Genomic DNA, 116127 nt, shown 5'->3' on the forward strand with positions numbered 1-116127 from the left:
CATATGTGAAAGAGAAAGAGGACCTTCACCAGACACCAAATGTGCTGGCACCTTGATCTCAGGCTTCTCAGCCTCCTGAACTGTAAGAAAAAAAGTTTATGAGCACCCCAGTTCATGGTGTCCTATTAGAGCAGCCTAGGCAGACTAAAATAAATAAATTATGCTAATGAACTGTCATCTTTAGCAGGGATTATGTTCCACCAATGGCTTTTTTTAAATGTGTGATATTACCCCAGGCATTTCAAGTTCAGGTTTGTATTGTGCTTGGATTCACACAGTGTTCTCTGGATTCGGAGCTGGCTCTCCTACATGTCACATTCAGTGTGTGACTGAAAAAAGGATACTCATTTTTTTCTTGTGTCTTTTATTTCTGAAGAGTGCACAGCATACTTATGTGTTCAATCTATTACCATAATGCTAATGACCCCAACTAATATTCCAGATACTATAAATTAGTCCTTCTAGTTCCTATAAACTAGTCCTTAATAGCAACAAATAAGCCAGTCACAGCCTTTGGGGTCTGAAATATCTGTACATGATTGAAGGTCAGAGTTGCCTCCATTTTCAGGTGGAGCCCAGAAGGCTATTAACTAGCGTTAGGGATCACTGTCACACTAGGTTACGTCTGTATTCCCCAACATTTCTGGAAAGGTTTCTGTCCACCTTGTCATATCACTTTGAAAATTTGTCCTTGAGAACAATCCAAGTGAAATATAATGAAACACTAAACAGAATGCTGTGTGGTACAAAGTTTTCAGAGCCATGAGGCATTCCTCACAACAGTGCTATAAGTCAGACCCCTTTCTTAATCGTGTTTCACAAATGAAGACAGTAAGGTGAAGAGAAAGGTGCGGCATGATGGAATGCACACAGACAATTGTATAAGAATTGTGTAAGTTAAGAATCCTGTTACCATGGGGACCACTTCTCACTCCCTAACACTGATTATCAGACAAGACAGTGTTGTCTCATGAATGAAAACCCTGTTGAAGCAGCACATGGTAAGCAAAAAAAAAGAAAGTCTCAAATCTGTGGGTAGGGACTCAAGAGTCTCAAAGAACCCCTGAGTTATTTTCTTTGAAATACATCCTCTTTTCAAGCCTGTGGATTTCTCTCTTCGCCATCCTCTTCCCTGACAAAATCTTTAGACTGCATTGCACAATTTCATTTCCCTAAATTTGTTTGGAGATACATAATTCCGAAAACTTTAGGGAGGATTTCATCTAGGAACTCTTCATAAAGAACTAGGATACGACAAGAGTACATGGATCACTGAGGTTTCGGACATGCTACATATAAGCCCTGGATATTTGTTAAGGCATTTGTGGAGAGAACATAAGCTATCATCATATCTTGCTGGAGGCATAGGTCAACTCTCAGTCTTCTCTTTCAAAAAGAACATCACTTCATTCAGTAGATAATTTAAAACCTGATCTTTTAACAAATTCTTCCTTTCTAATGTATGCTACTTTGATATCATCAGATAAAAAGAGAAATAAAGCTTCCCTGTCCCCAATACCACCCAAGAAGTATGCTCCTTCCTACAAAAAAAAAAAAGGGCACACTTCCTTTGACAGTCACTCTGACCTACTGACTTAGTAAAAGCACCTTCTAAAGTAAACTTCTTAAATTTTAGTAAATTAAAGAATATCACACACAAAAAAATTTCAAAGACTAACCCCATCACTTCTTTGTAGATGCAAAAACTAAGGTCCTACTATGCTGTGGGTATAGCTCAGTGGTAGAGTGCTTACCTAGCAGATACAAGGCCATCTCCAGCGTCATTAAAAAAAAATAAGTAAAAAAAAAAAAAAAAAAAAAAAAACAGCAGTTCAGGGGTTAAGGCAAGAGGATTTCAAGTTCAAGGCAACTTAATGAGACCCTAAACAACTTAGTGAGACCCTGCCTCAAAACTAAAAAAATAATAATAATAAAAAGTACTAGGGATATAGTTCAGTGGTAAAGAGCCCCTGGTACTGACTGTAATCTCCAGTACCAAAAACAAACGACAAAAATACCCCGGAAGCTCAGGTAAGTTAAGAGATTTGTACAAGATCACATTTAATTATGGCAGACCTGGGTATGGGAAGCAATTAGTCATAGACACCTTCTCCCCCCCCCCCCCCAGCAAAGTGACCTTCACCTGCTGGTGCCACCAGCAGAGAGAACACTGTATAAGAATGACCCAGCTCACTGCTGGGCACATCAAAGGCACCGGCCACCAACTCACGGAATAAAAGTCAGTGTTGTTCTCCTTGTCTCTCATGGAACTCCAGGAGACACCCCAGATAAGACAGCTGACCCTTACCAGGATCGAAACCAGGAAATGCTCATGAACTGAACGCCTGTGGCTGCCCACCATGACAGGCTGTATATCATCCTAAAGACAGATCAGCTTCAACACAACTGGAGGGCCTGGGGCATTCAGTTCTACTCTCCTGTTGATCAAAACAGATAGGCTGTCCAGGCAAACCAGACAAATCTTATTATTCTGCTCAGAAGTATAAGGAACAACTGGTTGATCTCCCTGATCAAAAGACACAGGAAGAAATTACTCCTTTATGAGACATTCCACTTGGGAGGGAAGACAGGAGGATGCCTGGGGCAAGGTGAACATAAGAAAGGTCAGAGAGGCAGCTGACAGCACAGAGAATGGAGCCATAAAAACAAAGGTGTGTCATGATGGTATGCACACAGACAATTGTATAAGAATATATATATATATATATATATATATATATATATATATAATCTTTTGACATAAAAAGCAGATAGAGCATTAGTTTGACACAGTTTTTCCTACTCCCTTGCATGCCTGGAAACAAACAGATGGAATCTCTTATTGCCAAATTCTAATGCATTTCATGTTCATGCTCAGCATAGAAACATTGGGCTTACCAAAAGCCAGTAAGTTGCTGATCGTTTAAGATATACATGGAGGAGTGACTATCAAAAGTCCACAGCTAGATACTCTGGCACCCCTGCAGCAAGGAAAACACTCTATTTAGGTGAATTTTTACAAAAAGCAGCAAGTATGTGGGTCCAAACATGTAAACTGAAGATGGTCAATGTCCATAAAAAAATATTTACTTTTTCACTATAAAAAATACAGAAGCAAACCCCTAAGGGTAATAATTCATATCTGTTACTTGATAGGGCTCATTATGAGAACTGTAGCAATTAATGTTTATCCTAAAGGATAGTCAACAGAATAGCTATTATAGTCAGACATTAAGGCAACCTAGAAAATAAACCTCATAAAGGCTTTAGTCTGTTATTCTGATACTTTTGGAAATTACTCCTTAAACACTAGACCCCAAAACTCTTGAGTTGAAAAATTTTGATTCCTATCCACCAGCCACCTCAGTGCCTGGGCTTCTTTCTTGGACTGCTGGAAGCTTGGTATCCACATCTCTCGCAGGGAGTTCCTACGCGGAGCATGAGGAACTGGAGATGAGAAAGCAAACGTGGTAGGTTCTGGGCAACTCAGGTGTGTAACTTCAGCCTTCCATTTTTGGGGGGGTAAACCCTGCAAGAGACAAGAGGAAAAAGAACTTAAGACAGGATAAGGAAGCCCAATTTCCATGTTTCCATCTCATAATAATAGAACACAACACATACTTTCCCTAAAGCAAATCTCTTCCCTGATAATGTCTCAATAGTTATACTCTCAACAGTTGAAGGGGAAAGAAAGCATATAATCCTTATGGAGACTACTCTGTGTACCACACACACTGCAAGACAGCTGCATAGATTGTCTCATTTAATTCTTATGACAAACAAATTAAATAAGTACTACTACCTTATTTTAGAGAGGTAGGAACTAGGGTTCCAAGAGTTGTAAAAACTGTCCCCCAAAACAAATCTTGATATAACTAAAATGTAACCTAGTTCTCTCTAGACTCTAAAGAATTCTCCTTGCTTTTGTTATTATTTGTTGCCTCAGTTATGTTCCCTTTACCTGAATGTCACTGCCACTGTGATCCTCCCTGCTGCTATGAGCTTGGTCCGTGCCCTTTCCTGGTTTATTTCCATGGTCTCCTGACCAGTGATCCTCATTGTCCTTGATTCACTGCCAGCCTATACTCAGCAGCTGTTTGCATTCCGAGTTTAAGACCAAGTTTTTTGATGACCTACAAATTTAAGATTTGGTTCTTTAATAATTTTAAAAGAGAAAAGAAGGAAAGGAGAAAGAGAGAAAGAAAGAAAAAGGAGGAGGAGGAGGAAGAAGAGGAGGAAGAGGAAGGAGGAAGGAGGAGGGAGAAAGAAGGAAGAAGGGAGAAGGAGAAGAAGAAAGTGAAAGAGAGAAACTCCAGAATCTCAGCCTGAACGTACCCACCTAATTTCATTTGCTTATTAAACGCCATTAAAATAGGAGTAAAATGATTGTCTTTGGAAGTTATGAACCTGGAAGAATTGAGAGACGAGAAGATGGCAGAATTGTAGTAAAATGCTGGGCACTAGAATAAACAGGCGGGACAGCAGTAAAGAGTGCAGCAGCAGAAGTGTGAGATGCAAAGCAGCCTATTTTACACTGCAGAACCCCAAAGAATAAGAGGCAACAGATACCCCTGGAAGTGGAAGAGGGGCAACAAATTTAAAAGAATTAATAGAAAGTCTGATAAAGGTTTGAAAGACAAAGCTGAAAAATATTCAAAAACTAGAAGGAAAAAGTATTTGAAGATTGGACCTCTAGGATCAGTTTAACACCAGACCACCAATCCATGAGATCCACTATGCAAATATGAAAAGTTCCAGCAAAGAGACAGGAAAGGGAAGAAATGCCCAAGGAAATAATTCAAAGAAATTTCCCAAAGGTGGAAATCCTTGCTTCCAGATATAAAAGTCCCAGTGAGGGCCCAGACAATCACAAGAATCTCTTGCCAAAATACATTTTTATGAAATTTCCAAAGAAAAAGATTCTATTGTTGTAGGGACAGATGAAGCAAGGCACCGAAGATAGCAGGACACTGTTTTATTTGGCTGCAGCCAGGTTCAGAGGGCACAGCTTTTGTTGTAATCAATCCCCTGAACCCTGAGTTCAGGTAGTTTCAGAGTTTCATACCCAGCATATAAGCAGAGGGGCTCAGAAGTTCACATTCTGCAGAAGTTCACATAAAAGCAGTTTTTTTCTTTCACTGTTCTGGGCAAGTTAACCCTTCAAGGACAACAGACAACACCTGAGAAGGGGAGAGCTTCTTCACCCCTTTCTCTCCTCCCCCTGCCAGCTGTTACTGTGGAGCCCAAATGGCAACTTCTCTTCTCTTAGGAATGTAGACATCTCTGTGAAGCCCCAGCTCAAGGCCAGAGGCCTTGTTTGCACATTTCTACAAACTACTACGCTGGATACATATTTGTGAGAAACTAGTAAGGGGGTGTCCAGCACCTGGAGTGCTGATTTCTTCCTGGCCAGTGGCCAAGTAAAACAGGGCAACACGAAAATAGGAAGTTTATCTACATTGAACTCTTTTGCTGACAGTCCTAAAATCAGCCATGGTGAAGATTTCTGGAGAAACCCAGTTAAGTCTTTTCTGTGGAGAAAATGGGTACTACTACACTACACCTCCCTGGTAGGACAAGACTAATTCAAGGACCAGAAGTTAGGATGGTTTGGGATTTCCTGATAGCAATACGGGAAGTTAAGAATCAATGGTGAGATTCACTGAAGAATGTAAAGTTTAGTGAATAAAACTAAAACTACGGAGAAAAAGGATAGCTGCATATCTTCAAAATATTTCACCAAAAGTACTTTTAATTACTCTGGTGGTCTGGTACTTTTTACACATGCCCACTAATTATTTGATATTTCTCTCTTAAGGAGATAAAGTTTAATTCCTCTCCCTTTGAATCTGAGCTGGACCTAGTGATTCATTAAGTGAAAAAAATGAAAGTCAGTTTTTCATAGTGGAAAAACCCAGTAGACACCAGCCTTAATGAAGTTAGTACTATCAGTAATGTCATGTGGCTATCATGCACCCTCTGAGATCAGACACAATGAGGATGCTTTCTCTTCTTTAGCATTATTTCCCAAAATCTATAACCCAAGCGTGAACTTGAGAGAGAAAACATTAGACAAACCACATGAAGGGCTGTTTTATAGAATTATGACCAACACTGTTCAAAAGCCATTAAAAATAAGGAACGTAGAGATCACAGATTGAAGGAGACTAAGGACAGATGATGGCTAAATACAACCTAGAACCGGGATATGGTCCTGGAAGAGACAAAGTCTATTAGGAAAATATGATGAAAAATGACTAATGTTTATAGCTTAACCAAAATTAAAATTGTTGTTGAAAAATGTACCATGATTATGTAAAACATTGACATTAGAAGCCAGGTGAAGTGTGCACAGAACTCTGAGCTTTCTTTTTAACTCTTCTGTAAACAAATTATTTAAAAAAAAAAAAAAAGCTTTTGAAAGGCACTGCAAAATGCCTTCAAAATTCTTAGAAAATTTATGTCTGTTTTCATCGTTTACGCTCAAATTATTGCTTAAATGTTCCAGTGGAATGAAGACATTTTTATATACTCTCTCAAATATCTCTTCAGAGGAAGCTAGTAGAGCAGAACAGAATTGAGTAAGGAGGTCCCAAGGTGGTTACCAAAAACAACTTTGAGAAGACATCGTTCATCTTTATTGACTGGTAAGTACAAAGGCAGCCAGGCAGTATCCCGCTGAACTGAAGAATCAGGTGCAAGCAGCTAAGAACTATGAAAGGGGAAGCTGGGGTTCAATATAAAGAACCATGTAAGTGTCCAAGCTGGCAAAGGATAAAATAAGCTGTCTTAAAAATAATGAAATCACAAGGTGTGGTGGTGCATGCCTATACTCCCAGTGGTTCCAGCAGCTGAGGCACGAGGAGAGTGAGTTCAAAGCCAGCCTCAGCAAAAGGCGCTAAGCAGTGAGACCGTCTCTACATAAAATACAAAATAGGGCTGGGGATGTGGCTCAGTGGTCGAGTGTCCCCTAGTTCAATAACCAGTATCCCCAAAATAATAATAATAATAATAATAATAATAAAATCATCAGCACCAGAAATTTTCTAGCACAAATTAGGGCACAACTTGTTCACAATATTTGAATCATCAGTTAGCAGGCAGCTGTACTCATCACATAACCTTCAGTGGCCTTCTCAATACGGACCCTGTATGACTGTTTACATGAGACCATTGGAAATGACAGTCTATTCCACTGCCAGCCACCTGAGAAGACTCCACTCGACAGTACAGGATAAGGTTCCATCTGAAGGTGACATAACAGAGGAAAGAATCCTATAAAATGGACTCTTTCACTCCAACATTCTGCCAAAAACATTTCACAGTATGACCTGAAGGAAGTGTGTTTGATGAAATCATTATGGCACTTTTAGAAATAACTAAGTTTTGGTATTCCGTTCTAGCTGAGATCTTGGGAAGAAAAACAAGCTAATTCTAAAATATGATTTTTAAAAGATTTTCCTTCCAAAAAAGAATATGGCTCCTTCTTCAACAAATGAAGAAAGAAATCAGATAATCCTCAAATTCTGAACTTTTATTGAGTCTACTGGAGAACTGAATCCCAGAGAGAGACACCCTTCCATGGAGAGGTGGATACATGATCTGCTTCACCTTTGGCAGAACACAGGGGAAAGATGTGGTCACCATACAGACAGGTAATAAGAAATCAGGTAAAATTCTAACCCTTCCTTAAGTGTGAAGTATCGGCTACCCTGTCAGTCTGGCAGAGCTGGGAGGTCCAGTTGCAAAAGGAAAGTTCTAACTCACTCAAGAGCTCTTTGCCATGCCTCTCATTCAATGCCAAGAAGGAAGACGAGGGTGGGGAGAAAACTGGAAAGGGCCCCCACCTTGGCACAGTGCAGTGGCAGGAGGAAATCAACTTGTGCTTGGAAACATTCAATCAGCCTTCCCAACCTCCCCCTTCTTTGATAAAGTGAAAAAAGCCTTATGCCACTGAAGGAGTAGTAAGAAATCCTTCTGCCCCCAGATACAAGAGAAAAATCTATTATCTGCAGGGAATGGGGGGGGGGGCGGGGGCGGGTCAAAGCAAAACTCCTCTCTCCTAGTTGGGAAAAAGTTCAAAACTCTGTTGGGCCTAGGATCCTACAGTGATACCAGAGGTGACCGACACTGGTGAGGGACACCCAATCCAACCAAAACCACAAGGCACTGTTTAGCTGCCTTGGGAAGGAGAGGCTGGAACACTAGAAAGCTTCACCACTGAGACCTAGGGATTGAGGGCCTGCCTAGACCTGGGGCTGCCATACTGCCAACATGAGCCTACCATGAAGTAACAGGAGCGATGCAGGAATCAATAAAAGTTGAGAGTGGAGGATAAAACCTGAGAAAAAAAAAAAAAACTCTAGCACTTCAAACCTGACTAAGCATGGGTAATAGCAAGGCTTAGTTACTAGATAAATGTTATCACTGAACAAATTTGAAGCCTGTGGAGTACGAAAGGTAATAACACAGATCCCAAGTCTAGCTCAACTTCCTTACCCACTCACAGCCTGACAGAAAAGAAAACCTGCCCATTTCTACACACAAATGCTATTGACCTCAGTCTCTACATTCATGTGCATGATATTGAGCAATCCGTTAAAAAAAAAAAGAAGACACATTTTTTTCAAATGGTCAAGAGCTAAAACAATCAACAGACTCAGATAATGGTACTATCAGGCAGGAACTTTAAAAATATCTACTGTTAAAAATCATAGTGGAGGGGCTGGGGTGATGGTTCAGTGGTAGAGCGCTTACCTCACATATGTGAGGCACTGGGTTTGATTCTCAGCATCGTATACAAGTAAATGAATAAATGAATACAAAATATAATGGAGAAGGTGAAAAAAACATGCATGAACTTAAGAGTTAAATCAGTCAAGAGATGGAATACAAAGCAGGGATCAAATGGAAATGCTGGGTTTCAGCAGTCGAAGAGATGTGAGATTAGGTGACCGCGAAGCTACTTTCAACTCAAATATTCTGAGGTCATCACGTTAAAAAGATAAGAGAAAAAAAAATAAGGAACTGACCAAATTCAATCAGGAGGACATACAAAATTTAAACAGATCAATTTCAAGCAATAAAAGATGCCATCAAAAGCCTACCAAGAAAGAAAAGGTCAGGACCAGATTCTCAGCCAAGTTCTATCAGACCTTCAAGGAAGAACTAACACTAATCCTCAAATCATTCCATGAATTGGAAAAGGAGGAAATCCTTCCAAACTCCTTCTAAGAAGCTAGTATCACCCTGATACCAAAACCAGACAAAAATACATCAAGGAAAGAAAACGTCAGACCAATAGGCCTGATTCATAGAGATGCAAAAATTCTTAATAAAATCCTAGCAAATCACATAGAAAAATATGCTAAAAACATAGTGCACCATGATCCAATGAGGTTCATCCCAGTGATGCAAGGTTGGCTGAATATATGAAAATCAATAAATGTAATTCATCACGTCAATAGACTTAAAGACAAGAATCACATGATTATTAATAGAAGCTGAAAAAACATCTGACAAAACTCAGCATCCACTCAAGTTCAAAATACTAGAAAACTTAGGGATAGTAGGAAGATACCTCAACATTGTAAGAGCTACCCATGCTAAACCCAAGGCCAACATAATTCTAAATGAAGAAAAACCGAAAACATTCCCTCTAAAAACTGGAAAAAGACAGGGACGCCCTCTGTTACCACTTCTGTTCAAAGTAGTCCTTGAAACTCTAACCAGAGAAATTAGGAAAAAGAAAGAAATTAAAGGGATACAAATAAAAAAAAGAAGAGCTGAAACTATCCCCATTTGCTGATGACATGATTCTATATTTAGAAGACCCAAAAAACTCCACCAGAAAACTTCCAGAACTCATAAATTAATTCAGCAAAGTAGCAGGATACAAAATTAACATCCATAAATCAATTGCACTCCTATATATCAGTGATACATCAACTGAAAGAGAAATTAGGAAAATTATTCCACTCACCATAGTCTCAAAAAGAAATTATTTTTGAGAGTCAATATAACAAAAGAGGTGAAAGATATCTACAATGAAAACTACAGAACACTAAAGAAATTTAAGAAGACCTTAGAAAATGGCAAAATCTCCCATGTTCTTGGATAGGCAGCATTAACATTGTCAAATGGCCACACTACCAAAAGTGCTACACAGATTTAATGCAATTCCTATTAAAATTTCAATGACGACTATTCATAGAAATAGAAAACACAGTCATGAAATTCATTTGGAAAAATAAGAGACCCAGAATAGCCAAAGCCATCCTTAGCAAGAAAAGCAAATCAGGAGACCTCACAATACCAGACCTTAAATTATACTACAGAGCTACTGTAAGAAAAACAGCATGGTATTGGCACCAAAACAGACCCGAAGACCAATGGAACAGAAGAGAAGACACAGAAAAAAACCCACACAAATGCAATTACCTCATACTAGACAAAGGTGCAGTAAACATAAAATAGAGGAAAGACAGCCTCCTCAACAAATGGTGCTGGGAAAACTGGAAATCCACATGTAGCCGAATGAAATTGAATCCCTGATCTCTCACCCTGCACAAAACTCAAAGTAGATCAAGGACCCAGGCATTAGACCAGAGATGTTGCACCTACCAAAAGCAAAAGTAAGCCCAACTTTCTCATCATGTTGGCTTAGAAACTGACTTCCTCAACAAGACTCCTAAAGTGCAAGAAGTAAAATCAAGAATCAATAAAGAGAATAATACCAAACAAAAAAGCTTCTTCACAGCAAAGGAAACAAACAAGGATATGAAGAAAGAGCGTACAGAAAAGGAGAAAATCTTTGCCACCTGCACTTCAGAGCATTAATCTCCAGGATATATATATAAAAAAAACTCAGAAAACTTAACACCAAAAAAAAATGATAATAATAACCCAATCAATAAATGAACAAAGGAACTGAACAGGCACTTCACAGAAAAAGAAATAGAATGGTCAACAAATATATGAAAAGACTGTTCAACATCTCTAGCAATTAGAGATATACAAATTAAAACCACACTGAGATTCCATCTCACTCCAGTCAAAATGGTAATTATCAAGAATACAAGTAATGATAACTTTTAGTGAGGATGTGGGAGAAAAGGTACACTCACACATTGCTGGTAGAACTGCAAATTGGTGCTACCACTATGGAAAGCAGTATGGAGATTCCTCAGAAAACTGGGAATGGAAGCAATATTCTCCCAAAGCAAAGTTATCCCACTCCTCAGCATATACCCAAAGGACTTAAAACCAGCCTACTATGGTGACACAGCCACATCAATGTTTGTAGAGCTCAATTCACAATAGCTAAGCTACTGGAACCAACCAACCTAGGTGCCCTTCAACAGATGAATGGATAAAGAAAATGTGGTATATATATATACACAATGGAATATTATTCAGCCATAAAAATGGCTTTATGACTTTTGCCAGTAAATGGATGGAGTTGCAGACTATCATGCTAAGTGAAATGAGCCAATTCTAAAAAAATCAAAGGGTGAATGTTCTGATACGTGGATGCTAACACACAATAAGGTGGGGACGGAAGAACAGAAGTTCATTGGGTTAGACAAACAGGAATGAAGTGAAGGGGGGTGATGAGAATAGGAAAGAAATCAGACATAACTTCCCTATTTCACCACCAGTGAAACTCCACATCATGTACAACCACAAGAATGGGATCCTAATTAGAGTAAGTTATACTCCGTATTTGTAGAATGTGCCAAAATGCACTCCACTGTCATGTATATCTAAGAATAACAAAAATTAAGAACTGGGTTGTTAATATGTAGAAAACATGATGCAATTGACAGTTTCCCACTTGGAACTGTTCCTTCACATATTTCGTCTAAAATATAAAAAGCAGTGAAAAATTACTTCAGGAAACTCCAGTTAGAAAGTAAGTTCTGTTAACCCTAAGAGAGATTTTCTGCTTTATTCTGTTTAAATATAAATAGGAAACCTCTAAATCATCCATCTTTTAGAGTCATGTCACACTAAATCTACTTTTCCTAGAAATCCTCCCCATTTCATACCTCATTTATCCTTCTAACTTCACAAAATCATCCCATCTACTTAAAACATTAATACTTAAGAAGAAAAGTTTTGACCCAAGGAGTTTATTGGATGACTTTTAATAAATGACATCTATGATATAAGCATAAATTTTTACTCTGTGTAGATAATGGATAAAAGTTTGCTCAAAGAAAAGAAAATGTAAAGAAGCTCATTCTCTCCTGGCAAGTGTCCACTTAGGGTTGTTACTCCTGGTGGTGATTTAGTACTAGGGACACATGATGCTAAAAGCTTTAAAATGAGAATACAACTAAATGCATATTTTGTCTCTAGGGTTCATCATCTTTGGTCAGGAGTTAACAGAATCGCTGTTGCTGCAGAGTCGGAGCGCTGGGGCAATAGGACTAACAACTACCAACCAGCTGACAGTGATTAGGATGGTCCTTTGGTAGATTCTTGTAGAATCTTTACCAGAAGTGTTCAGATCACCCATCAGAGAACCTTTCCCTCCCAACAAAGATCATTTCTATGGCTATTTAATAATATCTGTCTACACTGTAAGTCCTGTCTATGACAGGGACCATGTATTTTATTGTCTACCCAAATAATGTCAGAAACAGAGCATATCCTCAATGAAAATGTTTCTCAATAGTCTATTCAATAAATGAGTGGAGACTTTCAGATTTAAAAAAAAAAAAGATTGACTAAACATACATTTTAATAATGAGAGTAAGGAGTTTTCTAATATGACATAATCTCACAAGGAAAGACAAAATGGTGGAGAAACAGTAACAAAATTTTGGAAATGGCAAAGTCAATAGGTGGGTGACAATGACTTAGTTGACTGGAGAAAGTTCTAAGTTCCAAGAAGCAGAAAAGCAACTCTGAACACTACAATGGGCCCAAGACATTCTAGAATTTGATGACATAAGAAAACTCTGGAAGTGAGTAAAAAGCAAGGGCTAAAACAGAAAAGGCATTTGTTTCGTCAAGATGCCACAGAAGTCACGGATCACTCTGCACAAACGAGAAGCTGATGCTCCCCTACCCCAGCAAGTCAGGTGTCTCTTTCAAAGAATCTTGTATGGTGGGTCGTTAGGTTTAGGGAGAGTGGGCAGAGTTGAAGGTGAGGGCACTCTACTCTAGCAGACACCTCTTAGGTGCCTGAACCATCTCAGCCAGAACAGTTTTGGCTATTCATGGCCCTGGACAATTGCACACCTCAGCTTCTTCCATGTGACTCCTTTCCTGCCCTAAGATTTAACTGCGGATGTCACTATAAACTCTTCTCAGCAACTTATCACCCATGTGCAAGCCAAAAGTAAGTGGGATTTAAGTCCAGTTGGAAAATTTTTTACTTACAGAAGATTAGAGTCAATGGATAAATTCACCCCCCTCCCTTACCCTGATCTGGAGATGCTCTATATGCTTTTCATTGGAAGGGTTGAAAAACATGAACCATTCGCCCCATTTAAAAGCACTCAGCTCAGTCACATCCTTATATTTGCCCCTCCTCCTTCACTGCTTCACTCACCTCTTCCTCCCTCCATCTCTACAGGATCATACTCCATAATATAATCACAGCACATATGCCGCTGCTTCCCTTTCTGTCTTTTGTGGAACCCAGGCTAGGAGTGGCCCTAAGAGGTATTATTCAACTGATGACAATAAAAGCCCCACTACTGGTGGTAAATAACCACTAAAACCAAGAAGGATATCACCTTTCACTTGGCACATGAGTGAAAAAATGCAGGGCCTGCTCTCAGGAGAAATAACTCATCAACCCCAAAAGCCCCTGGAAGCGCTGGCTAGAACACACTGCCAAGAACTGGGGAAGCATCTGAGGGTATATCTTGAGGCATTTGGATCAGAGTGAGAGAAATATGAGGATAAATAGGAGAAACTTTATGGTCCTAGAGAGACACACTTATGATATGAAATACAATACTCTGGCAAGAAGTAGGACCTGAAGCTGGTCCTAATGATTTGCTGAATGTCTCCTTGACACTGGGACATGATGAGGGTGTACTGTAAATGAGACAGAAATGGCAAAGCTTACTCGGCATAATATCTGGAAGATGGTAAGAACACTCAGGAGCTGGAAAAGTTAGGATGGATTTACTACATAAGACTGAGAACCAACCCAAAGGACACTGAGAGCCCAAGAGGACACTTTACAACTTCAGCATGGGAAGAATGACTGACACAAGAGAAGAGAGAAGGACTGACACTTTTTATCAGTGTGCCTCTAGAAACAGAGTCTCTAAAAATAAAAATTATATATATATATATATATATATATATATATATATATATTACTTTCCCTGATGGTCAAGTACTGATATCTGATCTTGTCCCATTTGGGGACAAGCTTGCTCCAAAATGGGACAAGATCAGATATCAGCACTTGACCATCAGGGAAGGTACCATAAAGATTAGGAATGCCACACTAGAGTTGCCTCACTCACAGGGTTTGTAGCATTTCTGCAGGTGAGATAGATGGTGGTCAAGGTAACTAAGTTGCTCAGATTGCATAACCAAAAGGGATAAATCTTGAAGAGAAAATGTATGGTAGTTACCACCATGGAACTCACTGTTTCAAAATCTAAAATTAGGTCACAGAGCAGAGCCACTGGCTGAAAGGTCCATTGCTGCAGTTCCTTATTCATTTGAGAAGAAAAGCAGAATATTCATATTTTCAAAGACTGCTGGATACAGCGTCTGAAGTTGATACAGTGGCCAGGCCAGGGGCTCAAAACTGCACCGTGACCCTCTGTTCAGAGTAGGAGCACATCATGAGCTGATGATAAATTAAGTTGTTGCCTAGGCCCAGTAGCTTCAATGTTTCTACAAATACACTTTGTGTTTATTTCCTTGGTTCCTGAGTGAGTATGTGGGGAAGTTGTACTTAGCAGCTGGAGGAAAATTCATATAAATTCCCTAATCTGAGGATCTAAGAAAAAAAAAAATCATGATAAATCCCTTCAAACTACCCCCTTTAGCCAGGACACTGACTGACGCTATACCATATCCTTGGGGGAAAACTTCAGAGATCAACTGTACCAGACTCAGGGGTTGTCCTCATGATCCCCACTCACCCCCATTTAATTTACTTTTCTTACTCTTGACAAAAACAAGTTAAATCATGGCAGAAGATGAGATATATTATGACCTTAACCTAATAGTGAACCAACTACCGCCGCCCTACTGAATGTGCTATCTATGTAAGACCAACACTACTCCAACCAATATCTGATATTAATAACCACCAATAAGTGTTCACTGACAAGAATCTCTTAACAAACAGGTAGATAATATGGTTTGTCTTGGATGTCACCCAGCTTCCATGCTGTTATCCATTACTGCTCTATGGTCCATGAACCAAGAAGACATGATTACAATGATACAGGTTATGCATGAACCAAAAAGCTTCAGCTCCCAAACATGAAGGCAGAATTCATGATTGTCATTTTTTAATACCTTGCCTACCAGCAACAACGATCAATGCTATGAATTTTGGATATGGCACCATTCTTTGAAGGAGACCTCTTACTGACTGACTAAAATCCTTTCACCCAGAAGGAGCAGAAATTTGTCTTTGCTGAGATTGACACTTACTCTAGATACATATTTGACTTAATTTCCACCCCCTGCCCAAATTCTGCCAACACTGACCATCCAGGGGTTACAGAATCGCTTCTTTAGCAACATGGTAACTTGTGAACACTAAGACAGACCTAAGAACCCACTGTATATTGAAGGAGATATCAATGGACAACTGCCAGGTAACAACAGGCAGTATGACCCTGAGCACAGGATTTATTTCTTTCACCTTAGTGACCCTATCACTAAGAAGAAGTCAGAATAGTCTTTAGTAACTCAGCATAAGTCACAGCTCAAGGATAATACTTTATGGTTTATTAAACCAGTAGTTGATGTCTGGTATTGTATTCCAAGCAGCTAGACAAAATAGTTCTAGGAAACCCCCAGTTGAAGTAGGATTGACTAACCTCACCATAATTCTATGACCCATTTGCTTATTTTGTGTTTTTCATTCCTGCAACTTGAGTCTTTTCTGGGTTCCCAGGGAGAGTGGGAAATGGGAATCTTTTCCATTAGGAGCACAGGAAGCTTTCCACTGAACTTGAATCCACAGACCTACACTACTACCTGGTCACTTTGAGTCCTTCATGGCTGTGGATTAGCAGGAAAAATAAAGAAATTTCTGTAGTGGGGGTAATAATGGACTAATAATTAGCTAATGTTGCAGCTATACAATGGAAGTAAACTGGGCATATCCAGGACTGGGCAGTGTCCATACACAATGAATTTCATATCCAATATGAAAGTGTAATTGCAGTCATCACTGCCTAAGAGGGACAAGGCAACTACAGGTTCCTATGGGAAGAAAGTCTGGTCACCACACCAGGCAAGCAATCCAAACGATTCAAAATTACTGGCCAATAGTGAAGAAAATAAAGAACGGGTTGTGGAAGAGGAAGAGAATGCATATCAGTCATTGACTTTGGGTCACCTGCAGCAATGAGGTCTAAACCTATTTCATTAACTCTCTTGTCTGAAGTCTTTGAGAGAGCTGGGCTGACCAACTGGACTCATTCTAACTTACTCAGGGAAAAAAATGATAACCTCCCCTCCTATCATTGCTAAATACTATAGTATGAGACTTGGACACAGAAGAAAGATAAGGGAATCTGGGTGATATCAAGAATGGATGATATTAGATACTTTTCATTTCATCATTTCAGATCCCCTCAGCATAAATGGACTCTCATTCCATTTCTGCATATGCTTGACAGATTTCACATAGACATAACCTGAAAAACCACTGGCTATTACCTGCACCAATGCTTTTCATTTCCTACCCTAAGACTTCCACGATAATATTGCTTTGAGATCACATAGGAAGCTGACATGCATACATGTACATCCAGAAGTCTAGGGAAGTTAACACACCATGGGACAAACCTATGACCAAAGGGTCATAGAACCAGTGGATCAATTCTCTCTACAGTCTTCCTACAAGCATTAAGAAAGTATTTAGATTTTGGAGAGCACATTTCTATAGATAAAGCAACCAGTCACACTTAGTAGTGGCTAGCACAATTAAGGTATCTTTGTGTTAACTCCTTCCCTGCTTTACCCTCCTTGGCCTTCACTCTGGCTTAATGGGATTATACTCATTAATAAAATAATAGTACATAACCCCCTGCTCAGGCTACATCTGGGTGTGTATGGAGAGAAATCTAAGCTATTACATATACTCACGATACAAGGTGTAATGCACAACTTCCAGTTCTGAATGCTGGCAGACATAGCTTTCTTTTTCCACTCAACAAACAGAACACTTGCAAACAAGCCAGCACCTCCCTTGAAGGAGATTAGACGAGCAAAATGATAAGTAAGTCAATTCATGTAGAAGACACAAAATTACTAAATATTTATTTACCTAATAACAGAGCTTGAAGACACTTGAAGCAAATATTAACAGGACTAAAAAAAGAAATCAACTCAAAATGGATTAAAGACCTGAGAATTAAACCAGAAACTATACAACTCTTAGAAGTCTTCTTCTAGGGTCAACATTTCAACATAGAGCCACAGGCAATGACTTTTTCAATAGGACTCCTAAAGCTCAGGAAATAATGCCAAGAGTTAATAAATGGGACAGCATCAAATTAAAAAGCTTCTGCACAGCAAAAGAAACATTAGGAATGTGAAGACAGAACCTACATAATTGGAAAAAATCTTTGCTAGCTACTCTTCTGACAGAGTATTAATATCCAGAATATATAAAGAACTCAAAATACTTAACACCTGGGGCTGAGGTTGTGGCTCAGTGGTAGAGAACTTGCCTAGCATATGTGAGGCACTGGGTTCAATCCTCAGCACCACATAAAAATAAATAGATAAAATAAAGGTTAAAAAAAACAGCAAAAAAATAAGCAACCAATTATGAATTGGGCAAATGAACTAAACAGACACATCTCAAAAGCAGAAATACAAATGGCCAACAACAATATGAAAAAAAAAAGTTCTACATCATTAGCAAGTAGGGAAATGCAAATCAAAATTTCCCTGAGACCTCAGTCAGAATGGCAGTCAGCAAGAATACTAACAATAATAAATGCTGAGGAGAATGTGGAGAAAAAGGAACACTTTTATACTGTTGGTGGCATTGTGAATTAGTACAACCACTATGGAAATCAGTAAGGAGGTTCCTCAATGACTAGGAATGGACTCACCATATAACCCAGCCACATCACTCCTCAGTATTTATCATAAAGAATTAAAGTTATCCTACTCTAGTGATACATGCACACCCATGTTTATAGCAGCACAATTCACAACAGCCATACTATGAAACTAGCCTATATGTCCATCAATGGCTGAACAGATAAAGAAAATGTGAGATATATATATACACACACACACACTCAAAATGATATGTATATATATAAAATACACACACTCAAAATGGAGTTTTATTCAATCATAAATAAAATGAAATTATGTCATCTGCAAGAAAAAGATGGAACTTGAGAACATTATGTTAAGTGAAATAAGTCAAATTGAAAGGTCAACGGTTATGTGTTTTCTCTCATATGTGAAAGCTAGACAGGAAAAAGGAAAAGAAAGGTGAGAGGTCAAGAATCTCATGAAATGAAAAGGGAAATCAACAGAATAGAATAAAGGGACCAGGGGATGGGAAGAGGGGAGGGAAAGGAGAAACACTGGGTAGTCATATTGGCCAAATTATATTGTTATATTGTGTGCATGTTCAAATGCGTAACAAGAGATCCCGTTGTTGTGCACAAGTATAATGCACCAATAAAAATATGGAAAAAAAGAGATTTGTTTGTGTTTTAACAAAAATAAACATATATTCATACATGAGTTACTTAGGGTAACTCATGAGTTACAAAATATGTATATCAGACACAACAAAATACTGTCCAGAGAAATTAGAGACCTAAACACTTTGATAGATTTACATGTGTATGGATTAACTGTCTCATTGTCAAGTCTCCCCAAATTGATATATAGATTCAACATAATGGCAATAAAAATGCCACCAAGGTTTTTGTAGAAATTGACAAAAATGTATCTAAAATTTTTGTGGAAATCAAAAGACCCAAAATTGTGAAAATAATTTTTAGAAAGAACAAAGTTGGAAGACTTTTCAAAAGGATCTTTCAAAAACCTTTTTCATAAAGACTTTTTGTCAAGCTAGAGTAATTAAGATATGTGGTCCTGGCATAAATACAGACATATTGATAAGCCCAGAAATTAAAGAAAAAATATAGGGACAATTGATTACTGAAAAAAAAGCCAAGGTCATTCAATCAGTAAAGTATAACATTTCCAGCAAATTATTCTTCTACAAATGGATATCCAAATAAATGAATCCCAACTCTTGCCTCATTCTGCATTATAAAAACTTATTCTAAGTGGGTCATGGCATAAATGAAAAAGTTAAAACTATAAAATTTCTAGAAGAAAACAGAAACAATTCTTAGTGAATCTGGGCTAAACAAAGATTTTTTCTAAGCAGAACACAAAATGAATGAAAAAAGAAGGATAGGTTGAGCTTCATCAAAATTTAAAACTTCACACTTCAATAGACACTATGAGAAAAGAAAAAAATGGGCTGGGGTTGTGGCTCAGTGGTGGACTGCTCGCCTAGCATGCATGAGGCACTGGGTTCGATCCTCAGCACCACGTAAATATAAAATAAAGATATTGTATCCACCTAAAACTAAAAAATAAATATTCTTTTTAAAAAAGAAAAAAAAATGAAAAGGCAACCTACAGGCTGGAATAAAACATAGCACTTATAACCATATAATTAAAAAATCATTCTGTATTAGAAATATGTAAAGACTTCTTAAAAATTCAATAACAACATACACAACCAAATGTTTTAAAAGCAAGGATAAGTCTTAGGATACCCCGTCAAAGATCTCCTTAGCAAACAAGCAATTGAAAATGTTCAATAAAGCCAGGCACAGTGGTGCACCCCTGTAATCCCAGTGGCTCAGGAGGCTGAGGCAGAAGAATCACAATTTCAAAGCCAGTTTCAGCAACTTAGCGAGGCACTTAGCAACTCAGTGAGACTCTGTCTCTAATAAAATATTTTAAAAGAGCTGGGGATGTGGCTCAGTGGTTAAGCACACCGGATTCAAATCCTAATACCAAAAAAAAAAAATGGTCAATATCATCAGTCATTAAATATATAAATTAACGCTAATGAGATACCATTGTGTACCCTCTAGAAAGTCAGAAATTGAAAGATTGACTGCACCAGGTGGAATTTTCATACAATGCTGGTGAGAATGCAGGACAAAAAGAGAGTGGAAACCAATCTGGTAGTTTCTCTAAATGTGAAATATACATCTACCATACAGCCTAGCCATTATAGTCCTAGATATTTACCGAAAAGAACTGAAAACATATGTCTTAAACATCCACGCTTGTACAACAGACTTTGTACGAATGTTCATAGCATCTTTCTTTTTTTTTCTTTTTTTTTATTGTTGGTTGTTCAAAACATTACATAGTTCTTGACATATCATATGTCACACTTTGATTCAAGTGGGTTATGAACTCCCATTTTTACCCCTTATACAGATTGCAGAATCACATCAGTTACACTTCCATTGATTTACATATTGCCATACTAGTGTCTGTTGTATTCTGCTGCCTTTCCTATCCTCCAGTATCCCCCCTCCCCTCCCCTCCCCTCCCCTCTTCTCTCTCTACCCCCTCTACTGTAATTCATTTCTCCCCCTTGTATTATTTTTCTCTTTCCCCTCACTTCCTATTGTATGTAATTTTGTATAACCCTGAGGGTCTCCTTCCATTTCCATGCAATTTCCCTTCTCTCTCCCTTTCCCTCCCACCTCTCATCCCTGTTAAATGTTAGTCTTCTTCTCATGCTCTTCTTATCTACTCTGTTCTTAGTTACTCTCCTTACATCAAAGAAGACATTTGGCATTTGTTTTTTAGGGATTGGCTAGCTTCACTTAGCATAATCTGCTCTAATGCCATCCATTTCCCTCCAAATTCTATGATTTTGTCATTTTTTAATGCAGAGTAATACTCCATTGTGTATAAATGCCACATTTTTTTTTATCCATTCATCTATTGAAGGGCATCTGGGTTGGTTCCACAGTCTAGCTATTGTGAATTGTGCTGCTATGAACATCGATGTGGCAGCATCCCTGTAGCATGCTCTTTTAAGGTCTTCAGGGAATAGTCCGAGAAGGGCAATAGCAGGGTCAAATGGTGGTTCCATTCCCAGCTTTCCCAGGAATCTCCAAACTGCTTTCCAAATTGGCTGCACCAATTTGCAGTCCCACCAGCAATGTACAAGAGTACCCTTTTCCCCACATCCTCGCCAGCACTTGTTGTTGTTTGACTTCATAATGGCTGCCAATCTTACTGGAGTGAGATGGTATCTTAGGGTGGTTTTGATTTGCATTTCTCTGACTGCTAGAGATGGTGAGCATTTTTTCATGTACTTGTTGATTGATTGTATGTCCTCGTCTGAGAAGTGTCTGTTCAGGTCCTTGGCCCATTTGTTGATTGGGTTATTTGTTATCTTATTGTCTAATTTTTTGAGTTCTTTGTATACTCTGGATATTAGGGCTCTATCTGAAGTGTGAGGAGTAAAGATTTGTTCCCATGATGTAGGCTCCCTATTTACCTCTCTTATTGTTTCTCTTGCTGGGAAAAAACTTTTTAGTTTGAGTAAGTCCCATTTGTTGATTCTTGTTATTAACTCTTGTGCTATGGGTGTCCTATTAAGGAATTTGGAGCCCGACCCCACAGTATGTAGACTAGAGCCAACTTTTCCTTCTATCAGACACAGAGTCTCTGATTTGATATCAAGGTCCTTGATCCATTTTGAGTTAACTTTTGTGCATGGCGAGAGAAAGGGATTCAGTTTCATTTTGTTGCATATGGATTTCCAGTTTTCCCATTTGTTGAAGATGCTATCCTTCCTCCATTGCATGCTTTTAGCCCCTTTATCAAATATAAGATAGTTGTAGTTTTGTGGGTTGGTTTCCGTGTCCTCTATTCTGTACCATTGGTCCACCTGCCTGTTTTGGTACCAGTACCATGCTGTTTTTGTTACTATCATAGCATCTTTATTTATACAGCTAAAAACTAGAAACAACTCAAATGTCTACCAACAGGTAAACAAATAAGTAATGTTGGTATGTCCTTACTTCAGAAATTGAGTATGGTCCCCCATGATCCCTGTGTAATCTCCTATCCTTGTCTCTTACTCTATTTAGCTGCTGTAACAAAACTGGGTGGCTGGGAAGTGTAAGACCAAGGCACCAGAAATTTTGTTGTCTAGGATGGGCCTTCCTGTGGGTTCACAGATGGCCATCTGTGTATCCTTGCTGTATCCTTCAAGGCAAGAGACCCACTCATGAGGGCTCCACATTCATGCTCTATTTATTTCCTGAAGGCCCCACCTACAAATGCAATCACATTTTGAGGGTCAGGGTCTCAACATATGAATCTGGGGTAGATATGAACACGCAACATACAGCATCTTAAGTGATTCCTTCTTACTTGCTTCTACTCTATAAAATGTAGCAAAGGTAACAGAATGCATGTTATTACAAATATATGATTATGTACATGAGAGTACCCTGGTCTTTCTGGAGTCTCTGGCTTCCTTGCTGGCTTTGAGGAATAAGCAGCCACGTTGCAGAAGCTCACATGGCAAGGAACTGTGGGTGGCCTCTAGGAGCTGAGAGCAGCCTCCAACTTTCTATCAGCAAGAAACCAAGGTCTCAAACTAAGTCTCAAGAAACTGAACCTGCTGCCAGGTGCACGCCTGTGATCCCAGCGGCTTGGGAGGCTGAGACAGGAGAATCATGAGTTCAAAGCCAACCTCAGCAACTGTGAGGCGCTAAGCAACTCAGTGAGACCCTGTCTCTAAATAAAATACAAAATAGGGCTGGGGATGTGGCACAGTGGTCAACTGCCCTTCAGTTCAATCCCCAGTGCCAGAAAAAAAAATTTTTTAATTAAAAAAAAAACAACTGAATTTGCTAAAAGGCACAAGTTAATAAACAAATACCCAGATGAGAATACAACCCTGAATGACACCTTGATTGGAGCCTTGTACAGAACCCAGCTATGCCATGACCAGAATCCTGATCCACAGAAACTGAGATGACATATGTTGTTTTACACCACAAGGTTTGTTATACTACAAGATTCTGTATATTGAGAGGTAAAGAAGAGGAGAAGCAAAGTAGAGGAATGGGAAATGCATATAATATTGTAAAGTACTTTCTACCTCCAAACATAACAATTCAAACTATTATCTACTGCAAGATAAAAATCATCAAGAAAGGAAATCAAGCTGTCTTTTAGCTCTTCTTTGGCTGAAAGACAAAAAAAAAAAAAAAAGAATGAAGAAACTTACACTTAAGTAGTTTGAGTCATGCCACACGTAAGCTATAACAAATATTATAAAATAAATGCAAATGAAAACAACTGGTCTAGTATCCTTTAATGTACTTTAATGGCATGCTTGTTCTGCTTTGCACTAAAGAGGATAATTGCTTTTTAGGACTGTAACTAATTCACTGAAATGCAAGCGAAGGCTTCTAAGCACCTTTGCTGACCACCTCTCTGGAATAAGAGCTGTCTCTTCTGTTCGTCCTCAGTAAGTCCAAAGCGAAGGATATTCAATTGTGCCACCTTGGGCAATCTGAAATACCACAATCAGCTGTTGTTCTGTAAGAAAGGCACGAATGTATGTAATCTCCTATAACTTTCTATTTACCAGTATCATCATATCCCCTCTCCTGGTGCCCAATAATCATTCCTAGAGGGCTTCTGTGAGGCAGGAAGCAGTCAGGATTTTCACAGTTCTTGTAGTTTTCTGTGAATGTAATCCACAAGATAGTCTAAGCAAATCTTCACCTTCCGAAATTTCATTTTCTGACTTTATATTTTTTATATACATAATTGGTATAGCATGGGACAATTAATGTGTGGCTACTATGGTGTATTTATGTAGCTGTGTGTGTGTGTGTGTGTGGTGTATCTTATTTTTTTCTGTGCTGTAACCCTACAAATTACACATAAAGGAAATCATCAGAAAGCAGGATACATTCTAAGAATGATGTAATTCTTAGTTCCTGTTACTGACCAAGATACATAACATAAAATAAATGATTTTATGAGTTAAAATGTATTTCATAAGACCAGACAAAAGAATGTGTGTTTTATCTCTCTCTCTCTCTCTCTCACACACACACACACACACACACACACACAATACACAGATTAAGTATGTGAAAAGCCCTATATAGTATACACACAATACAGAAAAATAATCTTACATACTGTTTAGGTTTTGTCTCACTTGAAATTAATATGATGGTCAAAATAAACATTTAAACATTTAACAAAAATTGTTTGCCTTCAGAGAATTTAGGTAAGACATTATGTATAGATGGGAGTCAGGCAAGGGGATGATGGATGATGAGCAACTGGTATGTGTGAGCTATCTCATTTCTCTGAAGTTTCATGAGAAGTTAAATCTCATCCTTCTGTTTCTTTCAATAAACTTAATTTTAACAAATACAGTTATATATAACCATTCATATTGTAAATTAGTAAACAAATGGCAAGAGAAATCTAGAAACTTAAATACATTACTAAGAACTTTACAATAATTTTTTAAAAAAAACAAAGTCTTTCAAGAATTATCTCCATCACTATTTGAATAGTCTCTCTACATACGGGTTGAGCATCCCTAACCCAAAAATCTAAAATCTGAAATACTCCAAAATCTAAAGTTTTTTTTTTTTTTTTTTTTTTACACCAACACAATGTTCACAACTTTTTATATTTTGGAGTATTTCAGATTTTGGATTTTTAGATTAAAGATGTTCAACAGGTAAAGTCTAGGTAAACATTTTAAAACCTGGAAAACTCCCAAATCTGAAATACTCTGGTCCCAAGCACTTCAGATAAAAGATACTCAATCTGTGTTAAGAAGCATATATGTGTGCCCAAAAGAAAAAAATCAAGAATGGGGTTGTTGGTAGTGGGTAACCGAGTTCAGGAAATGAAAATGAGTTTCAGGATGGCAGGCTGGGGGCCGTGAATTAAAGGGTCTGGCAGAAACCACCATCCTCCTTCGTCATAGTATCAATGAAAAGGTGAAAGGATCAACATGTGGCTGATATGCAGAACTTATTTTTTCATTTTTGCACTGGAATTAAACCCAGGGATACTTCACCACTGAGCTAAATCCTCACCTCTTTTTTAGTATGAGAAAAGCTCTCTCTAAGTTGCTGAGGCTGGCCTCAAACTTGTAATTCTCCTCCTCACTTCCCAAGTCACTGGGATTACAGGTGTGTGACACTGTACTTGCCATTTTTTTTTTTTAAGGCTTCTTCCCTCCTTCTGGAGGCCCCAGCATCTGCAGTACAGGGGTCTTCCAGAAGAAAATTGAAGAACTTCAGGAAAAAAGACATGACTTGTTTGTTTTTGTTTCATTTTGTTTTGCTTCATTTGAGTTGGTTTCTAAGGACATGACTTGTAAAATTCATACCAGTCCCAAAGATATTAATGAAGATCTTTTTGAAGACCTCAGCCTCCTGCTAGGAATGAAGAACAGTGATGGGCAGCAGCCAGAGAAAGAAGGGCAGCACATTGAGAAATGGCAGAGATCCTAGAAACGACCAGCCTAGCACCCCTTTGCCAGATCTTGATGCACTTACCTTTTCCTGTAGCCTCATGTTATCCCACACTTTGCTGCACACCATACACTCAAATGCATCGATGTAATTGTCCTGATTGATGTCTTGCACTCCCCACTTTCGTTCCCTGAGAGTGGCCAGAAGCCGCTGATTAGAGATCTCACCCTTCAGTTTCCATTCCATGTAGGCCTCATACAATCTGTCATCGTGATCCAGTTGTCTGATGTAACTCGCCAGTTCTCGGGGGTGAGAAAATTCTGATACAAGAATAGCACTTCTGTTACTTGGAAGCCAGTCTGCAATGCTGGGGGATCCGTAATAGACAGGGACAACCCCCAGTTTCAGTGGTCTCCAGAACTTCTCGGTGATGTAGTCATCACAAACTGCATTCTCAAAAGCAAGGATAAACTTATACTGTGCAATAATCCTATAAAAGCCATCGGCATCCATGGAGGCTGGATTGTTCAGCGGCTGAGGGAGATCTTTGTTTCGTAGACACTCACCATAGGAATCGACCTCAATGTAGGTCATCAGCTCACGGACATAGCTGTCCCTGTCCGACGGTGGGTCACAGTCTGACTGTACGTACACCAGTGGAGCAAGGCGTTTCCTTAGGTTGTTTTTGGACTGCAAAGGAACCAGGTATCGGAGTGACTTGAGGACTTCCACACCCTCCAGGTATTGGGTAGTCAGTGGCAAGTGGGAATGCCGGCTGAAGGTGGCAGTGTAATTGAACAAGGTGATAACTGGTTTATGAAAGAGCTTATAATTGTTTTTCGGGGACTCTTCATGAAAAAGGGCCCAGTCGTGATGGGCTTTCCGAGGCAGAGGTAAGCTCTCAATGTTAAAGTCAGTCCCTAGGAAAAGAAAAGAAAATGTTAACTAGTATGCCCCAAAGAATCTTGGTATCTCTGGTTAAGAGGAGAATTCAGAGTCTGAGGCTATAAATAAGGAGTATGTAACACTGTCACTGTAAAGTGCCTGGCAGTCAATCATCAAGAATCTCACCCCCAAAACTGCGTAAGGACAGGATTGTCAAGTAGAAGGAATATCCTTCTCATTCTGTGAAAAAGGAAATGAGAGTAATGTCTGGCCAGATGCTAAAGGAGAATTTATTCCACTGCCTCCTGCAATTGGGTTTCCATTGGAGCGGTGTTGTCCACGGGAGGGTAGAAGAAATAAGGAGGTCAAGATAGACAGTTCTTTAAAAAGAAGAAGCAAGAGAAAGGAAGCCTAAAAGGAAAAAGCAACCAGGATGGCTGATTGATTAATTGGGGTGGGGGTGGGGGAGGCAGTGAAATCATGCAAAAGGAGCCAGAAGAAATATACAGGATAGATTTTTTTTTAATCCAAAATGATCGATTTCAACAAAGTGCAGTTAATCAATCTTAGTCAAAATGGTAGACAGAGGCTTTTAAAGACAAAAGAGCTGATAATAGCACTATGTTACAGACTGTTGCGGGTGGACATGAATTAACAAGCACATCAAGAAATAAAGAGGCCTAACAGGATTATAATTAGGAATGATTCTAGCTTCCACAGGATTAATTGGAAAACCTTTGAAACATGATAATGTGGAGGCAGAAGTGATGGATGTGGGAAGCAATTGTTTCCTGACTGTGTGGGTGGAGATCTATGACTAAGGAGGAAGAATTAAGACATTATCACAATAGGTAATGTGGAATTTCTGAATGATCCTGACTCATGATTTTGTGGGTTCTGATTTGAAATTTTAAAAATAAATGTAAGGAAATGGAAAAAAAAAAATCTGTCTTCCAGCACCTGCAGTGGAGGGTAGGAGGGGAAGATCAGCAAATAAATAAATACAGCAGAAAAAAAAATTCTCTGGTAAAACTCACAAAAATCATTTATTTAATGCCGGTCAGTGCACACTGTCTCAAATAAATATAAACTCTTTGGTGACAAAAACACATCCAATGAGAAATCAATTATCAAGAAAGGCTTTTAAAAAATTAAAGGTTAGATAAGATTATGGCAGAGGAAGCACACTGATCTCTGGGAAATTGCTTTTAAAAAAATGCCTCTGTCATCAGTGATGAGTGACGTGTAAACCTGGGTATATATGTGTTTATTTGGCATTTGCTATATTTGACTTTCAGCATCAAAAAGAATACTCATCCACACCTCGAAAATGTAATGGCATACAGAATTGGATAGCTGGCAAAAGTTAATAATCATTAGGGCAGGGAAACAGGAAGACATGAAAGAGAATTTGAGACAAAAGGCAATTCATTGCACTGGAGTAGCTGCTGCTCAGAAAGGGTCTAGGCTGGTCAGTGGTCAATGATAGGAACCGGAACCCATAAAATTGAGTTAGAACATAAAGTTTCCACCTACAGCACAACAGAAACCAAGGTCATTTACCAGCAGAGAAAGTACAAAGTGCAATTCATAGGAATCAGAGGCAGGAATTAAAGCTGTAAGCTTAGAGGCTGAAGGGGATACAATTAAAACAAAGGAGATCCAGCATTAAGCAGGCGAATCAGTCACAGGTGTTCTGAATGAGCGACTTTAACACCTCTGGCTGTCTGCTGTTAACTGCTAGGAGGCATATGGTGATTCTTAATTTGGCTCACTGTGGGTACACCAAAACAAAGATCCAAGTTGCTGAGCAGGGAAGCAGAGAGACAACCCATACTCCAGTGCTTCAGAGAAAATGGAGCGGGCCTGAGTTCCATCTCTGTTCCATCTACATCAGCAAAGTGCAGGGACTAAAAATGGCCATGTCAAGACTCTTTTGTGGGCACTGTGTAGGTCTTCTCAGGTTGTGCAGGTGATGGGACTTGTGGGACTTGAAAGCTGCACAGTTATAATGAGGCTGCCACTCATGGTAACTGCAGGTTGATAGGTCCATTATGCCTCTAGCCAAGCAGCTATTAGAATCTTGACATTGGAAGAAAGGAGAGAAGAGAATGGGGTCCCCCCACATGCAATCTAGAGTAGCAAAACATACTGCAGAATCTAAGCAGGAAATATTTATATACACGTATTAAGAAGCAACACACCTTAAAAATTAAAGTGTGAAGCTCTCAAACCCATCTCATAGTCAACTCAACTCTGAATCCTGTTGAGTTTGCAAGTTGGTGATATCTTCAATAGTGGGGGATGTCTCTTTAATAGTTAAAGGGGTCTATCTTTCCAGCAATATTTTCCAGGTTTTTATTTTTAAAGATCATTCCCTAAGATAACACACACAAAACAATCTACCCCCTGCCCATTGCACATATACTATCACATTGAAAATGGGTTTGTGTCAGATTGTTTCAAACTAAAATTTTCTGGGGGAAGATATGTCATGTTGCACTGTAAACTTATCTCTTGATACCAAAATTATAACCACAACAAACCTAACCTACTGCACTAGCCTACAAAATGAGTGTCAATGTTGGGCAATTTCTAAAAGGTGTTGGATGTGGCTCATGAAACAACTAAGTCATTCAAATCTCCTTACCTCCAGAGGAATACCAACTATAACAAGAATTGGAACTCAGGTGTTTAAAGAAATGGAAAGCCACCCACCTATGTAAATCCAGAAAACATGACTAAGTTACATGTAACTGGATCACTAGTTTAGACAGTCATCTTTGCTGCCTCTGAACATTTAAAAACTTTAGATTTAGACTTTTATTTTTCTGGGTTATTCTGTGTTTACTGAATACTGACAAATTTATTTGTTCCTTTAAACAACAGCTGACAAATAGAACTTAAGCACTAAAGTGCACTGGAAAGGGAATTACAACTTAGAATACAAATGGAATGAAATGAAGGCTAGGAAATGGTGCCAGATTGCTGACTACGAAGGCTGAATTTAAAATAGCAATAAGCAGAGGAGTAACATACATTACAGGATGTGTTTATGTGCCCCTCTCCTTCTGTAGGGGCACGTTTGATTCTTTCATTATCCCCACACAGACTGGGAAAACCAGAAGGCAACACATATGATTCACCCCACTTATTAACAGAGTGTGAATCACTTTTCCAGAGCTACAAATCCCAGGTGGGGCCAAAATTTCAGACTGGCCAATAGCAAAGGACCCCAGGGATCAGTGGCCCTGCTATGATATTCATTCTGTGAATGAATGACTGACTCTGGCACTCTCAAGTATGCCCCCAAAATACCCACCACCAGCTTTTAGCATACTAAAAATGTGGAAATCACATTCTGTTCTAGAAGATGGCATGTCTTGACATGGAACCGAGAAGTGGTCTCATAAACTGTCCTCACAGTAATTTATTTTAGAAAAGAATCCTCATCATAAAGTTTTACAGTCATACATCCTATAAAGTGTGGTCCCATCAAAAATTCCAATAAGAAAACTTTTGAGAAAAAGTAATGCAGAGAAAAGGGCTGCCTTGTGTATTATCTAGCAATTGCAGAGTTCACTGCTATTTTTCAAGTCTTTAGCATGAATTTTCTTGACTTATCCACACAACTCCATCGAATTATTTATTTTCTCCAAGGTTCTAAGTGTTAACTAAAAATCTGAAAGAATGATATTGGTTAAAAAAAAAAAAAAGATAGTTCCTATTACTAGACTTCTGCAGATTTCCTGGCTCCAGCCAACTCGGAAGGATTTTGACAGGCCACTTGATTCAAAAAGCTCTCACACTAATTTCTAAGCCCATGTTCCTCCCTCTTCTCCCATTGTTTCTCTTTGAGAGTCCTCTTGCCTTCCCCTTAATCAACTCTATATCATTCAACCCTCTCTCAATTGCACTTGTTCATTAGGCAGGTATGTTCTACCTCTGGGCACGGAAATTTCTTTAGCCCCCTTATGGAGTCTGTGCTACAGGCCAGTCAATAAATTTGCAGCCCCCTTCCTAACATATGCAGAGCCCGAAGCACGAATATAAATAGAGTCCTGTGTAAAATATGCCTAAATACTTAAAAGCCATAAATCAATCTAACAAGCTGCTAGAGATAAAATATTTGTTTTATCCTGCCACCACTGCACATACACCTTCATGGTGAAAGTATTATGTGTACATGTGAGCGTGAACGTGTGTAAAGCTGCAGCCCACAATGAATAATTGTGCATAACATACATTAAAAATTAGCACCCCTCTGATCTCCTACCTCTCCTCTAGTGATCTTCCTTCTGTTTTTATTTTTTTAACTGGGGGGAAGGAGAAAGGGAAAGGGAAAGGACTGGGGATTAAAGTGGAGAAAATTATGTTATATGCATTTATGAATATGTCAAAATGAACCCCACTAATATATATGTATAACTCTAGGGCAGTAATGACATAAAAATTTTACAACATTTTTGCCAAAGATGATGGCTGTCTTTGGGGCTTGGCTTGGAGTGAAGAGATGAAAAGGGAAAGGGTTCTTCCTTGCTGACTCACCCTGACCTGATCCCTCAAATCTTCTCTTCCTTTCACTCAGGGTCACTACAGTTCAAACTCCCCTCCCTGTCCAGATGCCTGAGGAAGTTCATGAGTATGTAGCCTCTGAGGTTTCTCCTCTGTTGAAAGAATCCCCACAGATAACCTCTGTCCCATCCCTGCTGTCCACTGTCTTTCAAGTTCCTCAAAGGAACCTACAGCTAGAAAACCAGATACAAATCTAAAGCTCTCAGACCTCTCAGAGTTCTAAGCCAGAATATGATGATGCCTGGCCTCCTTCTCCTTGCACCCAAGCCGTGGCCCACACTATGAGGGATGAGTCTCTGCGTATAAATATGGATACTCCAACTTCCAAGTCCAAGTTCCATCCCAGCCAGACTCCCTCCTTGACCTGAGTATAGTCAGACTCCTCTGAAGCCCCTTTGACCTTGGCCTGCTGAGCTCAGCTTTAGCAAAGAATCTCCACCTTTGATAGCTGATCAAGGTCCTCATTCCCTATACAGCATGTCTAAGCCCTTGGCCTGCCTTTAGCCATTTACCATACACTCCTCGCCTCCCTCACTCTGCTGCTGGACCATAAATTCACAACTGTCTCTGTCGTATTCAGAGTTATATTGAAGTCTCTCTCCCCTACTGCAGTAGCACAAATACAATTTCTTGCTGTTTTTAACAAGTATCTGGTACAAAACTTTTCTCTTATAGTCCACACCTTTGCTGTCACCCTTGGCCAACCATCAGGCCCTGGGGTGTATACTAGCAGCCCAGTTTTCTCTTGAGAGAATAAACTAGGCAAAAGGCCCCTGCAAGTTCTGGAAGTAGACTCCAGGTCTTTGCAGAAGGGAATTTTGGGGTCCTGGTGTTTGCATGTGATATCCTCCCCCTGAGGATGGGGTATAGGCTATCTGTCTACAAGAGGACATAGAACTTTGGCTCATGGATACCTTGTCCTGTGTGAAGGGGCACAACTGAAGGAAGCCGGACTAGACACTCCTGGCCAAGTTTATAGGTTCCATTGTCTCATATTAGTTGTCAATCATCTTTCCCAAGCACAGCTGTAATTCATGCACTGAACTAAACAGGGCTGATGTACATTAGTGATTCCTTAAATCATGAGCACAAATTCTGCTTTAAAATCTCTCAGCAACTACATGCAATATGATCGGACAGAGAAAGGGGCAGCAAGGACAATGATTTACCTTTAGTGCATTTTCCCAAATTAGTTCTTTTCAGTGAACTGAAATTTATTTATTCTATTCTAAAGTACTCTGTTTTAACTAAATCCTTTATTTGGAAAATTACCTAGAGTTTCAATCAGACACCTACAAGGCTACTAGAAATGTCCCCTTGTATATTCCATAGACAAGCGTAAATAATTACCATGACTAAACCTGTCATCTTTCTCCCAAATGTGGCCTTTCTCTGTTTTCTTTTTCTCCCTTGTCAAATCACCAAAGATGATTTGAACCTCTTAGAATAAACTGGGTGCTCCTCCTCTGAGCATCTCTCTTCCTTTGTTTTCCCCCAATGGAAACATACCTCAATTGCATAGAATTATCCTTTAACAAAGCAAGTATAAATCTATATAAACTCTTGCCATTGTACCTCTTCTTACCACCAACACATTACCCCAGAACATAATTTAGGAGTTGCCATTTAGAGACAATGCCCCAGAGATCTGAGTAATCCCTTAAACCTTTACATACTGGAACAACACTACATGTAGTCAAACTTGTTTCTTAAATTCATATTTTTCAATGACTTGAAATGTAACAATTACAAATTCCTATGAGGGATAAAACATCATGTACAAAAAAGAATTTTCTCTTTTAAAAAAAGTCTCACTGGGCACAGTGTGTCACTCATCCGTAATCCCAGCTACTTGGGAGGGTGAGGCAGGAGGATTACATATTCAAAGCCAGCTTCAGCAATTTAGCAAGGCCCTAAGCAACTTAGCAAGAATTTGTGTCAAAATGAGATGTAAAAGAAAGGGGTTAGGGATGTGGCTCAGTGGTTAAGTACCTTTGGGTCAACCCCTGGTACTCAAAAAAAAAAGAATTCTTCTGCCAAAATGGATCAATAGATCAAGATTTTATAAAAATATATCACTAAAGCAAAGAATTTAAAGCAGAGACTGTCTTTCTGGTGGTGGAGAATAATTTTTCCCAAGTATAACTATGTCCTCCAACACACTTTGTTTCAGGATTTCAAACACTAGGCCTAGTATTACAATGGTTTTTGCCCAAGATTATTGCACTGTCAGGTAAACCTAGGTTCACAAAAGACTACAAAGTGACCTCTGATCTTTTTTTCTAACAAGAGTCTGTACTAGCCCATTGGCTTTTCAGTTGCTCAGCTCCATTTCTACCCTCCTGTGCTATACTCTGTATTTTAGGGGCCCGGGAACCAGAAAACTTCATTTCTCAGGCTCCCGGGACAACTGACTCGTAATTAGGTTCTGCCAATGGGAACACAGTAGGGAGACTGGGAGGAGGGCAGAAGAGAGAAGGAATTTTCAACACAGACCCCTGAGACCCAGCCAGACTGCACACCTGGAGAAGTTCCTTTACCTGTGCTTCTTTAGCCCAGGAGTGCTAGGGTTTTCTTGTATCCCTGCATTTGCCTAACATTCTCCTACCTTCTTTCCTTCTTTTGTTCCACCAGCCCTTCAACCAGATCCCATTAAAAAAAAAACCTACTGTTTGAAATATCTAGAATTATTTCTGTTTTCCTATCAGAACATGTATAATACAGGGACCCATTGCAAAAGCTTGAGACTTCTGATGGCAACTAATGAGTCCAAGTTTTCTTGTTCTCTGGATCTTTGATTTTTTTTCTAAAAATTCTGTTTTGTTGTTTTGTTTTGTTTATGATTCTGTCCCCTTGTTATTACCATCCCAGGTTTCTGTTTTCTTCTCAGAGAATCACCTTTCTGTTTATGTCTCTTAGTCCATCTGGTGAGAACATGGAAATAGAATAATGAAATCTTTCTGTTTAAGAATGAAAAAATATAAAATCAGAAAACTAGACTCCTTTTAAGAAAGGAACCATCAAACTACTTGAAAACAAAAACACATTCTTCATTCAGGTATGGTGTCACAAACTCCTCCTCTGAGCTATGATATAAAATATACAGAATATTAAGACCCAGGTAGCTACAATTAATAATCAGGTGGAGTAGGTCTCCAGGGCTGAAGCACATCCCACATTTTATCACAAATTACAAATCCTCTCCATTGTTTCTTGACAATGTCAAAAAGAGATGAGGACATTTTTGTTTGTAAAAGATTTTATTACAAAAGTTTTAAGCCATACAAAGTGAAAATTTCCATGGCCATAAGATATTAAAGCTTGTTAAACAATTTCCAAAATATGACTATTGTAGGAGACAGCGATAGCTCATAAATTACACCTAGTTTAAGTCCCCTAGGTTAAACTAAATTCGCAGTGACTCTCTGAGTTTTTCTCATTTCCTACCTTGGATTAAACCGTTTGTTTCACAAAGCTCGAACAACTTCTTGTGTTTGAGATAACTATTAAAAGTGCTACCTCCCTGGTACCGCTGTCCACAGTAAGCTGAAAGCAAATTACTTCTGACAGGTTCTAAATCCAAGCACAAAACCAATTCACTCTCTTTCAACAATTATAAAAAGTGAGAATAGGTGTTGTGAAGAAGACAAAAAAAAAGTTCAAAACAGAGCAGGAGGTGACAGCTTGCGGTTCAGCCTGAGGCACTGCCCTCCACAAAGAAAAATAGCAGCTGAGATGGCAGTGAGAGGCTGGCAAAGCCCGTACAGAGAGTCCCATATTGTTCCACTCAACACCAACAAGAAACCTTGGGACAAAACTGCTTAACTCTGAGGAGGATTGGAGAGTATCTCTCAAAGCACGTGAAAAAATTATTTCTAATTATTAAAAGCCACATGCATGATTCTACATATCACATTCTGGTTTCTTGATTGCAGTCAATATATCTGGAGACAAGAGACCATACTACTAATTAAGAGATGCTCAGCCATTACTAAAAAGCATAATGATACTGATCCTACTATTTGAAAAACATTAAGCTAGAAACTCTGAAGCTTCAAAGATGAGCAAAATAAGCCCCAAGGGATTTTATGATTATGAATGTAAATGTTAAACCATTAGCTCAAACTCCAACTAAAATAACATGTACGCATGTAGTATGGCAGGAAAAAGAAAGGAGTGATTATTTTTGACTAGGTAGAGTTTGTGAATTAGTAATTCATAGAAGTACATAGAAAAGTACATAGAAAACCTAGCAATCAAAAAAAGAAGGCTTAATTGTTAACAAAAGACAAACAAGAAGATAATCACTGTATTATCTGGTTCATCTATGAGTATCATTTGCATAGTCATCATCACGTCAGGAGTGGATATTGATCTTTCAAACACCACAATATAAAAGGAGGGCAGAATACAGGAAGGTTGAATGTGCATGTTGAAAAGACAGGGTAAATGAGTGAATGATCATAATCCAACACAGAACCAATAGATAATGCTTAATACTAGTAATTTCAACATGTTACTTAGAGGTCCAGTGATAGTAACCAAAACAGATTGCTGGGCTAGGGATACAGCTCAGTGCTAGAGCTCTAGCCTAGCACGGACAAGGTCCTAGTTTCATCCTCAGCAATGAAAAAAAAAAAAAAAAGTCAGATAAAAGACTTGAAAGGTGATAACCATTCCCTGATGGGAAAAACGGATAGTCAGATGCATAAGATTGAAACTTGACCCCTATCTCTCACCCTGTACAAAAATCAACTCTAAATGGATCCAAGATCTTAATGTCAGACCTGAAACAGCTACTGGAAAACAGGGAAAACACTTCAAAATACTGGTACAAGTAATGATTTTCTGGAGACGACTCCAAAAGCACAGAAAATGGAAACAAAAATTGACAAAGTGGATTATATCCAATTAAAAAGCTTCTGCACAGCAAAGGAAAGAACAGAGTGTAAAAAACCCACAGAATGGGAGAAAACACTTGCCAGTTATTCATCTGACAGAGGGTTAATATTCGATTATACAGAAAAAATCATAAAACTTAACAACAACAAAAAAACTAAGGGCTGGGGCTGTAGCTCAGTGGCAGAGTGTTTGCCTACCATGTGTGAGGCACTGGGTTCGATCCTTAGCATCACATAAAAAAGTAAAGACATGCTGTCCATCTACAAAACAAAACAAAACCAAGTAATCCCATTAAAAACTGGGCAATGATCTGAATAGATACTTCTCAAAAGAAAAAAATGACCAATAAACATATTTTTTAAATGTTTAATATGCCATAAGGGAAATGCAAATCAAAACTACAATGAGATACCATCTCACTCCAGTTAGAATACCTATTACCAAAAACAAAAACAAAAAAACAAATGCTGGTGAGAATGTATAGATAAAGGAACCTTTATACACTGTTGGTGGGAATGTAAATTAGTACAGCCCCAAACCCTATGGAAGCAACTCGGAAAACTAAAAATAGAACTATCATGTGATCCAGCTATCACACTAGTAGGTGTAAACCCAAAGGAAGTCAGTATACAAAAGAGATAAACACCCATGTTTATTGCAGCCCTATTCATAATCACTAAGATATGAAATCGGCCTAGGGTTCCATCAACAGATAAATGGATATGATGATATCACATATAGAGAGGGGAGATTATTCACCCATAAAGAAGAATGAAATTAGGGGAAACAATGGGGAATAATTTTGGCCAAAATCATAGTGTTATATTGCATAAATATGTAACAACAAATCTCACCATTATGTACAACTGTGATGCACCAGATAAAAAAGAATGAAATTCTATCATTTGCAGAAAAATGGATGGAATTGGAGGACATCATGTTAAACAAACTAAGCCAGAAACAAAGACAATTATTTTTATGTTCTCTCTCAAATGTGGACACTTAAGAAAAAGAATATCTGAAAGTAGAAAAGTAGGAGAGATTACTATGGACTTGCAGGGTGCCAGGGTGGGGTAGATGGACGTAATCAATGCACAATGTATGCATGTATGGAAATATCACAGTGAATCTGTTCAATATGTACAATTGATATGTTAGTACTCACTTTAAAAATCCAATGGAAAAAAAAACATTCACTATCTAAACCTGGAGTTTGTATAGCTCTGATAAAAATACAGTGAACAAAATATTACATGGAAAATAAGTCTTCTTTCCCATACCTCAGCCACACAGGTGACAGTTTCTTGTATGTTCTATAGTTTTAAAAAAATGGATAGAAAGGTTGAAAAGGAAGAGAGGAAAGGAGACAGGGAGGGAGAGATCTATAATATAATGATTTCCTATACCTACATTTTTTTGTATTTATACTTATTAAAAGACTTCTTTTAAATTTACTTATAGATTTTTTTTTACCATTGATCACTTTTGTGAATTCTTGGGAAAATTAAATTTGTTAATAAATCAAAAACTTTTCAGAGTCTAACTCTTTTGAATCACTTGTTAAATCTTTGACATCTATGTTTTCCTATGTGATATTTTGCTCTGTACCTAAAACCACTGACATCACAGCCTTCCTTCAAAGAGTGCTCGGCTAACATCTCTGAAATTTTCTTCCAAGCCACTGATAGCCAGTCCCAAATTTTAATGTTGATGCTTTCTTTATGACACCAGAAGTTGTCAAAGAATGTTTCCACACACCAGCTGGACTCCCATACCTTCCTTAACTAGTCCTTAAGTGCTTTGCTCAGAGAAACCCCCAAAGGCTGTCCCTGTCCCATCACACTCCATGGGGGAACCCGGTTGGTGTCCGTTAAGGGTTGCACAACAACAGCACTGCTGTCACCCAGCTGACAAAAGACAGACAGTAGACGACTGGGATAGTTTTGCACCACTGTGACTAAATACCTAACAAGAACAACTTAGAGGACGGAAGGTTTATTTTGGATCACAGTTTCAGAAGATTCAGTCCATGGATGGCCAGCTCCATTGCTCTGGGCCTGAGGTGAGGGACAGTTTTCATGGCAGAAGAGCAGAGCACGGGAAAAATGCTCATCTCATGGCAGCCAAGAAATAGAGAAAAAGAAAGAGAGGGAGGGAAGGTGAGGAAGTGAGAAAGGGAGAAGATAAGTTTTCCAGGACATGCCCCTTGTGACTTATTGGGTCCCACCATCTAGCAGTCCATTCAGCCATCTATGGATTAATCCACATTCATCCACTCTGAAGAGCCCTCATCATCCAAACATTGCTTAAAAGCCCCACCTGTACACACATGAGCCTTTGGGGAGCATATCAGGTCAAAACCATAACAGCTATTATGCTGTTGACCTGTCATACATGCATGTATGACGAGACATGCTGATTTCAAAGATGCTGAAATTTGAAAAGGAGATCAAAACTTCCTAGAATTAAGGAAATTTTTTTCTAATAAATAAAAACATAGACATACCTATAAACTTGGCATTATCCATAAAATTACCACAGAAGTACTCCATCCAGTGCATAAGAGTACCCTGTTCTCTTTATTGATCACATGATATTACGCATGTGTACGTAGTCTCTTCAATATTCGCCCAACTTGGTGAGGTTAAATCTATATAATAAAAGTTGGGTCAAGAAACAGCAAATTTTACAAGTTACGTTGTATCCTAAGACACTCAATACTGGCTGATATCTTCAATAGCAACTCATATCTCAGTGTACACTGTCAATGTGTCTGTCTTAAGCTCTTGGCGCACAATAAGGGAGGGACTTTTTGAAAAGTCAATGATGAATACAATAGTCAGATTCCAAGCTTATTAAATCAAAGATTAATCCTCTGAAATTATTAACAAGACACCAACTGTGCTCTTAAAGCAAGCTTATCCACCAAACTGCAAATCATTTACTACACTTTTGACCTAGTTGGAAGCTATGATTTGGAGAATAAACTCCCTTACTCCCCAAACCGGCAGTTTTCCACTCCATTTAATCATCTTAGAATCTCTCTACTCGGGGGAGCAAAAGCGTAAAATAAAGCACTTTCCTCTAAAGTTAATCCTGTCTAAATACAGTTATCTCGTAGTAGACAAAAGTTCCATAAACATACACTGGAATGGTGCTGGGAAAAATGGAAATCCATGCGTAGAAAAATAAAATTAAACCCCTATCTCTTACCCTGCAAAAAATTCAAAAGTTGATCAAGGACCTAGGCATTAGATGAGAGACCTTGCACCTACTAGAAGAAAAAGTAGACCCAACTCTCCAGCATGCCAGCTTAGGAACTGAGTTCCTCAATAAGATTTATAAAGCACAAGAAATAAAATCAAGAAGCAATGAATGGGATGGTATCAAAATAAAAGGATTCTTCACAACACAGGAAACCATCAAGAATATCAAGAGAGAGCCTACAGAATGGAAGAAAATCTTTACCACCTGCACCTCAGATAGAGCACTCATCTCCAGAATATATAAAGAACTCAAAAAACTTAACACCAGAAAAACAAATAACTCAATAAATGGGCACAGGAACTGAACAGGCACTTCACAGAACAAGAAATATGATAAGTCAACAAATATATGAAAAAATGTTCAACATCTTTAGCAGTTAGAGAAATGCAAATTAATTCTACACTGAGTGTGGATGCCTCCCAGTGTGTGCACACGCTCTCGCTGCTGAGGGGGTCGGGGGAGAGCCCAGGAAAAAGGGGAGTTGGAGCCAGGATCGAAATGCCCCGGGACTTGGAGGTGAGAGAACACCGAGCCAGTCGCTGGAGCCTCAGCAGCGGAGAAGCCCTTGTTCCCGCTGCTGGGAAGGAGAGTCTGGTGTCCACATCAACCCACCTGCTGGTGGTACCAGGATGTCGTCCAGGAAAGATTGTGCAGATGACTGAAGCAGAAGTCCGGGGCTTATGTATCAAGTCTCGTGAAATCTTCCTCAGCCAGCCTATTCTTTTGGAATTGGAAGCACCACTGAAAATTTGTGGAGATATTCATGGACAGTATACAGATTTACTGAGATTATTTGAATATGGAGGTTTCCCACCAGAAGCCAACTATCTTTTCTTAGGAGATTATGTGGACAGAGGAAAGCACTCTTTGGAAACCATTTGTTTGCTATTGGCTTATAAAATCAAATATCCAGAGAACTTCTTTCTCTTAAGAGGAAATCATGAATGTGCTAGCATCGATCGCATTTATGGATTCTATGATGAATGCAAACCAAGGTTTAATATTAAACTGTGGAAGACCTTCACTGATTGTTTTAACTGTCTGCCTATAGCTGCCATCGTGGATGAGAAGATCTTCTGTTGTTACGGAGGACTATCACCAGACTTGCAATCTATGGAGCAGATTCGGAGAATTATGAGACCTACTGGTGTCCCTGATGCAGGTTTACTCTGTGATTTGCTGTGGTCTGACCCAGATAAGGATGTGCAAGGCTGGGAGAAAAATGATCGTGGTGTTTCTTTTACTTTTGGAGCTGATGTAGTCAGTAAATTTCTGAATCGTCATGATTTAGACTTGATTTGTCAGCTCATCAGGTGGTGGGAGATGGATATGAATTTTTTGCTAAACGACAATTGGTAACCCTATTTTCAGCCCCAAATTACTGTGGCGAGTTTGACAATGCTGGTGGAATGATGAGTGTGGATGAAACTTTGATGTGTTCATTTCAGATATTGAAACCAACTGAAAAGAAAGCTAAGTACCAGTATGGTGGACTGAACTCTGGACGTCCTGTCCCTCCACGTCAAACAGCTAATCCTCCGAAGAAAAGGTGAAGAAAGGAATTCTATAAAGAAACCATCAGACTTGTTAAGGACATACTTCATAATATATAAGTGTGCACTGTAAAACCATCGAGCCATTTGACACCCTTTATGATGTCACACCTTTATCTTAAGGAGACGGGTAAAGGATCTTAAATTTTTTTCTAATAGAAAGATGTGCTACACTGTAATGTAATAAGTATACTCTGTTATAATATTCAACAAAAGAAGTTAAATCCAAATTCAAAATTATCCATTAAAGTTACATCTTCATGTATCACAATTTTTAAAGTTGAAAAGCATCCCAGTTAAACTAGATGTGATAGTTAAATCAGATGAAAGTATGATGATCCATCTGTGTAATGTGGTTTTAGTGTTGCTTGGTTGTTTAATTATTTGGGGCTTGTTTTGTTTGTTTGTTTGTTTTTGCTAGAATAATGGCAACTATTTTTAATTTTTTTCTGAAACATTTTTAAAAGTGAAACATGGGAAGAGCTTTAAAGACATTCATCTACTCTTATTTTCCTTTACTTATCTATTTGCTCTTACTAAGAAAACATGCCTCATTACAGTAAAAGGAATTTTAAGAGATTGATAGTTTTAAAAATATGCGAACTATCCAATCCAATAATTTTTAATCAAACAGTTTGGGCATACATACAGCTGATAGTGAATATTTTGCTTTTTACAGAAATTGCCACTGATTTGGATTTGTGCACTCTAATTTTTAACTTATTGATGCTCTATTGTGCAGTAGCATTTCATTTAATTTTAAGATAAGGCTCATATAGTATCACCCAACTAGTTGGTTATGTGATTATGTGGTACCTTGGCTTTAGGTTTTAATTTGCACGAAACACCTTTTGGCATGCCTACTTCCTGATAATACCCTCACTTGCATCAGTTTTGTTTTGGGGGTTTTTGTTGTTGTTTGTTTGTTTGTTTTTAGATCCACAGAACATGAGAATCCTATTTTGACAAGCCTTGGAAAGCTGACACTATTTTCCTCCCTCTGTATGAAGGATGTATTTAAAATGGATGCTGGTCAGTGGGACATATTATCAACTATGGGTATTGGGTGCTTCACTGTCTAATATTGCCATGTGAATGTTGTATACGAATGTAAGGCTGTGTCACTAAAGATTTTAATTCTGCTTTGTAATGTTTTGAACAACTAATAATAAAAAAAAAACAATTACAAAAAAATGATAAGACAGATCACCTAGTAGAACGAGGTAGGGGGTGGAATATTTGGGTAAATGTTTTGCCAAAGATGACACAAGGATGGCAAATAAACACCTGAGAATTAAAAAAAAAAAAAGATTTTAATTCTGGTTTTTCATAATCAAAGGTCATATGATATTCTATAGATATGCTTTGTAGTGAACTATAGTAGCAATAATTTCTGTACATGATCAATAGTTTATTGCAGCATTTCTTTTCTTGTTTTTGTTTTGTTTTGTCTTGTTTTAAGAGTTAGAATTAACAAATGGCAAGGAGTAGAAAAGTCAACATAAAGATTTTAGAAGGAGAACTTATAGGACACAGGTTTGTGATTCATTGGATGTGATTCTAAAATCTTTTATTGAGCATTGTCAAATTTGTAAGCTTCACAGGGATAGACATCATATTTATAATACCCTTCTATATGTGCTACCATAGACGTGAAATTCTTGACCTTAATATTGTCTTTGAAAATGTTAAATTGAGAATTTTCTGTTAACTTACATTTTATGGATTGGTGCATTATATTACTGCAAGAAATATTTGATTTTCAGCACAGTGCAAAAGTTCTTTAAAATGCATATGTCTTTTTTTCCTAATTCCATTTTGTTTTAAAGCACATTTTAAATGTAGTTTTCTCATTTAGTAAAAGTTGTCTAATTGGAAAAAAAAAAAACTACACTGAGATTTCACCTCACTCCAGTCAGAATGGCAATTATCAAGAATACAAGTAACCATAAATGTTGGCAAGGATGTAGAGGAAAAGCACTACATATATTGCTGGTGGGACTGCAAATTGGTGCAACCACTCTGGAAAGCAGTGTGGAGATTCCTCAGAAAACTGGAAATGGAACCACCATTTGACCCAGCTAGCCCACTCCATGACCTATATCCAAAGGACTTAAAATCAGCATACTAAGTGACACAGCCACACCAATGTTTATAGCAGCTCAATTCACCATAGCCAAGCTATGGAGCCAAACTAGGTGTCCTTCAACAGATGAATGGATAAAAAAATGTGGTATACATATATAATGTAATATTACTCAGCCATAAAAAATGTCTTTACGACTTTTATTGGTAAATGGATAGATTGGGAGACTATTATGCTAAGTTAAATAAGCCAATCCCAAAAACCGAAAGACCGAATATTCTCTAATATGCAAATGCTAACACACAATAAAGGGGAGAATACAAGTTCATTGGATTAGACAAAGAGGAATGAAAGGAAGGCAGGAGAATGGAAATAGGAAAGACTAGAATGAATTGGACATAACTTTTCTCTGTTCATGTACGAATACACAAACAATGTAACTCCACATCATGTACAACTACAGGAAAGGGATACTAATTAGAATAAATTATACTTCATGTATCTATAATATGTCAAAATACACTCTACTGTCATGTATATCTAAAAATAACAAATTAAATAAGTAAACAAATAAATATAATCATATCTAGGATGTTCCCAGCTTGATTTTCTCACGTACATGCTTTATCAGTGAAGCAACAAACATGGTCAAGGATCAGGTCTACATTAAGTATCACTAGTAATGCAGGAACTGGGTATATAATTCAGTTAGTAGAGTGCTTGCCTACCATGCACAAGGCCAGGGTTCTATCCCCGGCACTACCAAAAACAAATAAACAATCAAAAAGAATCAAAGTAATGCAAAATGCATGAACTGTAATTCATTGGCCCAAGACTATTAATGAATAAGGTCTGAAAACAAATAAGACCCAACTCTCTTAGGACAGTCCCCCCCAAAAAGCAAAATGATAAAAACATTAAGCAAAGGACATACACATTTCCAATATTTTTTCTTTTATTTAATATGTTTTCATCAAATTTCTAATAATAATATAATGTTCAATACAAGACGTTCTAGTGACCTCAAAAATAAAAGGAAATGGGTAGAAGAAGAAAAGTATCACCCATTTTCACAAAGAAAAGCAACATTCAACAATGGGGGCTTTTCCCCCACATAAGTATGAATTTGTGCATGAGTACTATGTGCGTGTGTGTGCATATATGTGTGCGTGTGTGTGAAAACATGTGTGTACCTGAATGTGTTATGATGTGCTAGTGGGTGTAGAGCTAAATGAGAAAACACTGATTTCAACCTAACAATGCATTAACTATTGACATATGTCTTCAGTAAAAGAATTCATGATAAAATTAGCATATTCTATATTACTATATGTAAAGTAAGTTAAGATTTGTTTCCAAAACCATATTCTATAGAGACTAATCATATGGCTCCCCAGCTGCCAAGATACACAGCCAGCCTGTTAATTTCTGCCATGAAGCAATGGTGGAGCACTAGAGGGGCAGTCCGAGTAGGCTGGAGCGCAGGCAGTGAATAAAGGCCCCAGCCACAGCAAGCCCACCATACAAGTGCAGTGAGCCAGAGCAGAGGCAAGGCAGAGTGCACCCACTTGTCATGCAGAGGCAGGCAGCCCAAACCCAATGCAGATGCCCACTCCACACAGCACCATAGCCTGGAACCCCCAAGCATCCATGGTCCCATAACCTCAACCTCCCTCCCACTTCCTGACAAGGTTTGGGAGTGAAGAAAAGGAAGTGGGACAGATCTAAATGGGGTTGCAGGGCTAACCAATAGCAGTTGGTGCTTTTCCAAACCCTCATTAGCATAAATTGGGACCAACGGTATTGACCAATGGCTATATAAACCCCTAGACTACCATATTCAAGCAGCAATCCCTACTGGGTCCCTCTTGCCCTGCAAGAGCTCTGTCTCTTTTTTCCCCTCATGAATAAGTCCTACTCCTTTGCACTCAATCTTCCTCATCTGTGAATTTTATTCTTCAAATCCATGAAGCAAAAACCTGGAAAGAAGCTGGTAGTTAGTTTCTGGGGTCTTCTGGAGGGAATGGTATGACATGAAGAGCTTCAATAGGCCACTCAATCATAGTGGGGGGCTACCCAGGCTGTGTCCCTCAGAGCTGACACAAGCAGGAACACCCCCCTGATTAGCTAACACTACAACAGGCTTTCTCTGCTGCAGAGGCCTGAAGCTTATGGAGATTGGACTCACCTGAAGCAGAAGCAGAGAATCCAGTTCCATCTCAAACTCTGGTTTCACTATGAGTCAAAGAAGAAACAGAATGGGCCCCAAAGTAAGAAATAAAAAATGCCATATATACTCTAACAATGACAGGGGAAGCTTAACAGCCACAGCTTCTTTCTTCCCAGCTCAGTTACCCTATCTCCAAAGCTTTAGCTCATGTGGTATGTATGCAGCACGTGTGTGCAGCTGAGCATGACAGCCAGCCAGGAAGCAAGCAGGTACATGGAGCAGAAGCACAGGACACGGGGGAGGAAAGGAAGGCTCTCAGAGAAGGATCTCATCACACAATGTTGGGGGATGTTGGGTTTTCTGCACAGGTGAGGTCCTTCAGCTACTATAATCACAAAATGTGTGGAAATGGCCTCACCCACATGTGGAGAAATGGCAGCTTAGAGGGGTGTCTTCAAATGACATGTTCAACTACGGAACAAAACAGGTCTGTCTGCCCTAGACTTCTGGCTAATTTTGTAAATTAATATCTTTATTGCTAAGCCACTTTGATTAGGTTTTTCATACTCACAGCCTATTACATTTGAATGGCAAAAACATGACACTGTGGCCTTACATATGAGAAGTCTGTATGTGGGTGTTTAAAAACAGTGTAGGACACTAGGGTTGTGGCTCAGTGGTAGAGTGCTTGCCTGGCACGTGTCAGTCACTGGGTTCAATCCCCAGTACCACATTAAATAAATAAATAAATAGATAGATAGATAGATAGATAAATAAATAAATAAATAAATAAATAAATAAATAAAATGTATCCATCCACAACTTAAAAAAAAAAAAAACACAATGTAGGAGATGAGACCTTCCTGGCTTTTTTTTCCAAGAAGTCAAATCACTATTGCCAATAGGGACTCTAGGAAACAAATGCTTTTTCAGAAAGAGGTTTCCAAGTTGGTTATCCCCATTCAGTTATCTCATGGCTTTTGTAATGGACAATGCATAGCATTTATCATTCTCAATTGCAATTATGTGTACATCTATCTAACTCCCTACCAGTGAGGGAAGCTTTCAAAAAACAAGTATTGCTCATCTTTGCCTAAGAACCAACATACTTCCAGCAGTGTAGTAGGTCCGCAAAGATATTCCAAGTATAGTCAAGCTTGATGGAATATGCCTGTAATCCCAGAGACTGGGAGACAGAGGCAGGAGGATCATCCCAAGTTCAAGGACAGCCTCAGCAATTTAGCAAGACCCTGTCTCAAAATTTAAAAAATGCAAAGGACTGGGGATATATCTCAGTGGTAAAACACCCCGGGTTTGTTGAATCCCTAGTACTCCCCCCAAGCACTCCCCAAATATATATGTATATGTGTGTGTGTGTGTGTGTGTGTGTGTGTATTCCAAGAAATAATAAACATGGTTAAGTCTTATTTTGTAAAAAGTCAGGCCTTAGCATTTTCTGACAATAAGCTGTATAGAGTAAGCAAGAAGTAAAACTAGAAACTTTATGCTAATAGCAAGTACATGTCAAGGGACACCACTCAAATATAGATCAACTGTAATTAAATGTAAGCATTGAAATATGGTACAACCTCCATACAGATGTCATCTGAAAGTTTAATCAGTCTCATCACAAAATTAAAAAAAAACAAGAATTTCATTCAGATTCCTTGTTAGATTTTGTGACTTGGATGGCCACCCAATGAGGTCAACAGGTTTCTCTGAACAAAAAATAACATATTAAATTAGAAACTGATGAAACACATTGATAAGAAAATGACTACCTTGTCTCATGAACTTTATCTTTACTGATTTACAAGCTTAACAGTCTTATTCTAATTACTTATGATAATATTTCATGGTAGACTAGTATATGATACTAACTCATTGATAATAATAATAAAATATAAGCAAGTTATTAACTCTTGGCAAAAAAAATAATAAAGTCAGTGCTTTGAGAAAGAATTAATGAGACATGAGAATGGAAATGAGACATTAAAAAAATGCTAAAGAACCAGAAGATTTAATTTGAACTTTGGAAGATCTTCTCCTTGGAGGTGGTTTCTTGATTATTCCATGCTGATCACATTTCATTATTGTTTATTACATGCAAACATATTAGCAGTCAGTCAGGAGGAAACACTAAGTTTCACTCTAATTCTGAGCTCATGTGAAATCCATGAAGTTATAAATCTGCAAGTCAATGTCTTAAGCTTGTCTGAGAAGCTTTATATGAATCAAATATATAAGTAAGCAATAAATAAAATTTCACAAAAAGTAGATCATATTTCCAATTTGTTATTTGAACTTGCAAGATTTAATTATACACTTTTATTTTGCTTTAAAATTTTCAAGTGTTAAAAACATTCAAACTTGGAGGGGAAATTGGTATAGCCAATTTCCAATTTAGCAGTATGTGTAGAAATTGTAATTTATGCACTCACACAGCAATTCAGATATTTAGAAAAACATTAGCACATGAACATAGACATACAATATGTTCATAGTAACTGTTACAGTTTGATTTCAAAGTATCTCCCAAAGACTCATGGGTTAAAGGCCTGGTCACCAACCTATGGCATTACAGTAGTGGAACCTTTAGCAGGTGGAGCCTAGTGGGAGGAAGTTATTCATTAGGAGGATGCTCCTGAAGGGGATATTGGAACCAAAGCTCCCTATCCCTCTTTTGCTTCCTGGCCATCATGAGGTGAACAGCTCTGCTCTTCCATGTGCTCCTCAACATGATGCACTGCCTTGCCACAGGCCCAAACACAATAGAGCAAATCGACCATGAATTACAACATCTAAAACCTTCCTCCTTTTAATTTGGTTAGCTCAGGTTATTTGTCACAGCAATGAAACTGATGAGCACAGTAATATTACAAAAGAAAGAGAAAGAAGGGAGGGACAAACCTAAAATTCAATTATACAAGAATGGTTAATTTGGATACATCCATACTATGGAATGAACATAGCTTTTAAAATAATAAAGTTGATATAACATGAAAAAAATCTTTGAAACATAAATAGAAATTCATCAAATTATGTTACATTCATGTATGAATATGCCATAATGAAACCTGCTATTCTATATAATTAATATGCACCAATAAAAAATGTTAAAATGGAAAGAAAGAAAGAAAAACAAGGAGAAATCAGTATCTTTTGTGTAATTCATTAAAATAAAATCAAGCAAAACTACAGGATAAACTCAATTATGCCTAAAAATTCTAGAAGGATAGCCATTAATCTGACTGGCATGGGGTATAAGAACATAAACACTAAATTTCAGTTTTTCCTGGGAGACTATTGTTTTAATTTGGCCCTAAGTAATATATTCATTCATTTCTTAAACTATTTTTGAAAACCAAAAATATTAAAGAAAAAAACAGAATCTTTCTGAAGAGAAAAATAAAAAAAAAAAAACTCTCACAAATTTGGTAAAATACGTCAAGACTCACAGATACATTCCTAAAACTGCCACATCATCCCTGTGATATTTAAGAAATACTGCCCTTGGACTCCTGCCTGTTTTTACAAGAGTATCATAATTTGGAATTTATGTGGAAAATTATATGGCACAGTAAACTGCCAGGAATTTCACCTACCCCAAAAAGGAAAGAGGCAAATTATAGTTCACTTGAACATCAGCAGGTGAATGTGTTCTGCTAACATCCACCTAATGAATTAGAGATGAGCCTACATTCTCTCAGCGGCCCTTTCAGAACACTGCCTAATAATTCAGCTTAAAGGTTGGCTGGAATTTAAAAATTAAAACTTGACAAAAATAAGCAAATCAGAGACCATCAAACCAAGCATCTTGAAATAATAACATTTACAAATTTATCAAGCTTAGCACTTTTAAATATGTATTTCAAAAATCTTGATTATATTTAAAAACCAAATATTGGCAATGTTGAAGCTCTTAAGATAGTATTCTGGAAGGAAAAGGGTAATAAAACATAATATATCCATAGTAAAATAGGAAACTAAACTATAAAATGGGGAAAAAAATTTTAACAGTTGAGAAATCAGGTATGTGATGCCTAATCCCTCAGTAAACCCTCCAGCTGGATTTAGCTTCTAGAAGGCTTCTCCCAGAGCAGGGGCCCCTTTTAACTGAGGGTTTCAAGGTAAAGAAGCATAAAATACCCATTTTTCTTACCCTTTCTCCATTAGGTTAGAAGGTCCTACACCACAGGTGCTTGACAGTACTTTCTAAAGGGGAATAGGGAGACCAGTTAATCTCAACTGGCCACGGACTTTTCCAGTTTTACCACTGAAAATCCCTTATCTCACATGTGCACGCTAAAAAAAGATTGATTTAATAGAAGTTGAGAGTAGAATGCAGTTACTAGAGGCTGGAAAGAATAGTGGGGAGGGAGAGATGATGAAAGGTTTGTCCATGGGTACTAAATTACATTTAAATAGGAGCCAGAAGTTCTGATGTACCATTGTGCCATGGGGTGACTACAGATAACAATAATGTACTGTATGTTTTTTAAAACTAGAAAAAGGGGTAGGGGTTGTGGCTTAGCAGAAGAGCCTCGCCTAGCCTGGGTGAGGCTCTAAGTTCAGTCCTCAGTACCACATAACAATAAATAAATAAAACAAAGTTATTGTGTCCAACGACAACTAATAAATAAATTATTTCTTCTTTTAAAAAAAAATTTAAAATCTTTCACCATAAAAAATTTATAAAAGAGAAAACAGAGATGTTTAACTTGATTTAAACATTAACCTGCCGAGCACAGTGGCATACACCTGTAATCCTGATACCTCAGGAGGCTGAGGCAGGGGGATGGCAAGTCCAGTGCCAGCCTTGGCAATTTAGTGAGACCCTAAGCAACATGCAAAATCCTGCTTCAAAATAAAAAATAAATAGGGTTAGGGATGTAGTTCTGTGGTAAAGTGCCCCTAGGTTCAATCCCCAGTAACAAAAATAAACAAACACACACACACATTAACTTGATTTAAACAACCAGACTGTCATAGACATGAGTACACAATGTACACATGCATTGAACATCACATGGCACTTCATTAATATGCATAATTTTATGTTTTATATACCAGTTTCATGTAAAGTTATTTTTATTTTTTTTTTTTTTTAAACTTTTTCATCTTTCTTTTTTTTTTTTTTTTTTTTTTTAATTTATTTATTTATTTATTTTTTTTTTATTGGTCGTTCATAACATTACATAGTTCTTAATACATCATATTACACGGTTTGATTCAAGTGGATTATGAACTCCCGCTTTTACCCCGTATACAAATTGCTGTATCACATCAGTTACCCTTCCATTGATTGACATATTGCCTTTCTAGTGTCTGATGTATTCTGCTGTCTGTCCTATTGTCTACTATCCCCCCTCCCCTCCCCTCCCCTCCCCTCCCCTTTTCTCTCTCTACCCCTTCTACTGTAAATCATGTCTTCCATTTGTATTCTCTTGACTTACCCCTCCTTACCTCTTATATGACATTTTGTATAACCCTGAGGATCGCCTTCCATTTCCATGCAATTTCCCTTCTCACTCCCTTTCCCTCCCACCTCTCCTCCCTGTTTACTGTAAATATTCTTCTCAAGCTCTTCGTCCCTACCCTGTCCTTGTTTACACCCCTTATATCAAAGGAGTCATTTGGTATTTGTTTTTTAAAGATTGACTAGCTTCACTTAGCATAATCTGCTCTAATGCCATCCATTTCCCTCCAAATTCTATAATTTTGTCATTTTTTAATGCAGAGTAATACTCCATAGTGTATAAATGCCACATTTTTTTTATCCATTCATCTATTGAAGGGCATCTAGGCTGGTTCCACAGTCTTGCTATCGTGAATTGAGCTGCTATGAACATCGATGTAGCAGTGTCCCTGTAGCATGCTCTTGTTAGGGCTTTAGGGAATAGACCGAGAAGGGGAATAGCTGGGTCAAATGGTGGTTCCATTCCCAGCTTTCCGAGAAATCTCCATACTGCTTTCCAAATTGGCTGCACCAATTTGCAGTCCCACCAGCAATGAACAAGAGTGCCCTTTTCCCCGCATCCTCTCCAGCACTTATTGTTGTTTGACTTCCTAATGGCTGCCAGTCTTACTGGAGTGAGATGGTATCTTAGGGTAGTTTTGATTTGCATTTCTCTGACTGCTAGCGATGGTGAGCATTTTTTCATGTACTTGTTGATTGATTGTATGTCCTCCTCTGAGAAGTGTCTGTTCAGGTCCTTGGCCCATTTATTGATTGGGTTATTTGTTATCTTATTGTCTAATTTTTTGAGTTCTTTGTATATTCTGGTTATTAGGGCTCTATCTGAAGTGTGTGGAGTAAAGATTTGTTCCCAGGATGTAGGCTCCCTATTTATCTCTCTTATTGTTTCTTTTGCTGAGAAAAAACTTTTTAGTTTCAGTAAGTCCCATTTGTTGATTCTATTTGTTAACTCTAGCGCTATGGGTGTCCTATTGAGGAATTTGGAGCCCGATCCCACAGCGTGTAGATCATAACCAACTTTTTCTTCTATCAGATGCCGTGTCTCTGATTTAATATCAAGCTCCTTGATCCATTTTGAGTTAACTTTTGTGCACGGCGAGAGATAGGGATTCAGATTCATTTTGGTGCAAATGGATTTCCAGTTTTCCCAGCACCATTTGTTGAAGATGCTATCCTTCCTCCATTGCATGCTTTTAGCCCCTTTATCAAAAATAAGATAGTTGTAGTTTTGTGGATTGGTTACTGTGTCCTCTATTCTGTACCATTGGTCCACCCGCCTGTTTTGGTACCAGTACCATGCTGTTTTTGTTACTATTGCTCTGTAGTATAGCTTGAAGTCTGGTATCGCTATACCGCCTGATTCACACTTCCTGCTTAGTATTGTTTTTGCTATTCTGGGTCTTTTATTATTCCATATGAATTTCATGATTCTTTTATCTATTTCTACAAGATATGCTGTTGGGATTTTGATTGGCATTGCATTGAACTTATAGAGAACTTTTGGTAATATCGCCATTTTGATGATGTTAGTTCTGCCTATCCATGAGCAGGGTATGTTTTTCCATCTTCTAAGGTCTTCTTCTATGTCTTTCTTTAGGGTTCTGTAATTTTCATTGTATAAATCTTTCACCTCTTTAGTTAGGTTGATTCCCAAGTATTTTATTTTTTGGGGGGATATTGTGAATGGAGTAGTTGTCCTCATTTCCGTTTCAGAGGATTTGTCACTCATATACAGGAACGCCTTTGATTTATGCGTGTTGATCTTATATCCTGCCACTTTGCTGAATTCATTTATTAGCTCTAATAGCTTCTTTGTAGACCCTTTTGGGTCTGCTAGGTATAGAATCATATCATCTGCAAATAGTGATAATTTAAGTTCTTCTTTTCCTATTTTTATGCCTTTAATTTCTTTTGACTGTCTAATTGCTCTGGCCAGTGTTTCGAGGACTATGTTGAACAGAAGTGGTGAGAGAGGGCATCCCTGTCTTGTACCAGATCTTAGAGGGAATGCCTTCAATTTTTCTCCATTCAGAATGATGCTGGCCTGTGGCTTATCATAGATTGCTTTTACAATGTTGAGGTATGATCCTGTTATCCCTAATTTTTCTAGCGTTTTGAACATAAAGGGATGCTGTACTTTGTCGAATGCTTTTTCTGCATCTATTGAGATGATCATATGGTTCTTATTTTTAAGTCTATTGATGTGGTGAATAACATTTATTGATTTCCGTATATTAAACCAGCCTTGCATCCCAGGGATGAATCCTACTTGATCATGATGTATAATTTTTTTGATATGTATTTGAATCCGATTCGCCAGAATTTTATTGAGGATTTTTGCGTCAAGGTTCATTAGAGATATTGGTCTGTAGTTTTCCTTCTTTGATGTGTCTTTGTCTGGTTTCGGAATCAGGGTGATGTTGGCGTCGTAGAATGAATTTGGAAGTTCTCCCTCTTTTTCTATTTCCTGAAATAGCTTGAAAAGTATTGGTGTTAGTTCCTCTTTAAAGGTTTTGTAAAACTCTGCTGTATACCCATCCGGTCCTGGGCTTTTCTTAGTTGGTAGTCTTTTGATGGTTTCTTCTATTTCCTCTATTGTTATTGGTCTGTTTAGGTTGTCTATATCCTCCTGGCTCAATCTGGGCAGATCATAGGACTCAAGGAATTTATCTATGCCTTCACTATCTTCTATTTTATTGGAGTATAAGGATTCAAAGTAATTTCTGATTATCTTCTGTATTTCTGAAGTGTCTGTTGTGATATTGCCTTTTTCATCCCGTATGCTAGTAATTTGGGTTCTCTCTCTTCTTCTCTTCGTTAGCATGGCTAAGGGTCTGTCAATTTTATTTATTTTTTCAAAGAACCAGCTTTTAGTTTTGTCAATTTTTTCAATTGTTTCTTTTGTTTCAATTTCATTAATTTCAGCTCTGATTTTAATTATTTCTTGCCTTCTACTTCTTTTGCTGTTGTTTTGCTCTTCTTTTTCTAGGATTTTGAGATGAAGTATGAGATCATTTATTTGTTGGTTTTTTCTTTTTTTGAGGAATGAACTCCAAGCAATGAATTTTCCTCTTAGAACTGCTTTCAATGTGTCCCATAGATTCCGATATGTTGTGTCTGTGTTTTCATTTAACTCTAGGAATTTTTTAATTTCCTCCTTGATGTCTTCTAAAACCCATTGATCACTCAGCAACCTATTGTTCATTCTCCAGGTGATGCTTGCTTTTTCCTTTCTTCTTTTATCATTGATTTTCAGTTTCATTCCATTATGATCAGATAAGATGCATGGTATTATCTCTACCCCTTTGTATTGTCTAAGAGTTGCCCTGTGACATAGTATATGGTCTATTTTTGAGAAGGTTCCATGTGCTGCTGAGAAAAAAGTGTAGCTACTTGATGTTGGGTGGTATAGTCTATATATGTCAATTAAGTCTAGGTTGTTAATTGTGTTATTGAGTTCTATAGTTTCCTTATTTAACTTTTGTTTGGAAGATCTGTCCAGTGGTGAGAGAGGTGTGTTGAAGTCTCCCATGATTATTGTATGTTGGTCTATTAGACTCTTGAACTTGAGAAGAGTTTGCTTGATGAATACAGCTGCACCATTATTTGGGGCATATATATTTATGATTGTTATGTCTTGTTGGTGTATGGTTCCCTTGAGCAGTATGAAGTGTCCTTCTATATCCCTTTTGATTAGCTTTGGCTTGAAATCTATTTTATTAGATATGAGTATGGACACTCCTGCTTGTTTCCGCGGTCCATATGAGTGATATGATTTTTCCCAACCTTTCACCTTCAGTCTATGTATATCTTTTCCTATCAAATGCGTCTCCTGTAGACAGCATATTGTTGGGTCTTGTTTTTTGATCCATTCTACTAGCCTGTGTCTCTTAATTGGTGAGTTTAAGCCATTAACATTTAGGGTTATTATTGAGATATGGTTTGTTCTTCTATCCATATTTGTTTATTGATGTTACTAAACCTGATTTGTTATCCTCTATGACTACTTTCCCCCCTTTACTGTCCTACCTCCCATTGTTGGTTTTCAATGTTGTTTTCCATTTCCTCTTCCTGTAATGTTTTGCCAAGGATTTTTTGAAGAGATGGTTTTCTAGCTGCGAATTCTTTTAACTTTTGTTTATTGTGGAAGGTTTTAATTTCATCTTCTAACCTGAAGCTTAATTTCGCCGGATACACGATTCTTGGTTGGAGCCCATTGTCTTTCAGTGTTTGAAATATGTTATTCCAGGATCTTCTAGCTTTCAGAGTCTGTGTTGAGAGATCAGCTGTTATCCTGATTGGTTTACCCCTAAATGTAATCTGCTTCCTTTCTCTTGCAGCTTTTAAAATTCTCTCCTTATTCTGTATGTTGGACATCTTCATTATAATGTGTCTAGGTGTGGATCTCTTATGATTTTGCACATTCGGCGTCCTGTAGGCTTCTAGGATTTGGGATTCTGTCTCAATCTTCAATTCTGGGAAGTTTTCTCGTATTATTTCACTGAATAGACTGTTTATTCCTTTGGAATGGAGCTCTGTGCCTTCCTGTATCCCAATGACTCTTAAATTTGGTCTTTTGATATTGTCCCATAATTCTTGGATGTTCTGCTCATGGTTTCTTAGCAGACTTGCTGAGCTGTCTATGTTCTTTTCCAGTTGAAATACTTTGTCTTCATTGTCTGATGTTCTCTCTTCTAAGTGATCTACTCTGCTGGTAGTATTCTCAATTGAGTTTTTAAGTTGGTTTATTGTTTCCTGCATTTCTAGAATTTCAATTTGTTTGTTTTTTATTACCTCTATCTCCCTGTGAAATTGATCTTTGACTTCCTGGATTTGTTTGTCAATGTGATCTTTCATTGTCTGAATTTGCTGTCTCATGTCTTCCTTGAGACTCCAGATCATCTGAAGCATATATATCCTGAACTCTTTATCTGATATTCCATCTGTTGCAGCTATTACCTCTTCTAAAGTTGAGTTGACCTGCATTGCTTGTGGTCCTTTCTTTCCTTGTCTTTTCATACTGCCCGCGTTTCTTTCTGCTTGGTGCAACTGTTGTGTTTTGAAATTTACCCCCTATTTATTTATGTTGCTCTTGTATACTTGAAAAGTCTCCCTTGCAGGTGCGGGCGGCGGCTGTGCCCCTACTCCAATTGGGGTGACGTGTCTATCACGCTGGCGGCTCTCTGGGCCTGTTCCGGGAGTGGAAGGCGGCTCTGCTCTGTCCCTATTCCAATTGGGGTGTCGTGACTACAATGCTGGCAGATCGCTGGGCCTCTTCCGGGCGTGGGCGGTGGGCTTGGCTGGCGGGATTCCACCTAATGGCAGTCCCTAACCTCCCTGATTGCTAATTAATGGCTTCTCTGAGGCGCCACGCCTTCTGTAGCTGCGGGGCAGGCCGCGCGAATCAGTTGGCCTGGATCTCCGGGGTCCTGCTGCTGGCTGTTTTGATGTTACAAGCTGTTGGAGAGTGGTGGTGTATTCTTCAGCTTTCCCGGATGGTGGCCACTGACTGCCTGGATGGAGTGTCCGCTGTTTTGATGTTGCACTCTGAAGGAGAGTGGCGGTGTATCCTTCAGCTTTCCCGGATGGTGGCCGCTGACTGCCTCGGTGGAGTGTCCGCTGTGGGGGATGGGACTGTACCGCTTTCTTCCCCTTCTGAGAACCCGAGCTCGGCCCAAGGGTCCGTGTGGGCTTGGCTGGTGGGATTCCACCTAATGGCCTTCCCTAACCTCCCTACTTGCCAATTAATGGCTTCACTGAGGCGCCACGCCTTCTGTAGCCGCAGGGCAGGCCACGCGAATCAGTTGGCCTGGCTCTCCGGGCCCTGTTGCAGGCTGCTGGGATCCCTGGCACTCTATCACTTTGATTTTTTCTGCTTGCCCCTCCCCCAGCGCTGGCTAGCCAGGTTTCCTTTTGGCTGCTACTGGGAGGAGGGGTTGGAGGTCAGGTGTCTCTGGTTTCCCCCTAGCCTGTATGGAGGCTCAGCTTGATACTCCCTCTCCCGGCAAGCCTAGGAGAGATTTTATGCAAATTCCCGCTGTCTGGGGGGTGAGCTGAATGACACCGACCTGTTTTGATGTCGCACTCTGAAGGAGAGTGGCGGTGTATCCTTCAGCTTTCCCGGATGGTGGCCGCTGACTGGCTCGGCGGAGTGTCCGCTGTGGGGGATGGGACTGTACCGTTTCCTTCCCCTTCTGAGAACCCGTGCTCGGCCCAAGGGTCCGTGTGGGCTTGGCTGGTGGGATTCCACCTAATGCTAAAGTTATTTTTAAAATAAGCATTGATTTTAAAAAGAGGAGTGGGCTCTTCCATCATCAAAGAGATGCAAGACAGACTGGAGCAGGATCTTTCAGGGATGCCACTGGCAGGATTCCTGAGTTAGATGGTTTGGGCAGATCAAAGAGCCATGGTCACTTTCAACTCAACACTTACAAGATTCTAATAGGGCAAGCACCTTACTCCTCTCCCTTTTCTAAAACCAATTCAAAATTCACTCAATTTGAAATTGTCTCAGAATTCACGCAAGCCTTCAAAACAGGAAATTGTATAGATTCCTTCTCTGGAAATATCTAAGAAAAGCATAGCTAACATTCCCCCATTTCATGTGGCTTTGTTGTCGTTATATCTACAAACTTACGAAAAGACTAGAGAACCAGACACAAAGTCGAAGGGGAGGTGGTGTAGATTGCAGCACTTTTGAATAGACCAATAGAGCAACCCAACACAAACAGCTAAGCTTCTAGTGCAGAGATTGTCTCAGCTGTGGGGACCTCATCTAATAAAAATGTGTGAAGTGGCTTTGGTTCAGGAGTTGGTCTCTGTTCTGATTTTGATGTCTTATTCGCTTACTTCATGAAAATGTCTTTGAGCTGGCTAGGAACTGGGAAACAAAGATATAGACCTCAATGACTAAAGGAGAGAAACACCTTTGGTGATGGAACGTATGTCCTTCAGTGCATCAGACAACACTTCCACAGGGAAATGGTTCTTGGACGGTTTGACTTTTAGAACATTAGCTTGCTCTGATTCCCTTTTCATGGTCCTAAGGCTACCCAGAGGATCAGTGTGCACTATGAATAGTTGGCATGACAGGCTGGAACTGATGGAATCCACTATGTTGCTAAGCAGCTCCAAGACAGAGTGTAGCACCCACAGGAGAGCAGAGGTGCTTGCTGGTAGTTCACCAGGAGAAAAGAAAGCAGCCCAGCCTTTAAAGAGCCCACAGGGAATCTTCTGTGAACTTTCACTGATAATTTCTCAAGCAAGAAAGCCAGCAGTCTCTCACTCGATACATATTTGGCAAGGGATAAGGCTCATGAGCCTATGGGTGTGTGCATGTGCCTACATGACCATGTGTCAAGAGTCTGCTGGTTCCTGTTAGCTAGCATAGTGACTCCTGGCACTGTACCACAAGAGCCAAACATCTTCCCAGAATGATTTCCCGGTTGGGAAATGGAAAGTTATTGGATTGACTCTTCCGTCTAATGGTATGTAATGAAGTTTGGTACATAATAGAAATCCTGGCCCAGTAAAACATCAGAGACAATTCTATCCTTTGCAACCCAAGAGCTGAGCTGGCATGCATGGGCCCCCATACAGCACTGTCAGCCGGGGCCAGATCCTCAGGCAGAATGCCTGTGCCTGATGACTACCTCTAACAGCCACTGCACTCAGGTTTCCTACCAAACTGTCAGGTCCCTTTTGTCTAATAATGAGCAGTGGATAGCTGCTGGGTGTTATGGTCTGGGCCATTCAGATGCCAAACCTTGAAAATAAATCCTCCCCCAGTAACTTGGAGCTAGTACTCAGGAAAAATAATGGTACCACAGAGATATCATTGAGCTTGCATGAAAAGAATTAGAGGATTAGAACTGGTAAATGACGTTATGAGAAAAGTACCACATTCACTGATCCAAGGTAAGAAAATTAAGATAGAATAACACGAAACGAGGATGAAAGGGAAAAGCAGAGAAATGGTGAACTTGTTTTAAGCTACACAATAGCTGGAACCAGGCCAAAAGGAACCAAGGAGTCATATTTCGACATTCTATTCATCTGTTCCCTAGCAGATAGGCCAAAGAGGATGTGTTGGTTTCCATTCAACCTTACTGAATGACTCCATCTCAAAAGAGAAATTGCACAGCACCATTCATTAGAAAATTGATTCTACCTCTTTCTAAAAATATTTGTTTTAGATTTTAAATAATATGACATCCTCAGAGGGAATAATCTAGAATACTGTCCTAGAACAGCTCTAAATAAAGCACCCCTCAGTTCCACTGGGCAACAGCCAAGAGCTCTGAATCTCAAAGGCTGTGCCTGCTCAGGCATTCACCACTCCAGGGTCAGGAGGAGCATTTGACAATTCCTAAGTTTTCCTTTTCAGACTGGACATCAAGAGTCAAATCCCTCATGAACATAACTTCAGCAACACAAATATTCAACAGAGTCAACATAGGAATGTCAATTCAATAACAGGGCACCACATTTAAGCCCATCCTTACTGAATACACACTTTCATGTTCTGCAGTCTAAAGAACCAAGACAGAAAAATCCTCAATATTTGTGAAACTCAGCACCTTTCAAATCAACATCACCAAATTAGTTTTTTGAATGAAGCCTCCAAATACCTCAAAATTTAAGATATTAAATAGAGACCCAAGGAAAACAAAAGTGAAGCATTGGAAATGAAGAATAAGTCCATGATGAATACTAGAAAAGACTTCAAAAACTGACACCCACCAAAGGCTATACAAATGGATTTTTTAATTCAATCCCTTCAGTTCATTCTTCAACCACAGAGCCATGTAAGAAGGTGACAATCAGAAAATACTGGCCCCGTCACCCACTGTACTAACACAGCATCAGCCTTGCTATGATAGTACAGTGCCGGTGGCTACTTAGATCTGAGCCATTCGTGTTGCCCGGGGTCTAAGGAGAGCCACCATATGCAGCCTGTGAAGCTACCCCGTAGAAAAGACTCTCTCCTCCTCTCAAGTTGCTCATGATATCTCTGCATTGCTGTCTTAGGAGATCCTGGGCATCAAGGCAATGCAGTAATGTGTCCATGCAGAAGGGAATGGAAAATCATGAAGGACAGAATATTTCACTTCCTAAGTATATATGATCATGATAGTTTATTTCTTTCATTTGTTTATTCATTTATATTTCTTAAAACAAAAATAGTGGCACAATGCTATGGACTAAATGTGCCCCCCACAAATTCTTATGTTGAAACCATGATTTAAAGGTATTGGGAGGCTGGACTTCTTTCAAGAGGTAATTAGGTTTAAATGAGGTCATCAGAGTAGCATCCCCTTGATGGGATTAGTGTCCTTAAAAGGGGAAGAGACACCAGAGCTCTTGCTCTTTCTATCATGTGAGGATACCGCAAGAAGGTGGCCATCTGCAAACCAGAAAGACAACCCTTACTAAGACATGGGATCTACAGGCACCCTGATCTTGGACTTCCCAGCTTCCACACGATGAGGAATAAATACCTGTTGTTTAAGCCACTGGTTCTATGGTAATTTGTTATAGCAGCCCAAACTGACTAAGGCATTCTCATATCTTGGAATACTACAAAGTGTCTCTCTTCTATTCTTCCACCATCCCTGTCCTTCTCTCCTCTAGTAAATGTCTTTATTGCACCAAGTCAGCAAGCGTTTAAGTGAACATGTGGCAATGATGCTATATAAAGGTATTAGTGCACTCTACCATAATACTCTACCAAAAAAAAAAAAAAAGCAGATTCTAATACTTACAAAGAATGTATATACATCATAAGTACATCTTATTTTCAAAAATGGACTAATTAAGGGCTGGGGATATAGCTTTGTGGTAGAGTACTTGCCTACCACGTATAAAGCTTTGGCTCAATCTCCAGTACTGTACTGCAAGGAGAAAGAAAGAAAATTCACTAATTAGAATTAATATAAAGATGAACATATTTCCTATTTATTATTTATTAAGTATCTATGTAAGCTGTCTGTTGCTATAACAAATATCTTAGATAACCAACTTGTGAAAAGAAAAGGTTTACTTTTTATTATAGTTTTGGAGATTTCAGTTCATGATTGTTGACCCTGTTGCTTTGGGCCTGTGACAGCACACCATGGCAAAAGCATGTAACAAGCAAAACCTCTTGCCTCACAGCCAGGAAGTTCAAGAAAGAAAGAGAAAGGGGATGGAGTCCCTCTCTCTCATTTGACAGCACATCCCCCAATAACCTAAACACCTCCCAATAAGCCCCATCTATTAAAGGCTCCACCCCACCCAATAGCATCAAACCTAGGCTCAAGCCTTTAACACATGGGCCCTTGGGGGGCTACTAAGATCCAAACCTTTGTAGTGTCTTTTCCTCAAAGAGCATAAAGCTCCACAGTTACCAACCCAAATATTACAATCTGGTCTCCCTTAATTATAATTCTTCCTTCTTTTATTCCCATCAACACACTGTCTTATTTCCTTCTCTATATATTTACATATGGCCCCAGAAGTGGAGTTGGACACCTAAACTCACAGGCCAGGTAAGTGAAAAACTGAACTCAGTGCCTGGCTCACAAGTTTAAGCATCCCTCAGTCTCCTAGTTAAACACAAGTTCATCTCTTTCCCCATTTCCAAACCCCTAAAAATGACCGCAAAGAGAAAAAAATACAAACCTACAAGAACGCAGGATAAAAGAAAAGACGGAATCATGAATCAAATGAGGGATCTGAGTTTTTTGAATGGAGGAGCTGGTGAACCCAAAGAAGGAAGGTGTTGTGGGGGAGAGGGGGCCAACTGGGCCTGGGGACACTTGAACCATGCAGGAAGGGACAAGGATAGTACTGTCAAGGCAGGGATGAGGGGTGAAAAGACAGAATAATTAAAAAATTAATTATGAAACAAGTAAGTACCAGGTCCACTCCCTCTTCATGTAGCCTGTGACCAATACACTCTCAGCCAAGAGACAGTTATTTTCTCCGTAAATTTGAAATTAAAATCTCCAGACTTGGTGGTACCAGGTATAATCAAGATCAGATAAGATCAAAAAATGGGAGGCTTAAGAGAAATTGTGGGCATTAAAGCCCCAGGACCTAGTCCCTCAGCTCCCGGAATGTTGGCAGCCATGTCTATGCGCTGTAAACACTTTCTTTTGGAAACTGAGCAGCCCAGAGAAATGACCCACACATGACTAATACTCAATGGTCCCCTGCCGCAACCTGGCTGGGCACAGAATCACGAGCCACTCAAGCAGGAACAAAACTTTATTTTTGAGCTAGCAAGCTGGTCCACACACGTGGTTGCGTCTCCCGGAACCGGGGCCCAGGACCTCCCCCGGAAAACCCTCCTACTATCCTTCCCCAACCAATGGGAACTCTCCAGGAGTCCCATTGTAGCAGGCTCAGGTGAACAGCAGGAGTCCAATTTCCATATGAATGTATATCTTAACATAATCATATCATCTCAATGGCTAGCTAGCAGTCACCTAAACCAAAGGTGCCATGCATCATAATACTTTGCTGTGGCTCCTAGCAGTCCCTCAGGGGAAAGGAGATTCAAGTAGACTCCCCCAAACCAACCAGAGAAAATTGAACAAATAAACAAGAAATGGAAATGCAGGAGAGAAATGAAATAATTAAGATATTTTAATTTTAAAATAATTAAAAATTCTGAATGAAGAGAATTGATCCAGGAGCTTCAATGGATACCCACTTAACATAGTTTCAAAAGTAGAGATCAGAGAAGAGGATCTGATCAAGAAAATACTATGAGACATGTTTTCAGAGCTGAAGCACACAGGCTCTAAAAGGTTTACTCAGTGCCTATTCCATAGCAGAAAAAAAAACCTACACTAAGCTACATCGGTAAGAATTTCCAGAAAACTGGTTTGAAAAAAAAACAGGATGCTGGGCACCATGACACATACCTGTAATCCCAGCAGCTCAGGAGGCTGAGACAGTAGGATCACAGGTTCAAAGCCAGCCTCAGCAAAAGCGGAGGTAGGCAACTCAGTGAGATCCTGCCTCTAAATAAAATACAAAATAGGGCTGTGGATGTGGCTCAGTGGTTGAGGGCCCCTGAGTTCAATCCCTGGTACCAAAAGCAACAACAAAAAAGAAATGGGAAGTGAAATGCCACCACATGCAAAGAGTAATAATAACCAGATAAAAAGCCCAATCCCAAACAGCAGTATTCTTTGTTCAGTAAATACGGCACCTTTTTCTTCAAAGACAGAACTGTGTATTGTTACCAACCCCAAATTGACAATTTAATGTCCCTTAATTAAACTGGCCAGTGTGAACTACTAATCACCGCATTTACTTACAAAAGAAAAGGAACCAGAATGACATCAGACTTCTAGAAGACAATGGACCAAAGCCTTCAAAGTTCTGAGGAAGATGATATTCAGTCCCAAATTCCAAACTTCCCTTTCATCATTTTAAGGAAATGATTAGAAGAGTGGCTGCAGCCATTTAAAGGGAGTAAATCAAAAAAGCAGAAAATGTCAGACCTAGGAAATAGGAAATCAATCCATTATAAAGCAGCAAAAGTGAAAAAAAAATTTTTTTTCTCATGATAGCTCCAGGATAAGAATATTCAGGAATATTCATAAAGGTTAGAGAACAACAAATTTAGTTTAAAGAAGAAAGAGGGAGCTGCAAAATTAATAAAATTGGTACATCACCTATTATATTAGACCATTTATTTAAAATTTATATATGTGAATATGTGTTTGATATATCTGAAAGAAGCCTGTTAAACTAATTAATTAATTTTGAGATACTTAGTTTTATGTAAATAAAATACACAAATATGGCTCTATATCTAGTAATATTCTCATTGTTAATAATAATTTAAATGATCTTGATAAATAGTATGATGTTTAGGATTTATTCAAGATAAGGGAGGAATACTCAAATCCAAATAAGATGAAATTAGCAGTTGCTGAAGTTTACAAAGATTTTTAGGGCATTTCTCATTCCATCTGCTCTTGTTTGCATATAAAAATTTCCATGATAAAAATTAAGATTATAACAATTGTATTACATACAGCCTATGATTTCTAAGGTAATATAATTGGATTATATTAGATTTGGGGGCTACAGAGATGTATGTGTCTAGGGTAATTCTTTACAAATAAACCAAATAACCATTTGCTTCAAGAAATAAATGTACATATTATTTAAAATAGTAACATCAATTCTGGAAGAAACTATGGGAGAGAGAGTAGGTAAAATAGGAACTGATTTTTTCTAATTAAAAAATTAATATTATTTGATTTTTTAGGGTACTACTTTAAAATTAACAAAATCTTTCATCCTCTAAAGATGTGTTTAATTATACATATAACTTCAATGCCTTTTTCCCTTGATGTAATGAAATGGGAAGAATTAAGGGGTGATACTTGAATATTTCTAAAAAATGTAACTGGAAATGATAAAATTCAGTAACTTGCTTCAAGATTTCACTGTACACACTGCCCTCTAGTGTCACTTCATGGGAAAACATCTTGAATTTTGTAAACTAGAAATTTACTTAAATCTTTAAATGCTACATTCTCACTTCTGAGATCCTCTGCTCTCTCCATGTGATCAGTCCCCTATTTCTCCGACCTAGAATTCAGGCTTGGATTGATTTTATAATTGAATAGCTTGGCTTCATTATGGACTCAAATGATTATGATGGAGGGTCCTGGAACCTAGATAATGGTTCATTAATCAGGAAATATGTTCTGAGTTCCAAACAACTGTTTCCTTGGTTGGGGCAAAGAACCCTCTGTTTGTCCTCAGTTCCTTGAGAACAGATGCTTCTAGAATCACATGTAGTTCTGGGCAAAAGTCTGACACATGGGGATGTTCAAAGAACAGTAAGCAAACCGGGCAACAAGTGGTTTTCAGAAGCCATTTCATTATGTGTTGGTGACCTTGGTTATTTTTGAATAGGACATGGATATTGTTGTCATTAATAACTGCTTGCACAAAATTATCTAGTTAAGAGGAACAAGGCAAATCAGATGATGTCTAAATCATTCCTGGTTGTGAAATGGAGAGATTAAATGACCAAAGGTCCACCTTAATGCCTCCTAGCCACTCCTGAAAAAAGAAGACGTGGTGGTGGGGTGGGGGGCGGACAGTAAGAACCACCTGCTTTTCACCACACTCCTTCCTTTGCAATGAGAAGAATGTGATTTGTTCCTAAGCATTATTTACTATTTGATAAAAATCACATATTTCTCCCTGCCAAACTTTAACACGGGTTTAGTTCCAAGTTTTTTTCCTCTGCTGTTAGGTAACAGAGACCATGTGTCTCCCCCAACTTTACCAGTTTTAGGTTTTTCAAGTATGCTCCTCCACTCTAAGCTAAGGACCCTCATCCACACTTATTCAGAAGAAAAGGGTCCTGGGTCTCAAGGCATGGGACAGTCAACACCTACAGTAAAGGTGGTATGTGTTCTACTGAGACGTATTCTCTTGGAAGAGCTCACAAAAGCTCCTAGTTAAGGTCAGAAATTCTTCCACTCCAAAGTAGTTCAGATTTTGACTCATGATTTGTAAACATTTGTGAATTTCCTACATTGGTATCTACCTGATTAACACTTTGACTAAGAAAATTCACAATGTTTGCATCCTTCAGGATAAAATCAGGAGGACAATTCCAGACATATTTTGACCCTCGCAGGCATACCACGTAGAAATTGAACATTTCAAATCCTGAGTCTTTTTTCAGCAATTAGATATAGCCCATTCTTAGCCTAAAATGAAATATTTTATATCCTATGGTTTGCTTAACTTCCCCAAAACCAACAAGTATATAAACAGGGATAATAGTTCCAGTAAAAATTATTTTGTCAGTATTAGAGATAGAAGCCAGGGCCTCAAGCATGCTGAGCAAAATCTCTACCTCTAAGCTATGCTCCCAGCCCCTCAATTGTAAATTTTGAACCTACTAATATGACAAATAATTGAAAAGGGTATTTTTCTCTTCAATGGCAAATAAAAAACAGTCATTACAAAATCTTTTAATAAACCACCAGAATATATTAGAAAGGATTTGTTATTTTCAGCCAATGGAATGAGTTTAAAATTTTACTTTATCCACATGAATATGATTTTAAGTATCTTGCTATAACTCTCTGAGCCACAGCTCGCTCATCTTTCAAATGAAGAAAATATTGACCTTATCCTACCATGTGCCTGTAACACAGAGGGAATTTTGGAAATGTTAGTTGATAGTCCTCTCCCTCCTGTTTTTGTCCCAAGGTCCAGCCTGTTAGTCCTATACCCCATGGAGGAATAGAACTGCTACCACCTGTTGTGCAAGAAGCTTCCAAAGTAAAGCTGTTGTCAGCAAGAAAAAACTGCTCTCTCCCCTTACTGTTCTGCCTCTGTCTATATAGTTACAGCTTTCATGTATATGGGGACAAGACCCTTCCCCCCCCCCCAGAAGGGACTGGTGAGAAGCAGAAGGCCTGACCGCCAACTGGGGCTTCACTCACAGCTAAGATTCCCTCCAGCCCCCTCACCAACTCCAGCTAGAAGTTCCTCACACTCACTCCATTTTTCTCCTGGATAAAGTATGCTTTTGCTTCTCAAGTTTCCACTTTGACATTTCTCCCTCTCCTCCTCTGTTCCTGATTAAACATCCTGACAAACTAGATTTACTAACCTCAAAGACAGAAACCTCAATTCTGGCAGCTCTCTGCTGCCCCCTCTTGTCAATGAGTGAAACTGCTCTTGCCACAAAAATCTTGCAGGTTTTGGCAATGGGCAGCATTTATTGAGAGCCTTCTGTGTGTGCCTGGTATTGTGTTCAGTATTAAAGATGTAATAGCAAGAAAAATCAGAAAATTCTCTTGCTTTCATACACTGCATTGATCAAATAATCATATAAGGAAATGTAACACCAGAACTCAGAGGTGTTATAAAATACTTTGAAAGCCTGTGATAGGGGATTTTACCCTGTCAGGAAGGTCAAAGAAGTCTTTCTGGAGATGGCATCAAAGGCTGAGATTGCAGGGTGAGTGGAATAAACAGGACTAAGGAAGAAGGAATGTTCCAGAAGTGGAAGCAGCATGTGTTACAAGGTCTGTGGTAGCAAGGAGCATACTAATTATAAGGGACCAAAAATGGTTAGTGTAGGCAGAGGAAAGGGGAGAGCAAAAAGAGGAGCAGCAGGAAAGGCTGCATGGCTGCAAGAAGGTTGAGCTGGAGGTTGTCATGGGAGTCCAAGCAAGAGGCTATGGCAATTTAGGTTCCAGATGTCACGGCAGAGCTTGAAAGGAGATTTGGAAAAACATGTAAAAACTTTATTTTCCAGTTTTAGGAAACACTATAGAATTAAAACAATCTTGTGACGGATTAGATACCCATACAAGCTAAGGTAAAGAGGGTTCTGAGGATGATTCTTGGTTTTCTGACGTGCATAAACAGATGGACACCATACCCATGATCTGAGTGATTCTTAAAGTGGAAATTGAGTACACAATAGGATATTCACATGTGGAGCGCTGAAGAGAGCCAGAATGAAGGTGTACGTACATGTGTTATCTGCATGTAGGCTGCCAGCTGGGTCGTGGAGGAGGCCTCTTAGGGCAGTAGTCTTCCCGATGAATAGGAACCTGTCTTAGTCCATTTTGTGCTGCTGAACCAGAATACCACACACTCGGTAATTTATAAAGAAATCTGTTTGGCTTATGTTCTAGAGGCCAGGACGTCCACAATGGAGGGGCCACCTCTGGTAACCACTTTCTTGCTAGGTTGTTACATGGCAGAGGTTCATCACATAAGGAGAGACAGCATGCATGAGGATGGAGCAAGAAAGGGACAAACTCACTCCCAAAATAGCTAACCCATCCTTGTTAGATAAGGACTTAAGTCCATTCACAAGGGCGGAGCCTTCACACCTAAACGCCTCTCATTAGGCCCCACCTCCCAAGACTGTTGCATGGGGGACTACATTTCCAACAATGGACTTTGGGGGAGACAGTCAAACCACAGCAGATCCCTGGAGGCTTTTTAGGGAACAAGACATCTAGGAGGCTTCTGGAAATTTTTCAGGGTGGAAGAGATAGAGCAGATGTCTTACTGTGATTTGGGATTGCTACTGCCATTCAGTCTGAGGGGACCAGGGATGCCAGTCATCTTGCAAATCACAACACAATTCAGAGAAGAAACAGCCCATGTTCCACATGTCATGAAGGTTTAAAAACCTGTTTCTAATTATCTGAGCCTGAATTCTAACTCATCTTACACATAAACGCCAAGGCTTATATTTCTTGCCTAGTTTCAATTTACATGAATTTTTCAGGAATGTGAGAACCATGTAAATTAAAGGAAAAGTGGACTCTTGTTTATTATTTAGAGCTACTCACCAGTTCAGAAAAACCACATCTGTGCTCATGGTAAATGAGTGTCAGTACAACATTGCTCTGTCCTTCTGCAGTGTGGACTCTATGTAAAAATGCCCACATTCACCCCTGATGATCCCCACACAGAGGTACAAACTATTTGGCTTGTTGGTGATGCTTTCTACATGCCTAAGCACATACATATTAAAATATTTATTAAATATAACTTATTTCCCTTTATATTACAAACACGATGTTATGTATTTTTTAACTGCAAATTTTTATAAAGAGTGAGCATATAGGTTGATGGGACTATGAACTACCAGCCCAGAAAATCTAAGTAAGAAACAGAGTGCTTTGGGTTGAGTCATGAAAAATTTCAACATTCAATGGCCAGCTAGAGAAATTCAGCCTTGCAAAGGCAGAAAAAAAAAAATGAAGAGGGAAAAAAAAAAAAAAAACAGAAATGTTAGGTGGGAGAAGCAAAGAAAAAGCATTTTTAGGAGGGAGGACTTAGTTATCAATGTCAAATACCACTGAGAAGTCTAACAGGACATGTACTGGGAAATGCCTTCATCTTATTTAACCATGTGATGGATTTGGCAACAGAGATGTCTGATAATTTAGCAAGAGCTATTTCAGTGGGGCCAGAGCCAGGCAGAGTTGAGGAGTAAAGGAGAAGATGGGAAGATAGAAATGGCTGTGGTATGCTTCCTGAGGAATTTTTTTTATAAAGGAGGAATGATAGGAGGCAACAGGAAGATGAATAGGAGGCTGTTTCTTGTTGCTTTTTTTTTTTTTTAAGAAAAACATCTACCTACAGATCTGTTTGTTAATGTGACCTTTATATCTTCAATGCAAACTAATGACCTGGGTTCCCTCCTTTCAAAGGAGTTCAGATTGGTTGAAGTTGTTAAGAGAGGGATGGAAGTTGGGACCATGGGCAGCAAGTGGTGTTTTTTTCTGCCTCTAGTTTCCTGACCTCAAGTGGACATATATATGCTTTTGCAACTGTAGTCAGCACCTAGTCACTTGTGATCTGGCAAGAGATCCTGCCAGGACCCAGAGGAAACTCCATTGGTAACTCAGCCCCCTCAATGCCCATTAGGAATCTATCTCTCTGGGATAACCAACCATACCACTTATGGTACACATGTGACCCTTTGAAGAGTGACCCGGAGCACCAACTGGATGCAGGTACTGTGGATGAAAGCCCAGTTGTCATGGGCCAGCAAGTGCACAGTCACCCTAATACTGAGTCTGCTATGCTGAGGAAGGAGAATCACAAGTTCAAATCCAGCCTCAGCAAAAGCAAGGCTCTAAGCAACTCAGTGAGACCCTGTCTCTAAATAAAATACAAAATAGGGCTGGGGATGTGGCTTGGTAGTTAAGTGTCACTGGGTTCAATCTCTGGTCCCCTCCCCCCCCAAAAAAAAAAACTCAATGAGTTTCCTTTTTAAATATATTATAGACTCCTATTATCACTGTTTTTTAACTTTATATGGCAGTTCATCTGAACATAAGCATGATGGTTAAGTCTCTGGCACAATCTATTAAGCCTCTACCATGCCTCATATGCTATAATGAGTATTTTCTAGGAATTATCTTTACACGTCACAAAAACATAAAGAATTGCTTTACTATCTTTACTTTACAAATAAAGATACGTGATGAGATTAAGTAGTGGTGCCAATATTACAGATTTAACGAGTGGTGAGATGAATTCAGCCCAGTGCTTCCGACTCAGACCACACATAGTTCCCTTGAACCGCTGAATTTCTCAAGAAGTTTTGGAGTATAAAGACTAGTTATGGTGTGCCTCACTTACCCCTCTCCCTGCCAAAATTAGACCGGCCTTCATTCATCATGAAAGAAGCTCTTTCAGTCAGTCTGAGTGTTTAATAGCAATTTGGCTAATGTGAAACAACTATCAGCCTCTTGCTTCCCAAGAATAATGTGACATAAAATAAAGCATAATGAGGTTCACAAACAAGATGGATACTTTCTACAATTCATGACAAAAAGGCCTGAAGCAATTGAGGAGACTAAGGAGGAAAAAGGGGAGGAGAAGAGAAGAAAGGGCAGACACACCCCCAAAAATGCTGATCTGTAAACAAGGCAGAGGAGATATGGGTACAAGCAATAAGGAGAAACGTTTGATCTTAACAAAAAACAGACAAACAAACAAAAAAAGTTCAATATGGTTCATATTTAAACCTGCCGTGTAGTAAAATTTACTACCCTCTATACCACTACCACCATTACCAACCACCTGATAGTCGCTGAGAAAACCAATTACTTGTATGCTCATAATGGTGTACTGGTGCCAAACATCAATGCTAGCTTTGCAGACAGAGCACCGGCCCAGAGGACCTGAGGTCTAGGATGAGCAGAAGCAGAAGTAACTTGATGGCCATGAAAAAGAAAGAAGCTCACTTCATCTTTATGCCTTCAACCCCTCTCCACATATTTTCCAAACACTTCCAAACAAGGAGTGTTTGAAAAACTGAATTTATAGGCTAAAAGTAGGCAACTTGGGAAATTAAAATGTGATCATTTGACTTCACTTCAAACTAAGGAACAATTTAACTAGGCAGCTTGCAAACTGCTGAATGTCATATATGAAAATAAAAACTAGCATTTAGGTGCCTTGAGAATAAAAGGAATACAGATGGCCGAAGTCAATCATTTGTCAAAGACTTGAGTTTTGGAAATTGAAGCTTTATAGTGCTTGGTCATATGGGAATTTATAAAGATTGTTTTAAAGGAAACTAGTAACTTGAGCACTATAGAAGAAAGCTAAGTCAAATGTCCCCTACCCCCGCAAAGCCTCAATAGTTTTGTGGTTTTATGGCATCATGCACATTCTCATTGGAGACTGTATTCTGGGTCTGTGTTCTTCCAGGTAGAGATGGTAGAAGATTTCTACCTCATCCCTCCTGGATCCATACTTTAGATCAGTCTCTAAGCAGAGGCCACTGGTTCTAACACTTTCAGAAATCACCAGATTCTGTGTTATGGTTTCAATAAATGTCCCCAAAAGGACCCTGTGTTGAACGTTTAGTCTCCAGCCTGTGCAGCTATTGGCAGTGATGGAAGCACCCGGTGGAAAGAACTTTGGTCATTGGGGACACACCCTTTAAGATAATATTGGGATCCCAGCCCCTCCCTGTCTCTCTGACTTAGGGAGAGCTGTTTCCTCTACCACATACTCCTGCCATCATGCACTGTGTCACTACAGGGCCAAAACTATAGGGCCAAGCAACCATGCACTGAAACCTCTCAAACCATGGGCCAAAATAAGCCATTCCCTCTTACAAGTTACTTACCTCAGGTACACTGTCACAGTGATGACAAGCTAACATGTTTCGTACATGTCCAACAATGAAGTGCTCCTCAAAGACTAAATTCTTCCCATGTGGCTAGAAGAATACCCTCACTGTATAATTCCTTTGAAGGAATTATCAAAACTCACATTTCGAGAACCATTTTTCTGTTTTCAACACAAACCAATCTTGGAAACTTTGTCACAAGGCAAATGTCTTCAAGCAAATTTCATTTTTCAGAAAATATAAGGCTATAACGGGATATTTTGTTATCATAGCACCAAATAAATAATAAGCATGTGAGAGCAACAACAGGAGATAAAACCAAATATACATCTGCAAGTTCCCATAATGAAACTTGGACATTTTATATTAAATCATAAAACATTAGCAATAGAAGCCACCATAGAGATCACCTAGGAACTGTCCTCAGTGCCTCACCACAGACTGGCCATAATGGCCAAAGAAGCTTGATAAAGGATATAGGTTCTTCCCAGTTGCAGTGAGGCAGAACCTGTAATGCCAGTGACTCAGGAGCCAATGACTCAGGAGGCTGAGGCAGGCAAATCACAAGTTTGAGGCCAGCCTCAAGAATGCAGGGAGACCCGGCCTCAAAATACAATATAAAAAGGACTGGAGAGATAGCACAGAGGTAAAGCCATTCCTGGGTTCAATCCAAAGTACCCCCAAAAAAAGAAAATACAGATTACTGAACCTTATTGCTGAGAAGGCTGATTTGGTATGGAAAACAAAAATGATGTCATTTTCATTTTCCAGGTAGTTCAGATATGCATTTGGATTTGGGAATTGCTAGTCTAGACTGGTCACGACTAGTGTCAAGAGTTGGACTTCAAACTTAGATGATCTGATTCTCAGATCAATGCTCTTTCCACACCACAGTTCCTGCTATCCAAAAATGCTGAATATATTGTTTTTTTCAAAAGGACAAAATACTAAAAAGTGTACTATTAGAATACATTAAAAAGTACCACTTATTATAAAGTTACCCAAATAGTAATATTTAGCTATCATAAAGGTTCAATTATTTTGGCTAATTGCATTTGTATTTTTAAAACTATAAAAGGATCTTTAAGATAATAAATAGGATAGCCAAGATCTTTAAGTCCTTCAAAAGAAATTGACACTGCTTTAAATTTCCCTTACAGCATATTGATGCATTTAAAATCATTAATTGAACATTCTTTCCATAGTTGTCCTGCAGCAGGTCATTAAGCACTTTATTTTATCTATAGGAGTCTCCTGAATCTGATCTTATTCATCTTCTTGTATTTGCTCTTCCTGGTTATTTTTTCTCTCCACCCTGACCAATGCACCTTGGCCACACCCATCATTCCAGAACAATCTAGGGTAACCACGGAAGAGAAAAAAAAAAAAAAAAACATGTGGCAGCATTGGAGCAAGTAAGGATGGAAAGGCCAATGGGGAAGACCACTTTCAATTCTTCTTTAATTATGGCCTAGTGTCTAATTCAGCTCCATGGATACTTTAAAACCAAACCAAACCAAATAAACAAAAAGGGTATTCAGCCACGCACAGTGGTGCATGCCTATAATCCCAGCTGCTCAGGAGGCTGAGGTAAAAGGATCGCAAGTTCGAGGCCAGCCTGAGCAACACCAATGTAGCTCAGTTGTCAAGTACCCCTGGGTTCAATTCCCACTAGCAAAACAAACAAAAAACACTATTTAATTACCTCTTTTTTCCTTCCCCTCGTCACTCATACACTTCTGCAGAAACTGTCAAGAGCCCTGCGGGGTAACACCAGACCTTGGTTTTCTGATGGGTGTCACTGAAGAAGCCATCTGGCACCAGCACATTATCCTAGGCCCAAGAGAGGAGGTTCTGACCCCCTTTAGAGAAAGACTCAGTGACATCCATCTCCACTTTCCATGGTGGCAATCATCCTGCAAGATCACCCAGGTCCACTGCAGAGTTGCTCCTGGCTCTCTGAGGGACTCACACATAACCTGACCGGGTCTCGCCTTCTCTGGGGACTTCTCTACCACTGCTGCAGGGCAGGTGCCAAGGCCAGCCAGCATACTCACCCATGGGCTAGCTGGCTGGCTGGTGTGCAGGGGTGTCACTATATCTGGCTTACTCAGAGTCTACCCCAGGGACCAAATAACATGACTCAAAGTATCTTGGAGAAACTCAGACCAATGAAAGTCAGGAAGCAGACAGGGAGGAAGAGGCAAATAAGTTCCAAGACACATGTTTCACACGGCTGCTCCAGAGACCTCTCACAGAGTTGTCTTATGGTGAAATGTACCATCTTGTACTTCCTTTTCTTCCTTCCAACCGCCACCTCCCTTTTCTCTCACTCTTGCTCCCTGGAACTGTCTCCCCAATAAGTTATAGCTCTAGAGAACCCGGACTAAGACAAAGAGTCAGCTAAAGAATTAGCCACAGAAGCAAGAGATTCAGTTGCCAGTGAAACAAACATTATGCACTTTCAAAAGACTCCTACTTGGGCCTGGGGTTGTGGCTCAGTGGTAGAGCACTTGCCTAGTATATGTGAGGCACTGGGTTCGATTCTCAGCACTGCAAGTAAATAAATAAAGTAAAGGTCCATTGACAACTAAAAAATACTTTTTAAAAAAAGACTCCTACTGCTGGGCACAGTGGCCCATGCCTTTAATCCCAGTGGTTAGGGAGGCTGAGGTAGGGAGAATTGCAAGTTCAAAGCCAGCCTCAGCAAAAGTGAAGTACTAAGCAATTCAGTGAGACAGACCCTTTCTCTAAATAAAATAAAAAAATAGAGTCTGTCTCTAAATAAAATTTAAAAACAGAGTTGTGGATGTGTCTCAGTGATTAAGTGCCTCTGAGTTTAATTTTCAGTACCCCCACTACTAGGGAAAAAACATACATTTGTACAATTAAAGTAACAATTTTAAAAACATGCATAAATGACTCTGGATGCTTGTCTTCTAGAGGTACTGGTTAAAATGCCAATCAGTAAATGAAGTAGTCTAAAGAATTTGTATTTACATTTTTAGATGCTAAAATCTTGGGGTAGTAAAATCAGCTGCACATTTAGATTTTAATCACTGGTCCTCACATACAACTAAAATATGTAGTTACCAATGATTTGGATGTAAAATTAAAGTACCCATACTCAGGAAAGTAAAATATGAAGATCTCAATAACATTAAGGATTAAATATTTATATGCCTATGAAAGCAAAATATTTAATGATCAATAGTTTACTGATTTTTTTCACCTGTCAGGAAGGAAATGAATAACTCAATTTATATTTCTTATGCATCATAGTTGCGGTAAGTTGATAAGATGAGGTCAAACAGAGTGTCTGAGAGGCCATGAGTTAAACGAAGAAGCTGAGTTAATTTTTCTCTTTGGCCCCACATATACATAGAGATACTGTTAAGCCATAAGCAAGACACCCATTCTGTCTTCGGACACATCTCAACTCTACCCATCTCTTTCTTTCTTCCCTGCCTCCCACCCTCGTCCAGGGCACCACCACTTCCACTTATTTTACACTTTTACATTCCAATCCATTCTCCAGAAAAGCCAGAGGGAGTGTTAAAAACATAAATCAGAACCAAACAAAATCAGATCATACCACCCTGCTTAAAACCTTCTGATATTTTCCTCTAGCTCTTAGCTTATATCAAACTTGTTAGGGCTGGAGGGATAGTTCAGTAGTGGAGCACTTGCTGGGCATCATAATGCCCTGGGTTCAACCCCAATACCACACACACAAAAATAAATAAACAAATAAAAAGAACCAAAATGTGTGTGTGTTATACTTCTCAAACCTCAAGGGTTAGTCCTCAGAGAGGTTTCCCTGGCAGCTCAGCCTAAAGTCAAAATACCTGTGTCTATCTGGTCACATCCTATTTATGAATTTCATAAACTCCATAAGGCAGAGCCTTTTAGTTTTATAACCCCAGTGCCTCCACAAGGATAGACGTACAATAAATGTCTCTTAGATATCAGGTGTGTAAAGAAATAAAGAAGAGACCTCAACGTGACCCACAGATACACCCTGACATACTCTCAAATTCTCCCAAATCATGACAATTATAGCATACTGCTTCCTCAAATGAATAAAATTATGTAGACTAATTCACCTGGATCCAAACCATCAAGTTAGCTGTTTTAATGGATTAAAGATCAGAACATTGCACTATCTTTTGTCTAATAACCACTATTAATTAAGACACTAGATCTTTGCGCTTATTTCTATGATCAGCACTGCAGTTGACTTTCAACAGAGGAATGATTTTTTTCACTAATAAACAGAGTTTTTAACATTTGAGGGGAGTTTCAGCAAATGCAACAAGTATATAAAGCAGGCCAGGTGAGAAACAGACCTGGCTGATCTCACCCAACAGCAGTTGACTCTCCTTAGCATCCCCATCTTGCAAAGGCCAAGCAACCCAAATCTGTGCCACAGAACAGTCTAGACAAGTGAATCAACCGTGAATGTAAAAATTTATGGGAACAAAGTCCTGCCATCCTTACTCTTTGGTCTAATTTGTTTTGTTCTAGTTTTCATTAGCAAAGAGAAACACATCGACTAAAGCTGCATAGCTACATTCTGTATGTCTATGAGATATGTCATCTGGTCTGAAGAATGGAGCTGCCAGATTGTCTCGGAGGATTTCTGGGTATCAGAGAATCTGCCTGGACCTGGATCCGTGCCAGCATTTCCATTGGCCCAAACTGCTGAAACCGCAGTCCTGAAATCTGTCCACTGCCTCCTGCTGCCAGATGGAAGGGAAGTGCCTGAATGAGAACTCATCACTTCTCTGCCTCCTTTCCAATGTTGAACGTCAACCTGAGAAATGAAGTCGGACCTCCAGCCACTTTTGCTCTTTCTTTCATCCTTTTATTTCCACATGCCAGAACAGAGAGGGTTTAAAAAAGAAGGGAGATGCTAAGTCAGGGAAAAGGCCAAGAGAAGCCCTACTCAAACTGAACAACCCTTAAAACTAAATATTATGAGGCTCAGTAAAGCCCTTGCCCTTACATCAAACTAAATGGGGCAAACCTCTGTTGATTTATTTTTTTAACTGGAAAGACTGGAAATAAAGTTATATTATAGCCAATATACTCATTATTGGAAATAAATGAGTATATTGGCTATAAGAAATAATAACTTCTTTAAGTAATCTATACTTTTCCATAAAGATATAAAGCAAAAGAGCCTAGAAGTCATACAGTTTATTAACAATTTTTTATATTTTGTGCTTACCTACCTCTTAAGACAAAATGTCTTTGTTAATTAAGTTTTTATTTATGTCAAATGAAGTCACATGGATTTTTCTTTATTTTTTGTAGTTGGAGATGGACAGCATGACTTTATTTTATTCATTTTTAAGTGGTGTTAAGGATTGAACCCAGTGCCTCACACGTGCTAGGCAAGCACTCTCCTTTGAGCTTCAGCCCCAGACCCACACAGAGCTTTTTAAGTGAAATACCACACATAGTTTTATCAGGAGATCACATAAAACATGCCACCCCCCATTTCCATAGGACAGATGATGCTCTAATTCTTTCAGATGTTTCTTCTGTACTTATGCTTCAAAAATATCTGAATAACATGCTATTTCTTAGTCTCTCAGTTTTAGGTAACACCTATTTTCTTGCTGTTGTGGAAGACGTAGGTTTTAACTGTCCCATATCACTCTGTGCCCCACACATTTGTCCTTCACTTTATTCATTTTTTATTAAATCTGTATCCAGGGTTTTCATTATTAAAAGTATAAATACTATTTACTACCAAGTTAAACCAGCACGTTACAATTACATTTTCTTCTGGAAAATTTATTTTAACAGTGTAACTCAATGATATAGCACATGTTTAGCATGAATGAGGTCCTAGTTCCAGCTCTGGCACCAAAAGAAAAAAAGAGAGAGAGAAAAATCAATCTCTCACATGGACAAACTGACATATTTCTGACAGCATGAAACTTCAAAAGCAGAGATTCTGAAGGAGTCAGTTTGGAATGGGGCCCAGGAAATTAAGTTGTTTCTTTGTTTTTGTTTGTTACCTGTGTTTCCTGACACACGACTAAACCAGTCAGGGTCACTCCAGGAGAACTGGGATGGCATTTAATAATCACACAAAGACAGAGAAATACCTTTTCTTTGGATTCTGTGACGACCCCTCTGACCCAGCTCCCACAAAGGAGTCAAAGCAGGTAAGAAAGAGAGGGAGCATACCTCGAGCTCGGTTTTATTGAGGGAGGCTGTTCAAAAGAACATTCTGTCCATATAAGGCAGGGGGGGATGTTACAAAGGGTAGTCCACTCCCCCTGGGTAATGCCCACTCCCAAAGCTGTGCTCGTCTGCTGAGCAGAAATGGGGATCCACCTGCCTCTGGGTTGGGGAATCCTCCACATTTCCATCATTCAAAGTTAGGGGGCGCTCAGCTCCTATGTGGCAGCTAACACCTGGGATTGAACCCAGGGGCATTTTACCACTGAGCTACATTACTAGTCCTTTTTATTACTTTAATATTGAGACAAGGTCTCATTAAATTACTGAGGGTGGTCTTGAACTCACGATCCTCCTGCCTCAGCCTCCTGAATCTCTGAGATTACAGATGTGCACCACTGTACCCAACTGTTTCTTTGTTTTAAAACTACACCCCTAGGTGAGCTAGGTTTGGGAACCACTCATTTACAGTGAAATGAGAACCCTGATAAACTCTTTGAGATTTAGAAATTGAAATGACAGAGGATTTGGGTTCAGTTCTCTACCACTCTAGTATCACCTGCAGAATCTTTCTAGAGACAAAAATTAATTTGGCACAAGTTCAAGGAATAATTCATGCTTTATGTTACATGAACAAGCAACAAAACTCAACACAACTATTCCAAGAACCAAAGTCTGGGCCACTGTTTGCATTTCTTTACTTTCCCATCTTAATACCTGAATGAGTACTGTGTTTACACCTGGTTCGTGTTGGGCATTAAGATTATAAGCCCCAGTTCCCATGTCAGCCTTTCCCTCATGGTGTTGCTCTTGGATGACACATTTTCACCTAGTAAAAATGATGATCATATCCAGCTGATGGAATATGGGCTGCAATACCAGTCCAACAGAGGCCAAGCTAAACTGCTGTGGCACAATGCCAAGTAAGTGTGTGGCATCCATGCTGTGGATCCAGATCCCAAGGCAGACAAAGTATATTTTCTTTTTCCTCCTCTAAGACTTCAGCAAGTCTATTCAGATCTTCTTGGGTCTTTATTTTGTCAGCTTAATCATGAATAAACAGGTTTGGTGCTAAAGAGGTCAGATTGACTGTTCATTAAATGATTGATAGATATTTTCTTTTTTTTAAGAGAGAGAGAGAATTTTTAATATTTATTTATTTATTTTTTAGTTTTTCATTGGACACAACATCTTTGTTTGTATGTGGTGCTGAGGATCGAACCTGGGCCGCTTGCATGCCAGGCGAGCGCGCTACAGCTTGAGCCACATCCCCAGCCCAGGTATTTTCATTTTGTTTTGTTCTTGCACTACTGGGGATTGAATCCAGGGCTTCTCAAATGCTAGGCAAATGCTCTACCACTGAGCTACATTCCCAGTCCTTTTTATTTCTTATTTTGAGACAGGGTCTCACCAAGTTGCCTAGGCTGGCCTGGAACTTGCTATGCTCCTGCCTACAGAGTAGCTGGGATTATAGGTATGCATCAACCATGCTCAGTTAATGACAGAGGATTTTTGTGCTTTTAAAAAAAAAAAAAAAAGATATAAGCCCAGAGAGACAAAAGAGGGTAACTAACTACACATGACCTCTATAAAAAGCACAGTGATAAGATTCACTGTCTTGCCAGATACAAGAAGGATAAATCTAAAACACACAGTGGGGAAGGTCAACAAACAACCTAGTTTACCCAAACAGCCCCAACCAGCATTCAACAATCTGAAAACATTAGCTGTGTCCAAAAGTAAAGGTGACGATGAGACTCAGTGCAAAGGATTTGTAAATGCTAACTTAACAGACAACTATATTCTGTGAACGTAAGCGACACTGACTTCTCCAACCTGACCTGTAAGCAGCAAAAGAAAAGGTCTTGGGCTGCAGGTTCAGGAAGAAGTGCTGAAAAAAGAATTAAGTGATCGTTTACAGATGAGGTATTGAGAAGTTCAGTTGTCTTTCCTCACTCAGCTCCCAGAGGGATGGCATCTCCATATTACTCTCCATGTTAAAAATTCAAAGAATTCTCACTGGAGAATGTGACCAAACCAAGAGAACACCCCCAAAATACTTACATAAGATAGTAAAAATAATATAATGATAAGCTTCCTTTCCTAGCTGAGGTGTGAATGTTTGAAAGAACATTCTATTGATATAAGGCAGAGGGGTAATGCCTTATGAGTTATAATATTGTGTTATAATATTATTGAGTTATACTAATGCAAGCATTGAGTTCCAATAATGTAAGTTCTAAATAATCAACAAACTAAAATCCTCATCTTCCTTCTTGGGAGGCTGACAGACAATGCCTAAAACAGAAAGTCATGAGATTACCAAAAAATGACAACAGAAGCTTGTTACTTAGAAAATAACTAGAACTGAAAATGATTGCTTCTAGCAACTGGAAAAATGGGGGCAGATTCATCTGTTTGCTGGAAATAAGCCTTATTCCCAGACATACACTCAACTTCATATGTGAATAAATGTAGCAAAATATAATTTAAATAAAGCAGAGTTTTCGTCATAGGGTCTGATGAATTCCTGTGTGATGAATGCCAGGCACAACACAGATAAGTAATGGAACATCTCAAAAACCCAACAAAGATAAAATTTGAAATGTTCCCATTTCCTCCTCAACTGTATGTGAGGATCAGGCCAGGGCCACTTATCCACTCACTCATTGACTAATGTTGTCTAAGCCTGCTCCGTGCCAGGCACGGTTCTCAGCAATAGAGCTACTACAATGGACCCAAGGCTCTGTTCAAACTAGTCAGCAAATGAGTAAGAGAACTTCAGGAGGTGAAAGAAACAAAAAAATAAAGCAAGGCAAGCATTTCTGCCATCAGAGAGTACTGAAGAAATAGAGTACTATTCTAGAAAAAAGGTGAGGAAAGTGGCTAGTGTAAAGGAGCAAGCCAGGAAGCACATACCAGGTGCAGGAAGACAATGGCAGTTTGAGAGACACCGCAGAGCAGTGGAGGGAGGGGTGAGCAAAGGAGGAAGACCTAGGAGGAAACTCATGGGATGGGGGGAAGGAGGACAATCAGCCGAGTTTCACAGGCCACAGGGAAGACCTGGAATTTTAATGAGATGGGAAGTCACTGGAGGAGTCTAAACAGAGCTTCATGAGAGCATTAGTTTATATGACATCTCAAGACCCAGTAGAGGTAATCATGTTAAATAAAACAAATCACCATCATTTGTGTAAGTTAAAATGGAATGTCTATGGGCTGGGGCTGTAGCTCAGTGGTAGAGCGCTTGCCTAGCATGTGTGAGGCACTGGGTTCAATCCTCAGCACCACATAAAAATAAATAAAATAAAGTCACTGTGTCCATCTACAACAACAACAAAATTTTAATGGAACATCTGTTTAACAGAAAATGTTTGATTATAACAAATAAATTAAATCTATCACTCACTTATGACCTTCTTTTCCATGTTCAGCTTGGTTACTGACCAACATTCCAATTAAGCCCATTTCTTTACCATCTCCCAAATAAGACACAATAAATCTAGCATGTTATTGACAATTATCTACTATCTGCATTTAATAGTGCACAGAGCCTGAGATAAAATTAACCTCTGGAGAGACAAATGAGTGTATGCAATGGATGAGATCAGCAGAAATCTCTGACCTCGAGAATGGTTCTTAGATACGTCTTTGGAGACACCCACGAAGGAAGTCAGCATAAGGAATCTACCACAGTTGGTACTGTGTCAACAGTCATAGAATTATGGTAATGTATCTGCTTATTTTCCATGCCACTCCTCCATAGGAGGGGCCTGGCAAGTGATAACTCTCAACAGAGACACAGAAAACTGGATGTCAGTATGAACCAAGAAGACAAATATCAAGGTTCCAAGGCCAATATGAGACAGAAACTCCAACTTGCCTCCACCCACAGAATTTATAGAAAGGACAAAGGAGAACCTATTCCATGGTTCACAGATTCCTCAACGAGGTCAAGAATGTAGAAAGGGTGGGAGAAAAGAGTCTGCAGGGAGACCAGGGAGTTTCCATGGAAAGTGCTTTTGCTCTGCCCTGAATCCCTGGTTTCAAAGGGGCTACCTAGAGAACTGTGCTGGGTAGAGTGCCTACATGTCTGAGGCAGCTCAGGAATACTGCAGGCTGAGGTCCAGCTCCCTTGGCCCATCTTCCCAGGAGAGTGGAGGAGAGCTGCTGAGCTACCAAAGCTGGTGGGGGTGACAGGTAGGTGAGCACATCTCACAGGTACATGTCGGGGGGGTCTTGGTCCTCCTAATAATTTCTGAGAGAGGCAAGGAGACCTCCAGAGAAGAAAAGCTGGGTGTGTTCTGTAGGATGCCAGTAGCAGGGAGGGTTTCCCATGTGACTACCCAGAGCAGAAATGCAGCTTTCTGGAAAGGAAAACTATAAAAGCTAGAAGTCCAACAAAGAAACTCCAAGGACTAGGAAAATGATCCAGAATGGGAAAAGTGCACTCTTATCATCTGCCAGGCCCTCCTGAGGATACCAGCTTTAACCACCTGGTAGATTTAGAGGACATGAAGCTACCTATCCAGGTAAGGAAGGCCCCATTCTCCCCACCTCTCCTCACTGCAACTCTGGCTGGCTCCACCAAGCAGCTGCTGAGGGAGAAAGAAGAGCATCAAGGAGTGAACACAGAGCAAAAAGTCCACAGCAGGATTCCAGTATGACAGGGATCTGAGCTGGGAAATGCAAGAAGATACAATGAGGCCTGCTTGAAGCTTGGATTCTACATGGGACTGAATATTACATTTACTAAATTTGAAACTGTGCTTGCAATTTAAAGTGATCATAATATTGTCATTCCTAAGAGGGAAAACAAAAGCAGGAGATCAGCTAGAGTTGGAAATTAATTCTAGAGCGATGAATTAACTTCCTTAATAAGGTTTTAAAGGGACAAAATTAAAAACACAAAGAATGTGGGTTGATCTTATTGCACGCATCATGTTTGCTAATAATACCGGCCAGGAAAAAAAAAAAAACAAATAAAATGTCTAAAAGGGAAATGAGTAAACTAAAGAGTCAATGCTTGCATGAAACCTAGATGAGAGAGACATAAATAGCAACAGAATCCACTGTTTAACATTTACAAAGGAGAAAGATGCTGGTTGTGCTAGGTCTCTGCAGCTATGATAAAATACCTGAGATAAAGCAATCTAGAGGGAGGAAAGATTTGGTTTGGCTTATTTATTTCAGAGGTTTCAGTCTAAGTCACTTGGGCCCACCATTTTGGACCTGTGGCAAGACAGAACATCACAGCAGGAACATGTAGTGGAGTAAAACTGATCACCACTTGTTGATCAGGAGGCAAACAGGGGCTGGAGTTCCAATATCCCCTTCAAGGATATCCCTTCAATGATCTAACTTAATTCCACTATACTCCACCTTCTAAAGGTTCCATTACCTCCCAATAATACCACTGGATAGGGACTTCAACACATGAGCTTTTAGGGGACACAAGTTCCACAACACTGGTTCTGATACACATGCTCAGGGCCTGTGCTGTAATGGTGTGGTAAAATATGAATAGCTAGAGCAAGAGTTATAGAATCAGATGTTCAGATTTGGATACATGTTCAGACATTTACCATCCATCTGACCTTATGCAAGTCACTGACATTCTCTGTAAATCACTTACCTCTCTCTAAAATGGTAATCATACCTAGGGTAACATATTGTGTTGTGGACATTTTAAATAAGAGAATACATGGAGAGTGTTTCCTTATGCCTAGCACAGAGGACGTACTGATTAATGACAGTGAGGAGGGTTCCCACTACTCTGAGGGACAGAGGAAGCTAAGCAGGCTTTCTCACGTTATAGACGATCTATCCCTCAAGGCTTTGTTGACTGTAATTCCAAGATTGCTAAGCAACCTAATGATTCTAATTCCATTTTCAAGCTAACTTGATCATGGGGAGTAAATACCTGGAACAATGAACATCAGGAATCCTGTGACCAATAAATCAGCTTTTTTTTTTAAATTGATTTTTTTTCAGCTTTTCTTATAAACATGAATCTCCTATTCAAATCAACACCATTCAGGGGCTGAGGTTGTAGCTCAGTGGTAGCGTGCTCACCTAGCACGTGTGAGGCCCTGGGTTCGATCCTCAGCACCATATAAAAATAAATAAATAAAGTACACGTATTCTGTCCAACTACAACTAAAAAATAAATATTAAAAAAAATCAATACCATTCAGTTCACTAAGGTCTCACAGATTCTTGGTGAACTAAAAAAACTGACTAGACATAGAGGGATGAAGATTCTGCCAGAGGACTGACCCTTGAGAGGCCCTATATGAACAGCTGGGCTCTCCTCCTACCTCCCTCTCTTTAATTATACATGATGACACCATGACACTGAGAAATCCCAAAGAATCCTCTGAAACAAAGAAAGCCTCCTACTACATTTGCTATTTTTTGTTCTAAATGAATCTCATAACTCTCCAAAAACTAGAAATGCATATCTAGTATAGATACGACACTACCATTCAGGGGAACTTTACGACCAAAACACCGTGTTCACTGACACGCCCTTATCACCTGTCACTCTCATGCTGATCTCTGTTGACTTGCTGGTGACATTTCATGACTGAATCCACTCTCCCCTCTTATATCCACAACCTCTTTTATAAACCCTTCCTCACAACTCATGTCCTTCAGAAGTCTTCCCCAACACTACGAGCCCTTTCTGGTTGAGGGTGTAGCTCAGTGGTAGGCAGATGACATGCTTTATATGCACGAGGCTCTGATTTCTATATCCAATATCCCCATTCCCAGCCCCAGCCCCCAAAAAACTAATTTATTCACTTGTGACCACTTAATTTTTCTTTCGAGCAACTGTCAAGCAGCTAAATCCTTGCATTTCTCAAATGGCTCAAAGAAGACCCAATCCTTGATATATTTCACCAATTAAGTTCTTTATTGCCACCAGTAAATAAATCATCTTAAGGAAGAAGAAAGACAAACTCGGTTACAAAGGTAACAAACAAAAGATGTTCTGGTTGACAGAAGCTTTGCGATCACATAATCCTTGGAGTTTCCTTTTCTCTTAATTAGGTCAGCTTTTAATACCATAATCATTCTTTCTGCCTTTTCCTTTTCAATCCTGCTGCACCAGAGTCCCACTGCAGTTTAAGTGACCTACTTAATAAAAAGTTTGGAGTCCTCAGACAGAAAACTGGGTTGGTTCCTCTACTGCCAACTGCTATGCAATCTTGGCACATTCCCGAGCCTCTCAGAGCTGCAGTCTTCTTTTCTTTACAGAGAAGAGGTTAGATTCCTTTATGGCTGTAAGTATCTATGAATATTTTCTGAGACCCTATTCCACACAAAGCACTGTGCTTGAAATTAGGGTGGGAAGAGGTATAAGTATAAATCGATGTTGCTCCATCATCTCTTAGGGAAGAGAAGGCCCATACAGTACAAAACCAAATGCCACAGTTACTTTGTTTATCATCCCCATTCCTGATTCTCTATTCCATGATTGGAATTGTGCATGGCATATAGATGTTCAACTCAATGACATACACACCTTATGGGTGTTTAGAGAAGACAGGCTTCCATCTTAAGTCAAGAATGGTTCAAAGATTTCTAAAAGGTTGTTCAACTTTCACTCCTCCCCAACATTATCTTCTAATTGGAACCAAAATCATAAGCCAGTGTTCAAGTTTCTCCATGCTCTGGTTTCAATATATCCTTCAATCCTTTTCTTTTCCTTATATAGAACTATGCTGAAGCCAACCTCCTTGTTATACCTCAGCTCCTACTCTTCACTCCTTCCTCCATGCCCCATTTATGCTGTTCTTCGTAATGAAATGTCTTCCAATCCTAACATGGTCCAATTCCATTATCTCTCAGGGTAATTTCAAATTTCTCCATATCTGTATGGAGGGGTGTGTGTGTGTGTGTGTGTGTGAGAGAGAGAGAGAGAGAGAGAGAGAGAGAGAGAGAGAGAGAGAGAATAGATCATTTTTTAAATTTTGGTGCTGGAGATTAAACCCAGGCCCTCATGCATGCTCTACACAGAGATACACCCTCAATCCCTCTCCTAGTTTATGAAAGAGACCTTAGAAAGCGTTTCTTAATCCCTCCAATCATGTGCTCCCTCCTACCTCTGAAACCCCAAAAGATTTGTCGACATTTCTCTTGTGGTACATATAACGACTAACTCTGCAGTACATCTGGGCCATATCTTTGCCTCAAGAGAATAATCTTTAACATCAAAAATTATATTATCCACCTGCTTTGCCAAACAAATAAAGAATAGTCACTAGATTAGTCTGACAGGACAAATATAAAAGGACACTTTAGGATATAGAAAGTGGATAAACAATGGTACCAAGTTAGGAACATTTGTAACTTATGACTAAAATGGTGACTACTATCCCACTCTCAATAACCTCAAAAAATAAATAAATATATATATATGTATATAAACAAATTTAACCAAGGTTGTAAAGAAAGCCCTCTACAATGAAAACTATAGAATGCTGAAGAAAGAAATTGAAGACCTTGGAAGATGGAAAACCTCCTATGTTCTTGTATAGGTAGCATTAATATCATCAAAATGATCATACCAAAAGCAACATAGAGATTCAATACAATCCTCATCAAAACACCAATGACATTCTCCACAGAACTAGCAAAAACAGTCCTACAATTCATTTGGAAGAATAAAAGGCCCAGAATAGCCAAAGCAGTCCTTGGCAAGAAGAGCAATGTTGGAGGTATCACAACACTGGACTTCAAATTATACTTCAGAGCTGCAGTAACAAAAACAGCATGGTATTAGCACTAAAACAGATATGAAGGCCAAGAGAATAGAAAAGAAGATACAAAGACAAATCCATATAGATACAGGTATCTGACACTTAGCAAAGGTACTAAAAACATACATTGGAGAAGAGATAGCCTTTTGAACCAGTGGTGCTGGGGAAACTGAAGAAGAAGAATGAAACTTGACCTCTATTTCTCATCCTGCACAAAACTCAACTCAAAGTGGATCAAAGACCTGGGAATTAGTCCAAAAAACTCTGCAACATTGATGAAAGTGTAGTCCCAACACTCCAACTACGGCACAGACACTGACTTCTTAACAAGACTTCTAAAGTGCCCAGAAATAAAACTTAGAAAAAATAGTGGGATGGGATCAAATTAAAAAGCTTCTGCACAGCAATGCCTAGAGCAAACAGAATGGGAGCGGAGCAGATCTTTGCCACTGACTCCTCAGACGGGTATAATATCTAGCATGTTTAAAAAAACTACAAAAGCTTAAAATAAAAAAAAAAAAACAGCAATTATTAAATGGGCAAAAGAACTAAACATATACTTCTCAAAAGAAAAAATACAAATGGCCAACAAATATATGAAAAATGTTCAATATCTCTAGTAATCAGGGAAATGCAAATCAAAAGTACACTGAAGGGCTGGGAATATAGCGCAGTTGGTAGAGTGCTGGCCTCAAATGCGCAAGGCCCTAGGTTCAATCAATTTTTTGGTACCACCAAAACAAGTATATTGAGATTTCATCTCACTCCAATCAGAATGGCAATTATCAAGAATACAAATAATAACACATGCTGGTGAGGATGTGGGAGAAAAGCTACACTTATATATTGTTGGTGGGACTGCAAATTAGTACAACCACCCTAGAAACCAGTCTGGGGATTCTTCAAAAAACCTAGGAATGGAACTACCATATGACCCAGCTATCCCACTTCTTGCTATATATCATAAAGATATAAAATCAGCATACTACAGTGATACAGTCACATCAATGTTTATAATAGCACAATTCACATTAGCCAAGTTATGAAACCAGCCTAGATGCCTGTCAACAGAAGAATGGATGAACAAAATGTGGTATATAGATGCACAATGGAGTTTTACTCAGTCATAAAAAAGAACAAATAAACTGGAGAACATCGTGCTAAGTGAAATAAGCCTATCCCCCAAACCCAAAGGCTGAATGTTCTCTCTGATATGTGGATATTAACAAAAAATAAGGGAGGTAGGGAGAAAAAAATAGAAGTTCACTGCATTAGGCAAAGGGGAATGAAGGAAAGGGAGGGGAGTGGGAATAGGAGAGACAGTAGAATGACTTGGACATAACTCTCCTATGTTCCTATATGAATAAATGACCAGTGTAACTCCACATCATGTACAACCACAAGAATGGGATCCTAATTAGAATGAATTGTACTCCATGTATGTATAATATGTCAAAATACATTCTACTGTCATGTATATCTGAAAAGAACAAATTTTCAAAAAGTGAAAAAAATAAGCTAGACACTGAAAGTCAAGGGTCAATTGTTTTTCTCATATGTGGAAGCTGGAAAAAGACGGGAGGTAAGAGGTTTCATGAAAATAGAAGAGAGATCAGGAGTAGATCAGTGGGATTGAGGGAGAAGGAAGAAGGATGTGAAAAAGAAAGACCAGTTAAATAAATAGAAGAAAGATCAGTAGAATCCTAGAAAGGGAGCAGGCAGAGGGAGGAAGAGAAGGAAAGGTGAAGTACTAGGGACTGACTTGGACAAATTAAATTCCATGTCTGTATAATTATGCCAGAAATAACCTCAAAATTATATATAACTGTAATGAACTAATAAAAAATCAAAATAACTAAAAAGGGCAAGGAGTATAGATCAGTGGTAGAATGCTCTTGGGTTCTATACCCAGAATTACAAAAAAAAAAAAAAAAGGTGGATAAAATTATTACCTCCAGGCTATGTGTCTGACATATATCTCAAACATAAATAAATTTTGTTTAGATCTGGGTTTCATCTCCAGAATAATTATTATGTACATACAAATATTCCAAAATCCAAGAAAATACAAAATCTGAAACACTTCAGATAAGAGATACTTAGGCTGTACTTGGAATTTCTCTGGAAATTTTCATTTCCCTGAATGCTTACCTATAACAGAATACTGCTCTGTAGCCCTGACCAACCAGTGGGGCATACCTACCACCTAGTTTCTAATGAACCCATTTTCTGTTTTATTTAAGCCGTTGTTAGGCAGAACACTGAGAATAACAGTTCTACCTTTCCAGAGCCAGCAGCAGACACACACACACATATATATATATACATTCATACCCACTCTAAAACAGATTTCCTTTCATTGACTTCATAACTGAAGCAATTAGCTTCACATGCATTTAGCCAATTGGTCTCCCTGGCCCCACCTCTCATCACCAAGAAACTCTGCTGGTATCCTGCAAACTACATCTACTGGGGTTTGGTTGCCCTTCAATCCCAGCATGACAAATAACCAGCCTCAAGAACTCTTGAAAGGTGACACTGAATAATCTTTTTATTTTTATTTCTGATTAATCTGATGTCAAATAAACGAAGAACACGATTCTCGGCTTAAGTACAATTAAAAATCTGTCACTGTAATCAAAATCTGGCTTTCATCACAAGTGACATTTTGAAGTCATGTCAGTGTATATGCAATACCCAATCCCCTGATAACAAATGTAATACACACAAAACTTAACTGTGAAAAGGTGAGAAACAAAAAAATCTCTCTTCTCCTCCATAAATACCAACTAGTCTGGACAAACACTTCTTTGCTGATCAGATTTCCTTGATGTTTATATGTGCTAAATGCTCAGGCCTTCCACAGAGGAAACCAGGTGTACCCAAGTGTCTTCAAGGGGAACTCCACCCCCTCTTCCACAGGAAACATGCAGTAACTCAGTTTTGGAGTGAGGCAGCAGCAGGCAAAGGAAGAAAGACAGAAGCCCCACTTACCATAGAAGAGGAACGCTTTGGTCATGGGATGGTGCCAGTAAGTCCGGTTGATGGTGAAGAAACAGGCATCTGCTCCACACTGGCCCAGCCGTCCAGTTTCCCCGGTCAGTGGGGACCACCAGAGCATGATGGGGTAGCTGTCGATTTCCAGTTTTCTCTTCCTGATCAAGGACAGTGCGTCTTTCTGAAGGAATGGATTGAGATGTTCAGGCTCTTCCTCCAATTTTTTACGTCCATCTTGCAAATTGGAATTTTTAAACGTCTTCCTTTCAAATTTTCCTAGCTCAACCACGACCTAAGAATGAAGGCAATTATTACCAGAGTCACATGATTTAACTTTCAACAGCATATCTCACTTATCTTGATGATTTAGCCTCCTACTAGTTTTCTATTGTTGCTGTAACAAATTTGCATGAACTTAATAATTCAAAACAGCACACACTTATTATTACACAGTTCTGAAGGTCAGAAATTTGAAATGAGACTCACTGGGCTAAAATCAAGGGGCCAGTAGGCCTTGATTCTTTTTTGGAGATTGGGAGAATCAGTTTCTTGCCTTTTCTCTCTCTTGGAGGCAGCCCACAGTTCTGGACTCAAGGCCGCCTTCCTGCTTCTTCAAAGCCAGCAGCACTGCAGACTGTGGCTCTTTTGACAATATTTCTCCGTCTAACGAGAGCCAGGAAAGACTGTACTCTTAATGATTCATGTGATTACACTGGGCCTCCATGGATGATTCAGGATCATCTCCTGTTTTAGTTGATATCAAGCTGCCTTACCAGAACACCTGAGATTGAGTAATTTACAAAGAATTGAGATGTATTTCTTACAGTTCTGGAGGCTAGAAAGTACAAAGTCAAGGGGTCCCTGAGCAGGAAAGGAAGACACACTTATGCTTTGATCCGGAACCCACACCAGGGACAATTAACTGACTTCCACCATAAGGCACGCATCTGCCCTAATGACCTAATCACCTCTTAAAGTTCCCACCTCTCAATCCTGTTGCATTGAGGACCAAGTTCCCAATGTGTGAACTCTGAGAGATATTCACATCAAAGCATTTCCATATACCTCAAGGTATATCACATTAATCCCATATGCAAAGTATTTTTTGCCAGGTGAGTAACATATTCACAGGTTCCAAGCATATGGGGCATGAAAAGAGCCTCTAAAATAATAATTTTACTAAACACTTAGACCCATTTCCCTGCTATTTCATCAGCATATATAGCGTCTAGCACATTTAGTACCTTGAAAACTATAATAGGGTTTTTACCTGTCTACACTAATGATGACATTCCAGGGAAAAAGAGTTGTAAACTACCAGCGGATTACCTTTATTGCAATTAAAGAAGTCATAACATGAGAGTTACATTTTTAATAATACCTACTATTGCACTGACACCTTGAAGTATAACAGCAAAACTTCCTGGAATCTGCGTTATCAACACAGTAAACCATTAAGGACTGGATCTCCACTCCCTTCCACATAAAACCGAATTTTTACCTACATCAAGATAGTCTAAGTCAGAGTCACTGGACAGCCAGGCCATCAAAAACAGTAATCTGGAGGTGGTGAGATTGAAACTGAGGACCAATTGTTCTCCAAAATTTTTCACATTTTAAGATTTAATGCTAATATGGCCCTACAAAAATATTATCAAAAGGGTTATTTTACAGTAATTTAAACATCAATGATCAGGCTACCAAGCACATAAAGCAGTTAAAAGAAGGCACATTTACATTTTTCCTGCAGTCAGCCCTCTGTTTATGCAAGTTCCACATCTATAGAGTCAACCAACTGTGGATCAAAAATATTCAAAGAAAAATTTGCATCTGTACTGAACATGTATAGACTTTTTTTTCCCTTGAATTATTCCCTAAACAATAAAGCATAACAACCATTCACATAATTTTTACACTGTGTTGGGTATTATAAACAATCTGAGGTGACTAAAGTATACAGAAGAAAATGTATGAGTTATATACAAATAGCACACCATTTTAAATAAGGGATATGGGGATCTGCCAATTTTGGTATCCACAGAGGGTCCTGGAACCAATCTTCTGTGGAAACCATTGGATGACTACGTTAATTCCTCCACAGCCAGCCACAGAGGCATTTCCTGTGTGGCCATCAGGCCCCACCAGCCAAGGATGGTTTCTTTTTTATTTCCTTGTTACTCCTATCACGGGTCACTAATGCATGACGTGGAGTCTGCAAGTCTCTGGAAAGGGCCTATAAATTTCATTAGATTCTCAAAGGTATCTAAGGCCAACTAAAAGTAAGAATCACAAATTGAAAGTCAACCAACGAGCACTCCAAAAGGAGTAAGGAGTTCTATTAGCTTTTAAAAAATCATATGAGGGGCTGGGATTGTAGCTCAGTGGTAGAGCGCTTGCCTAGCATGTGTGAGGAATTGGGTTCAATCCTCAGCACCACATAAAAATGAATAAATAAAGGTATTGTGTCTATATACAACTAAAACTATTTTAAAAAATCATATGATACCAAAGTCCACATTAAAACAGCAAAACGATCCCTGAAAACTAAAGCCTAACCCTTGCCAATAGCTTTCTCAGCAATTTTGTAATCGAATAATGTAGCTCTTCCCCAGCAGCTTGATGGAACAGAATTGACTTATAACTCCACACTATCTTTTCATTTAACTTTCTTTTGCAAATGTACAACCAGTAACCTAAAAGAAAAAAACATGGCTTTTAAAAAGCCATGGGATAGGGCTAGGAATGTAGTTCAGCAGTAGTGCACTTACTTAGCATGTGCAAGAACATGGGTTCAATCCCCAGTATATGTGTATAAATATATATACATATATTTATATATTATTATTTGTATTATTATTTATGTATACATATGTACACACATGCACACACACATACACACACACACACACACACATATATATATATATATTTGTTTATAGTCAGGCCCAGATATCATTATCAGGTGATAGGAAATATGGGAGGACAGAAAAACATATTTAAAAAAGCTATAAGGATAAAAATCAGCCAGATCCATAATCTAGAACTCAAAAGGAAAGATAACCCAGTTTCTTCAACAAACCTGTGACATGGCATAAAATGTGGGATAAAAGAAATTTGCAAAAGAAAAACTACAAAGCACAAAACCTAAGATACACCAACCAAATGTAATATGTGAAATTTGTTTACTCCATATTCAAAACAATCTATTATTTTTAAACAAATTTTAAAAAATTGGGGGAGGGAATTTTAACATGCCTAGGATACAGAGGATATTAAGTAATTATTATTAATTTTATTCAATGAGAGAACAGTAATATGGATACATGAATGTTTGGGGGGGAGACAAGAAGGAAGACAAGCAAGTGTTTCCTCAAAGACAAGCAAGGAAGCAGTCAAGTGTTTCCTCTGTCCAGAATCCGAGTCTGGTTATAGAGTGTCTGCCAAAGCTTTCAAAATCTTTATCTCATTCTATGCTGATTAGGAGAAGTAGGATCTCGCAGAGTCAAAAAGCCCAAGGAACACCTATTTCCAGGGATTGAACTCAAGGGCACTCAACCACTGAGCCACGTCTCCAGCCCTATTTTTCATTTTATTTAGAGACAAGATCTCTCTGAGTTGCTTAGCACTTTGCCATTGCTGATGCTGGCTCTGAACTCGCAATCCTCCTATCTTAGCCTCCTGAGCTGTGATTACAAGCATGCGCCACCATCCCCAGCAATTATGTGAAATTTTTAAAAGTCCCTACCTTTTAATGATTAAAACCAACATATATCTAGGTGAAATACTATTATGTCTGAGATTTGCTTTAAAATATTTTAAATGCATTCATTTAGTTCTAAGCATCAAAAAGTAATATTCAAAAATTTACAAAATATAGTTAAACAAAAATGGATAACAATGTCTAAGATGAATGATTTCCTCCAAAGAATGACAATGTTTTAGTTTAACTGTAGGTAAACCTAACATTTTAGAGTTTAGATTATTATTAGTTAAATAATATAGTTTATATATCTGTAATGGGCTGAATTGTGTACCCAACCATTCATATATTGAAGTCCTAAGCCTCAGTACCATAGAATATGACTAATATTTGTATATAGAGAAGTATATTTGGATACAGACAAGTACAGAGGAAGGACAAATGAAGACCCCCTCCTTTAAGTCAATGTGGCAGACTAAGAAGAGACAACTCACCAATACTTTAGACTTGAATTCCCCAACCTCCAGAATTGTGAGAAAAGTAATTTCTCTTGTTGAAGCTAACCATCGTAAGGTACTTTATTATGACGTCCATGACATGACTGTGTTTGTTTATCCTTCCTTTACCCTGTTCATGTAGCAAAATATTTCATCTGCCTACTCTCCAAACCAATAAAAACAGGAATGGTTCTGAATACATAGGCATTTTATAAAAGTATCCCATGTGCCAGGAAAGACTGAGGAATAACCCAAACCATGCTATTAGTGGCAAAACCCAAACTGATGCAGACTAAGGTTTAGCTCCAGTATTCATACCATTTCTGATGCTCCGGAACTGAGAGAGGACATGAACATCAAAAATATGGTGGCAATTTATTCTGACACCAAAAGGAAAACTCTTACCTTAGGTACTCCTCATAACTGAGAAAAGAGCCACAATAAGATCAAAGCTCTCTTATAACTTTCTGTAGAAAGGAGCAGAAAAACCCAGCCCCTCCTACAGAGCAGTTCCTAGAGACAAGCAAAGAAGACAAGCAAGTGTTTCCTCAAAGACAAGCAAGGAAGCATTCAAGTGTTTCCTCTGTCCAGAATCCGAGTCTGGCTGTAGAGTGTCTGCCAAAGTGCTTTCAAAGTCTTTATCTCATTCTATGCTGATTAGGAGATGTAGGATCTCGCCGAGTCAAAAAGCCCAAGGAACACCTATTTCCATTGGTCCCATACCTGAAAGACTGACATCCACAGATAATCTGTCAAAGTCTCTTGAAGGCTCAAATGGACAGAATATATCTACACTGATAGCCATATTTTTACCATCACTGTACAATTTTTTATTTCAATTTTAAATCAGTGAATAGAGTTTAGAATAACTGTAGGAAATAAATCAAATATGTCAAGAAATTTATTAATGCAGTTGTCTGTATTCTGCACTTACTTTAAGACACAGAATATCTTTCATATACTCTTTATAGAATAGTCCTTGCTTCTTCAAGAATGCCATCTTTCAGAAGTGATCAGGACCTATCATCCCAGCTACCAAAAAATGTGGGGCAGGAGGATCACAAGCTTGAGGCCAAACTGGGCAATTTAGTGAGGGCCTGTCTCAAAGTAAAATAAAAAGAGCTGGGATACAGCTCAGTGGGAGAGCACTTCTAGCATGGGGGAGCCTCTAGGTTCAACCCCTAGTACCACACACACAAAAAAAGAAGAAGCCGATAGAAAACTTTGAGAAAGTTATTCAACTTCGACCCAATGAGACAGTCTGAACTTTGCCTAAAACCAGGACCATACAAGAGATCACACTCTGATCTCAATCTCCATGATTTTGTTTCTGCCTGACATTTCTGTTGGCTGTACCCATTCACTCAACCTCAACTCCACATGATTAAATTTAAAAAAAAAAAAAGTGTTTTTCCTGCCTTAGACAGTAGCAATCACCTGATCCTGAAAGATTAAGCAAAAAGTAACATACTTGGAATCCTGTGAGAACAGAGCTGGGGATATAGAGGAGATGGCAAAGGCTCAGTAATGAATGCACATTACACAACTCAAATTCCTGGTACCTGGAGTGTGACGAGCAGAAAGACAGTAGCTGTCATGCACAGGCAAGATGCCAAAACCTTCCTCCTCTGAATCCGCACCATGCTGCCCTGCCCTGGGTGACTGACAGAGGGCCAGCCCAGTTAACAGGTGTTCTCGCGGCAGCCCAGAGCCCGAGACAGCTTCACATGGAGGAACCATCTGGGTGCCAATTTCTTGCACTGCCATTCCTGCTGGGACCTGGTCTCCATGAAGGACTGAGATCTGAGGTTTTGAGTGAGCCTGGCTTGGCATCGAGAGCAAACAGCATGCAGTCTTCTTAAGCTATCATCAGAGCAGCTGGAGATTCTTCAGACCAGAAGACATCAAACAATTCTGTAACAGACAAATGGATAATCTTTTAGCCACAGTGCCCAAGATTTAATAATTGTAGTCTTACTGGTTTATCATGTACAAGCACTAATGTTTTAAACTAAAAGGAATCTTGGAGATCATGTAGTCCTAATACCTCATTCACAGACAGGGAAATGGAGACCAGAGTAGTGAAGTGGCTCACCTAAGGTCACCTAGCCCATTAGAACAGCATGTGAAGTCTACAATCAGGTCCCAAATCTAAAATTCTCTTTCACTTAATTTTCTCTGGCATAAGAGGACCGAATTCCAGAAGCCATTTATGTGAAGTTACTTCCTTATATTGAGGTTTCAAAGGAATAAAGAAGTAGAACAGAAAGTACCAGGACAAGAGGTTAGGAGTATAGCTCACTGGTAGAGCACTTGACTAGCCTACATGAGGCCCTGAGTTCAATCACTCTCTACCACTACAGAGTGGGGGAAAAAGGAAAGAAAGTACCAGGACTATGTACCCACTCTGGTTAAAAATTAGAAAAAAAAATATATATTGGTCAGGCTTCAATCAAAAATGAATAATAATTGACTAGGGTGTTGATCAGTGGTAAAGTGCTTGCCTGGCATGCAAGAGGTCCTGGGTTTAATCCCCAACACTGGACAAAGAAAATTTATAATGGATAATCATCAACTGCCCCAGTATACCCCAAGAAAACCAACTTCAGTGAAAACATAAAGAAACCTGATTATCAATTTATTTTGTTAATTCTTGTATGGCAAGTGTAATAAAACAGTATGCTGTTTGAGCAACATGACTCTGGGTTTCATCTATCTCAATGGATGATCTTTTTGAAAAGTTTTAAGAAGGAACTACATGGTTCCAAAAGATTGTCTCTTATTCCCAAGATTCCATGAGTTCCACGTCTTAGCAAATGGCCTTGTGCAGGGATCAGCTTGCAGAAGATGGGCAGTATTGCTTCACAGTGCTCCAAAGGCCTGACCCTAACTCAGAGCCACAGGTCTCTAGGAGAGAGTTAAAGATATGACTACAACTGTAAAAATGATACGGAACTCTGGTTAAAGACCTGGGTCTAAAAAAGTGAGCTCTTCTCTCATCTTGATTTACTTTTAAGCCCAGGATACTTTTCTTCCTCAATAACACAAAGACTCACTAAAAGTCCATTTTTCTTCTTTCATCCATGGGAATTCTCAAAATAGAGTAACTACGAAAACAGACTCTAGAGTCAGCCTGCAAGGATTCAAATCTCAACTCCCCAGCTGGCATAATGCAGGTGCACCATAAATTTAAATATTATTATGATTTTTATTAGATGGAAGTGAAGCTGAATTCTCAATGTCACTATCTCATCAGCTGGAACTTCTTAAGGAGATATGAACATGAAAAGGAGACTGCTCATGTTTATTGAACAACCTATTATGGGCAAGGCCTTTCCTAAGTATGTAGCATTTATAAGCCAAAAACAACTTCATGAAGTAGCAACTACTATCCTTAGTTTTGAAGGTGAGAATATTAAATTTGAAGGCAGCAAGGTAAATTGCTCAAGACAATAACTTCATAACTTTGATAAATACTACAACCAGAGAAGAGTCTGGCTTTTGAGTTCATGTGGTTTGGGGTTTTTTTTTTTGTTTGTTTGTTTGTTTTTTCTTTCTTTGTATTGTTTTGGTTTTTTTGTTTTGTTTTGTTTTGTTTTGTTTTGTTTTGTTTGTACTGGGGATTCAACCCAGAGGCACTTAACCACAACCCTTTTTATTTTTTAATTTTGAGATAGTGTTTCACTAAGCCACATGGGGCCTTCCTAAGTTGCTGAGGCTGGTCTCAAACTTGAGATCCTCCTGTCTCAGCCTCCTGAGTCACTGGGATTACAGGCCTTTGCCACTGTACATGACTCTTTTCTATTTTTTTAACCATTAATACTAGATAATTCCTACCAGATAATGCTAACATTACAGCTATCTACCTGAACCACAGGAGGGAAAAAACAAATAAACAAACAAAAAAAAAAAAACTACTTAGAATAGTTGTTGGCTAGTATATTAGAGAAAACAAAACAAAATCTACCAGGAACCTGTAAAGCTCCTTACCTTCTACTCAGTAGATGATAGTAGATATTAATTACATCAAATGTGAAGTTGGCTATTTGGGTTCTAATTCTGGTTCTATCACTTATACATAATATAATTTGGACAAGTTACTAAGCCTCAGTTTTTTAATAATAAACAATAAAAGTTAATTATCATTGTTTCTTTCCTTTGCATAACAGAAAAATTATCAAATTTTCTACTTAGGGGCTGGGGATGTGGCTCAAGCGGTAGCGCGCTCGCCTGGCATGCGTGCAGCCAGGGTTCGATCCTCAGCACCACATACAAAGAAAGATGTTGTGTCTGCCGAAAACTAAAAAATAAATATTAAAATTCTCTCTCTTTCTCTCTCTCTCTCTTAAAAAAAAAATTCTACTTAGATGCAAAAGCAATTTATTATAATTAATGCACCCAGATTAGAAAGTAAAACAATATTATAAGCTTAAAAGGGAATAAAATTATATCACTCTCAAAAGTTTTAGGTCTGTCAGTCCACTCAATCTTATAACCACTTTGTAAGCTAGACAAGGAGGTATTGTATTCCCAGTTCCAGCAAATAAGTAAACTGATCTTCAGCAAGTTTAAGTGATTTGCCTGGATCATAGGTTTTGTTTTTGTTTTTGTTTTTTGGTTTTTATTTTGTTTTGTTTTTAAGGCAGAAGTGGGTCTAGAAATCAGGTCACTTGATTCCAAGATTAATGGAAAGGAAAGATATGGGAAAAACAATGAAAGTTTGTCATGAATACAAAACAAGTCAGGGACAAAGGAAAACAAAGAATGGAGAGAGAACTTGAGGACAGATTTGGGAATGTTTTTACAGCTACCAGATAGCTCATGTCAGTTGTGGGGTCTTTATAAGGCTGTATAAAGAAAATTCTGCAATGGAAGAATTTAAGGCTACAAATTCCCTTGCATCTGGAAAATCTCAACTTAGGTTATACTCCTGAAGCTAGAGTAGTGAGATCTCAGGGACCAAGCAGTGGTTAAATACCCACCACTAAAGAACAGATCCCAGTACTGTGATTTATAGTATGCAGCCATCAACCAAGTCTCAGGGTACATTTGTAGCAGTAACAATCAATCTAATATATCGTATTAATCACCCAAGGCCTATCATCAAGTCAGCAGTCTCCCAGCTTGTGTGACAGATGGGCTTTGCAGAGAGCATGATGAAGACCACCAATCTTCAACTCCATGGCACTCCAAGAGCAAAGTGCCCTTCTGCCTAGCATTGCCTGAAAAATAAACCTCAGAGTCTTCTAAGAGAATGCCCCAAAATATTTTTTTTCTGGTACAGAGCAATGTGTTTGTTCAATCACAGAACATCACATCTGAAATGGACTCTCACTAACCAACTCTCTTGACCCTAGAAGCTGAGCTTCTATAATGTACTGCCCCGGGGCTGGCCATCTGCTGCCCAGAGTGGGGTTTGGAACTAAGGGCAACTGCCACATGCTCCTGCAAGTGCTATTCCACCAAAACCAGCAGCACTGTCATCCTAAAATAGATCCAAATTTCCCACTTTGTTTTGAATTAAGAGAGACAGAAGAAAGACTGAGTATCTCAAAGAAAATTAGCAGTCTGAGTGTGCCAGCTCCAAATTCTGGCTGTGCAGGGCCAGAATTGGAACAAAGAAATGATTCTACCCTGTGCCTGAGACTGAAAAATGAGAAGCCAAGCCTAGTGATGCACTTGATACATGAGATTTCCAGCCCTGACAGCCTGTGTCCCTCTCTGCTCCCTCTCCCTATTGGCAGGAAAGAGGTGAGGCAGAAGGCAGGGAGCTCTGGGAAGCCTCCTCTGCTCAGTTCTTTCTCATGTAGCAACTGGAAGTCAATTGTTTTAATAAACAACCCTCTTAACTGAGATAAATAGAATACCAGGAAGGGCTTTCAGAGGGGATGCAACTAATTATCAAACTTAAATTATTCCTAATAAGTTATCATTACTCCAGTAAGTTTGACTCTCCCAGGAGGTGTTGTCACTCTATAACATAAATCTCCAGGACATCCCTTAAATGGTGGCTTAGAAAGAGATGAGACTGTAGACTGATGGGAAGATGTCTAAGGACCTGTATTAGTCTGATTTCCATTGCTGTGACAAAATACCTGAGAAAAACAATCTTAAAAGAGGAAATATTTATTTTGGCTCATGGTTTTAGAGACTTCGGTCCATGGTCAATTGGCTCCATTCCTGTGGGCCTGTGCAAAGCAGAACACCATGGCAGAAGGGTGTGGTAAAGCAAAGCTGCTCACCCCATAATAGCCAAGAAGCAGTAAGAGATAGAAAGATAGGAGCAGGAGCAAGATAAACCCTTCTAGGACATGCCTCCAGTGACCTACTTCCTCCAATTAGGCCACCACCTCCTACAGTTTCCATCATCTCTCAATAGTCCATTCAATTATGAATGCATTAATGGATTACTACATTGATAAGATCAGAGCCCTAATTCACTTCCCAAAAACCCCAAGTCTGAACATTGCTACACTATAGATCAATCCTTCAACATATGAGCCTTTGAGGTACGTTCTAAATATAAACCATAACAGGACTTTAGACCACTCTTCAGGCACATGCAATATCTCCTTTCAACTATCTCTCATTAACATTCCTCACTCATTACTACCTGGTTACTCCCAAGACCCAATAACCAATGTTCTTCCTAGTCTGACCTTCATGCACTCTCCATTCAGCTATAAAGAGATTAGGTATATCACCTCTGATTGACATCCTTCAGTGGCTTCCCAAAGATCTCAAGGTAAATATCAAACTCTGTAAGCTTAAAAGCTAGAGGATGTGCATCCCGCCCTACACCTCTTGCTTCTTTTCCTGATGTCCTCCTCACACATTCTGCCCCAGCTATTCCTAGAATGCAGAGCTTCCTCTTCTGTGCCCTCTCTAGAGTGCCTGAACTTCCTTCACTTTTCCAGCCATTCCCCAAGACTCTCAAGGTTACCTAAAATGGGATATACCCCTCCCAAGACCAAGTCAGCTTATAGATCCATATCATCCTATGCATTATTTCTATCACAACAATGGAGAGAAAGCAGGAAGCTGGAAGATTTTAGGAAACTTTCTAAAGCTGCTTCATTGGATGCATAAAAAACAATTGTGACATAAAACAGTTGGTCTATTGTTTAATTTGAAGACTTCTTTAATACCTGTCACTGTCCCTAGAGCATCTAATGACCACAATGTAATGATTCCAATTTTGACTTTTACCCAATTTTATCAACATTTATTCCCATGGTTGTTAATGGACTTCTGATCTTGCTAGGCAATTATTTATACATAAAGAAGGCTGAGGGTTAAAGATTTCTACTTGGGAAGGTTATCTTATGCAACCAAGCACACATTTCAGACCAGACTAAGAGAGACTAGGAAGGGAGAAAGGAGCACTGGCAGCCTTGTGAATCAAGATGGACTATTAAAGGGGTGGGGAGGTGTCCGGGCATGCCCTTAGATTCCAGATACACACTTCAGTGTTAGTACTACAGCCTCCACTGATATAAAGCCCCAGTAAAAAAGCACAGTTAAAAGGGGTGATTGGGGCACAAGACTGAAGCTTTTATGTCACAATAAGAACTAAGGTGACTCCTCAAGAAGCAAGGAGGCATCATCTTTGATTTGTTTATTTAGGGTCTCACAAAGTGACCCAGGCTGGCCTTGAACTTGCAATTCCCCAAGGCAAGAATTCTTCATCTTTATTTTTCCTATAAGGTCTTCTTAGTAACTATTCATTCTTTAAAAAGAACTTATAGATTTTTTTTTGTGTGTGTGACAATTTTCCTACTTGGCAGATATGAAGAAAAATAGCTCATCTACTTTTAGCAATTTACATAATCATGAAGGAGGAGCTGGTTAAATAACACAGAATATGGCTAACATTTCACATGTCTATAAACAATAGCTGTACCAGGCAATCTTCTGAAGTTTCCTGCCAAAAACAAGTTCTCTATTCCCATGAATAGTGTCCAGGTGCAAAAATTCTCCAGAGAAGAAAGTTTAAGTTAGTAAAATGATAATCATCAAGACAATTTGAATAATCACAAACTAGAATTTCAAGAAATATAAAACAAAAAATATTTGTATATAACAAGTTTAGGAATGTTAATTTCCCCCGCTCCTGCACTGGGGATCAAATCCAGGGCCTTAAGCATGCTTAGCAAGCACTCTACTACTGAGACACATCCCCAGCCCCATTTTCCTTTTTAGTAATTCAACATTACCTTTTGAAAACTAAAATTGTATCCTCAAAAAAAAAAAAAGTATCTGAAACACATTATAAATAAAGATAAACTTTTTTTTTAATTGAGAGAGTTTTTTTTTTTTTTTTAAGTTGCTGATGATTACACTAAATTGCTAAGCTGGCCTTAAACTTGTAACCCTCCTGCCTCAGCCTCCTGAGTCACTAAAATTACAGGCATATACTAGCACTACACCTAGCTTAATTTTTCTTTATTTTTCAAAAACCCTTGTCCAGGAACGTGATAACATTTTTATTGTAGAATGCTGATAGTTGAGTAAGATACTGCATTTCTTGCTGAAATCAATTCTTTACATTCCAAATAAAAAGTATTTAAATATAGGTTGGAAATGTCTGCATATTGAGCAATATTTATACATACATGAATAACATCATTGTTTATGCAAACTGTTTTCTTTTTTTTATTTCCTAAATTTAACCAGGTTGAATTTCTTTTTCAAAAAATGATCTGTTGGTAAGATATAACTTGAAAACACACTACTTTTTTCCTCCTTAAAGAATAAAAGATAAGCAACACAGTAACAGTTGATGCTGGATGTTTAATTCCCTGTTGCACACTGCCACCTAGCAGAAAGCTAGCAAATGAAGAGTTATTGTAGCCATTTCAAAATATGCACAAACCTTAATGATCACCTAATGCTACAAATTTGCCTCTGGCTTAGAGGCAGGAGGAGAAAGTTCTAAGACTGAGGCTAGGATGCTGTCTATATTGGTGGCTTGGAAACTTTAGTGTGCTAATACCTGGACTGCTTATTCAATGCAGATGGCCAGGCCCCACCTGAAAGACCTCTGTTGGAGACCATGGTGGACTGTGGGAAAACAAGGCCCTAGTTTGCAGAGTGAAATCACCAACAAGCCCACAATTGGTCATAAGCTTCTGCAGAAGGGAGGATCTCATTTGAGAGAAGGGAGGATGTATGGAGGCATTGAGGTCCTGACAACCGATTATCCTTATTCAAAATTGTACCCAACCAGAGTTGCATGTATTCTACAAATAAAATGAACAATCCAAGTCACCTCAAGCATAAAATATTCTACCCAACATTTCTTGGTACTGTGGCAGTAAGTGGGAGTAACCTCTTGGAGCTTCAATGTTAAGAAATACAGTAGTTTGCCACAGCATTTCCTAAGTATTAAAGAATTATCAAAAGATCCCAAGACTGGTGTGGTGGTGCATGCTTGTCAAATCCCAGCCATTTGAGAGACTGAGGCAGGAGGATCTCAAGTTTGAGGACTGCTTGGGCAATTTAGCATGACTCTGTCTCAAAATAAAAAAATAAAAATAAAAAGGGCAGGGGATGTAGCTCAGTAGTAAAGCAACCCTGGATTCAAATCCCAGTATGGGTGGTGGAAGGATCCCAAGGAAATGTCTTAAAATCACAGCAGTATTCTATGTCTTACATAAAATATAGAAAATAGCTCTAAGGGAGCTAACTGGGTACAAAAACACCTTTCAAAGTGGCTTGCACGTGGAAAACCAAAGCCTGCAGTCTGGGGGCTCTCCTAAGGTATTTTCTGTAATATATACACAAGAATCTCCACAGCTGGAAAGTCAGGATTGCTGCTAGTTCCGCACGAAATTCTAGCAACAAGTGATTCTCAGTGAAGACCCAAGTGCACTGAAGCCATGCACAATACACAAGCAAAGTTAGAGGAAGCAGATGGTGGCAGGCAGGGGGAGGAACGCGAGGTCCCCGGCGCCAGAGGCGCAGCGAGCGCAGCAGCAGAACCGCGCGCTCCTCCTCTGGGCTCCCGGTGATACCCACCGCCTGTCATCAGCCTCCCACTTGTGCCATCTCAGCAGCCGGATCAGCTTAAATCTCAGGCCGTGGCTCTGGAAAGATCTGCCCAAGGTTTCTGTTCTCAAACAGACGGAGACTCTTAGTGCACAACTCGGTCTCCTAACACTCATACTCTTCTTGGCATAGAGAGATTCTCTTCAACTGTGGCTCCAGCAGGCGCGTCCCAGTTTCCAAAGGCAACAGAAAAGTCTCTTTTCTGTTCTCTACATCACGCCCCTGCCCCCACCAGGCTATTACCCAAACTAGAGAAGACCCACAGTTCCACACTCACCGCGCCGCAGCCTAGGAGGACAGCTCAACGGATTCCAGCAGGCTGCTTTTCACTTTCAGTTTGCGCCCCCTCTTGGCCTGGGGGAAGACCGGGAAAGATTGCCGGAATGGACTGCGTTGAGGATGAGAGATCCTGGATCCAGGTTTTCACTAATGCCTTATGGCGGGGAGTGGGGGGGGGGGGCTTGCTTCAGAGAACATGGATCCTCTCCTCTCTGGCGTGTCCCAGCGCAATCTGCCCTAGGACTCAGTTCTTCTTGAAAGTTTTGGAAAGTTCTTCATGAAAGCCTTCTAGAAAGGAAGGCTCCTGAGGCCCTCTTAAGTCACAGGAAACTCTTCTTCTCAAACTATACAAGTACTAAAGTTCAAAGTTAGCTATTTAGGAAAATTGTGAGTCTTTTTGTTTGTTTGTTTGTTTTTTGGTTTTTTGTTTTGTTTTGTTTTGTTTTGTTTTGTTTTTTGCTAATCCAATTCTGAGATCCTTTCATCAGTTTCCTGGGTGTTTGGTAGAGTGAACTTTAGTAGGATCGTTTAGTTTGGTATTACTGGTTGGTGTAGACTAAATGTTTGTGTCCTAGTGCAGTGGTGTGGGGAGGGGAACCATCAGGGACGTGATTTGGTCAGGAGGGCAGAGTCTGACAGAGATGGCAGGGGGGTCCTACCATCACCTGAGGAAATCTACCTGAGCTTCCATCTTGGACTGCCCAGTCTCCAAGTCGTCACTTCAGTTGCTTATAAGGCACCCAGTCTAAGGTATTTTGTTATAGCAGCCACATGGACTACAGTACTGCTAAAGGAAAACTGATACTGAGAATCCAATCCAGATAAACCAATTAAAAATATTCTGCCTTAGTCCAGGTGGTGATCAACCTAAGGACATAATTTAAGACTTTGGAGAGAGCTGGAGTTGTTAATGGAGCTCTAGGCTAGAAGCCTGACATGGGGGATTCCAATGAATCAACCCCCACCCCACCCCACCCCCCAAAAAAAAGAAAGAAAGAAAAGGTGATGGTGAAAAGCAGGAAAATAACTTTAATCAATATGGCCATATTTGGAAGGCAAAGTAAGATCCAGCATTTCAGCCCTTTGTGTGGATAAATGAGCTTTAGATTCAAATACAGGAAGAATTGGAACACGGGCAAGGGTACACAAAATTAAGCTGACTTGATCCAACTGTGGTCTGATTGATCATTATTTCAGTTCTGGTTCTGGGAGTAGCTCTGGAGAAGTCCTTATTGCTTGTGGGTGTAAGAGGCAATTTCCACTTGCAGTTCCCAATGTTTATCAACCAGACATGTGATCATGGAAAGGGGTAATTCAGTTCCCATGAAGCTATTGCTTCTGTTTAGGAGGGCAGTCACTGCAAATCTTGGGTGCAGCTGCAGGACCCAGATATGTTGTCCTAGGTCTGCCTTATCCTAGTCCTGACCCTGCAGAGCTCCCATGCCAAGCACCTCAATTAACTTCTCTGCAAAAATGGTTAGCTAATAATACTGTCCACTTCTAGAAAAATCAAACTCAAAAGAAAATTGAGTATATTAAAAGTAATGAGTTCTAGGGATTGGAGGTGGTAGGGCATGTGCAGAGAATATGCAAGACCCTGGATTCAATCCCCAGAAACAAAATGAAAAAAGTAAGAAATTCTGTTCATGAAAGACACCATTAGAAAGTGGGAAAATGATAGATAAGAGATACTTCTGTATTAGTTTTTCATCACTATTACCAAACTACCTGATATGAACAACTTAAAGGAGGAAATATTTGTTTTGGCTTAGTTTTAGAAGTTTCACCCCATGGTGAGCCAGTTCTATAGCTCTGAGCCTGAGGTGAGACAGAACATCATGGCAGAAGGGTGGTAAAAGAAAGCTGCTCAGCTCATGGCAGCCAGGAAGGGGGGGGGGGGGTACACAAGACATAATCCCTAAGAGCACATCCTGGATGACCCACTTCCTCTAGTCATGCCCCACCTGCCAACAGTTTCTACCACCTCCCAGTAGTCCATTCAGCTATCACAGGATTAATCCACTGATAAGGATAGTCTCTCAGGATTCCATCATATCCTCAAAATCCTAACCCTGGATATTGCTGCATTGGGTACCAGGTCTTCAACTCATGAGCCTTTGGGAGACATTCCAGATTCATAACGTTTTCAATAGATAGTATCTAACAAAGAGTTAATACTCAGAACATGTCAAGAATTCCTACAACACAATAAGAAAGACAAGCAGTCAAGGAGGAGGGGGGGAGAAAGAAAGAAAGAAAGAAAGAGAGAAAGAAAAGCAATCAAAAAAATATAGCACTTCACCAAGAAGGAATCTAAATAGCCAATAAGTATGTGAAAAGATGCTTAACTTCTTTATTCATCAAGGAAATGCAAGTGAGCACAATAAAGTACTACTAACACCCACCAAAATGGTTACGAATTTTAAAATTGACAATACCAAGTGAAGGAGAAGCTGTGGAGCACATGGAGCAAGAAACTAAGAAACTCAAGAATTATTGGTGGAGGAATAATTGTGACAGCCACTTTGGAAAATTGCCTATTGATATCTACTAGACCTAAATGTATACATGCTTTATGACCCAGAAATTCCCATAAAATATGCCTAATACATGTATATGAATCAAAAGACATGTATAAAGACACTAGGCAGTAAAATATACCTTAACAAATTTAAAGTAATAGATATCACATAAAGCAAACTTTCAGACAACAACGGAATTAAACAAGAAATCAATAACTGGAAGAACCCCAAATATGTGGAGATTAAACAGCACACTTCTATACAATACATGGATCAGAGAAGAAAACTCAAGCCAGCTTTGTAACAAGGTTGGCTGCAAAGTGTGACAGAAATAACAGGGTGCCAATTCCAAGCCTAAGCCTAAATGTCCTTGCATAACTCAACTTCTGTAGCTTGGTACTCTACCTAGCCCCATAAGAACATCCCCAAAATAACTAGCTGAAAATTGCTTACTATTTTGCCCCTGGCAAAAACCTACCAATTCTAAGGCATATGAGGGCACTCTAGATCAAGCAGCTGCAGGCCTTTCCACCAGCTGACTGCAGATTCTTGAGCAAGTCCAAGGTCAGCAGAACCACCCACCTGACTTAAAAAAAAAAAAAAAAGGTGAGCAATAATAAATGCTTACTGTTTTACACCTCTGAGTTTTAGAGTGCTTAGTCTGTTTTCTTTTTCTATGACAGAATACTTCAGACTGAATAATTTCTAAAAAAAAAAAAAAAAACCTTAGTTTATTCAGCTCACATCTGGTGACTGGGAAGGTCACGGTATGATATCTGCTGAGGGTGTTCTTGCTGCATCAAAATTAACCAATAATCCCATCATGCTTCCCCTCATGGACTCATCTAAAAAGCTCTACCTCCAAATATCATCAACATATGAATTTAAGGGTTAAGTGTCTAACACATAAATTCTTAGGAGACACAGTCAAATCTGATATAGTGACATATTCATACATATAGATATCAATGTATAGGAATATATGTATTCAAAGTCTAATAAAGATATGTTACACAGCAATACCTAACCAATATAGAAATTGGCATCTAGAAGTGGCTGCTGCTTTAATAGAACTTTAAAATATATAGCACTGGCTTTGGGACCAGGTGGTGGGCAAAGACTGAAAAACAGTGAGAATGTATCTACTTGACGGCTTTACGCAGTTACCACCTATTGCCAAGGGTTCTACTACAGATGCAAGAAAAACATGTCCTCACATTTTCTGTGGGTCTGATTATGGTAATGAAGATTGAATGGGGGAAATACAGGAGAAATATATAACAAAGGGGAAAACATGGAGAGACAATTTTTGCCACTCAGAAATAACCTTGTAAATAGTGAAGAATCTGTTTTGTTGTTGCTGTTATTTGATTTTGGTTTTGGTAGTGCTAGGAATAGTGCAGTTTAGCTTTACCAATAAGCTGCATGTTTTAATCCAAACAAGAATCTAAACTTTTAGTATTTTTTGAGCAACAAGGAAACTACTATAGCAAACTGGAAAAACAATGGCATATATTATGCAGCGGTGAAATATTTGCTTAAACTACTACCTATAGCAACTTGCAACAATTAAAACATTCCCAGTGAACTTTTACATCTTGATAAAAAAAATAATTTCCAGGCAGAATGCTGAATGTGTTCGTTGGTATCTTTTAGCTGTATATTATGAGAACTGTAGAAAGGGAAAAGGGAGACCAAAATTTAGCAAATTTGAAAAAATGTCTGGTTCTCATCTCCTGTCTCCAAATCAGTAAAGTATCCTCAGGTAAGGTTGGAAGGTTATTTTATTAAGACCTCTAGAAAAGACTAAGTGAGCCCATAGTAGATCTTTTCAGTTAAACAAAACAGGCAGTAGGAATAATAAGGATATTTTACCAAGTTTGGCGTGCCCAAGGTAGTCACAATTAAATCTGAAGAGAGAAGTTTGTCTGAAAAGAATTTTTTCATATGATTTTTATCTAATGGAGTGGACTTCAATCAGATGTTACATAGAATACTCATAAATATTTTAAAAATTTTTTACCTAGTAAAAATTTTTTTCCCAACTTGAACTAAACATGCTGAAATTGTGCCAATTCATAAAATGTTTCTAAGATCCAAGCTCCTATAGGCAGGATATGAACTGAGAAGAGTGCTCAGCTACCAACAGGAACCAAGTCTTCATAAGTAGCCAAGGAGGATGATGGCAAAGAGAGACGCTTCCAATGGTTGAACTAAGAGCTTTGGAGGACAAAGAAGCAGGAAGCAGAACTTGGCCCCAACCAAGGAGCATCTGCTACTCCTTCCAGGACCTGGCAACACTTGCTGGGTGGGATTTCGGTAAGAAATGGACCAGAAAATTTTGTGTACTTACTGCTAGGTACTCACAACTCTAATTAAATATCTAGTAAGAAAATAAAAATGAATGTGTCCAAAATCAACTCCTTGGCTCCTTTAATATTTGCCTCTCCTCAATCTTTCCTATCTTGTGAAGATACTTCACTTCATCCAGTGGCTCAAGCCAAAATCCTCTTAGTCATCCTTGATTCTTCTTTTTCTCATTTCTCTCATCTAACCGGTTAGGGACTATAAGCCCAACTCCAAAATATTTCCAAAATTTCACCACCTCTCACAACTTTCAACATCATCACGATGATCTGATTTGTGTTATCTTGATAACTGTTATACCTAATGATTTGTCTTCCCGAGACAGCCAGGGTGATCCTCAGAAATCATGAAAAAAAATCATGCCACTATTCTATCCAAAAATATCTGTATAAGATCATGAACTATAAGGTCTGAAATGATGAGGTTTTGGCTATTTCTCCAATTTCATTTCCAAGCACCCTCTGTTTACTCTTTGCTCTATACCCACACTGGCCTCCTTGTTGTTTCTTCAAAGACACAAAGCATGCTCAAATTCAGGGTCTTTGCTGTCATATGCTTGGCATGGTCTTTCCCCAGATATTTTTATGGCTTATGCTTCACTTCTTTTTGTGCTTTTATTGGCACTCTAAAATTATACATAATAGGGGATTCACTGTGGTATACATTACATTGCACATAACTTCATCAGTTTTACTCCCCAGTACCTCCCTTATCCTTCCTTTCCTCCTTTCTCCTCACTCCCTTCCTCAACTCTACTGGTCTCTTTTTAAATTGGTGCATTATAATTATAAAATAAGTGTGGGATTCATGGTGATATAATCATACATACATAACAATTTAGTCAATTCCATTCCCTAGTACCTCCCCTTTCCCTTCCTTCCTCCCCCTCTATCTTCTCCTCTGCTTTACTGGTTTCCTTTCTAATTTCCTGAGATCCTTTTTTTCTGTCTTCCACATATGAGAGAAAACTTTTGACCCTTGATTTTCTGAGTCAGGCTTATTTCACTCAGCATGATGTTCTCCAGTTCCATCATTTATCAGCAAATGATACAATTTCATTCTTGTTTACAACTGAGTAAAACTCAGTTGTATATATATGGTACTTTTTCTTTATGCATTCATCTGTTAATGGAACCCTGGATTGGTTCCATAACTTGGCTATTGTGAATTGCACTGCTATAAACATTGTTATATGGAGTTCTAGAATGCTAATTTTAGTTCTTTTGGATGCATGCTAAGGAGTTGATAGCTGGGTCATATGGTCATCATGTCCCCCCTCCTCCACCCCCCTCACCCCTGGAGATCCAACCCAGAGCTTCATATATGTTAGGCAAGCTACCTACCACTGAGCTAAATACCCAACCCCATTCATAGGCTTTTGAGCAATCTCCATACTGATTTCCACAGGGGTTGTACTAATATATATTCCCACCAACAATATATAAGTGTAATTTTTCCCCCACATCTTCACCAGTATTTATTATTATTTGTATTCTTGGTGACTGCCAATCTAACTGGAGAGAGAGAAAATCTCAGCATAGTTTTGATTTGCATTTTTATGAATGTGAAAGATATTAAACATTTTTTTCATGTATTTGTTGGCCATTTTTACTTCTTTTTAAAAATGGCTGGTCCGTTCATTTTCCCATTTATTGACGGGGTTATTTGATTTTTTTTTTTGGTGGCATGTTTTTTGAGCTTTTTATGTATTCGGATACTCATCCTCTGGTGGAAGAGTAGCTGGCAAAGATTTTCTCCCATTCTGTAGGATTTCTCTTCATGCTGTTGTTTTCTTTCCTATGTAGAAGCTTTTAAATTTGCTATCATCCACTATTGATTCTTGGTTTTACTTCCTGAACTTCAGGAGTCTTATTCAGGAAGGCAATGCTTTTGCCTATGTTTTGAAGTGTTGGGCCTGTGTTATCTTCTAGCAGTTGCAAAGTTTCTGGTCTAATTCCTAGGTCTTTGATTCACTTTGCCATTCTTCACTTCTTTTGGGGCTCCATTAAATGCCACCTTGCAAGAAAGGGCTTCTTTGATTCTCCATTTGAAATACCCTCCCCTACCACTCTCTATTCCTTGTCCTGTTTTTTATTATTATTATTATTATTATTATTATACTAATTGAGCCTGACATTATAGTATTTACTAGTTTATTTATCTGCCCATCACAATATAAGTTTCCTGAGGGCAAGAATGTTGTCTTATTCAAATTCTATGTCCCCAGCATGTAGAACTGTGCCAGGCACATAATAGGTATTCAGTATAGTATTTCTTGAATGTAATGAATTTTGAAAGTTGTGGAGTGGGGTCTAATCCCAGCAATTTGACATACTGAGACAGGAGGATACCAAGTTAAAGGCAGGCCTCAGCAACTTAGTGAGATCCTGTCTCAAAAAGAAGATAGAGAGAAAGAGAAAGAGCGAGCGAGCGTGCTGGGGATGTAGTTCAGTGGTTAAACACCCCTGGCCTCATTTCCCAGTAGAAAGAAAGAAAGGAAGAAAGAAAAGAAAGAAGGAAGGAAGGCGGAAGGAAGGGAGGGAGGGAATATGTTTTCAAAACTCAAATTTAAAATGTGCAGGCTATTTTAGCTGACTCAAACTTTGTTATGTTTTAGATATGAGATTTCACCCAAAAAATTATGTGAAAGACAATGCAAGAAAGTTTAGAAGCAAAATGAGTGAGTCCCAAGAGCCTTAACTTAATCAATACATTAATCCGATTGAATTGATTACCTGGGTGGTAACTGTAGGCAGGAGGGTATGGCTGGAGGAAGTGGGTCCCTGAGGGCCAGGGCGTGCCTTTGGAGTATATATTTTGTCTGTGGTGAGGGAAGTTTCCTGACACCATGCCCTGAGCTGCTTTCCTCCACCACACTCTTCTGCCATGATGTTCTGCTTCACCTCCAGCCCAGAGCAATGAAATCTGCTGTTTATAGAATGAGACCTCGGAAACTTGAGCCCCCAAATAAACTTTTCTTCCTCTAATTGTTCTTGTCAGAGCTTTTGGTCATAGTTGTAAAAAAGCTAAGTAAAACAAACATTAAATAAAATGTAAATGGATAATACAGAAATACTTATAATCTGTGAGAAAAAAATAATTTACTGGAAAAATTATGTGATTTTACTTGGAATTTAAAAATCTGTACCTTTGTGTACTGAGAATGCTGCCTAGCCCTGGGTACACTCCCCAGTAATGAAAAACCAAACAAACAAACAACAAAAAACAAAGTCTATACCTTTATACCTTTCTTCCAGTCTGCTCTTAAACTGATAAGCACTTGAAGAACATCTCTGAAAGACTATGATATTCTCAAAGCATCAGATTCAGAATAGGAGATCAAAGAGTCAACTGAAGAGGCCCCTCAGCTCTGCTATTTCAAAACTACTCCTCCACAGTAAGCAGAAGGTTGACAGCCAGGCTAAATATCTCTGGAAGTACTTTCAGAGAATTCAAGGCCTCTCATCTAAGGTTTCTGTATTCTAAACATAGAATGTGGGAAATACTCAGGGTCAGTTCATTTAAATACAAAGCTCTTTTTGGCATTTCTGTTGCACCTTCAAGTACTGGAATACCTTAATTTCAAAGCAAATTTCCCTCTAATCCTGTCGTTCGAATCCAGTAGACTAATCTGAAAGAACAGATTTAATCTGCAAGGGCAAAACCTGCCAAAACAGGGGCTGGGATTATAGTTCAGTGGTAGAGCACTTGCCTAGCATGTATGAGGCACTGGGTTCAATTCTCAGCACTGCATATAAATAAATAAAAATAAAGGTTCATCAACAACTAATAAAAAATTTTAAACTGCAAAAACATAAGAAGTAGCATCCTTTTTACTTCAAAGATTTATACCTTTGTAAGAAGTCTTATTTAGAATATATGCCCAACAATTATCAGAACAAGTAATAATATGACAGATGAGACTGGGCGAGGTGGTGCATGCCTGTAATCCCAGCAACTCTGAAGGCTGAGGCAGGAGGCTCACAAGTTCAAAACCAGCCTCAGCAACTCAGCAAGGCTTTAAGCAACTTTGTGAGACTTTGTTTGAAAATAAAAAATAAAAAAGGTTGGGGATGTGGCTTAGTGATTAAGAGCCCCTGGGTTCAATCCCCAGTACCAAAAAAAAGAGAGAGAGAGAGAGAGAGAGAAAAAAAAAAGAAAAATGAGCCCTGAGGAAAAAAAAATGGACAAAACAAAACTAAAAGCCTCTACGTACTCTTTCTCTACAGGGCCCTTCATCCCAGAATGATTTTTATTTATCCTCAGAAACTAAGAATTTTCCCACCACCCCCAACCCCCACGTGACTTTTGATCATTGTGTTGGACTCAAGATCATATAATCCCACAGGTTTTTCCTTTCCTCTTTTGCAGTTCTGGATGCCCAATTATTATTTTGGCAATCTAAACGAGCACTTTAACAGATGCTGTACTTCTGATAATTACTTGCATTTCCGCCAACTACTCACTCACTGTATCAGAGGTTCACAATTCCTTCATCCTGTGTCTCTTCCTCTTGGTAAACTCTGTGGTTCTCCTAAAAACCTAAAACTCATATCTATCCTACCTCTACCTAAACAGTTTGTTCTTCTGTTTGGGTACAATGGAACTCATTGGCTTATAGATGAGCCATCTTTTCATGTTTCATCTCCCAACAACCTGCTGTGTTAGTCAGCTTTCTATTACTATAACAAATACCTGAAATAATCAGTTGATAAAGAAAAGGTGTATTTTTGGCTTATGGTTTCAGAGATTTCAGTCCATGATCAGTTGACCCCTTGCTTTGGGCCTCCGGTGGCTGATCATGGTGGGCCCCAGTTCCCTTCAATGACCCTCAATGACCTCAAGACCTCCCGTTAGGCCCCACTTCTTAAAGGTTTCACCGCTTCTCATAGCAACATGCTGGGGATCAGCTGAAATATGCTGACATGTTGAGAAATCTCATGTGATCAGGAGCTACAGCTAGCATTCAGGACATGAGGTCAGCCTCAGGACATAGCCCACAGACATCTGGGGTCCTCCGTCATACAACCACAAGGAAATAATTTTGCCAATTCTGAATGATCTTAGAATCAGACATTTCCCCAGTCAAGTCCACAGATGAAAACACAACCCTGCCCACATATTAACACAGAGGGTCTACGAGAGATAGGCCAGAACCCTGACCCATGGAAACGCTAAGATAATAAACGTGTGTTTTGTTCTAAGCCATGAAATCCGTGGGGCAGCTTGCTGCACATCAATAATAAATTAATAAAGTTTCCATTTGTAACTTATTTTTCTCAATGATCATGATAATTTTAGGATTTATCCATTTTGTAATTCATTTTTACTGCTATGCAATTTCCTAGGCACAGCCATAACACAATCGACATCCATTTTTCCATCAATAAACATTTAAGTTGTTTATTTTTTTTGTACAGACAATGTTAACTCTAAAGAATTCTCTGCATTTTTTTCTTATATACATATATGAAAAATTCTTTTGTGTATATGTCTAGAAGCAGAATTACTGGATTTTAAAAGATATTTTAAGGGATATTACTAAGTTACTTTCTAAAGTGGGTCTGCCACCAGAAATCTTGCACATACTAGAAGAAAATGTAGGCCCAACATTCCACCAGTTGGCTCAGGGACTGACTTTCTTAACAAGACTCCTAAAGTGCAAGAAGTAAAATCAAGAATCAATAAATGATGTGGCATCAAACTGAAAAGCTTCTTCACTGAAAAGGAAACAATCAAGAGCATAAAGAGAGAGCCTACAGAATGGGAGAAAATCTTTGCCACTTGCACCTCAGATAGAGCATTAATTTCCAGGATATATAAAGAACTCAAAAAGCAGCAGAAAAAAACAAATAACCTGTTGAGAGCCACAGCCAAAGGGGCCCCAGCAAACTTCCAGCTGCCAGCAAACCTTCAGACTGCCAGCTGATGATTGGCTCACAGTAGCCCCAGCAACATCTAGCTGATTGGCTCCTCCACGGAGCTGCTCATTGGGCTGTTTCCCTGCCCATTCAGACCACGGAGCTGCTCATTGGGGGACTTCTTTGGCTTCGCCCATGCGACCCAGCCAATCGGCCTCAAGAGCAGGAGGATTGTGGGAGGTGGGGAGGTTTGTGTGGGTGAGAGGCTTGTGGAAGCCGGTGGTGGCAGTTGGGCTCTGAGGGTTTTTCCTGAGGAGCTGTTTTGCTTGGCGTTTGTAGTTCTAAAAATAAAGTTAGTTTCTTTTGACAAGTGACTCCTGAATTGTGCCCAGCCAGACTGCGGCAATAACCCAATCAATAAATGGGCTAAGGAACTGAACAGACACTTCTCAGAAGAAGAAATACAAGTGGTCAATATATGTATATATGTTCAACATCTCTAGTAATTAGAGAAATGCAAATTAAGACTACACTGAGATTCCATCTCACTCCAGTCAGAATGGCAACTATGGAGAAAATAAGTAACAATGTTGGCAAGGATGTGGGAAAAAGGGTATGCTAATACATTGCTAATGGGACTGCAAACTGTTCTGGAAAGCAGTATGGAGATTCCTCAGAAAACTAGGAATGGAACCACAATTTGATCCAACTATCTCATTTTTCAGTTTATATCCAAAGGACTTAAAAATCAGCATACTACGGTGACACAGCCATATCAATGTTTATAGTGACTTACTTCATAACAGCTAAGCTATGGAACCAACTTAAGGGCCATTCAACAGATGAATGAATAAAGAAATTTGGTATATATACACAAAGGAGTATTACTCAGCCATAAAGAAGAATGACTTTATGACATTTGCAAATATATGAATGGACCTGGAGATCATCATACCAAGTTAAATATGCCAGTCCCCCAAAACAAAAGTTGAATGTTTTTGCTGATATGTGGAAGCTAACCCACAATATAAGGGGGGAGAGGGGAAGAATAGATTTTTAGTAGATTAGACAAAGGAGAATGAAGGGAAAGGAGGACCATAAGAAAAGGAAAGTGGGATGAATCTGAAATAATTTTCCTATATACTTACAGAATATACTATAGTGAATCCCACCATGTACACCCATAGAATGGCATCCAAACTAGAATAAGATATATTCCATGTTTGTATAATTATATTAAAATGAACTGTTGTCGTGTATAACTAAAAAGAACCAATAAATAAATAAAAAGTCAAAAGTCAAAAAATAAAAACAGGGCTGGGGTTGTGACTCAGCAGTTAGTGTGCTGGCCTAGCAAGTGTGAGGCCCTGGGTTCAATACTCAGCACCACATATAATAAATAAAAAGAAAGGTATTGTGTCCGACTACAACTAAAAAATAAATATAAAAAAAAAAGTAAAGTGGGTCTTCCAACTTACAGGGCTGGAGATGAAGCACAATGGTAGAGTAACCCTGGGTGCAATCCCCAGCACCACAAAAGAAAACAAAAACTGTAGTACAATATCATCACAAG

At 39.0% G+C, this 116127-nt stretch overlaps 1 protein-coding gene and 1 pseudogene across 1 annotated transcript; one reads left to right on the plus strand and one right to left on the minus strand.

Moving 5' to 3' along the window:
• Positions 1-2773: 2773 nt before the first annotated feature.
• Positions 2774-103852, minus strand: Pofut3 (protein O-fucosyltransferase 3). The gene is made up of 5 exons (XM_026409453.2): positions 103803-103852; positions 95038-95389; positions 89276-89570; positions 25818-26653; positions 2774-3529 (listed from the first exon to the last, which is right to left on the minus strand). The coding sequence occupies exons 2-5, from the start codon at positions 95116-95118 to the stop codon at positions 3296-3298; spliced, it is 1446 nt and encodes a 481-aa protein (XP_026265238.2). The 5' UTR covers positions 95119-95389; positions 103803-103852; the 3' UTR covers positions 2774-3295.
• Positions 39995-40915, plus strand: LOC144250178 (serine/threonine-protein phosphatase PP1-beta catalytic subunit pseudogene; annotated as a pseudogene).
• Positions 103853-116127: the final 12275 nt, after the last annotated feature.

Source organism: Urocitellus parryii, chromosome 14, assembly GCF_045843805.1.
Source record: "Urocitellus parryii isolate mUroPar1 chromosome 14, mUroPar1.hap1, whole genome shotgun sequence".
Classification (NCBI taxonomy): domain Eukaryota; kingdom Metazoa; phylum Chordata; class Mammalia; order Rodentia; family Sciuridae; genus Urocitellus; species Urocitellus parryii.

Coding starts and splice junctions, on each gene's coding strand:
- Pofut3 (XM_026409453.2), bottom strand. CDS start 95,118: ATGGTGCGGATTCAGAGGAGGAAGGTTTTGGCATCTTGCCTGTGCATG. Junction 26,654..89,275: donor CAAAGCGTTCCTCTTCTATG/GTAAGTGGGGCT, acceptor TTCTTTTCCTAG/GGACTGACTTTAACATTGAG. Junction 3,530..25,817: donor ACATGAGGCTACAGGAAAAG/GTAAGTGCATCA, acceptor TGTCTCTTGCAG/GGTTTACCCCCCCAAAAATG.